Source organism: Mesoplodon densirostris, chromosome X, assembly GCF_025265405.1.
Source record: "Mesoplodon densirostris isolate mMesDen1 chromosome X, mMesDen1 primary haplotype, whole genome shotgun sequence".
In the NCBI taxonomy this organism is placed as follows: Eukaryota; Metazoa; Chordata; class Mammalia; order Artiodactyla; family Ziphiidae; genus Mesoplodon; species Mesoplodon densirostris.
This window is the reverse complement of record NC_082681.1, coordinates 117,400,919-117,545,097: the sequence shown is the minus strand read 5'-3', so window position 1 is coordinate 117,545,097 and position 144,179 is coordinate 117,400,919. Positions and strand designations below refer to the sequence as shown.

At 40.6% G+C, this 144,179-nt stretch overlaps 3 protein-coding genes across 4 annotated transcripts; 1 reads left to right on the top strand and 2 right to left on the bottom strand.

The window, feature by feature from the left end:
* Nucleotides 1–73,511: 73,511 nt before the first annotated feature.
* Nucleotides 73,512–106,016, bottom strand: KLHL15 (kelch like family member 15). Of its 2 annotated transcripts, XR_009530922.1 has the most exons (4): nucleotides 105,599–106,016; nucleotides 94,098–94,809; nucleotides 75,844–78,919; nucleotides 73,512–74,560 (listed from the first exon to the last, which is right to left on the bottom strand). XR_009530922.1 is itself a non-coding variant. In XM_060087779.1 (3 exons), exons 2-3 carry the CDS (start codon nucleotides 94,800–94,802, stop codon nucleotides 77,810–77,812), a joined length of 1,815 nt encoding a protein of 604 aa, XP_059943762.1. In that variant the 5' UTR covers nucleotides 94,803–94,809; nucleotides 105,599–106,016; the 3' UTR covers nucleotides 75,772–77,809. The 2 variants fall into 2 exon arrangements, 1 of the variants encoding a protein (XP_059943762.1); XM_060087779.1 differs by lacking the exon at nucleotides 73,512–74,560 and having other exon boundaries at nucleotides 75,772–78,919.
* Nucleotides 106,017–114,903: 8,887 nt separating this feature from the next.
* Nucleotides 114,904–115,360, bottom strand: LOC132481850 (guanine nucleotide-binding protein G(I)/G(S)/G(O) subunit gamma-5-like). The gene has a single exon (XM_060086705.1). The coding sequence runs from the start codon at nucleotides 115,308–115,310 to the stop codon at nucleotides 115,104–115,106; it is 207 nt and encodes a 68-aa protein (XP_059942688.1). The 5' UTR covers nucleotides 115,311–115,360; the 3' UTR covers nucleotides 114,904–115,103.
* A 4,517-nt stretch (nucleotides 115,361–119,877) lies between these two features.
* On the top strand, nucleotides 119,878–136,917 carry EIF2S3 (eukaryotic translation initiation factor 2 subunit gamma). Its single transcript, XM_060086706.1, has 12 exons — nucleotides 119,878–120,115; nucleotides 120,667–120,730; nucleotides 121,704–121,831; nucleotides 121,922–122,043; nucleotides 124,395–124,489; nucleotides 125,786–125,944; nucleotides 127,129–127,263; nucleotides 128,776–128,870; nucleotides 129,292–129,436; nucleotides 131,354–131,523; nucleotides 131,903–132,075; nucleotides 136,497–136,917. The coding sequence occupies exons 1-12, from the start codon at nucleotides 120,047–120,049 to the stop codon at nucleotides 136,558–136,560; spliced, it is 1,419 nt and encodes a 472-aa protein (XP_059942689.1). The 5' UTR covers nucleotides 119,878–120,046; the 3' UTR covers nucleotides 136,561–136,917.
* Nucleotides 136,918–144,179: the final 7,262 nt, after the last annotated feature.

Genomic DNA, 144,179 nt, shown 5'->3' with positions numbered 1-144,179 from the left:
AAGTCCCGAAAATGAGTCTTAAGTGGCTAAAATCAAGATGTCAGTAGGGCTGATTCCTTCTGGAGGCTATGAGGAGAGATCCTTTTCCTTGCCTTTTTCAGTTTCTAGTGGACACTTGTATTCTTTTTTTTTTTTTTTTTTACAAATTTAATCAGTTATACATATACATATGTTCCCATATCCCCTCCCTTTTGCGTCTCCCTCCCACCCTCCCTATCCCACCCCTCCAGGCGGTCACAAAGAACCGAGCTGATCTCCCTGTGCTATGCGGCTGCTTCCCACTAGCTATCTACCTTACGTTTGGTAGTGTATATATGTCCATGCCGCTCTTTCACTTTGTCACAGCTTACCCTTCCCCCTCCCCATATCCTCAAGTCCATGCTCTAGTAGGTCTGTGTCTTTATTCCTGTCTTACCCCTATGTTCTTGATGACATTTTTTTCTTAAATTCCATATATATGTGTCAGCATACAGTATTTGTCTTTCTCTTTCTGACTTACTTCACTCTGTATGACAGACTCTAGGTCCATCCACCTCATTACAAATAGCTCAATTTCATTTCTTTTTATGGCTGAGTAATATTCCATTGTATATATGTGCCACATCTTCTTTATCCATTCATCCGATGATGGACACTTAGGTTGTTTCCATCTCCGGGCTATTGTAAATAGGGCTGCTATGAACATTTTGGTACATGTCTCTTTTTGAATTATGGTTTTCTCAGGGTATATGCCCAGTAGTGGGATTGCTGGGTCATATGGTAGTTCTATTTGTAGTTTTTTAAGGAACCTCCATACCGTTCTCCATAGTGGCTGTACCAATTCACATTCCCACCAGCAGTGCAAGAGTGTTCCCTTTTTTCCACACCCTCTCCAGCATTTATTGTTTCTAGATTTTTTGATGATGGCCATTCTGACTGGTGTGAGATGATATCTCATTGTAGTTTTGATTTGCATTTCTCTAATGAGTAAAGATGTTGAGCATCCTTTCATGTGTTTGTTGGCTGTCTGTATATCTTCTGTGGAGAAATGTCTATTTAGGTCTTCTGCCCATTTTTGGATTGGGTTGTTTGTTTTTTTGCTATTGAGCTGCATGAGCTGCTTATAAATTTTGGAGATTAATCCTTTGTCAGTTGCTTCATTTGCAAATATTTTCTCCCATTCTGAGGGTTGTCTTTTCGTCTTGTTTATGGTTTCCTTTGCTGTGCAAAAGCTTTGAAGTTTCATTAGGTCCCATGTGTTTATTTTTGTCTTTATTTCCATTTCTCTAGGAGGTGGGTCAAAAAGGATCTTGCTGTGATTTATGTCATAGAGTGTTCTGCCTATGTTTTCCTCTAGGAGTTTGATAGTGTCTGGCCTTACATTTAGGTCTTTAATCCATTTTGAGCTAATTTTTGTATATGGTGTTAGGGAGTGATCTAATCTCATACTTTTACATGTCCCTGTCCAGTTTTCCCAGCACCACTTATTGAAGAGACTGTCCTTTCTCCACTGTACATTCCTGCCTCCTTTATCAAAGATAAGGTGACCATATGTCCGTGGGTTTATCTCTGGGCTTTCTATCCTGTTCCATTGATCTATCTTTCTGTTTTTGTGCCAGTACCATACTGTCTTGATTACTGTAGCTTTGTAGTATAGTCTGAAGTCAGGGAGCCTGATTCCTCCAGCTCCGTTTTTCGTTCTCAAGATTGCTTTGGCTATTCGGGGTCTTTTGTGTTTCCATACAAATTGTGAAATTTTTTGTTCTAGTTCTGTGAAAAATGCCATTGGTAGTTTGATAGGGATTGCATTGAATCTGTAGATTGCTTTGGGTAGGAGAGTCATTTTCACAATGTTGATTCTTCCAATCCAAGAACATGGTACATCTCTCCATCTATTTGTATCATCTTTAATTTCTTTCATCAGTGTCTTATAATTTTCTGCATACAGGTCTTTTGTCTCCTTAGGTAGGTTTATTCCTAGATATTTTATTCTTTTTGTTGCAGTGGTAAATGGGAGTGTTTCCTTGATTTCACTTTCAGATTTTTCATCATTAGTATATAGGAATGCCAGAGATTTCTGTGCATTAATTTTGTATCCTGCAACTTTACCAAATTCATTGATTAGCTCTAGTAGTTTTCTGGTAGCATCTTTAGGATTCTCTATGTATAGTATCATGTCATCTGCAAACAGTGACAGCTTTACTTCTTCTTTTCCCATTTGGATTCCTTTTATTTCCTTTTCTTCTCTGATTGCTGTGGCTAAAACTTCCAAAACTATGTTGAATAAGAGTGGTGAGAGTGGGCAACCTTGTCTTGTTCCTGATCTTAGTGGAAATGGTTTCAGTTTTTCACCATTGAGGACAATGCTGGCTGTGGGTTTGTCATATATGGCCTTTATTATGTTGAGGAAAGTTCCCTCTATGCCTACTTTCTGCAGGGTTTTTATCATAAATGGGTGTTGAATTTTGTCAAAAGCTTTCTCTGCATCTATTGAGATGATCATATGGTTTTTCTCCTTCAGTTTGTTAATATGGTGTATCACATTGATTGATTTGCGTATATTGAAGAATCCTTGCATTCCTGGAATAAACCCCACTTGATCATGGTGTATGATCCTTTTAATGTGCTGTTGGATTCTGTTTGCTAGTATTTTGTTGAGGATTTTTGCATCTATGTTCATCAGTGATATTGGCCTGTAGTTTTCTTTCTTTGTGACATCCTTGTCTGGTTTTGGTATCAAGGTGATGGTGGCCTCGTAGAATGAGTTTGGGAGTGTTCCTCCCTCTGCTATATTTTGGAAGAGTTTGAGAAGGATAGGTGTTAGCTCTTCTCTAAATGCTTGATAGAATTCGCCTGTGAAGCCATCTGGTCCTGGGCTTTTGTTTGTTGGAAGATTTTTAATCACAGTTTCAATTTCAGTGCTTGTGATTGGTCTGTTCATATTTTCTATTTCTTCCTGATTCAGTCTTGGCAGGTTGTGCATTTCTAAGAATTTGTCCATTTCTTCCAGGTTGTCCATTTTATTGGCATAGAGTTGCTTATAGTAATCTCTCATGATCTTTTGTATTTCTGCAGTGTCAGTTGTTACTTCTCCTTTTTCATTTCTAATTCTATTGATTTGAGTCTTCTCCCTTTTTTTCTTGATGAGTCTGGCTAATGGTTTATCAATTTTGTTTATCTTCTCAAAGAACCAGCTTTTAGTTTTATTGATCTTTGCTATCGTTTCCTTCATTTCTTTTTCATTTATTTCTGATCTGATTTTTATGATTTCTTTCCTTCTGCTAACTTTGGGATGTTTTTGTTCTTCTTTCTCTAATTGCTTTAGGTGCAAGGTTAGGTTGTTTATTCGAGATATTTCCTGTTTCTTAAGGTGGGATTGTATTGCCATAAACTTCCCTCTTAGAACTGCTTTTGCTGCATCCCATAGGTTTTGGGTCGTCGTGTCTCCATTGTCATTTGTTTCTAGGTATTTTTTAATTTCCTCTTTGATTTCTTCAGTGATCACTTCGTTATTAAGTAGTGTATTGTTTAGCCTCCATGTGTTTGTATGTTTTACAGCTCTTTTCCTGTAATTGATATCTAGTCTCATAGCATTGTGGTCGGAAAAGATACTTGATACAATTTCAATTTTCTTAAATTTACCAAGGCTTGATTTGTGACCCAAGATATGATCTATCCTGGAGAATGTTCCATGAGCACTTGAGAAAAATGTGTATTCTGTTGTTTTTGGATGGAATGTCCTATAAATATCAATTAAGTCCATCTTGTTTAATGTATCATTTAAAGCTTGTGTTTCCTTATTTATTTTCATTTTGGATGACCTGTCCATTGGTGAAAGTGGGGTGTTAAAGTCCCCTACTATGATTGTGTTACTGTCGATTTCTCCTTTTCTGGCTGTTAATATTTCCCTTATGTATTGAGGTGCTCCTATGTTTGGTGCATAAATATTTACAATTGTTATATCTTCTTCTTGGATTGATCCCTTGATCATTATGTAGTGTCCTTCTTTGTCTCTTCTAGTAGTCTTTATTTTAAAGTCTATTTTGTCTGATATGAGAATTGCTACTCCAGCTTTCTTTTGGTTTCCATTTGCATGGAATATCTTTTTCCATCCCCTTACTTTCAGTCTGTATGTGTCTCTAGGTCTGAAGTGGGTCTCTTGTAGACAGCATATATATGGGTCTTGTTTTTGTATCCATTCAGCCAGTCTGTGTCTTTTGGTGGGAGCATTTAGTCCATTTACATTTAAGGTAATTATTGATATGTATGTTCCTATTCCCATTTTCTTAATTGTTTTGGGTTCGTTATTGTAGTTCTTTTCCTTCTGTTGTGTTTCTTGCCTAGAGAAGTTCCTTTAGCATTTGTTGTAAAGCTGGTTTGGTGGTGCTGAACTCTCTCAGCTTTTGCTTGTCTGTAAAGGTTTTAATTTCTCCATCAAATCTGAATGAGATCCTTGCTGGGTAGAGTAATCTTGGTTGCAGGTTTTTCTCCTTCATCACTTTAAGTATGTCCTGCCACTCCCTTCTGGCTTGTAGAGTTTCTGCTGAGAGATCAGCTGTTATCCTGATGGGGATTCCCTTGTGTGTTATTTGTTGTTTTTGCCTTGCTGCTTTTAATATGATTTCTTTGTGTTTAATTTTTGACAGTTTGATTAATATGTGTCTTGGTGTATTTCTCCTTGGATTTATTCTGTATGGGACTCTCTGTGCCTCCTGGACTTGATTAACTATTTCCTTTCCCATATTAGGGAAGTTTTCAACTATAATCTCTTCAAATATTTTCTCAGTCCCTTTCTTTTTCTCTTCTTCTTCTGGAACCCCTATAATTCGAATGTTGGTGCGTTTAATGTTGTCCCAGAGGTCTCTGAGACTGTCCTCTGTTCTTTTCATTCTTTTTTCTTTATTTTGCTGTGCAGCAGTTATTTCCACTATTTTATCTTCCACCTCACTTATCTGTTCTTCTGCCTCAGTTATTCTGCTATTGATCCCATCTAGAGTATTTTTTATTTCATTTATTGTGTTTTTAATCGATGCTTGATTCGTCTTTAGTTCTTCTAGGTCCTTGTTAACTGTTTCTTGCATTTTGTCTATTCTATTTCCAAGATTTTGGATCATCTTTACCATCATTATTCTGAATTCTTTTTCAGATAGACTGCCTATTACCTCTTCATTTGTTAGGTCTGGTGGGTTTTTATCTTGCTCCTTCTCCTGCTGTGTGTTTTTCTGTCTTCTCATTTTGCTTATGTTACTGTGTTTGGGGTCTCCTTTTTGCAGGCTGCAGGTTCGTAGTTCCCGTTGTTTTTGGTGTGTGTCCCCAGTGGCTAAGGTTGGTTTAGTGGGTTGTGTAGGCTTCTTGGTGGAGGGGACTACTGCCTGTGTTCTGGTGGATGAGGCTGGATCTTGTCTTTCTGGTGGGCAGGTCCACGTCTGGTGGTGTGTTTTGGGGTGTTTGCGGACTTTTTATGAATTGAGGCAGCCTCTCTGCTAATGGGTGGCGTTGTGTTCCTGTCTTGCTAGTTGTTTGGCATAGGGTGTCCAGCACTGTAGCTTGCCGGTCGTTGAGTGAAGCTGGGTGCTGGTGTTGAGATGGAGATCTCTGGAAGATTTTCGCCGTTTGATATTATGTGGAGCTGGGAGGTCTCTTGTGGACCAGTGTCCTGAAGTTCGCTCTCCCACCTCAGAGGCACAGCACTGACTCCTGGCTACTCAATTTGGGATGATTTGTTGTCTCTTCATGTATTCCACAGATGCAGGGTACAGGGAGTTGATTGTGGAGCTTTAATCCGCTGCTTCTGAGGCTGCTGGGAGAGGTTTCCCTTTCTCTTCTTTGTTCTCACAGCTCCTGGGTCTCAGCTTTGGATTTGGCCCCGCCCCTGCGTGTAGGTCGCCGGAGGGCGTCTGTTCTTCGCTCAGACAGGACAGGGTTAAAGGAGCAGCCTCTTCGGGGACTCTGGCTCACTCAGGCCGGGCGGGAGGGAGGGGCACGGAGTGCGGGGCGAGCCTGCAGCGGCAGAGGTCAGCGTGACGTTGCACCAGCCCGAGGCGCGCCGTGCGTTCTCCCAGGGAAGCCGCCCCTGGATCCCGGGACCCCGGCAGTGGCAGGCTGCACAGGCTCCCGGAAGGGCGGTGTGGACAGTGACCTGCGCTCGCACACAGGCTTCTTGGCGGCGGCAGCAGCAGCCCCAGCGTCTCACGCCCGTCTCTGGGCTCCGCGCTTTCAGCCGCGACTCGCGCCCGTCTCTGGAGCTCCTTTACGCGGCGCTCTTAATCCCCTCTCCTCGCGCACCAGGAAACCAAGAGGGAAGAAAAAGTCTCCTGCCTCTTCGGCAGCTCCAGAGTTTTCCCGGACTCCCTCCCGGCTAGCTGTGGCACATTAGCCCCCTTCAGGCTGAGTTCTCGCCGCCAGCCCCAGTCCTCTCCCTGCGCTCTGACCGAAGCCCGAGCCTCAGCTCCAGCGCCGCCCGCCCCGGGGGGGAGCAGACAAGCCTCTCGGGCTGGTGAGTGCCGCTCGGCACCGCTCCTCTGTGCGGGAATCTCTCTGCTTTGCCCTACCCAGGTATGTGGGGAGTTTCTTGCCTTTTGGGAGGTCTGGGGTCTTCTGCCTGCGTTCAGTAGGTGTTCTGTAGGAGTTGTTCCACGTGTAGCTGTATTTCTGGTGTATCTGTCGCGGCATGCAGGATCTTTACTTGCGGCATGTGGGATCTAGTTCCCTGACCAGGGATTGAACCCCGGGCCCCCTGCATTGGGAGCGTGGAGTTTTAGCCACTGGACCACCAGGGAAGTCCCGAAAATGAGTCTTAAGTGGCTAAAATCAAGATGTCAGTAGGGCTGATTCCTTCTGGAGGCTATGAGGAGAGATCCTTTTCCTTGCCTTTTTCAGTTTCTAGTGGACACTTGTATTCTTTTTTTTTTTTTTTTTTTTTACAAATTTAATCAGTTATACATATACATATGTTCCCATATCCCCTCCCTTTTGCGTCTCCCTCCCACCCTCCCTATCCCACCCCTCCAGGCGGTCACAAAGAACCGAGCTGATCTCCCTGTGCTATGCGGCTGCTTCCCACTAGCTATCTACCTTACGTTTGGTAGTGTATATATGTCCATGCCGCTCTTTCACTTTGTCACAGCTTACCCTTCCCCCTCCCCATATCCTCAAGTCCATGCTCTAGTAGGTCTGTGTCTTTATTCCTGTCTTACCCCTATGTTCTTGATGACATTTTTTTCTTAAATTCCATATATATGTGTCAGCATACAGTATTTGTCTTTCTCTTTCTGACTTACTTCACTCTGTATGACAGACTCTAGGTCCATCCACCTCATTACAAATAGCTCAATTTCATTTCTTTTTATGGCTGAGTAATATTCCATTGTATATATGTGCCACATCTTCTTTATCCATTCATCCGATGATGGACACTTAGGTTGTTTCCATCTCCGGGCTATTGTAAATAGGGCTGCTATGAACATTTTGGTACATGTCTCTTTTTGAATTATGGTTTTCTCAGGGTATATGCCCAGTAGTGGGATTGCTGGGTCATATGGTAGTTCTATTTGTAGTTTTTTAAGGAACCTCCATACCGTTCTCCATAGTGGCTGTACCAATTCACATTCCCACCAGCAGTGCAAGAGTGTTCCCTTTTTTCCACACCCTCTCCAGCATTTATTGTTTCTAGATTTTTTGATGATGGCCATTCTGACTGGTGTGAGATGATATCTCATTGTAGTTTTGATTTGCATTTCTCTAATGAGTAAAGATGTTGAGCATCCTTTCATGTGTTTGTTGGCTGTCTGTATATCTTCTGTGGAGAAATGTCTATTTAGGTCTTCTGCCCATTTTTGGATTGGGTTGTTTGTTTTTTTGCTATTGAGCTGCATGAGCTGCTTATAAATTTTGGAGATTAATCCTTTGTCAGTTGCTTCATTTGCAAATATTTTCTCCCATTCTGAGGGTTGTCTTTTCGTCTTGTTTATGGTTTCCTTTGCTGTGCAAAAGCTTTGAAGTTTCATTAGGTCCCATGTGTTTATTTTTGTCTTTATTTCCATTTCTCTAGGAGGTGGGTCAAAAAGGATCTTGCTGTGATTTATGTCATAGAGTGTTCTGCCTATGTTTTCCTCTAGGAGTTTGATAGTGTCTGGCCTTACATTTAGGTCTTTAATCCATTTTGAGCTAATTTTTGTATATGGTGTTAGGGAGTGATCTAATCTCATACTTTTACATGTCCCTGTCCAGTTTTCCCAGCACCACTTATTGAAGAGACTGTCCTTTCTCCACTGTACATTCCTGCCTCCTTTATCAAAGATAAGGTGACCATATGTCCGTGGGTTTATCTCTGGGCTTTCTATCCTGTTCCATTGATCTATCTTTCTGTTTTTGTGCCAGTACCATACTGTCTTGATTACTGTAGCTTTGTAGTATAGTCTGAAGTCAGGGAGCCTGATTCCTCCAGCTCCGTTTTTCGTTCTCAAGATTGCTTTGGCTATTCGGGGTCTTTTGTGTTTCCATACAAATTGTGAAATTTTTTGTTCTAGTTCTGTGAAAAATGCCATTGGTAGTTTGATAGGGATTGCATTGAATCTGTAGATTGCTTTGGGTAGGAGAGTCATTTTCACAATGTTGATTCTTCCAATCCAAGAACATGGTACATCTCTCCATCTATTTGTATCATCTTTAATTTCTTTCATCAGTGTCTTATAATTTTCTGCATACAGGTCTTTTGTCTCCTTAGGTAGGTTTATTCCTAGATATTTTATTCTTTTTGTTGCAGTGGTAAATGGGAGTGTTTCCTTGATTTCACTTTCAGATTTTTCATCATTAGTATATAGGAATGCCAGAGATTTCTGTGCATTAATTTTGTATCCTGCAACTTTACCAAATTCATTGATTAGCTCTAGTAGTTTTCTGGTAGCATCTTTAGGATTCTCTATGTATAGTATCATGTCATCTGCAAACAGTGACAGCTTTACTTCTTCTTTTCCCATTTGGATTCCTTTTATTTCCTTTTCTTCTCTGATTGCTGTGGCTAAAACTTCCAAAACTATGTTGAATAAGAGTGGTGAGAGTGGGCAACCTTGTCTTGTTCCTGATCTTAGTGGAAATGGTTTCAGTTTTTCACCATTGAGGACAATGCTGGCTGTGGGTTTGTCATATATGGCCTTTATTATGTTGAGGAAAGTTCCCTCTATGCCTACTTTCTGCAGGGTTTTTATCATAAATGGGTGTTGAATTTTGTCAAAAGCTTTCTCTGCATCTATTGAGATGATCATATGGTTTTTCTCCTTCAGTTTGTTAATATGGTGTATCACATTGATTGATTTGCGTATATTGAAGAATCCTTGCATTCCTGGAATAAACCCCACTTGATCATGGTGTATGATCCTTTTAATGTGCTGTTGGATTCTGTTTGCTAGTATTTTGTTGAGGATTTTTGCATCTATGTTCATCAGTGATATTGGCCTGTAGTTTTCTTTCTTTGTGACATCCTTGTCTGGTTTTGGTATCAAGGTGATGGTGGCCTCGTAGAATGAGTTTGGGAGTGTTCCTCCCTCTGCTATATTTTGGAAGAGTTTGAGAAGGATAGGTGTTAGCTCTTCTCTAAATGCTTGATAGAATTCGCCTGTGAAGCCATCTGGTCCTGGGCTTTTGTTTGTTGGAAGATTTTTAATCACAGTTTCAATTTCAGTGCTTGTGATTGGTCTGTTCATATTTTCTATTTCTTCCTGATTCAGTCTTGGCAGGTTGTGCATTTCTAAGAATTTGTCCATTTCTTCCAGGTTGTCCATTTTATTGGCATAGAGTTGCTTATAGTAATCTCTCATGATCTTTTGTATTTCTGCAGTGTCAGTTGTTACTTCTCCTTTTTCATTTCTAATTCTATTGATTTGAGTCTTCTCCCTTTTTTTCTTGATGAGTCTGGCTAATGGTTTATCAATTTTGTTTATCTTCTCAAAGAACCAGCTTTTAGTTTTATTGATCTTTGCTATCGTTTCCTTCATTTCTTTTTCATTTATTTCTGATCTGATTTTTATGATTTCTTTCCTTCTGCTAACTTTGGGATGTTTTTGTTCTTCTTTCTCTAATTGCTTTAGGTGCAAGGTTAGGTTGTTTATTCGAGATATTTCCTGTTTCTTAAGGTGGGATTGTATTGCCATAAACTTCCCTCTTAGAACTGCTTTTGCTGCATCCCATAGGTTTTGGGTCGTCGTGTCTCCATTGTCATTTGTTTCTAGGTATTTTTTAATTTCCTCTTTGATTTCTTCAGTGATCACTTCGTTATTAAGTAGTGTATTGTTTAGCCTCCATGTGTTTGTATGTTTTACAGCTCTTTTCCTGTAATTGATATCTAGTCTCATAGCATTGTGGTCGGAAAAGATACTTGATACAATTTCAATTTTCTTAAATTTACCAAGGCTTGATTTGTGACCCAAGATATGATCTATCCTGGAGAATGTTCCATGAGCACTTGAGAAAAATGTGTATTCTGTTGTTTTTGGATGGAATGTCCTATAAATATCAATTAAGTCCATCTTGTTTAATGTATCATTTAAAGCTTGTGTTTCCTTATTTATTTTCATTTTGGATGACCTGTCCATTGGTGAAAGTGGGGTGTTAAAGTCCCCTACTATGATTGTGTTACTGTCGATTTCTCCTTTTCTGGCTGTTAATATTTCCCTTATGTATTGAGGTGCTCCTATGTTTGGTGCATAAATATTTACAATTGTTATATCTTCTTCTTGGATTGATCCCTTGATCATTATGTAGTGTCCTTCTTTGTCTCTTCTAGTAGTCTTTATTTTAAAGTCTATTTTGTCTGATATGAGAATTGCTACTCCAGCTTTCTTTTGGTTTCCATTTGCATGGAATATCTTTTTCCATCCCCTTACTTTCAGTCTGTATGTGTCTCTAGGTCTGAAGTGGGTCTCTTGTAGACAGCATATATATGGGTCTTGTTTTTGTATCCATTCAGCCAGTCTGTGTCTTTTGGTGGGAGCATTTAGTCCATTTACATTTAAGGTAATTATTGATATGTATGTTCCTATTCCCATTTTCTTAATTGTTTTGGGTTCGTTATTGTAGTTCTTTTCCTTCTGTTGTGTTTCTTGCCTAGAGAAGTTCCTTTAGCATTTGTTGTAAAGCTGGTTTGGTGGTGCTGAACTCTCTCAGCTTTTGCTTGTCTGTAAAGGTTTTAATTTCTCCATCAAATCTGAATGAGATCCTTGCTGGGTAGAGTAATCTTGGTTGCAGGTTTTTCTCCTTCATCACTTTAAGTATGTCCTGCCACTCCCTTCTGGCTTGTAGAGTTTCTGCTGAGAGATCAGCTGTTATCCTGATGGGGATTCCCTTGTGTGTTATTTGTTGTTTTTGCCTTGCTGCTTTTAATATGATTTCTTTGTGTTTAATTTTTGACAGTTTGATTAATATGTGTCTTGGTGTATTTCTCCTTGGATTTATTCTGTATGGGACTCTCTGTGCCTCCTGGACTTGATTAACTATTTCCTTTCCCATATTAGGGAAGTTTTCAACTATAATCTCTTCAAATATTTTCTCAGTCCCTTTCTTTTTCTCTTCTTCTTCTGGAACCCCTATAATTCGAATGTTGGTGCGTTTAATGTTGTCCCAGAGGTCTCTGAGACTGTCCTCTGTTCTTTTCATTCTTTTTTCTTTATTTTGCTGTGCAGCAGTTATTTCCACTATTTTATCTTCCACCTCACTTATCTGTTCTTCTGCCTCAGTTATTCTGCTATTGATCCCATCTAGAGTATTTTTTATTTCATTTATTGTGTTTTTAATCGATGCTTGATTCGTCTTTAGTTCTTCTAGGTCCTTGTTAACTGTTTCTTGCATTTTGTCTATTCTATTTCCAAGATTTTGGATCATCTTTACCATCATTATTCTGAATTCTTTTTCAGATAGACTGCCTATTACCTCTTCATTTGTTAGGTCTGGTGGGTTTTTATCTTGCTCCTTCTCCTGCTGTGTGTTTTTCTGTCTTCTCATTTTGCTTATGTTACTGTGTTTGGGGTCTCCTTTTTGCAGGCTGCAGGTTCGTAGTTCCCGTTGTTTTTGGTGTGTGTCCCCAGTGGCTAAGGTTGGTTTAGTGGGTTGTGTAGGCTTCTTGGTGGAGGGGACTACTGCCTGTGTTCTGGTGGATGAGGCTGGATCTTGTCTTTCTGGTGGGCAGGTCCACGTCTGGTGGTGTGTTTTGGGGTGTTTGCGGACTTTTTATGAATTGAGGCAGCCTCTCTGCTAATGGGTGGCGTTGTGTTCCTGTCTTGCTAGTTGTTTGGCATAGGGTGTCCAGCACTGTAGCTTGCCGGTCGTTGAGTGAAGCTGGGTGCTGGTGTTGAGATGGAGATCTCTGGAAGATTTTCGCCGTTTGATATTATGTGGAGCTGGGAGGTCTCTTGTGGACCAGTGTCCTGAAGTTCGCTCTCCCACCTCAGAGGCACAGCACTGACTCCTGGCTACTCAATTTGGGATGATTTGTTGTCTCTTCATGTATTCCACAGATGCAGGGTACAGGGAGTTGATTGTGGAGCTTTAATCCGCTGCTTCTGAGGCTGCTGGGAGAGGTTTCCCTTTCTCTTCTTTGTTCTCACAGCTCCTGGGTCTCAGCTTTGGATTTGGCCCCGCCCCTGCGTGTAGGTCGCCGGAGGGCGTCTGTTCTTCGCTCAGACAGGACAGGGTTAAAGGAGCAGCCTCTTCGGGGACTCTGGCTCACTCAGGCCGGGCGGGAGGGAGGGGCACGGAGTGCGGGGCGAGCCTGCAGCGGCAGAGGTCAGCGTGACGTTGCACCAGCCCGAGGCGCGCCGTGCGTTCTCCCAGGGAAGCCGCCCCTGGATCCCGGGACCCCGGCAGTGGCAGGCTGCACAGGCTCCCGGAAGGGCGGTGTGGACAGTGACCTGCGCTCGCACACAGGCTTCTTGGCGGCGGCAGCAGCAGCCCCAGCGTCTCACGCCCGTCTCTGGGCTCCGCGCTTTCAGCCGCGACTCGCGCCCGTCTCTGGAGCTCCTTTACGCGGCGCTCTTAATCCCCTCTCCTCGCGCACCAGGAAACCAAGAGGGAAGAAAAAGTCTCCTGCCTCTTCGGCAGCTCCAGAGTTTTCCCGGACTCCCTCCCGGCTAGCTGTGGCACATTAGCCCCCTTCAGGCTGAGTTCTCGCCGCCAGCCCCAGTGCTCTCCCTGCGCTCTGACCGAAGCCCGAGCCTCAGCTCCAGCGCCGCCCGCCCCGGGGGAGCAGACAAGCCTCTCGGGCTGGTGAGTGCCGCTCGGCACCGCTCCTCTGTGCGGGAATCTCTCTGCTTTGCCCTACCCAGGTATGTGGGGAGTTTCTTGCCTTTTGGGAGGTCTGGGGTCTTCTGCCTGCGTTCAGTAGGTGTTCTGTAGGAGTTGTTCCACGTGTAGCTGTATTTCTGGTGTATCTGTCGCGGCATGCAGGATCTTTACTTGCGGCATGTGGGATCTAGTTCCCTGACCAGGGATTGAACCCCGGGCCCCCTGCATTGGGAGCGTGGAGTTTTAGCCACTGGACCACCAGGGAAGTCCCGAAAATGAGTCTTAAGTGGCTAAAATCAAGATGTCAGTAGGGCTGATTCCTTCTGGAGGCTATGAGGAGAGATCCTTTTCCTTGCCTTTTTCAGTTTCTAGTGGACACTTGTATTCTTTTTTTTTTTTTTTTTTTTTACAAATTTAATCAGTTATACATATACATATGTTCCCATATCCCCTCCCTTTTGCGTCTCCCTCCCACCCTCCCTATCCCACCCCTCCAGGCGGTCACAAAGAACCGAGCTGATCTCCCTGTGCTATGCGGCTGCTTCCCACTAGCTATCTACCTTACGTTTGGTAGTGTATATATGTCCATGCCGCTCTTTCACTTTGTCACAGCTTACCCTTCCCCCTCCCCATATCCTCAAGTCCATGCTCTAGTAGGTCTGTGTCTTTATTCCTGTCTTACCCCTATGTTCTTGATGACATTTTTTTCTTAAATTCCATATATATGTGTCAGCATACAGTATTTGTCTTTCTCTTTCTGACTTACTTCACTCTGTATGACAGACTCTAGGTCCATCCACCTCATTACAAATAGCTCAATTTCATTTCTTTTTATGGCTGAGTAATATTCCATTGTATATATGTGCCACATCTTCTTTATCCATTCATCCGATGATGGACACTTAGGTTGTTTCCATCTCCGGGCTATTGTAAATAGGGCTGCTATGAACATTTTGGTACATGTCTCTTTTTGAATTATGGTTTTCTCAGGGTATATGCCCAGTAGTGGGATTGCTGGGTCATATGGTAGTTCTATTTGTAGTTTTTTAAGGAACCTCCATACCGTTCTCCATAGTGGCTGTACCAATTCACATTCCCACCAGCAGTGCAAGAGTGTTCCCTTTTTTCCACACCCTCTCCAGCATTTATTGTTTCTAGATTTTTTGATGATGGCCATTCTGACTGGTGTGAGATGATATCTCATTGTAGTTTTGATTTGCATTTCTCTAATGAGTAAAGATGTTGAGCATCCTTTCATGTGTTTGTTGGCTGTCTGTATATCTTCTGTGGAGAAATGTCTATTTAGGTCTTCTGCCCATTTTTGGATTGGGTTGTTTGTTTTTTTGCTATTGAGCTGCATGAGCTGCTTATAAATTTTGGAGATTAATCCTTTGTCAGTTGCTTCATTTGCAAATATTTTCTCCCATTCTGAGGGTTGTCTTTTCGTCTTGTTTATGGTTTCCTTTGCTGTGCAAAAGCTTTGAAGTTTCATTAGGTCCCATGTGTTTATTTTTGTCTTTATTTCCATTTCTCTAGGAGGTGGGTCAAAAAGGATCTTGCTGTGATTTATGTCATAGAGTGTTCTGCCTATGTTTTCCTCTAGGAGTTTGATAGTGTCTGGCCTTACATTTAGGTCTTTAATCCATTTTGAGCTAATTTTTGTATATGGTGTTAGGGAGTGATCTAATCTCATACTTTTACATGTCCCTGTCCAGTTTTCCCAGCACCACTTATTGAAGAGACTGTCCTTTCTCCACTGTACATTCCTGCCTCCTTTATCAAAGATAAGGTGACCATATGTCCGTGGGTTTATCTCTGGGCTTTCTATCCTGTTCCATTGATCTATCTTTCTGTTTTTGTGCCAGTACCATACTGTCTTGATTACTGTAGCTTTGTAGTATAGTCTGAAGTCAGGGAGCCTGATTCCTCCAGCTCCGTTTTTCGTTCTCAAGATTGCTTTGGCTATTCGGGGTCTTTTGTGTTTCCATACAAATTGTGAAATTTTTTGTTCTAGTTCTGTGAAAAATGCCATTGGTAGTTTGATAGGGATTGCATTGAATCTGTAGATTGCTTTGGGTAGGAGAGTCATTTTCACAATGTTGATTCTTCCAATCCAAGAACATGGTACATCTCTCCATCTATTTGTATCATCTTTAATTTCTTTCATCAGTGTCTTATAATTTTCTGCATACAGGTCTTTTGTCTCCTTAGGTAGGTTTATTCCTAGATATTTTATTCTTTTTGTTGCAATGGTAAATGGGAGTGTTTCCTTGATTTCACTTTCAGATTTTTCATCATTAGTATATAGGAATGCCAGAGATTTCTGTGCATTAGTTTTGTATCCTGCAACTTTACCAAATTCATTGATTAGCTCTAGTAGTTTTCTGGTAGCATCTTTAGGATTCTCTATGTATAGTATCATGTCATCTGCAAACAGTGACAGCTTTACTTCTTCTTTTCCCATTTGGATTCCTTTTATTTCCTTTTCTTCTCTGATTGCTGTGGCTAAAACTTCCAAAACTATGTTGAATAAGAGTGGTGAGAGTGGGCAACCTTGTCTTGTTCCTGATCTTAGTGGAAATGGTTTCAGTTTTTCACCATTGAGGACAATGCTGGCTGTGGGTTTGTCATATATGGCCTTTATTATGTTGAGGAAAGTTCCCTCTATGCCTACTTTCTGCAGGGTTTTTATCATAAATGGGTGTTGAATTTTGTCAAAAGCTTTCTCTGCATCTATTGAGATGATCATATGGTTTTTCTCCTTCAGTTTGTTAATATGGTGTATCACATTGATTGATTTGCGTATATTGAAGAATCCTTGCATTCCTGGAATAAACCCCACTTGATCATGGTGTATGATCCTTTTAATGTGCTGTTGGATTCTGTTTGCTAGTATTTTGTTGAGGATTTTTGCATCTATGTTCATCAGTGATATTGGCCTGTAGTTTTCTTTCTTTGTGACATCCTTGTCTGGTTTTGGTATCAAGGTGATGGTGGCCTCGTAGAATGAGTTTGGGAGTGTTCCTCCCTCTGCTATATTTTGGAAGAGTTTGAGAAGGATAGGTGTTAGCTCTTCTCTAAATGCTTGATAGAATTCGCCTGTGAAGCCATCTGGTCCTGGGCTTTTGTTTGTTGGAAGATTTTTAATCACAGTTTCAATTTCAGTGCTTGTGATTGGTCTGTTCATATTTTCTATTTCTTCCTGATTCAGTCTTGGCAGGTTGTGCATTTCTAAGAATTTGTCCATTTCTTCCAGGTTGTCCATTTTATTGGCATAGAGTTGCTTATAGTAATCTCTCATGATCTTTTGTATTTCTGCAGTGTCAGTTGTTACTTCTCCTTTTTCATTTCTAATTCTATTGATTTGAGTCTTCTCCCTTTTTTTCTTGATGAGTCTGGCTAATGGTTTATCAATTTTGTTTATCTTCTCAAAGAACCAGCTTTTAGTTTTATTGATCTTTGCTATCGTTTCCTTCATTTCTTTTTCATTTATTTCTGATCTGATTTTTATGATTTCTTTCCTTCTGCTAACTTTGGGATGTTTTTGTTCTTCTTTCTCTAATTGCTTTAGGTGCAAGGTTAGGTTGTTTATTCGAGATATTTCCTGTTTCTTAAGGTGGGATTGTATTGCCATAAACTTCCCTCTTAGAACTGCTTTTGCTGCATCCCATAGGTTTTGGGTCGTCGTGTCTCCATTGTCATTTGTTTCTAGGTATTTTTTAATTTCCTCTTTGATTTCTTCAGTGATCACTTCGTTATTAAGTAGTGTATTGTTTAGCCTCCATGTGTTTGTATGTTTTACAGCTCTTTTCCTGTAATTGATATCTAGTCTCATAGCATTGTGGTCGGAAAAGATACTTGATACAATTTCAATTTTCTTAAATTTACCAAGGCTTGATTTGTGACCCAAGATATGATCTATCCTGGAGAATGTTCCATGAGCACTTGAGAAAAATGTGTATTCTGTTGTTTTTGGATGGAATGTCCTATAAATATCAATTAAGTCCATCTTGTTTAATGTATCATTTAAAGCTTGTGTTTCCTTATTTATTTTCATTTTGGATGACCTGTCCATTGGTGAAAGTGGGGTGTTAAAGTCCCCTACTATGATTGTGTTACTGTCGATTTCTCCTTTTCTGGCTGTTAATATTTCCCTTATGTATTGAGGTGCTCCTATGTTTGGTGCATAAATATTTACAATTGTTATATCTTCTTCTTGGATTGATCCCTTGATCATTATGTAGTGTCCTTCTTTGTCTCTTCTAGTAGTCTTTATTTTAAAGTCTATTTTGTCTGATATGAGAATTGCTACTCCAGCTTTCTTTTGGTTTCCATTTGCATGGAATATCTTTTTCCATCCCCTTACTTTCAGTCTGTATGTGTCTCTAGGTCTGAAGTGGGTCTCTTGTAGACAGCATATATATGGGTCTTGTTTTTGTATCCATTCAGCCAGTCTGTGTCTTTTGGTGGGAGCATTTAGTCCATTTACATTTAAGGTAATTATTGATATGTATGTTCCTATTCCCATTTTCTTAATTGTTTTGGGTTCGTTATTGTAGTTCTTTTCCTTCTGTTGTGTTTCTTGCCTAGAGAAGTTCCTTTAGCATTTGTTGTAAAGCTGGTTTGGTGGTGCTGAACTCTCTCAGCTTTTGCTTGTCTGTAAAGGTTTTAATTTCTCCATCAAATCTGAATGAGATCCTTGCTGGGTAGAGTAATCTTGGTTGCAGGTTTTTCTCCTTCATCACTTTAAGTATGTCCTGCCACTCCCTTCTGGCTTGTAGAGTTTCTGCTGAGAGATCAGCTGTTATCCTGATGGGGATTCCCTTGTGTGTTATTTGTTGTTTTTGCCTTGCTGCTTTTAATATGATTTCTTTGTGTTTAATTTTTGACAGTTTGATTAATATGTGTCTTGGTGTATTTCTCCTTGGATTTATTCTGTATGGGACTCTCTGTGCCTCCTGGACTTGATTAACTATTTCCTTTCCCATATTAGGGAAGTTTTCAACTATAATCTCTTCAAATATTTTCTCAGTCCCTTTCTTTTTCTCTTCTTCTTCTGGAACCCCTATAATTCGAATGTTGGTGCGTTTAATGTTGTCCCAGAGGTCTCTGAGACTGTCCTCTGTTCTTTTCATTCTTTTTTCTTTATTTTGCTGTGCAGCAGTTATTTCCACTATTTTATCTTCCACCTCACTTATCCGTTCTTCTGCCTCAGTTATTCTGCTATTGATCCCATCTAGAGTATTTTTTATTTCATTTATTGTGTTTTTAATCGATGCTTGATTCGTCTTTAGTTCTTCTAGGTCCTTGTTAACTGTTTCTTGCATTTTGTCTATTCTATTTCCAAGATTTTGGATCATCTTTACCATCATTATTCTGAATTCTTTTTCAGATAGACTGCCTATTACCTCTTCATTTGTTAGGTCTGGTGGGTTTTTATCTTGCTCCTTCTCCTGCTGTGTGTTTTTCTGTCTTCTCATTTTGCTTATGTTACTGTGTTTGGGGTCTCCTTTTTGCAGGCTGCAGGTTCGTAGTTTCCGTTGTTTTTGGTGTCTGTCCCCAGTGGCTAAGGTTGGTTTAGTGGGTTGTGTAGGCTTCTTGGTGGAGGGGACTACTGCCTGTGTTCTGGTGGATGAGGCTGGATCTTGTCTTTCTGGTGGGCAGGTCCACGTCTGGTGGTGTGTTTTGGGGTGTTTGCGGACTTTTTATGATTTGAGGCAGCCTCTCTGCTAATGGGTGGCGTTGTGTTCCTGTCTTGCTAGTTGTTTGGCATAGGGTGTCCAGCACTGTAGCTTGCCGGTCGTTGAGTGAAGCTGGGTGCTGGTGTTGAGATGGAGATCTCTGGAAGATTTTCGCCGTTTGATATTATGTGGAGCTGGGAGGTCTCTTGTGGACCAGTGTCCTGAAGTTCGCACTCCCACCTCAGAGGCACAGCACTGACTCCTGGCTCCTCAATTTGGGATGATTTGTTGTCTATTCATGTATTCCACAGATGCAGGGTACATGAAGTTGATTGTGGAGCTTTAATCCGCTGCTTCTGAGGCTGCTGGGAGAGGTTTCCCTTTCTCTTCTTTGTTCTCACAGCTCCTGGGTCTCAGCTTTGGATTTGGCCCCGCCCCTGCGTGTAGGTCGCCGGAGGGCGTCTGTTCTTCGCTCAGACAGGACAGGGTTAAAGGAGCAGCCTCTTCGGGGACTCTGGCTCACTCAGGCCGGGCGGGAGGGAGGGGCACGGAGTGCGGGGCGAGCCTGCAGCGGCAGAGGTCAGCGTGACGTTGCACCAGCCCGAGGCGCGCCGTGCGTTCTCCCAGGGAAGCCGCCCCTGGATCCCGGGACCCCGGCAGTGGCAGGCTGCACAGGCTCCCGGAAGGGCGGTGTGGACAGTGACCTGCGCTCGCACACAGGCTTCTTGGCGGCGGCAGCAGCAGCCCCAGCGTCTCACGCCCGTCTCTGGGCTCCGCGCTTTCAGCCGCGACTCGCGCCCGTCTCTGGAGCTCCTTTACGCGGCGCTCTTAATCCCCTCTCCTCGCGCACCAGGAAACCAAGAGGGAAGAAAAAGTCTCCTGCCTCTTCGGCAGCTCCAGAGTTTTCCCGGACTCCCTCCCGGCTAGCTGTGGCACATTAGCCCCCTTCAGGCTGAGTTCTCGCCGCCAGCCCCAGTGCTCTCCCTGCGCTCTGACCGAAGCCCGAGCCTCAGCTCCAGCGCCGCCCGCCCCGGGGGAGCAGACAAGCCTCTCGGGCTGGTGAGTGCCGCTCGGCACCGCTCCTCTGTGCGGGAATCTCTCTGCTTTGCCCTACCCAGGTATGTGGGGAGTTTCTTGCCTTTTGGGAGGTCTGGGGTCTTCTGCCTGCGTTCAGTAGGTGTTCTGTAGGAGTTGTTCCACGTGTAGCTGTATTTCTGGTGTATCTGTCGCGGCATGCAGGATCTTTACTTGCGGCATGTGGGATCTAGTTCCCTGACCAGGGATTGAACCCCGGGCCCCCTGCATTGGGAGCGTGGAGTTTTAGCCACTGGACCACCAGGGAAGTCCCGAAAATGAGTCTTAAGTGGCTAAAATCAAGATGTCAGTAGGGCTGATTCCTTCTGGAGGCTATGAGGAGAGATCCTTTTCCTTGCCTTTTTCAGTTTCTAGTGGACACTTGTATTCTTTTTTTTTTTTTTTTTTTACAAATTTAATCAGTTATACATATACATATGTTCCCATATCCCCTCCCTTTTGCGTCTCCCTCCCACCCTCCCTATCCCACCCCTCCAGGCGGTCACAAAGAACCGAGCTGATCTCCCTGTGCTATGCGGCTGCTTCCCACTAGCTATCTACCTTACGTTTGGTAGTGTATATATGTCCATGCCGCTCTTTCACTTTGTCACAGCTTACCCTTCCCCCTCCCCATATCCTCAAGTCCATGCTCTAGTAGGTCTGTGTCTTTATTCCTGTCTTACCCCTATGTTCTTGATGACATTTTTTTCTTAAATTCCATATATATGTGTCAGCATACAGTATTTGTCTTTCTCTTTCTGACTTACTTCACTCTGTATGACAGACTCTAGGTCCATCCACCTCATTACAAATAGCTCAATTTCATTTCTTTTTATGGCTGAGTAATATTCCATTGTATATATGTGCCACATCTTCTTTATCCATTCATCCGATGATGGACACTTAGGTTGTTTCCATCTCCGGGCTATTGTAAATAGGGCTGCTATGAACATTTTGGTACATGTCTCTTTTTGAATTATGGTTTTCTCAGGGTATATGCCCAGTAGTGGGATTGCTGGGTCATATGGTAGTTCTATTTGTAGTTTTTTAAGGAACCTCCATACCGTTCTCCATAGTGGCTGTACCAATTCACATTCCCACCAGCAGTGCAAGAGTGTTCCCTTTTTTCCACACCCTCTCCAGCATTTATTGTTTCTAGATTTTTTGATGATGGCCATTCTGACTGGTGTGAGATGATATCTCATTGTAGTTTTGATTTGCATTTCTCTAATGAGTAAAGATGTTGAGCATCCTTTCATGTGTTTGTTGGCTGTCTGTATATCTTCTGTGGAGAAATGTCTATTTAGGTCTTCTGCCCATTTTTGGATTGGGTTGTTTGTTTTTTTGCTATTGAGCTGCATGAGCTGCTTATAAATTTTGGAGATTAATCCTTTGTCAGTTGCTTCATTTGCAAATATTTTCTCCCATTCTGAGGGTTGTCTTTTCGTCTTGTTTATGGTTTCCTTTGCTGTGCAAAAGCTTTGAAGTTTCATTAGGTCCCATGTGTTTATTTTTGTCTTTATTTCCATTTCTCTAGGAGGTGGGTCAAAAAGGATCTTGCTGTGATTTATGTCATAGAGTGTTCTGCCTATGTTTTCCTCTAGGAGTTTGATAGTGTCTGGCCTTACATTTAGGTCTTTAATCCATTTTGAGCTAATTTTTGTATATGGTGTTAGGGAGTGATCTAATCTCATACTTTTACATGTCCCTGTCCAGTTTTCCCAGCACCACTTATTGAAGAGACTGTCCTTTCTCCACTGTACATTCCTGCCTCCTTTATCAAAGATAAGGTGACCATATGTCCGTGGGTTTATCTCTGGGCTTTCTATCCTGTTCCATTGATCTATCTTTCTGTTTTTGTGCCAGTACCATACTGTCTTGATTACTGTAGCTTTGTAGTATAGTCTGAAGTCAGGGAGCCTGATTCCTCCAGCTCCGTTTTTCGTTCTCAAGATTGCTTTGGCTATTCGGGGTCTTTTGTGTTTCCATACAAATTGTGAAATTTTTTGTTCTAGTTCTGTGAAAAATGCCATTGGTAGTTTGATAGGGATTGCATTGAATCTGTAGATTGCTTTGGGTAGGAGAGTCATTTTCACAATGTTGATTCTTCCAATCCAAGAACATGGTACATCTCTCCATCTATTTGTATCATCTTTAATTTCTTTCATCAGTGTCTTATAATTTTCTGCATACAGGTCTTTTGTCTCCTTAGGTAGGTTTATTCCTAGATATTTTATTCTTTTTGTTGCAATGGTAAATGGGAGTGTTTCCTTGATTTCACTTTCAGATTTTTCATCATTAGTATATAGGAATGCCAGAGATTTCTGTGCATTAGTTTTGTATCCTGCAACTTTACCAAATTCATTGATTAGCTCTAGTAGTTTTCTGGTAGCATCTTTAGGATTCTCTATGTATAGTATCATGTCATCTGCAAACAGTGACAGCTTTACTTCTTCTTTTCCCATTTGGATTCCTTTTATTTCCTTTTCTTCTCTGATTGCTGTGGCTAAAACTTCCAAAACTATGTTGAATAAGAGTGGTGAGAGTGGGCAACCTTGTCTTGTTCCTGATCTTAGTGGAAATGGTTTCAGTTTTTCACCATTGAGGACAATGCTGGCTGTGGGTTTGTCATATGGCCTTTATTATGTTGAGGAAAGTTCCCTCTATGCCTACTTTCTGCAGGGTTTTTATCATAAATGGGTGTTGAATTTTGTCAAAAGCTTTCTCTGCATCTATTGAGATGATCATATGGTTTTTCTCCTTCAGTTTGTTAATATGGTGTATCACATTGATTGATTTGCGTATATTGAAGAATCCTTGCATTCCTGGAATAAACCCCACTTGATCATGGTGTATGATCCTTTTAATGTGCTGTTGGATTCTGTTTGCTAGTATTTTGTTGAGGATTTTTGCATCTATGTTCATCAGTGATATTGGCCTGTAGTTTTCTTTCTTTGTGACATCCTTGTCTGGTTTTGGTATCAAGGTGATGGTGGCCTCGTAGAATGAGTTTGGGAGTGTTCCTCCCTCTGCTATATTTTGGAAGAGTTTGAGAAGGATAGGTGTTAGCTCTTCTCTAAATGCTTGATAGAATTCGCCTGTGAAGCCATCTGGTCCTGGGCTTTTGTTTGTTGGAAGATTTTTAATCACAGTTTCAATTTCAGTGCTTGTGATTGGTCTGTTCATATTTTCTATTTCTTCCTGATTCAGTCTTGGCAGGTTGTGCATTTCTAAGAATTTGTCCATTTCTTCCAGGTTGTCCATTTTATTGGCATAGAGTTGCTTATAGTAATCTCTCATGATCTTTTGTATTTCTGCAGTGTCAGTTGTTACTTCTCCTTTTTCATTTCTAATTCTATTGATTTGAGTCTTCTCCCTTTTTTTCTTGATGAGTCTGGCTAATGGTTTATCAATTTTGTTTATCTTCTCAAAGAACCAGCTTTTAGTTTTATTGATCTTTGCTATCGTTTCCTTCATTTCTTTTTCATTTATTTCTGATCTGATTTTTATGATTTCTTTCCTTCTGCTAACTTTGGGATGTTTTTGTTCTTCTTTCTCTAATTGCTTTAGGTGCAAGGTTAGGTTGTTTATTCGAGATATTTCCTGTTTCTTAAGGTGGGATTGTATTGCCATAAACTTCCCTCTTAGAACTGCTTTTGCTGCATCCCATAGGTTTTGGGTCGTCGTGTCTCCATTGTCTTTTGTTTCTAGGTATTTTTTAATTTCCTCTTTGATTTCTTCAGTGATCACTTCGTTATTAAGTAGTGTATTGTTTAGCCTCCATGTGTTTGTATGTTTTACAGCTCTTTTCCTGTAATTGATATCTAGTCTCATAGCATTGTGGTCGGAAAAGATACTTGATACAATTTCAATTTTCTTAAATTTACCAAGGCTTGATTTGTGACCCAAGATATGATCTATCCTGGAGAATGTTCCATGAGCACTTGAGAAAAATGTGTATTCTGTTGTTTTTGGATGGAATGTCCTATAAATATCAATTAAGTCCATCTTGTTTAATGTATCATTTAAAGCTTGTGTTTCCTTATTTATTTTCATTTTGGATGACCTGTCCATTGGTGAAAGTGGGGTGTTAAAGTCCCCTACTATGATTGTGTTACTGTCGATTTCTCCTTTTCTGGCTGTTAATATTTCCCTTATGTATTGAGGTGCTCCTATGTTTGGTGCATAAATATTTACAATTGTTATATCTTCTTCTTGGATTGATCCCTTGATCATTATGTAGTGTCCTTCTTTGTCTCTTCTAGTAGTCTTTATTTTAAAGTCTATTTTGTCTGATATGAGAATTGCTACTCCAGCTTTCTTTTGGTTTCCATTTGCATGGAATATCTTTTTCCATCCCCTTACTTTCAGTCTGTATGTGTCTCTAGGTCTGAAGTGGGTCTCTTGTAGACAGCATATATATGGGTCTTGTTTTTGTATCCATTCAGCCAGTCTGTGTCTTTTGGTGGGAGCATTTAGTCCATTTACATTTAAGGTAATTATTGATATGTATGTTCCTATTCCCATTTTCTTAATTGTTTTGGGTTCGTTATTGTAGTTCTTTTCCTTCTGTTGTGTTTCTTGCCTAGAGAAGTTCCTTTAGCATTTGTTGTAAAGCTGGTTTGGTGGTGCTGAACTCTCTCAGCTTTTGCTTGTCTGTAAAGGTTTTAATTTCTCCATCAAATCTGAATGAGATCCTTGCTGGGTAGAGTAATCTTGGTTGCAGGTTTTTCTCCTTCATCACTTTAAGTATGTCCTGCCACTCCCTTCTGGCTTGTAGAGTTTCTGCTGAGAGATCAGCTGTTATCCTGATGGGGATTCCCTTGTGTGTTATTTGTTGTTTTTGCCTTGCTGCTTTTAATATGATTTCTTTGTGTTTAATTTTTGACAGTTTGATTAATATGTGTCTTGGTGTATTTCTCCTTGGATTTATTCTGTATGGGACTCTCTGTGCCTCCTGGACTTGATTAACTATTTCCTTTCCCATATTAGGGAAGTTTTCAACTATAATCTCTTCAAATATTTTCTCAGTCCCTTTCTTTTTCTCTTCTTCTTCTGGAACCCCTATAATTCGAATGTTGGTGCATTTAATGTTGTCCCAGAGGTCTCTGAGACTGTCCTCTGTTCTTTTCATTCTTTTTTCTTTATTTTGCTGTGCAGCAGTTATTTCCACTATTTTATCTTCCACCTCACTTATCTGTTCTTCTGCCTCAGTTATTCTGCTATTGATCCCATCTAGAGTATTTTTTATTTCATTTATTGTGTTTTTAATCGATGCTTGATTCGTCTTTAGTTCTTCTAGGTCCTTGTTAACTGTTTCTTGCATTTTGTCTATTCTATTTCCAAGATTTTGGATCATCTTTACCATCATTATTCTGAATTCTTTTTCAGATAGACTGCCTATTACCTCTTCATTTGTTAGGTCTGGTGGGTTTTTATCTTGCTCCTTCTCCTGCTGTGTGTTTTTCTGTCTTCTCATTTTGCTTATGTTACTGTGTTTGGGGTCTCCTTTTTGCAGGCTGCAGGTTCGTAGTTTCCGTTGTTTTTGGTGTCTGTCCCCAGTGGCTAAGGTTGGTTTAGTGGGTTGTGTAGGCTTCTTGGTGGAGGGGACTACTGCCTGTGTTCTGGTGGATGAGGCTGGATCTTGTCTTTCTGGTGGGCAGGTCCACGTCTGGTGGTGTGTTTTGGGGTGTTTGCGGACTTTTTATGATTTGAGGCAGCCTCTCTGCTAATGGGTGGCGTTGTGTTCCTGTCTTGCTAGTTGTTTGGCATAGGGTGTCCAGCACTGTAGCTTGCCGGTCGTTGAGTGAAGCTGGGTGCTGGTGTTGAGATGGAGATCTCTGGAAGATTTTCGCCGTTTGATATTATGTGGAGCTGGGAGGTCTCTTGTGGACCAGTGTCCTGAAGTTCGCACTCCCACCTCAGAGGCACAGCACTGACTCCTGGCTCCTCAATTTGGGATGATTTGTTGTCTATTCATGTATTCCACAGATGCAGGGTACATGAAGTTGATTGTGGAGCTTTAATCCGCTGCTTCTGAGGCTGCTGGGAGAGGTTTCCCTTTCTCTTCTTTGTTCTCACAGCTCCTGGGTCTCAGCTTTGGATTTGGCCCCGCCTCTGCGTGTAGGTCGCCGGAGGGCGTCTGTTCTTCGCTCAGACAGGACAGGGTTAAAGGAGCAGCCTCTTCGGGGACTCTGGCTCACTCAGGCCGGGCGGGAGGGAGGGGCACGGAGTGCGGGGCGAGCCTGCAGCGGCAGAGGTCGGCGTGACGTTGCACCAGCCCGAGGCGCGCCGTGCGTTCTCCCAGGGAAGCCGCCCCTGGATCCCGGGGCCCCGGCAGTGGCAGGCTGCACAGGCTCCCGGAAGGGCGGTGTGGACAGTGACCTGCGCTCGCACACAGGCTTCTTGGCGGCGGCAGCAGCAGCCCCAGCGTCCCACGCCCGTCTCTGGGCTCCGCGCTTTCAGCCGCGACTCGCGCCCGTCTCTGGAGCTCCTTTACGCGGCGCTCTTAATCCCCTCTCCTCGCGCACCAGGAAACCAAGAGGGAAGAAAAAGTCTCCTGCCTCTTCGGCAGCTCCAGAGTTTTCCCGGACTCCCTCCCGGCTAGCTGTGGCACATTAGCCCCCTTCAGGCTGAGTTCTCGCCGCCAGCCCCAGTGCTCTCCCTGCGCTCTGACCGAAGCCCGAGCCTCAGCTCCAGCGCCGCCCGCCCCGGGGGAGCAGACAAGCCTCTCGGGCTGGTGAGTGCCGCTCGGCACCGCTCCTCTGTGCGGGAATCTCTCTGCTTTGCCCTACCCAGGTATGTGGGGAGTTTCTTGCCTTTTGGGAGGTCTGGGGTCTTCTGCCTGCGTTCAGTAGGTGTTCTGTAGGAGTTGTTCCACGTGTAGCTGTATTTCTGGTGTATCTGTCGCGGCATGCAGGATCTTTACTTGCGGCATGTGGGATCTAGTTCCCTGACCAGGGATTGAACCCCGGGCCCCCTGCATTGGGAGCGTGGAGTTTTAGCCACTGGACCACCAGGGAAGTCCCGAAAATGAGTCTTAAGTGGCTAAAATCAAGATGTCAGTAGGGCTGATTCCTTCTGGAGGCTATGAGGAGAGATCCTTTTCCTTGCCTTTTTCAGTTTCTAGTGGACACTTGTATTCTTTTTTTTTTTTTTTTTTTTTACAAATTTAATCAGTTATACATATACATATGTTCCCATATCCCCTCCCTTTTGCGTCTCCCTCCCACCCTCCCTATCCCACCCCTCCAGGCGGTCACAAAGAACCGAGCTGATCTCCCTGTGCTATGCGGCTGCTTCCCACTAGCTATCTACCTTACGTTTGGTAGTGTATATATGTCCATGCCGCTCTTTCACTTTGTCACAGCTTACCCTTCCCCCTCCCCATATCCTCAAGTCCATGCTCTAGTAGGTCTGTGTCTTTATTCCTGTCTTACCCCTATGTTCTTGATGACATTTTTTTCTTAAATTCCATATATATGTGTCAGCATACAGTATTTGTCTTTCTCTTTCTGACTTACTTCACTCTGTATGACAGACTCTAGGTCCATCCACCTCATTACAAATAGCTCAATTTCATTTCTTTTTATGGCTGAGTAATATTCCATTGTATATATGTGCCACATCTTCTTTATCCATTCATCCGATGATGGACACTTAGGTTGTTTCCATCTCCGGGCTATTGTAAATAGGGCTGCTATGAACATTTTGGTACATGTCTCTTTTTGAATTATGGTTTTCTCAGGGTATATGCCCAGTAGTGGGATTGCTGGGTCATATGGTAGTTCTATTTGTAGTTTTTTAAGGAACCTCCATACCGTTCTCCATAGTGGCTGTACCAATTCACATTCCCACCAGCAGTGCAAGAGTGTTCCCTTTTTTCCACACCCTCTCCAGCATTTATTGTTTCTAGATTTTTTGATGATGGCCATTCTGACTGGTGTGAGATGATATCTCATTGTAGTTTTGATTTGCATTTCTCTAATGAGTAAAGATGTTGAGCATCCTTTCATGTGTTTGTTGGCTGTCTGTATATCTTCTGTGGAGAAATGTCTATTTAGGTCTTCTGCCCATTTTTGGATTGGGTTGTTTGTTTTTTTGCTATTGAGCTGCATGAGCTGCTTATAAATTTTGGAGATTAATCCTTTGTCAGTTGCTTCATTTGCAAATATTTTCTCCCATTCTGAGGGTTGTCTTTTCGTCTTGTTTATGGTTTCCTTTGCTGTGCAAAAGCTTTGAAGTTTCATTAGGTCCCATGTGTTTATTTTTGTCTTTATTTCCATTTCTCTAGGAGGTGGGTCAAAAAGGATCTTGCTGTGATTTATGTCATAGAGTGTTCTGCCTATGTTTTCCTCTAGGAGTTTGATAGTGTCTGGCCTTACATTTAGGTCTTTAATCCATTTTGAGCTAATTTTTGTATATGGTGTTAGGGAGTGATCTAATCTCATACTTTTACATGTCCCTGTCCAGTTTTCCCAGCACCACTTATTGAAGAGACTGTCCTTTCTCCACTGTACATTCCTGCCTCCTTTATCAAAGATAAGGTGACCATATGTCCGTGGGTTTATCTCTGGGCTTTCTATCCTGTTCCATTGATCTATCTTTCTGTTTTTGTGCCAGTACCATACTGTCTTGATTACTGTAGCTTTGTAGTATAGTCTGAAGTCAGGGAGCCTGATTCCTCCAGCTCCGTTTTTCGTTCTCAAGATTGCTTTGGCTATTCGGGGTCTTTTGTGTTTCCATACAAATTGTGAAATTTTTTGTTCTAGTTCTGTGAAAAATGCCATTGGTAGTTTGATAGGGATTGCATTGAATCTGTAGATTGCTTTGGGTAGGAGAGTCATTTTCACAATGTTGATTCTTCCAATCCAAGAACATGGTACATCTCTCCATCTATTTGTATCATCTTTAATTTCTTTCATCAGTGTCTTATAATTTTCTGCATACAGGTCTTTTGTCTCCTTAGGTAGGTTTATTCCTAGATATTTTATTCTTTTTGTTGCAGTGGTAAATGGGAGTGTTTCCTTGATTTCACTTTCAGATTTTTCATCATTAGTATATAGGAATGCCAGAGATTTCTGTGCATTAATTTTGTATCCTGCAACTTTACCAAATTCATTGATTAGCTCTAGTAGTTTTCTGGTAGCATCTTTAGGATTCTCTATGTATAGTATCATGTCATCTGCAAACAGTGACAGCTTTACTTCTTCTTTTCCCATTTGGATTCCTTTTATTTCCTTTTCTTCTCTGATTGCTGTGGCTAAAACTTCCAAAACTATGTTGAATAAGAGTGGTGAGAGTGGGCAACCTTGTCTTGTTCCTGATCTTAGTGGAAATGGTTTCAGTTTTTCACCATTGAGGACAATGCTGGCTGTGGGTTTGTCATATATGGCCTTTATTATGTTGAGGAAAGTTCCCTCTATGCCTACTTTCTGCAGGGTTTTTATCATAAATGGGTGTTGAATTTTGTCAAAAGCTTTCTCTGCATCTATTGAGATGATCATATGGTTTTTCTCCTTCAGTTTGTTAATATGGTGTATCACATTGATTGATTTGCGTATATTGAAGAATCCTTGCATTCCTGGAATAAACCCCACTTGATCATGGTGTATGATCCTTTTAATGTGCTGTTGGATTCTGTTTGCTAGTATTTTGTTGAGGATTTTTGCATCTATGTTCATCAGTGATATTGGCCTGTAGTTTTCTTTCTTTGTGACATCCTTGTCTGGTTTTGGTATCAAGGTGATGGTGGCCTCGTAGAATGAGTTTGGGAGTGTTCCTCCCTCTGCTATATTTTGGAAGAGTTTGAGAAGGATAGGTGTTAGCTCTTCTCTAAATGCTTGATAGAATTCGCCTGTGAAGCCATCTGGTCCTGGGCTTTTGTTTGTTGGAAGATTTTTAATCACAGTTTCAATTTCAGTGCTTGTGATTGGTCTGTTCATATTTTCTATTTCTTCCTGATTCAGTCTTGGCAGGTTGTGCATTTCTAAGAATTTGTCCATTTCTTCCAGGTTGTCCATTTTATTGGCATAGAGTTGCTTATAGTAATCTCTCATGATCTTTTGTATTTCTGCAGTGTCAGTTGTTACTTCTCCTTTTTCATTTCTAATTCTATTGATTTGAGTCTTCTCCCTTTTTTTCTTGATGAGTCTGGCTAATGGTTTATCAATTTTGTTTATCTTCTCAAAGAACCAGCTTTTAGTTTTATTGATCTTTGCTATCGTTTCCTTCATTTCTTTTTCATTTATTTCTGATCTGATTTTTATGATTTCTTTCCTTCTGCTAACTTTGGGATGTTTTTGTTCTTCTTTCTCTAATTGCTTTAGGTGCAAGGTTAGGTTGTTTATTCGAGATATTTCCTGTTTCTTAAGGTGGGATTGTATTGCCATAAACTTCCCTCTTAGAACTGCTTTTGCTGCATCCCATAGGTTTTGGGTCGTCGTGTCTCCATTGTCATTTGTTTCTAGGTATTTTTTAATTTCCTCTTTGATTTCTTCAGTGATCACTTCGTTATTAAGTAGTGTATTGTTTAGCCTCCATGTGTTTGTATGTTTTACAGCTCTTTTCCTGTAATTGATATCTAGTCTCATAGCATTGTGGTCGGAAAAGATACTTGATACAATTTCAATTTTCTTAAATTTACCAAGGCTTGATTTGTGACCCAAGATATGATCTATCCTGGAGAATGTTCCATGAGCACTTGAGAAAAATGTGTATTCTGTTGTTTTTGGATGGAATGTCCTATAAATATCAATTAAGTCCATCTTGTTTAATGTATCATTTAAAGCTTGTGTTTCCTTATTTATTTTCATTTTGGATGACCTGTCCATTGGTGAAAGTGGGGTGTTAAAGTCCCCTACTATGATTGTGTTACTGTCGATTTCTCCTTTTCTGGCTGTTAATATTTCCCTTATGTATTGAGGTGCTCCTATGTTTGGTGCATAAATATTTACAATTGTTATATCTTCTTCTTGGATTGATCCCTTGATCATTATGTAGTGTCCTTCTTTGTCTCTTCTAGTAGTCTTTATTTTAAAGTCTATTTTGTCTGATATGAGAATTGCTACTCCAGCTTTCTTTTGGTTTCCATTTGCATGGAATATCTTTTTCCATCCCCTTACTTTCAGTCTGTATGTGTCTCTAGGTCTGAAGTGGGTCTCTTGTAGACAGCATATATATGGGTCTTGTTTTTGTATCCATTCAGCCAGTCTGTGTCTTTTGGTGGGAGCATTTAGTCCATTTACATTTAAGGTAATTATTGATATGTATGTTCCTATTCCCATTTTCTTAATTGTTTTGGGTTCGTTATTGTAGTTCTTTTCCTTCTGTTGTGTTTCTTGCCTAGAGAAGTTCCTTTAGCATTTGTTGTAAAGCTGGTTTGGTGGTGCTGAACTCTCTCAGCTTTTGCTTGTCTGTAAAGGTTTTAATTTCTCCATCAAATCTGAATGAGATCCTTGCTGGGTAGAGTAATCTTGGTTGCAGGTTTTTCTCCTTCATCACTTTAAGTATGTCCTGCCACTCCCTTCTGGCTTGTAGAGTTTCTGCTGAGAGATCAGCTGTTATCCTGATGGGGATTCCCTTGTGTGTTATTTGTTGTTTTTGCCTTGCTGCTTTTAATATGATTTCTTTGTGTTTAATTTTTGACAGTTTGATTAATATGTGTCTTGGTGTATTTCTCCTTGGATTTATTCTGTATGGGACTCTCTGTGCCTCCTGGACTTGATTAACTATTTCCTTTCCCATATTAGGGAAGTTTTCAACTATAATCTCTTCAAATATTTTCTCAGTCCCTTTCTTTTTCTCTTCTTCTTCTGGAACCCCTATAATTCGAATGTTGGTGCGTTTAATGTTGTCCCAGAGGTCTCTGAGACTGTCCTCTGTTCTTTTCATTCTTTTTTCTTTATTTTGCTGTGCAGCAGTTATTTCCACTATTTTATCTTCCACCTCACTTATCTGTTCTTCTGCCTCAGTTATTCTGCTATTGATCCCATCTAGAGTATTTTTTATTTCATTTATTGTGTTTTTAATCGATGCTTGATTCGTCTTTAGTTCTTCTAGGTCCTTGTTAACTGTTTCTTGCATTTTGTCTATTCTATTTCCAAGATTTTGGATCATCTTTACCATCATTATTCTGAATTCTTTTTCAGATAGACTGCCTATTACCTCTTCATTTGTTAGGTCTGGTGGGTTTTTATCTTGCTCCTTCTCCTGCTGTGTGTTTTTCTGTCTTCTCATTTTGCTTATGTTACTGTGTTTGGGGTCTCCTTTTTGCAGGCTGCAGGTTCGTAGTTCCCGTTGTTTTTGGTGTGTGTCCCCAGTGGCTAAGGTTGGTTTAGTGGGTTGTGTAGGCTTCTTGGTGGAGGGGACTACTGCCTGTGTTCTGGTGGATGAGGCTGGATCTTGTCTTTCTGGTGGGCAGGTCCACGTCTGGTGGTGTGTTTTGGGGTGTTTGCGGACTTTTTATGAATTGAGGCAGCCTCTCTGCTAATGGGTGGCGTTGTGTTCCTGTCTTGCTAGTTGTTTGGCATAGGGTGTCCAGCACTGTAGCTTGCCGGTCGTTGAGTGAAGCTGGGTGCTGGTGTTGAGATGGAGATCTCTGGAAGATTTTCGCCGTTTGATATTATGTGGAGCTGGGAGGTCTCTTGTGGACCAGTGTCCTGAAGTTCGCTCTCCCACCTCAGAGGCACAGCACTGACTCCTGGCTACTCAATTTGGGATGATTTGTTGTCTCTTCATGTATTCCACAGATGCAGGGTACAGGGAGTTGATTGTGGAGCTTTAATCCGCTGCTTCTGAGGCTGCTGGGAGAGGTTTCCCTTTCTCTTCTTTGTTCTCACAGCTCCTGGGTCTCAGCTTTGGATTTGGCCCCGCCCCTGCGTGTAGGTCGCCGGAGGGCGTCTGTTCTTCGCTCAGACAGGACAGGGTTAAAGGAGCAGCCTCTTCGGGGACTCTGGCTCACTCAGGCCGGGCGGGAGGGAGGGGCACGGAGTGCGGGGCGAGCCTGCAGCGGCAGAGGTCAGCGTGACGTTGCACCAGCCCGAGGCGCGCCGTGCGTTCTCCCAGGGAAGCCGCCCCTGGATCCCGGGACCCCGGCAGTGGCAGGCTGCACAGGCTCCCGGAAGGGCGGTGTGGACAGTGACCTGCGCTCGCACACAGGCTTCTTGGCGGCGGCAGCAGCAGCCCCAGCGTCTCACGCCCGTCTCTGGGCTCCGCGCTTTCAGCCGCGACTCGCGCCCGTCTCTGGAGCTCCTTTACGCGGCGCTCTTAATCCCCTCTCCTCGCGCACCAGGAAACCAAGAGGGAAGAAAAAGTCTCCTGCCTCTTCGGCAGCTCCAGAGTTTTCCCGGACTCCCTCCCGGCTAGCTGTGGCACATTAGCCCCCTTCAGGCTGAGTTCTCGCCGCCAGCCCCAGTGCTCTCCCTGCGCTCTGACCGAAGCCCGAGCCTCAGCTCCAGCGCTGCCCGCCCCGGGGGAGCAGACAAGCCTCTCGGGCTGGTGAGTGCCGCTCGGCACCGCTCCTCTGTGCGGGAATCTCTCTGCTTTGCCCTACCCAGGTATGTGGGGAGTTTCTTGCCTTTTGGGAGGTCTGGGGTCTTCTGCCTGCGTTCAGTAGGTGTTCTGTAGGAGTTGTTCCACGTGTAGCTGTATTTCTGGTGTATCTGTCGCGGCATGCAGGATCTTTACTTGCGGCATGTGGGATCTAGTTCCCTGACCAGGGATTGAACCCCGGGCCCCCTGCATTGGGAGCGTGGAGTTTTAGCCACTGGACCACCAGGGAAGTCCCGAAAATGAGTCTTAAGTGGCTAAAATCAAGATGTCAGTAGGGCTGATTCCTTCTGGAGGCTATGAGGAGAGATCCTTTTCCTTGCCTTTTTCAGTTTCTAGTGGACACTTGTATTCTTTTTTTTTTTTTTTTTACAAATTTAATCAGTTATACATATACATATGTTCCCATATCCCCTCCCTTTTGCGTCTCCCTCCCACCCTCCCTATCCCACCCCTCCAGGCGGTCACAAAGAACCGAGCTGATCTCCCTGTGCTATGCGGCTGCTTCCCACTAGCTATCTACCTTACGTTTGGTAGTGTATATATGTCCATGCCGCTCTTTCACTTTGTCACAGCTTACCCTTCCCCCTCCCCATATCCTCAAGTCCATGCTCTAGTAGGTCTGTGTCTTTATTCCTGTCTTACCCCTATGTTCTTGATGACATTTTTTTCTTAAATTCCATATATATGTGTCAGCATACAGTATTTGTCTTTCTCTTTCTGACTTACTTCACTCTGTATGACAGACTCTAGGTCCATCCACCTCATTACAAATAGCTCAATTTCATTTCTTTTTATGGCTGAGTAATATTCCATTGTATATATGTGCCACATCTTCTTTATCCATTCATCCGATGATGGACACTTAGGTTGTTTCCATCTCCGGGCTATTGTAAATAGGGCTGCTATGAACATTTTGGTACATGTCTCTTTTTGAATTATGGTTTTCTCAGGGTATATGCCCAGTAGTGGGATTGCTGGGTCATATGGTAGTTCTATTTGTAGTTTTTTAAGGAACCTCCATACCGTTCTCCATAGTGGCTGTACCAATTCACATTCCCACCAGCAGTGCAAGAGTGTTCCCTTTTTTCCACACCCTCTCCAGCATTTATTGTTTCTAGATTTTTTGATGATGGCCATTCTGACTGGTGTGAGATGATATCTCATTGTAGTTTTGATTTGCATTTCTCTAATGAGTAAAGATGTTGAGCATCCTTTCATGTGTTTGTTGGCTGTCTGTATATCTTCTGTGGAGAAATGTCTATTTAGGTCTTCTGCCCATTTTTGGATTGGGTTGTTTGTTTTTTTGCTATTGAGCTGCATGAGCTGCTTATAAATTTTGGAGATTAATCCTTTGTCAGTTGCTTCATTTGCAAATATTTTCTCCCATTCTGAGGGTTGTCTTTTCGTCTTGTTTATGGTTTCCTTTGCTGTGCAAAAGCTTTGAAGTTTCATTAGGTCCCATGTGTTTATTTTTGTCTTTATTTCCATTTCTCTAGGAGGTGGGTCAAAAAGGATCTTGCTGTGATTTATGTCATAGAGTGTTCTGCCTATGTTTTCCTCTAGGAGTTTGATAGTGTCTGGCCTTACATTTAGGTCTTTAATCCATTTTGAGCTAATTTTTGTATATGGTGTTAGGGAGTGATCTAATCTCATACTTTTACATGTCCCTGTCCAGTTTTCCCAGCACCACTTATTGAAGAGACTGTCCTTTCTCCACTGTACATTCCTGCCTCCTTTATCAAAGATAAGGTGACCATATGTCCGTGGGTTTATCTCTGGGCTTTCTATCCTGTTCCATTGATCTATCTTTCTGTTTTTGTGCCAGTACCATACTGTCTTGATTACTGTAGCTTTGTAGTATAGTCTGAAGTCAGGGAGCCTGATTCCTCCAGCTCCGTTTTTCGTTCTCAAGATTGCTTTGGCTATTCGGGGTCTTTTGTGTTTCCATACAAATTGTGAAATTTTTTGTTCTAGTTCTGTGAAAAATGCCATTGGTAGTTTGATAGGGATTGCATTGAATCTGTAGATTGCTTTGGGTAGGAGAGTCATTTTCACAATGTTGATTCTTCCAATCCAAGAACATGGTACATCTCTCCATCTATTTGTATCATCTTTAATTTCTTTCATCAGTGTCTTATAATTTTCTGCATACAGGTCTTTTGTCTCCTTAGGTAGGTTTATTCCTAGATATTTTATTCTTTTTGTTGCAATGGTAAATGGGAGTGTTTCCTTGATTTCACTTTCAGATTTTTCATCATTAGTATATAGGAATGCCAGAGATTTCTGTGCATTAGTTTTGTATCCTGCAACTTTACCAAATTCATTGATTAGCTCTAGTAGTTTTCTGGTAGCATCTTTAGGATTCTCTATGTATAGTATCATGTCATCTGCAAACAGTGACAGCTTTACTTCTTCTTTTCCCATTTGGATTCCTTTTATTTCCTTTTCTTCTCTGATTGCTGTGGCTAAAACTTCCAAAATTATGTTGAATAAGAGTGGTGAGAGTGGGCAACCTTGTCTTGTTCCTGATCTTAGTGGAAATGGTTTCAGTTTTTCACCATTGAGGACAATGCTGGCTGTGGGTTTGTCATATATGGCCTTTATTATGTTGAGGAAAGTTCCCTCTATGCCTACTTTCTGCAGGGTTTTTATCATAAATGGGTGTTGAATTTTGTCAAAAGCTTTCTCTGCATCTATTGAGATGATCATATGGTTTTTCTCCTTCAGTTTGTTAATATGGTGTATCACATTGATTGATTTGCGTATATTGAAGAATCCTTGCATTCCTGGAATAAACCCCACTTGATCATGGTGTATGATCCTTTTAATGTGCTGTTGGATTCTGTTTGCTAGTATTTTGTTGAGGATTTTTGCATCTATGTTCATCAGTGATATTGGCCTGTAGTTTTCTTTCTTTGTGACATCCTTGTCTGGTTTTGGTATCAAGGTGATGGTGGCCTCGTAGAATGAGTTTGGGAGTGTTCCTCCCTCTGCTATATTTTGGAAGAGTTTGAGAAGGATAGGTGTTAGCTCTTCTCTAAATGCTTGATAGAATTCGCCTGTGAAGCCATCTGGTCCTGGGCTTTTGTTTGTTGGAAGATTTTTAATCACAGTTTCAATTTCAGTGCTTGTGATTGGTCTGTTCATATTTTCTATTTCTTCCTGATTCAGTCTTGGCAGGTTGTGCATTTCTAAGAATTTGTCCATTTCTTCCAGGTTGTCCATTTTATTGGCATAGAGTTGCTTATAGTAATCTCTCATGATCTTTTGTATTTCTGCAGTGTCAGTTGTTACTTCTCCTTTTTCATTTCTAATTCTATTGATTTGAGTCTTCTCCCTTTTTTTCTTGATGAGTCTGGCTAATGGTTTATCAATTTTGTTTATCTTCTCAAAGAACCAGCTTTTAGTTTTATTGATCTTTGCTATCGTTTCCTTCATTTCTTTTTCATTTATTTCTGATCTGATTTTTATGATTTCTTTCCTTCTGCTAACTTTGGGATGTTTTTGTTCTTCTTTCTCTAATTGCTTTAGGTGCAAGGTTAGGTTGTTTATTCGAGATATTTCCTGTTTCTTAAGGTGGGATTGTATTGCCATAAACTTCCCTCTTAGAACTGCTTTTGCTGCATCCCATAGGTTTTGGGTCGTCGTGTCTCCATTGTCATTTGTTTCTAGGTATTTTTTAATTTCCTCTTTGATTTCTTCAGTGATCACTTCGTTATTAAGTAGTGTATTGTTTAGCCTCCATGTGTTTGTATGTTTTACAGCTCTTTTCCTGTAATTGATATCTAGTCTCATAGCATTGTGGTCGGAAAAGATACTTGATACAATTTCAATTTTCTTAAATTTACCAAGGCTTGATTTGTGACCCAAGATATGATCTATCCTGGAGAATGTTCCATGAGCACTTGAGAAAAATGTGTATTCTGTTGTTTTTGGATGGAATGTCCTATAAATATCAATTAAGTCCATCTTGTTTAATGTATCATTTAAAGCTTGTGTTTCCTTATTTATTTTCATTTTGGATGACCTGTCCATTGGTGAAAGTGGGGTGTTAAAGTCCCCTACTATGATTGTGTTACTGTCGATTTCTCCTTTTCTGGCTGTTAATATTTCCCTTATGTATTGAGGTGCTCCTATGTTTGGTGCATAAATATTTACAATTGTTATATCTTCTTCTTGGATTGATCCCTTGATCATTATGTAGTGTCCTTCTTTGTCTCTTCTAGTAGTCTTTATTTTAAAGTCTATTTTGTCTGATATGAGAATTGCTACTCCAGCTTTCTTTTGGTTTCCATTTGCATGGAATATCTTTTTCCATCCCCTTACTTTCAGTCTGTATGTGTCTCTAGGTCTGAAGTGGGTCTCTTGTAGACAGCATATATATGGGTCTTGTTTTTGTATCCATTCAGCCAGTCTGTGTCTTTTGGTGGGAGCATTTAGTCCATTTACATTTAAGGTAATTATTGATATGTATGTTCCTATTCCCATTTTCTTAATTGTTTTGGGTTCGTTATTGTAGTTCTTTTCCTTCTGTTGTGTTTCTTGCCTAGAGAAGTTCCTTTAGCATTTGTTGTAAAGCTGGTTTGGTGGTGCTGAACTCTCTCAGCTTTTGCTTGTCTGTAAAGGTTTTAATTTCTCCATCAAATCTGAATGAGATCCTTGCTGGGTAGAGTAATCTTGGTTGCAGGTTTTTCTCCTTCATCACTTTAAGTATGTCCTGCCACTCCCTTCTGGCTTGTAGAGTTTCTGCTGAGAGATCAGCTGTTATCCTGATGGGGATTCCCTTGTGTGTTATTTGTTGTTTTTGCCTTGCTGCTTTTAATATGATTTCTTTGTGTTTAATTTTTGACAGTTTGATTAATATGTGTCTTGGTGTATTTCTCCTTGGATTTATTCTGTATGGGACTCTCTGTGCCTCCTGGACTTGATTAACTATTTCCTTTCCCATATTAGGGAAGTTTTCAACTATAATCTCTTCAAATATTTTCTCAGTCCCTTTCTTTTTCTCTTCTTCTTCTGGAACCCCTATAATTCGAATGTTGGTGCGTTTAATGTTGTCCCAGAGGTCTCTGAGACTGTCCTCTGTTCTTTTCATTCTTTTTTCTTTATTTTGCTGTGCAGCAGTTATTTCCACTATTTTATCTTCCACCTCACTTATCCGTTCTTCTGCCTCAGTTATTCTGCTATTGATCCCATCTAGAGTATTTTTTATTTCATTTATTGTGTTTTTAATCGATGCTTGATTCGTCTTTAGTTCTTCTAGGTCCTTGTTAACTGTTTCTTGCATTTTGTCTATTCTATTTCCAAGATTTTGGATCATCTTTACCATCATTATTCTGAATTCTTTTTCAGATAGACTGCCTATTACCTCTTCATTTGTTAGGTCTGGTGGGTTTTTATCTTGCTCCTTCTCCTGCTGTGTGTTTTTCTGTCTTCTCATTTTGCTTATGTTACTGTGTTTGGGGTCTCCTTTTTGCAGGCTGCAGGTTCGTAGTTTCCGTTGTTTTTGGTGTCTGTCCCCAGTGGCTAAGGTTGGTTTAGTGGGTTGTGTAGGCTTCTTGGTGGAGGGGACTACTGCCTGTGTTCTGGTGGATGAGGCTGGATCTTGTCTTTCTGGTGGGCAGGTCCACGTCTGGTGGTGTGTTTTGGGGTGTTTGCGGACTTTTTATGATTTGAGGCAGCCTCTCTGCTAATGGGTGGCGTTGTGTTCCTGTCTTGCTAGTTGTTTGGCATAGGGTGTCCAGCACTGTAGCTTGCCGGTCGTTGAGTGAAGCTGGGTGCTGGTGTTGAGATGGAGATCTCTGGAAGATTTTCGCCGTTTGATATTATGTGGAGCTGGGAGGTCTCTTGTGGACCAGTGTCCTGAAGTTCGCACTCCCACCTCAGAGGCACAGCACTGACTCCTGGCTCCTCAATTTGGGATGATTTGTTGTCTATTCATGTATTCCACAGATGCAGGGTACATGAAGTTGATTGTGGAGCTTTAATCCGCTGCTTCTGAGGCTGCTGGGAGAGGTTTCCCTTTCTCTTCTTTGTTCTCACAGCTCCTGGGTCTCAGCTTTGGATTTGGCCCCGCCCCTGCGTGTAGGTCGCCGGAGGGCGTCTGTTCTTCGCTCAGACAGGACAGGGTTAAAGGAGCAGCCTCTTCGGGGACTCTGGCTCACTCAGGCCGGGCGGGAGGGAGGGGCACGGAGTGCGGGGCGAGCCTGCAGCGGCAGAGGTCAGCGTGACGTTGCACCAGCCCGAGGCGCGCCGTGCGTTCTCCCAGGGAAGCCGCCCCTGGATCCCGGGACCCCGGCAGTGGCAGGCTGCACAGGCTCCCGGAAGGGCGGTGTGGACAGTGACCTGCGCTCGCACACAGGCTTCTTGGCGGCGGCAGCAGCAGCCCCAGCGTCTCACGCCCGTCTCTGGGCTCCGCGCTTTCAGCCGCGACTCGCGCCCGTCTCTGGAGCTCCTTTACGCGGCGCTCTTAATCCCCTCTCCTCGCGCACCAGGAAACCAAGAGGGAAGAAAAAGTCTCCTGCCTCTTCGGCAGCTCCAGAGTTTTCCCGGACTCCCTCCCGGCTAGCTGTGGCACATTAGCCCCCTTCAGGCTGAGTTCTCGCCGCCAGCCCCAGTCCTCTCCCTGCGCTCTGACCGAAGCCCGAGCCTCAGCTCCAGCGCCGCCCGCCCCGGGGGGGAGCAGACAAGCCTCTCGGGCTGGTGAGTGCCGCTCGGCACCGCTCCTCTGTGCGGGAATCTCTCTGCTTTGCCCTACCCAGGTATGTGGGGAGTTTCTTGCCTTTTGGGAGGTCTGGGGTCTTCTGCCTGCGTTCAGTAGGTGTTCTGTAGGAGTTGTTCCACGTGTAGCTGTATTTCTGGTGTATCTGTCGCGGCATGCAGGATCTTTACTTGCGGCATGTGGGATCTAGTTCCCTGACCAGGGATTGAACCCCGGGCCCCCTGCATTGGGAGCGTGGAGTTTTAGCCACTGGACCACCAGGGAAGTCCCGAAAATGAGTCTTAAGTGGCTAAAATCAAGATGTCAGTAGGGCTGATTCCTTCTGGAGGCTATGAGGAGAGATCCTTTTCCTTGCCTTTTTCAGTTTCTAGTGGACACTTGTATTCTTTTTTTTTTTTTTTTTTTACAAATTTAATCAGTTATACATATACATATGTTCCCATATCCCCTCCCTTTTGCGTCTCCCTCCCACCCTCCCTATCCCACCCCTCCAGGCGGTCACAAAGAACCGAGCTGATCTCCCTGTGCTATGCGGCTGCTTCCCACTAGCTATCTACCTTACGTTTGGTAGTGTATATATGTCCATGCCGCTCTTTCACTTTGTCACAGCTTACCCTTCCCCCTCCCCATATCCTCAAGTCCATGCTCTAGTAGGTCTGTGTCTTTATTCCTGTCTTACCCCTATGTTCTTGATGACATTTTTTTCTTAAATTCCATATATATGTGTCAGCATACAGTATTTGTCTTTCTCTTTCTGACTTACTTCACTCTGTATGACAGACTCTAGGTCCATCCACCTCATTACAAATAGCTCAATTTCATTTCTTTTTATGGCTGAGTAATATTCCATTGTATATATGTGCCACATCTTCTTTATCCATTCATCCGATGATGGACACTTAGGTTGTTTCCATCTCCGGGCTATTGTAAATAGGGCTGCTATGAACATTTTGGTACATGTCTCTTTTTGAATTATGGTTTTCTCAGGGTATATGCCCAGTAGTGGGATTGCTGGGTCATATGGTAGTTCTATTTGTAGTTTTTTAAGGAACCTCCATACCGTTCTCCATAGTGGCTGTACCAATTCACATTCCCACCAGCAGTGCAAGAGTGTTCCCTTTTTTCCACACCCTCTCCAGCATTTATTGTTTCTAGATTTTTTGATGATGGCCATTCTGACTGGTGTGAGATGATATCTCATTGTAGTTTTGATTTGCATTTCTCTAATGAGTAAAGATGTTGAGCATCCTTTCATGTGTTTGTTGGCTGTCTGTATATCTTCTGTGGAGAAATGTCTATTTAGGTCTTCTGCCCATTTTTGGATTGGGTTGTTTGTTTTTTTGCTATTGAGCTGCATGAGCTGCTTATAAATTTTGGAGATTAATCCTTTGTCAGTTGCTTCATTTGCAAATATTTTCTCCCATTCTGAGGGTTGTCTTTTCGTCTTGTTTATGGTTTCCTTTGCTGTGCAAAAGCTTTGAAGTTTCATTAGGTCCCATGTGTTTATTTTTGTCTTTATTTCCATTTCTCTAGGAGGTGGGTCAAAAAGGATCTTGCTGTGATTTATGTCATAGAGTGTTCTGCCTATGTTTTCCTCTAGGAGTTTGATAGTGTCTGGCCTTACATTTAGGTCTTTAATCCATTTTGAGCTAATTTTTGTATATGGTGTTAGGGAGTGATCTAATCTCATACTTTTACATGTCCCTGTCCAGTTTTCCCAGCACCACTTATTGAAGAGACTGTCCTTTCTCCACTGTACATTCCTGCCTCCTTTATCAAAGATAAGGTGACCATATGTCCGTGGGTTTATCTCTGGGCTTTCTATCCTGTTCCATTGATCTATCTTTCTGTTTTTGTGCCAGTACCATACTGTCTTGATTACTGTAGCTTTGTAGTATAGTCTGAAGTCAGGGAGCCTGATTCCTCCAGCTCCGTTTTTCGTTCTCAAGATTGCTTTGGCTATTCGGGGTCTTTTGTGTTTCCATACAAATTGTGAAATTTTTTGTTCTAGTTCTGTGAAAAATGCCATTGGTAGTTTGATAGGGATTGCATTGAATCTGTAGATTGCTTTGGGTAGGAGAGTCATTTTCACAATGTTGATTCTTCCAATCCAAGAACATGGTACATCTCTCCATCTATTTGTATCATCTTTAATTTCTTTCATCAGTGTCTTATAATTTTCTGCATACAGGTCTTTTGTCTCCTTAGGTAGGTTTATTCCTAGATATTTTATTCTTTTTGTTGCAATGGTAAATGGGAGTGTTTCCTTGATTTCACTTTCAGATTTTTCATCATTAGTATATAGGAATGCCAGAGATTTCTGTGCATTAGTTTTGTATCCTGCAACTTTACCAAATTCATTGATTAGCTCTAGTAGTTTTCTGGTAGCATCTTTAGGATTCTCTATGTATAGTATCATGTCATCTGCAAACAGTGACAGCTTTACTTCTTCTTTTCCCATTTGGATTCCTTTTATTTCCTTTTCTTCTCTGATTGCTGTGGCTAAAACTTCCAAAACTATGTTGAATAAGAGTGGTGAGAGTGGGCAACCTTGTCTTGTTCCTGATCTTAGTGGAAATGGTTTCAGTTTTTCACCATTGAGGACAATGCTGGCTGTGGGTTTGTCATATATGGCCTTTATTATGTTGAGGAAAGTTCCCTCTATGCCTACTTTCTGCAGGGTTTTTATCATAAATGGGTGTTGAATTTTGTCAAAAGCTTTCTCTGCATCTATTGAGATGATCATATGGTTTTTCTCCTTCAGTTTGTTAATATGGTGTATCACATTGATTGATTTGCGTATATTGAAGAATCCTTGCATTCCTGGAATAAACCCCACTTGATCATGGTGTATGATCCTTTTAATGTGCTGTTGGATTCTGTTTGCTAGTATTTTGTTGAGGATTTTTGCATCTATGTTCATCAGTGATATTGGCCTGTAGTTTTCTTTCTTTGTGACATCCTTGTCTGGTTTTGGTATCAAGGTGATGGTGGCCTCGTAGAATGAGTTTGGGAGTGTTCCTCCCTCTGCTATATTTTGGAAGAGTTTGAGAAGGATAGGTGTTAGCTCTTCTCTAAATGCTTGATAGAATTCGCCTGTGAAGCCATCTGGTCCTGGGCTTTTGTTTGTTGGAAGATTTTTAATCACAGTTTCAATTTCAGTGCTTGTGATTGGTCTGTTCATATTTTCTATTTCTTCCTGATTCAGTCTTGGCAGGTTGTGCATTTCTAAGAATTTGTCCATTTCTTCCAGGTTGTCCATTTTATTGGCATAGAGTTGCTTATAGTAATCTCTCATGATCTTTTGTATTTCTGCAGTGTCAGTTGTTACTTCTCCTTTTTCATTTCTAATTCTATTGATTTGAGTCTTCTCCCTTTTTTTCTTGATGAGTCTGGCTAATGGTTTATCAATTTTGTTTATCTTCTCAAAGAACCAGCTTTTAGTTTTATTGATCTTTGCTATCGTTTCCTTCATTTCTTTTTCATTTATTTCTGATCTGATTTTTATGATTTCTTTCCTTCTGCTAACTTTGGGATGTTTTTGTTCTTCTTTCTCTAATTGCTTTAGGTGCAAGGTTAGGTTGTTTATTCGAGATATTTCCTGTTTCTTAAGGTGGGATTGTATTGCCATAAACTTCCCTCTTAGAACTGCTTTTGCTGCATCCCATAGGTTTTGGGTCGTCGTGTCTCCATTGTCATTTGTTTCTAGGTATTTTTTAATTTCCTCTTTGATTTCTTCAGTGATCACTTCGTTATTAAGTAGTGTATTGTTTAGCCTCCATGTGTTTGTATGTTTTACAGCTCTTTTCCTGTAATTGATATCTAGTCTCATAGCATTGTGGTCGGAAAAGATACTTGATACAATTTCAATTTTCTTAAATTTACCAAGGCTTGATTTGTGACCCAAGATATGATCTATCCTGGAGAATGTTCCATGAGCACTTGAGAAAAATGTGTATTCTGTTGTTTTTGGATGGAATGTCCTATAAATATCAATTAAGTCCATCTTGTTTAATGTATCATTTAAAGCTTGTGTTTCCTTATTTATTTTCATTTTGGATGACCTGTCCATTGGTGAAAGTGGGGTGTTAAAGTCCCCTACTATGATTGTGTTACTGTCGATTTCTCCTTTTCTGGCTGTTAATATTTCCCTTATGTATTGAGGTGCTCCTATGTTTGGTGCATAAATATTTACAATTGTTATATCTTCTTCTTGGATTGATCCCTTGATCATTATGTAGTGTCCTTCTTTGTCTCTTCTAGTAGTCTTTATTTTAAAGTCTATTTTGTCTGATATGAGAATTGCTACTCCAGCTTTCTTTTGGTTTCCATTTGCATGGAATATCTTTTTCCATCCCCTTACTTTCAGTCTGTATGTGTCTCTAGGTCTGAAGTGGGTCTCTTGTAGACAGCATATATATGGGTCTTGTTTTTGTATCCATTCAGCCAGTCTGTGTCTTTTGGTGGGAGCATTTAGTCCATTTACATTTAAGGTAATTATTGATATGTATGTTCCTATTCCCATTTTCTTAATTGTTTTGGGTTCGTTATTGTAGTTCTTTTCCTTCTGTTGTGTTTCTTGCCTAGAGAAGTTCCTTTAGCATTTGTTGTAAAGCTGGTTTGGTGGTGCTGAACTCTCTCAGCTTTTGCTTGTCTGTAAAGGTTTTAATTTCTCCATCAAATCTGAATGAGATCCTTGCTGGGTAGAGTAATCTTGGTTGCAGGTTTTTCTCCTTCATCACTTTAAGTATGTCCTGCCACTCCCTTCTGGCTTGTAGAGTTTCTGCTGAGAGATCAGCTGTTATCCTGATGGGGATTCCCTTGTGTGTTATTTGTTGTTTTTGCCTTGCTGCTTTTAATATGATTTCTTTGTGTTTAATTTTTGACAGTTTGATTAATATGTGTCTTGGTGTATTTCTCCTTGGATTTATTCTGTATGGGACTCTCTGTGCCTCCTGGACTTGATTAACTATTTCCTTTCCCATATTAGGGAAGTTTTCAACTATAATCTCTTCAAATATTTTCTCAGTCCCTTTCTTTTTCTCTTCTTCTTCTGGAACCCCTATAATTCGAATGTTGGTGCGTTTAATGTTGTCCCAGAGGTCTCTGAGACTGTCCTCTGTTCTTTTCATTCTTTTTTCTTTATTTTGCTGTGCAGCAGTTATTTCCACTATTTTATCTTCCACCTCACTTATCCGTTCTTCTGCCTCAGTTATTCTGCTATTGATCCCATCTAGAGTATTTTTTATTTCATTTATTGTGTTTTTAATCGATGCTTGATTCGTCTTTAGTTCTTCTAGGTCCTTGTTAACTGTTTCTTGCATTTTGTCTATTCTATTTCCAAGATTTTGGATCATCTTTACCATCATTATTCTGAATTCTTTTTCAGATAGACTGCCTATTACCTCTTCATTTGTTAGGTCTGGTGGGTTTTTATCTTGCTCCTTCTCCTGCTGTGTGTTTTTCTGTCTTCTCATTTTGCTTATGTTACTGTGTTTGGGGTCTCCTTTTTGCAGGCTGCAGGTTCGTAGTTTCCGTTGTTTTTGGTGTCTGTCCCCAGTGGCTAAGGTTGGTTTAGTGGGTTGTGTAGGCTTCTTGGTGGAGGGGACTACTGCCTGTGTTCTGGTGGATGAGGCTGGATCTTGTCTTTCTGGTGGGCAGGTCCACGTCTGGTGGTGTGTTTTGGGGTGTTTGCGGACTTTTTATGATTTGAGGCAGCCTCTCTGCTAATGGGTGGCGTTGTGTTCCTGTCTTGCTAGTTGTTTGGCATAGGGTGTCCAGCACTGTAGCTTGCCGGTCGTTGAGTGAAGCTGGGTGCTGGTGTTGAGATGGAGATCTCTGGAAGATTTTCGCCGTTTGATATTATGTGGAGCTGGGAGGTCTCTTGTGGACCAGTGTCCTGAAGTTCGCACTCCCACCTCAGAGGCACAGCACTGACTCCTGGCTCCTCAATTTGGGATGATTTGTTGTCTATTCATGTATTCCACAGATGCAGGGTACATGAAGTTGATTGTGGAGCTTTAATCCGCTGCTTCTGAGGCTGCTGGGAGAGGTTTCCCTTTCTCTTCTTTGTTCTCACAGCTCCTGGGTCTCAGCTTTGGATTTGGCCCCGCCCCTGCGTGTAGGTCGCCGGAGGGCGTCTGTTCTTCGCTCAGACAGGACAGGGTTAAAGGAGCAGCCTCTTCGGGGACTCTGGCTCACTCAGGCCGGGCGGGAGGGAGGGGCACGGAGTGCGGGGCGAGCCTGCAGCGGCAGAGGTCAGCGTGACGTTGCACCAGCCCGAGGCGCGCCGTGCGTTCTCCCAGGGAAGCCGCCCCTGGATCCCGGGACCCCGGCAGTGGCAGGCTGCACAGGCTCCCGGAAGGGCGGTGTGGACAGTGACCTGCGCTCGCACACAGGCTTCTTGGCGGCGGCAGCAGCAGCCCCAGCGTCCCACGCCCGTCTCTGGGCTCCGCGCTTTCAGCCGCGACTCGCGCCCGTCTCTGGAGCTCCTTTACGCGGCGCTCTTAATCCCCTCTCCTCGCGCACCAGGAAACCAAGAGGGAAGAAAAAGTCTCCTGCCTCTTCGGCAGCTCCAGAGTTTTCCCGGACTCCCTCCCGGCTAGCTGTGGCACATTAGCCCCCTTCAGGCTGAGTTCTCGCCGCCAGCCCCAGTGCTCTCCCTGCGCTCTGACCGAAGCCCGAGCCTCAGCTCCAGCGCCGCCCGCCCCGGGGGGGAGCAGACAAGCCTCTCGGGCTGGTGAGTGCCGCTCGGCACCGCTCCTCTGTGCGGGAATCTCTCTGCTTTGCCCTACCCAGGTATGTGGGGAGTTTCTTGCCTTTTGGGAGGTCTGGGGTCTTCTGCCTGCGTTCAGTAGGTGTTCTGTAGGAGTTGTTCCACGTGTAGCTGTATTTCTGGTGTATCTGTCGCGGCATGCAGGATCTTTACTTGCGGCATGTGGGATCTAGTTCCCTGACCAGGGATTGAACCCCGGGCCCCCTGCATTGGGAGCGTGGAGTTTTAGCCACTGGACCACCAGGGAAGTCCCGAAAATGAGTCTTAAGTGGCTAAAATCAAGATGTCAGTAGGGCTGATTCCTTCTGGAGGCTATGAGGAGAGATCCTTTTCCTTGCCTTTTTCAGTTTCTAGTGGACACTTGTATTCTTTTTTTTTTTTTTTTTTACAAATTTAATCAGTTATACATATACATATGTTCCCATATCCCCTCCCTTTTGCGTCTCCCTCCCACCCTCCCTATCCCACCCCTCCAGGCGGTCACAAAGAACCGAGCTGATCTCCCTGTGCTATGCGGCTGCTTCCCACTAGCTATCTACCTTACGTTTGGTAGTGTATATATGTCCATGCCGCTCTTTCACTTTGTCACAGCTTACCCTTCCCCCTCCCCATATCCTCAAGTCCATGCTCTAGTAGGTCTGTGTCTTTATTCCTGTCTTACCCCTATGTTCTTGATGACATTTTTTTCTTAAATTCCATATATATGTGTCAGCATACAGTATTTGTCTTTCTCTTTCTGACTTACTTCACTCTGTATGACAGACTCTAGGTCCATCCACCTCATTACAAATAGCTCAATTTCATTTCTTTTTATGGCTGAGTAATATTCCATTGTATATATGTGCCACATCTTCTTTATCCATTCATCCGATGATGGACACTTAGGTTGTTTCCATCTCCGGGCTATTGTAAATAGGGCTGCTATGAACATTTTGGTACATGTCTCTTTTTGAATTATGGTTTTCTCAGGGTATATGCCCAGTAGTGGGATTGCTGGGTCATATGGTAGTTCTATTTGTAGTTTTTTAAGGAACCTCCATACCGTTCTCCATAGTGGCTGTACCAATTCACATTCCCACCAGCAGTGCAAGAGTGTTCCCTTTTTTCCACACCCTCTCCAGCATTTATTGTTTCTAGATTTTTTGATGATGGCCATTCTGACTGGTGTGAGATGATATCTCATTGTAGTTTTGATTTGCATTTCTCTAATGAGTAAAGATGTTGAGCATCCTTTCATGTGTTTGTTGGCTGTCTGTATATCTTCTGTGGAGAAATGTCTATTTAGGTCTTCTGCCCATTTTTGGATTGGGTTGTTTGTTTTTTTGCTATTGAGCTGCATGAGCTGCTTATAAATTTTGGAGATTAATCCTTTGTCAGTTGCTTCATTTGCAAATATTTTCTCCCATTCTGAGGGTTGTCTTTTCGTCTTGTTTATGGTTTCCTTTGCTGTGCAAAAGCTTTGAAGTTTCATTAGGTCCCATGTGTTTATTTTTGTCTTTATTTCCATTTCTCTAGGAGGTGGGTCAAAAAGGATCTTGCTGTGATTTATGTCATAGAGTGTTCTGCCTATGTTTTCCTCTAGGAGTTTGATAGTGTCTGGCCTTACATTTAGGTCTTTAATCCATTTTGAGCTAATTTTTGTATATGGTGTTAGGGAGTGATCTAATCTCATACTTTTACATGTCCCTGTCCAGTTTTCCCAGCACCACTTATTGAAGAGACTGTCCTTTCTCCACTGTACATTCCTGCCTCCTTTATCAAAGATAAGGTGACCATATGTCCGTGGGTTTATCTCTGGGCTTTCTATCCTGTTCCATTGATCTATCTTTCTGTTTTTGTGCCAGTACCATACTGTCTTGATTACTGTAGCTTTGTAGTATAGTCTGAAGTCAGGGAGCCTGATTCCTCCAGCTCCGTTTTTCGTTCTCAAGATTGCTTTGGCTATTCGGGGTCTTTTGTGTTTCCATACAAATTGTGAAATTTTTTGTTCTAGTTCTGTGAAAAATGCCATTGGTAGTTTGATAGGGATTGCATTGAATCTGTAGATTGCTTTGGGTAGGAGAGTCATTTTCACAATGTTGATTCTTCCAATCCAAGAACATGGTACATCTCTCCATCTATTTGTATCATCTTTAATTTCTTTCATCAGTGTCTTATAATTTTCTGCATACAGGTCTTTTGTCTCCTTAGGTAGGTTTATTCCTAGATATTTTATTCTTTTTGTTGCAATGGTAAATGGGAGTGTTTCCTTGATTTCACTTTCAGATTTTTCATCATTAGTATATAGGAATGCCAGAGATTTCTGTGCATTAGTTTTGTATCCTGCAACTTTACCAAATTCATTGATTAGCTCTAGTAGTTTTCTGGTAGCATCTTTAGGATTCTCTATGTATAGTATCATGTCATCTGCAAACAGTGACAGCTTTACTTCTTCTTTTCCCATTTGGATTCCTTTTATTTCCTTTTCTTCTCTGATTGCTGTGGCTAAAACTTCCAAAACTATGTTGAATAAGAGTGGTGAGAGTGGGCAACCTTGTCTTGTTCCTGATCTTAGTGGAAATGGTTTCAGTTTTTCACCATTGAGGACAATGCTGGCTGTGGGTTTGTCATATGGCCTTTATTATGTTGAGGAAAGTTCCCTCTATGCCTACTTTCTGCAGGGTTTTTATCATAAATGGGTGTTGAATTTTGTCAAAAGCTTTCTCTGCATCTATTGAGATGATCATATGGTTTTTCTCCTTCAGTTTGTTAATATGGTGTATCACATTGATTGATTTGCGTATATTGAAGAATCCTTGCATTCCTGGAATAAACCCCACTTGATCATGGTGTATGATCCTTTTAATGTGCTGTTGGATTCTGTTTGCTAGTATTTTGTTGAGGATTTTTGCATCTATGTTCATCAGTGATATTGGCCTGTAGTTTTCTTTCTTTGTGACATCCTTGTCTGGTTTTGGTATCAAGGTGATGGTGGCCTCGTAGAATGAGTTTGGGAGTGTTCCTCCCTCTGCTATATTTTGGAAGAGTTTGAGAAGGATAGGTGTTAGCTCTTCTCTAAATGCTTGATAGAATTCGCCTGTGAAGCCATCTGGTCCTGGGCTTTTGTTTGTTGGAAGATTTTTAATCACAGTTTCAATTTCAGTGCTTGTGATTGGTCTGTTCATATTTTCTATTTCTTCCTGATTCAGTCTTGGCAGGTTGTGCATTTCTAAGAATTTGTCCATTTCTTCCAGGTTGTCCATTTTATTGGCATAGAGTTGCTTATAGTAATCTCTCATGATCTTTTGTATTTCTGCAGTGTCAGTTGTTACTTCTCCTTTTTCATTTCTAATTCTATTGATTTGAGTCTTCTCCCTTTTTTTCTTGATGAGTCTGGCTAATGGTTTATCAATTTTGTTTATCTTCTCAAAGAACCAGCTTTTAGTTTTATTGATCTTTGCTATCGTTTCCTTCATTTCTTTTTCATTTATTTCTGATCTGATTTTTATGATTTCTTTCCTTCTGCTAACTTTGGGATGTTTTTGTTCTTCTTTCTCTAATTGCTTTAGGTGCAAGGTTAGGTTGTTTATTCGAGATATTTCCTGTTTCTTAAGGTGGGATTGTATTGCCATAAACTTCCCTCTTAGAACTGCTTTTGCTGCATCCCATAGGTTTTGGGTCGTCGTGTCTCCATTGTCATTTGTTTCTAGGTATTTTTTAATTTCCTCTTTGATTTCTTCAGTGATCACTTCGTTATTAAGTAGTGTATTGTTTAGCCTCCATGTGTTTGTATGTTTTACAGCTCTTTTCCTGTAATTGATATCTAGTCTCATAGCATTGTGGTCGGAAAAGATACTTGATACAATTTCAATTTTCTTAAATTTACCAAGGCTTGATTTGTGACCCAAGATATGATCTATCCTGGAGAATGTTCCATGAGCACTTGAGAAAAATGTGTATTCTGTTGTTTTTGGATGGAATGTCCTATAAATATCAATTAAGTCCATCTTGTTTAATGTATCATTTAAAGCTTGTGTTTCCTTATTTATTTTCATTTTGGATGACCTGTCCATTGGTGAAAGTGGGGTGTTAAAGTCCCCTACTATGATTGTGTTACTGTCGATTTCTCCTTTTCTGGCTGTTAATATTTCCCTTATGTATTGAGGTGCTCCTATGTTTGGTGCATAAATATTTACAATTGTTATATCTTCTTCTTGGATTGATCCCTTGATCATTATGTAGTGTCCTTCTTTGTCTCTTCTAGTAGTCTTTATTTTAAAGTCTATTTTGTCTGATATGAGAATTGCTACTCCAGCTTTCTTTTGGTTTCCATTTGCATGGAATATCTTTTTCCATCCCCTTACTTTCAGTCTGTATGTGTCTCTAGGTCTGAAGTGGGTCTCTTGTAGACAGCATATATATGGGTCTTGTTTTTGTATCCATTCAGCCAGTCTGTGTCTTTTGGTGGGAGCATTTAGTCCATTTACATTTAAGGTAATTATTGATATGTATGTTCCTATTCCCATTTTCTTAATTGTTTTGGGTTCGTTATTGTAGTTCTTTTCCTTCTGTTGTGTTTCTTGCCTAGAGAAGTTCCTTTAGCATTTGTTGTAAAGCTGGTTTGGTGGTGCTGAACTCTCTCAGCTTTTGCTTGTCTGTAAAGGTTTTAATTTCTCCATCAAATCTGAATGAGATCCTTGCTGGGTAGAGTAATCTTGGTTGCAGGTTTTTCTCCTTCATCACTTTAAGTATGTCCTGCCACTCCCTTCTGGCTTGTAGAGTTTCTGCTGAGAGATCAGCTGTTATCCTGATGGGGATTCCCTTGTGTGTTATTTGTTGTTTTTGCCTTGCTGCTTTTAATATGATTTCTTTGTGTTTAATTTTTGACAGTTTGATTAATATGTGTCTTGGTGTATTTCTCCTTGGATTTATTCTGTATGGGACTCTCTGTGCCTCCTGGACTTGATTAACTATTTCCTTTCCCATATTAGGGAAGTTTTCAACTATAATCTCTTCAAATATTTTCTCAGTCCCTTTCTTTTTCTCTTCTTCTTCTGGAACCCCTATAATTCGAATGTTGGTGCATTTAATGTTGTCCCAGAGGTCTCTGAGACTGTCCTCTGTTCTTTTCATTCTTTTTTCTTTATTTTGCTGTGCAGCAGTTATTTCCACTATTTTATCTTCCACCTCACTTATCTGTTCTTCTGCCTCAGTTATTCTGCTATTGATCCCATCTAGAGTATTTTTTATTTCATTTATTGTGTTTTTAATCGATGCTTGATTCGTCTTTAGTTCTTCTAGGTCCTTGTTAACTGTTTCTTGCATTTTGTCTATTCTATTTCCAAGATTTTGGATCATCTTTACCATCATTATTCTGAATTCTTTTTCAGATAGACTGCCTATTACCTCTTCATTTGTTAGGTCTGGTGGGTTTTTATCTTGCTCCTTCTCCTGCTGTGTGTTTTTCTGTCTTCTCATTTTGCTTATGTTACTGTGTTTGGGGTCTCCTTTTTGCAGGCTGCAGGTTCGTAGTTCCCGTTGTTTTTGGTGTGTGTCCCCAGTGGCTAAGGTTGGTTTAGTGGGTTGTGTAGGCTTCTTGGTGGAGGGGACTACTGCCTGTGTTCTGGTGGATGAGGCTGGATCTTGTCTTTCTGGTGGGCAGGTCCACGTCTGGTGGTGTGTTTTGGGGTGTTTGCGGACTTTTTATGAATTGAGGCAGCCTCTCTGCTAATGGGTGGCGTTGTGTTCCTGTCTTGCTAGTTGTTTGGCATAGGGTGTCCAGCACTGTAGCTTGCCGGTCGTTGAGTGAAGCTGGGTGCTGGTGTTGAGATGGAGATCTCTGGAAGATTTTCGCCGTTTGATATTATGTGGAGCTGGGAGGTCTCTTGTGGACCAGTGTCCTGAAGTTCGCTCTCCCACCTCAGAGGCACAGCACTGACTCCTGGCTACTCAATTTGGGATGATTTGTTGTCTCTTCATGTATTCCACAGATGCAGGGTACAGGGAGTTGATTGTGGAGCTTTAATCCGCTGCTTCTGAGGCTGCTGGGAGAGGTTTCCCTTTCTCTTCTTTGTTCTCACAGCTCCTGGGTCTCAGCTTTGGATTTGGCCCCGCCTCTGCGTGTAGGTCGCCGGAGGGCGTCTGTTCTTCGCTCAGACAGGACAGGGTTAAAGGAGCAGCCTCTTCGGGGACTCTGGCTCACTCAGGCCGGGCGGGAGGGAGGGGCACGGAGTGCGGGGCGAGCCTGCAGCGGCAGAGGTCGGCGTGACGTTGCACCAGCCCGAGGCGCGCCGTGCGTTCTCCCAGGGAAGCCGCCCCTGGATCCCGGGACCCCGGCAGTGGCAGGCTGCACAGGCTCCCGGAAGGGCGGTGTGGACAGTGACCTGCGCTCGCACACAGGCTTCTTGGCGGCGGCAGCAGCAGCCCCAGCGTCCCACGCCCGTCTCTGGGCTCCGCGCTTTCAGCCGCGACTCGCGCCCGTCTCTGGAGCTCCTTTACGCGGCGCTCTTAATCCCCTCTCCTCGCGCACCAGGAAACCAAGAGGGAAGAAAAAGTCTCCTGCCTCTTCGGCAGCTCCAGAGTTTTCCCGGACTCCCTCCCGGCTAGCTGTGGCACATTAGCCCCCTTCAGGCTGAGTTCTCGCCGCCAGCCCCAGTGCTCTCCCTGCGCTCTGACCGAAGCCCGAGCCTCAGCTCCAGCGCCGCCCGCCCCGGGGGAGCAGACAAGCCTCTCGGGCTGGTGAGTGCCGCTCGGCACCGCTCCTCTGTGCGGGAATCTCTCTGCTTTGCCCTACCCAGGTATGTGGGGAGTTTCTTGCCTTTTGGGAGGTCTGGGGTCTTCTGCCAGCGTTCAGTAGGTGTTCTGTAGGACTGTATTCTTTCTTCAGGTGGAATACAGAAGGATGGATGAAGGTCTCTTCTTCCATCTTCAAAGCTCATCACTCCAATTCTCTGCTTCCATCATCACATTACCTTCTCCTCTTACTGGCTTCTCTTGCATCCCTCTTATAAGTACCACTGTGATTACGTGAGCCTCACCCAGATAATCCAGGATTATTCCCTCATCCCAATAGCCTTAACTTAATCACATCTGCTTGTTCCTTTTACCATGTAAAGTAACTTTCACAAATTCCAGCGATTAGGATGTGGACGCATTTGGAAGGTCATTATTCAGCCTATGTGTGTTTAACTTTGTAAGTGTATGTTTAACTTTATAAGAAACTGCCAATCTCTTTTCCAAAGAGGCCATAACATTTTGCATTCTCACCAGCAATGTATAAGAGTTCTAATGGCGCCACAGCCTTACTTTGCGCTTGATATTATTAGTTGTCTTAATCTTAGCCATTCTAGAGGGAGTGGAGTGGTATTTCATTATGGTTTAAATTTGCGTTTCCCTAATAACTAATGATGTCAAGCAGCTTTTCGTCATCCATATATCTTCTTTAGTGAAGTATCTGTTTAAATATTTTGACCATTTTTTAGTTAGGTTGTTTGTGTTCTTAGTGAGTTTTCAGAGTTCATTACATATTCTGCCTACAATTCCTTTATCAGATATGTATTTTGCAAATATTTTTCTCAGCCTGTGGTTTGTCTGTTTCCTTTTCTTAAAAATGTTTTTCAAAGAGCAGAATTTTAGTGAAGTCCAGCATCAATTTTTTATAGATTGTCCTTTTAGTGTCAGAGATAAGGATTCCTTGTCTAACAAAAGTCACAAGAGGGCCTCCCTGGTGGCGCAAGTGGTTGAGAGTCCGCCTGCCGATGCAGGGGATACGGGTTCGTGCCCCGGTCTGGGAGGATCCCATATGCCGCGGAGCGGCTGGGCCCGTGAGCCATGGCCGCTGAGCCTGCGCGTCCGGAGCCTGCGCGTCCGGAGCCTGTGCTCCGCAACGGGGGAGGCCACAACAGTGAGAGGCCCGCATACCGCAAAAAAAAAAAAAAAAAAGTCACAAGAATTTCATTCTAAAAGTTTTCTGCTTTAGATTTTACATCTAGTTCTGTGATCTATGCTTAATTCATTTGTGTATATGACGTGAGGTATACAATGAAGTTCTCTTGTTTGTTTTCCCTGTGACTGTTCAGTGGTTCCAGCAACATTTGTTGAAGAAATTATCTATTTAAAAATTGCCTTTGTGCCTATGTTAAAAATCAATTCACCATATATGTGTGGGTTTATTTCTGGATTCTCTGTTCTATTTCATGGGTCTATGGATCTTTTTTGTTTTGTTTTGTTTTGTTTTTGTTTTTGTTTTTTGTTTTTTGTTTTTTGTTTTGGTCTATGGGTCTTTTTGCCAATACCACACTTAATTACTCTAGCTTTATATCACATCTTGAAATCAGACACTTTGAGCCCTCCAGCTCTGCTCTTCTTTTTCAAAATTATTTTGACTATTCTAGTTCCTTTGCTTTACTATATCAATTTTAGAGGCAGATTGACAATTTCTACAAAAAATCTTTCTGAGATTTTTGGTTGGGATTGCATGGAATCTATCCACCAATTTGGGGAAAATTGACATAGTATTATCTATTACTACATAACAGACTAGCCTAAAATTAACCAGTCTACACCATCAAATATTTATTACCTCACAGATTCTGTGGATCAGGTGTCTCAGCTTAGCAGGGTGCCTCTGCCTCATGTCTTTTCACCAGCTTGCAATAAGTTGTCAGCCGGGGCTTGGTTGAAGGCTCAACTTGTGGAGGTTCTCCTTCCAAACTCACTCATGTGGTTGTTGGCAAGATTCAGTTCCTTTTGGGGTGTTGGCTGGAAGCCTCCCTCAGTTCCTTTACCCATGGGCCTTTCTGAAGAGCAGCTCACAACATGGTAGCTTGTTTTCCTCTGAGCAACAGGGTGAGAGAGTGCTCAAGACAAAACCACAGAATCTTTGCAACCTAATCTAGGAAGCCACATCATTTTTGCCCTATTCTGTTCATTAGATGTGCATGACCCTATGTAGCCCACCTTCAAGGGGAGGAGTTAGTGCAAGGGCATGAGTACCAGAAGGCAGGGATCATTAAGGGCCATTTTTTTTTATTTCAACATCTTTATTGGAGTATAATTGCTTTATAACAGTGTGTTAGTTTCTGCTTTATAACAAAGTGAATCAGCTATACATATACATATATCCCCATATCTCCTCCCTCTTGCATCTCCCTCCCACTGTCCCTATCCCACCCCTCTAGGTGGTCACAAAGCACCGAACTGATCTCCCTGTGCTATGCAGCTGCTTCTTAAGGGCCATCTTAAAGGCTGCCTACCACAGACATCTTAACAATGAGTCTTCCAGTTTATGAAGATAATATATCATTATGTATTGACGTCTTCTTTGATTTCTTTCACTGATATTTTGTAATTTTCAGCATACTGATCTTGCACATATTTTATAAGAATCATACCTAAGGTTTTCGTGTTTCTGGTGCTCTTGTAAATAGGACTATTTTCAATTCTCAATTTCCAATTGTTTATTACTAATATACAGAAATATAGTTGATTTTCACATATTGACCTCCGGTCCTATGACCTTGATAAACTCACTTATTGTTTCTAGTAGTTTTTTCGTAGACTCTTTGGGTTTTTATACATGGAAGGGTTGTTTGTCAATATAAATGATTTTATTTCTTTTCTGATATGTATGCTGTTTATTTCTTTTTCTTGCCTTTTTTCACTGGCAATGTCCCAGATGTTCCTCTTAGAATCATTTTTATCCTTCTGGGATATATTCTTTAAAAGTTCTTTTAATGATGTCTGTTTATGTCTGAAAATATCTCTATTTCACCATAATTCATAAAAGTTTATTTGCTGGTGGAACTTCCCTGGTGGCACAGTGGTTAAGAATCTGCCTGCCAACGCAGGGGACATGGTTTCCATCCCTGGTCAGGGCAGATCCCACATGCCGCGGAGCAACTAAGCCCGTGTGTCACAACTACTGAAGCTCGCACGCACCTGGAACCTGTGCTACGCAACAGGAGAAGCCCGCGCACCTCAATGAGAAGTGGCCCCCCACTCGCCGTAACTAGAGAAAGCCCGTGCACAGCAACAAAGACCCAACGCAGCCAAAAATAAATTAATTAATTTTTAAAAAAGTTTATTTGCTGGTATAAAATTCTAGGTTCACAGTTATTTCTCTTGCCGCTTCAAATATACTATTTTATTGTCTTCTGGCTACCATTACTGGAAAGTCTTCTGCTTGTCTTTGCTATACTGAAGTTTTATTACTACGTGTTTAAGTGTGAATTTATTTTAATTATCCTGCTTAGAATTCTTAGGTTTCTGCATCTGAAGATTGGTGTCCTTCATAATAACTGAAAACTTATCTCTTTATATATTGCGTTTTCCTCTATTATCATTCTTCTCTCCTTCTGGAATTCCACTTGGAACATATATTGGACCTTTTCCACGCTCTATTTCTCTTAACCTCTAATTAGTATTTTCTATCATTGTCTTTTTTCCTATATTGGTAATTTATTTAGATCTCTCTTCTAATTCTCTGATTTTATCTTTAGTTCTAGCTGCTGTTTATAACATCCTTTGAGTTTCTAATTTAAATTATTACTTTTTTATTGTATAAACTCCTATTTGATTTTCTTTCAAACTTACCCTAGTCAGTTTTGATAGTCTCTTTGCCCTTAATTGTCAAGCCTATTTTACATTTTTTTAAATGTATTTATTTATTTATTTTTGGCTGTGTTGGGTCTTCGTTGCTGCGTGCAGGCTTTCTCTAGCTGCGGTGAGCGGGGGCTGCTCTTCGTAGTGGTACGCGGCCTTCTCATTGTGGTGGCTTCTCTTGTTGCGGAGCACGGGCTCTAGGTGCTTGGGGTTCAGTAGTTGTGGCTCGCGGGCTCTAGAGTGCAGGTTCAGTAGTTTTGGTGCACAGGGTTAGTTGCTCCATGGCATGTGGCATCTTCCTGGACCAGGGCTCAAACCCGTGTCCCCTGCATTGGCAGGCGGATTCTTAACCACTGTGCCACCAGGCAAGTCCCTAATTCTTTATATACAACAAACATTGCTGTTTTATAATTGGTACATGAATATCCCATATCTATTGTTTTGTGTGTGTATGTAGCTAGCTGAGTCTGAATTTTGATGTTCATATTGACTCTCATGGATTTAGTGATTTAGTTATTATTCTGAATTAGTAACTTTATGGTAATTCTTTAAAGCTGGTAAACGTGTTCCTTCAAAGAAAAATTTTTGTTTTCTTCTGGCAGTTCTCTGAGGGCACTACCAAGGACCACTTTGAACTCTATTTTGGACATGGTGTTTATTTTGGCCACAGCGATTCAGGTTTAGATCTGGCCCATACACATGTGAGTTCGCTTGTGCGTGGCTGTTCCCATGAAGTTTACTTCCCCCAGTTCCATCTGCAGGGTGGGCTTTTTCTAGCTGAACTTCTTGAGGCTGTTGCTCTTTGGCTCTCCGGCCTTTATGCAAACGTCTCCATCCTGACCTCTCACACTGCTTGGCTCTAGGATTTGTCTCCTGTCCCCCACAGCAATGGCTCATTAAAAGCTGGCTCTAGACCATCAGGAATCAGCAGATACCTCCAGAGTAATATGATCTCTAACTCTTGTGGATTTGTGCTTTCTTATCATTCCTGCCCCCACCCCAGGAATTCCCGTACTTTCCCACCACTACCCTATGTATTAAAATATTAAAGCTAGGGGACTTCCCTGGCGGTCCAGTGGTTAAGACTCCACGCTTCCAATGCAGCGGGTGCGGGTTCGATCCCTGGTCAGGGAACTAAGATCCCACATGCTACACGGCCAAAAAATAAAATGTTAAAACTTCTTTTTTTGGCATTTAATGTCTTCTGAACTAGGAGTTTCTCTAAATACCTAGTTCAGCATATTGCTGGAAAACACAAGTTCTGCTGTGAAATTATTAGTGTTTTCCTTACGGAAATTTTTTCCATGCAGATATGTCATCAGTATAATAAGAAAACACCATGCATACTGCTTTATAACTTGTTGTTGTGTCATTTAGCAATATATTTTGAACATCTTTTTCACGTGAATAAATGTGTCAGCAGTGCTGTGGGTGGGGTTCCCCAGGAAACGGACTCTGAAGAGATTTGAGCGCAGGAAGTTTATCTGGGACAACTCTTAAGATCAACACCATAGGGAAAGGGAATAAAGTAGGACTAGGCAGAAGGGGAAGTTAGGCAATGGTGCAGTAGTCGCAAGGGCTCCAGCTCTGGAGCTGGGAGGGCCCTGCAAATCGAAGAAAGAAGGCTGGGTCTTTACACTTCTGTGGACAGGTGGATGTGGGCTGCCTCCTGGGAGGGGGAATGTGACATTGAGCAAGGCAGCCAACTTCAGCTGAGTGCAATTCCTGGAGATAGCTGGCAGGTGAAGACTGGCAGCCTGGAGCACTCCTAGTATCTGGGAGCCCTGAAGGGAGATCTGAGGAAGCACATCACAACATCCATCAAGTTAGAGACACTTTGGGCTCCAAAAAACAGAAAACCCAAGCAACTCTTGCTTAACAAATAGTTAAAAATTTCTCCCTTAATATAAGGTCTGCAGTAGATGATTATTGGCATCAACAGAATCTTTCCCTTTGATTAGGAAAGCAACAAACTTCCTCAAAGCCCCCAGTAGACTTCTCCTTAGATTTCATTGACCAGAACCGGATCACATGTCCACTCCTAGGTGCAAGGGAAGCTGGGAAAGTGGGAACAGGATTGTCATGATTTTCTGCCTTCGAAGTGAGCATTGCTGCCCTGAAAAATATCTGGGTTCTGTCACTATAGAGGAAGAGGGGAAAGGATTTTAGACATGCAATTAACAAAGCCTGCCACAATAGACCTCAACAAAATTATTTTGAATAATTAGACATGTATATAACTTAGTGAAGCAGTCCCCAGATTGCTGGACATTTTGATTATTTCCAATATTTTGCTATTATACACTGCACTGCAGTAAACATCCTTGCCTGCCCACATCCTCAGTTATTTACTCGAAATGCCAAATATGTAACTTCTGGGCCAAGAGAATCCTTTTTAAGGATTTTGATATAGATACCAAGATGTACTTGAGAAAGGGTCTACAGATTTATGTTTCCAGGAGCAGTAAATGTAGAAGCCTAGTTCCCCTGGATCCTTACTAACACTAGATGTTAACATTCTTGTGACTTTTCATCAGACTTACATTCTCAAAAATGTACCTTATTATAATTTGCATTTTGATCACTTTGTACTCATCGTATTTATTCATTTTTTGAATTATGGTCCAAAAATAGGGTTTGTATGGTTTCAGTATTTTGGAAATTATTGAGTTATACTTTGTGTTTTGCTATTGCACTATAAAGGTTAATCACAGCAGATCTGCAATTAACCTGAGCTGTTTGGTAAAATTAAACCTCCTGATTGACACTGACTCCTGGTCACGGCAGGAAACACTGATGTGTAGTGTCTCTATGTAACCATGAATCCAAAGAGTTTCAGGGTAGTTTGGCCCAGCTTGTCTGCCTTGTTTATTAACAGTGAGATTGAAGAGTTGCACCTGGTTTGGTGTGATACTCCCCAGCCCCCGCCCCAGGGTTCTGCTGGTTCTGCAGCAGGGCTATGCCTAGGTGGTGAGCAAAATGTAAACAACCTCAGCAAAGACTTCATTTTAGTCTCCCTGGTTCTGAAGTGTTCTGTGCATACATCAGTGGTTCCCGATCCACAAGACATCTGGCCTGGCCTTTCCAGCAAGGGGACAATAGGAGCCTGCACCTGGCCTCTCCAGACCCCTGCTGTGAGTCATATGCTCCGATGTATGTTCTGACTTTCACGCTCTTGCTATACTGTGTCCTTTCCCTGTAATAAACTGTACATTTGTAATCTTTGCCATTTTGGGTCCTGTGAGTCTTCTTCAGCAATTGAACCCTGTTTAAGTGTCACTGTTAGTGCAGCATATATTCAATTTTTGTAAGTGTTCCATGGGCACTAGGAAAAAAGATGTATTGTTTGGTATACATGTTTCTTTCCAGGAAGCTATTAAATAAGACTTACTGTTATTATTGAGGCTTTATCCTTCATATTTTAGTTTTATACATTTCCAAGCCATTTCATTCAGTTTTTGGTCTCAAATTCTACTAATTCAAGTATCTTGATCTTGGTTTCCCTTCATTTGTATCTGTTTTGCATGTTTCTCCAATTCTCTTTTTGTGCCATTGTGTGATTCTTTTAAATAACATAGAAATGATTTTTTAAAATCCAGTCTGGGAAATTTTATTTTTAAATATGGGAGCAGATTCCATTTATATTTATCATTATCGCTAATACATTTAGTTTAGTATGTTTCATCTTTTTCTAAGCTATTTTTAGTGGGCTTTTTTGCCATTTCCTTTGGTTTATGATTTTTCTTTTATGAGTATTTCCTTTGCTTTAACTTCTTCATGCTTTGGAAGGCATATATACTCCTTTTAGGACTAGTAAGTATGCCCTTTAAGCATTCTGTGGGTCTGGAGAAGGACACATACAAGGTGTTTTGATAGCAATAAAACTATCAGAGACTACTAGATCATGTCAAAAGGATTCAGGAGCCAATTTCAAGTTCCCCCTAGCTAAAGTGGGGATAATTTTAGCATCAATAAAGATAATTGCACTGGTGTGAAACACATCAAATATGTTTGAATCCATGACTTCATATTACCAAAAAACCTTTACTGTTTATCTTTTTTAAAAAACTTACTGTTTTTTTTTTAAGAGCTGTTTCTGGCCCCAGCTGTATTTGGAAAACTGCTAGATAAAATATGCAAGCAGAACAACAATTTTTAAAAAAAGCATTCTGTGGCCTGTATTTCTTAAATTATCAGAATTTTTTAAATGAAATAGTAATCTTTTAGTTTCTCCTGATTCAGCCAAGTTGAGCTCACTTTTACTTTCCTCCCTCTTCTCTTTGTTAATAAAATCTTACATTTAGATGCAGATTAATCATTTAGACTTTTAAAAATTTTGTCGTTTTTACACAATTTTGTAATTTTTTTGAACTCTGTTTCTTTACTCTCGTTATTGTGGCATATATTTTTATTAAATTTTTTTTCAAGAAGTATGTGTTGGGACTTCCCTGGTGGTCCAGTGGTTAAGATTCCACACTTCCAATGCAGAGGGCGTAGGTTCAATCCCTGGTTGGGGAACTAAGATCCCACATGCCACACAGCATGGCCAAAACAAATATAATAAAATAAAAGGTGTGTGTTGATGATATGCTTTTGAACCCTGACAGTGTGGAAGAGCGGTTCCCAACATGGGCTTAGAAGATCAGATTGCCTAGGCACCATCCTGGCTCTTAGATAAGGTACTCAATCTCTCTGGGCTTCAGTTTCCTCATCTGTAAAATGAGGATAATAAGAATTTCTGTCTTACAGGGTTGTCCATAGAGTGGATGAGTCAATATATATAAACCACTTAGAACAGTGCCTGTCACACAGGGTGTGGTTTTCTTTTTGGGGGGGGGCTGCCTCGCGTGGCATGCGGACCAGGGATCAAACCTGTGCCCCCTGCAGTGGAAACATGGACTCTTAACCACTGGACCACTGGGGAAGTCCACACAGGGTGTGTTTAATATCTGTTCCGTATTATTGTGAAAGACAATTTGGCAGGGCACGCAAATCTTTGGTTACAATCTTTTTCTCCACCAAGTCTAGCTGTTGCTCCATTTTCTTCTGAAAGCTGATGTTGCAGAGAAGCCTGAAACCAAACTGGTGTTGTTGCCTTATAGCACAGTGGTTAACAGCCCTGGTCAGACTGCCTCGGTTTGTGTCCTGGCTCTTCACCTTACCCTGGATGTGCGACCTTGGGCAAGTTACTCGACCTCTCTAATCCTTACTGTCGTCATCTGTAAAGTGGGGCAGCTCCTAGACCTCCCTGTCGTGGACCCTTTGGATTTGTTAGCCAAACCATCCTTCCTCTCTTTTATTTGTCTATTTTTTCTCACTCTAACCTGTTAATTCTGGGACGTCTAATCATAGTGCCCTCAGCCCCTGGCCAAGGATCTTCCTCCCTCCTCTTGGCCACCGTGGTGGATCCAAGGGCAAGCACAGAACATAAAGACAACCGGTGTCCTTCTGTGGTGAAACCAGAAGAGGGACCCTGCCTTTCTTCTGGGGCAACTGAGCTGGGACAACGTGAGCCCGGAGCTGCGTGTGCCGCTCTGGGGGAAGCCTGCCTGCTCCCACGCGGAATGAGAGAGCTGAGGCAGCTGGAGAGCACAGGGATCCTGACAAGATCGTCCGAGTTTCTGAATCCAGTCCACTGAAAGGCCCGCACCGCCACTTTACTGGAATGCCATGAGGGTTAAATGAGAGCGTCCACGGAAAGCACCGAGTGGCGTGTGGAACTCCAGGTGAGCCCTCGGTTAATGATGACTTGTTTTCTCCTGCCGTAATGATCACAGGGTTTTTCCCCCTTGTTAAAAGTTGTTGCCAACTGTGTCTGCGTGTAGGTAGTTCATTTTCCCTGAAGTGTGGCAAGTTCTTGCAGTCTGCAGGTACAGATCTTCCTCAAGCTTAGGAAGACCATTTTCTCAGAGACCTTTCATTGCACGTCTTGGCTGGGAACAGCGAGTACCTGGGTGCTGGTGCTCCCTCTCTGTTCTCCGTATCGATCGATCGTCTCTCTCGTTGTTCTCTCCTCCACCTCTGCCTGATGAGCTCCTGGGGGCGTGCACGTGGGGGACAGTGTTAATCCCGAGAGCGCTTGACTCCTTCCTTGGTCTACCCCCAACCCTCCTGGGCCACAGAAGGCCTGGGAGGACGAAGCCCCTGGCTGCCTTGAGGCAGCCCCTTTATCCGGAGGGGTCCCCGGGACGATGGGCTTCGGCCATTTCCCGGGCCAGGGCCTCTGTCCTTCTAGCAGCAGTGCTGGCAGGTACCTGCCATACGCGACTTCTGAGTGCAGACTTCAGGCAGAGTCGGGGGAGGAGCGGCGGCTCTGCAGGATCCCACAGACCCCTGCTGCACAGGCCTAGCCTGGGCGCTCAGAGGAAATGCAGAATCTCAGGCACCATTCAGGACCCACTGCATCCCAAGGAGCGTTTCTCACAACATCCCCAGGCGATTTGTGTGCCCATTAACCTCTGAGAAGCTTTGCTCCAGAGCACAGGCCACTTTAACCCTTTTGTTCATGATCCTTTTTTTTTTTTTTTTTTTTTTTTTGGTCTACTCACAAAGTCGTTCTTTACAGCAAAAACCTTCCCAGACTTTATCACCAGACCAGATCACGTCATGTTCTCTTTATTACTTACTTCATCTTCATGTGAATTTTCCCTTAATGTAATGTTATTATCATAGAGTGGGGGCTCCATTGCCAGGGACTAGGAGTCTTATATGCACAGTCCACACTTCACTGAAACTTTAACTTTACTAGGTCAGATTCCTGCTGTGTCCTTGGCTCGCCTCACCTTGCCATATTGTGTCAGCAGCTTCTGTTTTGTTCTTCTCTCCATAAGAGCTCAATGATTTGAATACTTTCTCCTGGAGTTTAGAAAGGTAACTAATTTGTTTCTACTCACTAACCGTGATACATTTTCTTTCTCCAGCACTGGATCAATATTGCCCACCCAACAGTAACAAAATATTAATGGCTAACATTGGTTACCACACACCATTGACATGGTTAATCTCATTGCAACTCCATCAGGTAGGTTCAAATATTCCCATTTTTTGGATGAGTTGGAATTGGGATCTTTCTCTCTCTCTTTAAGATACTTCCATTCTCATGACAAAATATTATGTATACTATAATGGGTATATAGAAATTCAATATACAATTTTGTCTACTTCTGTGTACCTCTGCATATTTCCATCAGGAAAAGGTATGTAAAAGCAAAATAAATAAGTACTGTCTGTAACAGTGGATGACTGTCCAATGTATCTCTCCAGCTCTGACCTCTCTTCTAAGCTTCATCTAGATTTATATCTAGGGACTTTTTTGACCTTTACACTTGTGAACACCTCACAAGCACTTGAGACCTGATGGGACTGAACCTGCACTCCCGCTACTTCCTCCCCAAATCGCTCTTCTACCCATCCTTCCCACTGTAATTTATGGCATCATCATATGTCCTGTACTCAAGATGGTCCCCTCTCCAGCACCTCTTGTACCCAACCCATCACCAAGTTCTGTCAGTTGTAACCTCCAGAGGATGTCCTAACCATTCGCTTCTCTGTCTGCAGTGTCAGCCACCACTGTTTTCCAAGTCATCATCACCCTTCACACTTCCCTGACCCACTCAGTGAGAGTCCCAGCTCCATCCTTATTGCCATCTGGGGACCAGACGAACCTTTAAAATATAAATCACATCGGCCACTTATTTAGAACCCTTCAATGACTTCCCATTTCCCTTAGAATAAAATACAAACTCCTCACCCAGCCTTAGGTGGCCTTGTGTGATCTGGCCCTAGTACCTCTCCCATCACATCTTGCACCACATTTCCCACCTTCCTCTCCTCAGTCCTCTTTTAGTCTCTCTGCTGCCCCACATGCTTTTTTGCTGCAGAGCTACACACCCCTGCCCACTCTCTATTTTTCGATCTTCTCTTACTCATCCTTTATATCTCCAGCTATATAGTCCTTCTTTAGAGAGACCTTTCCTAACCACCCAGTCAGAACTGGCTTCTCCTGAGTAATCTTTATAGTGCCAATTGTGGCAACCATCACAATTTGCAATTACATGTTAACTTGTGTTTAAGGGTTTAATGGCTGCCTCTCGTACTCTGAAGATAGAGAATATGAAAGCCTTTAGATCCTAGCACCTAGCACAGTGACTGGCACATAATAGGTGTTCATGAAGCATGTGGTGAAGAACTGAATCTCCTTGTCATTTTCTTCTGCACTCTGGGAAAGCATCTCAAAGATGTCTTTCACGTGAGCAGGTGAATTTTCTACCACTTCCTTTCTATTCTTTACTGACTTCATATGGATTTTAGTTCTCTTGTTGCCTTTGGAATTTTCTTAGTCTTTGAGTCAACTACCTTTTCGTCTTTTGCTCTTCATCTTCCTGTGACCTTTTGCTCCTCACGCACAGAGGTTATGATTACTTGCAATCTTTTGAAGATGCCAAGTAGTGTGACTTCCTTCTTCTGGACCTGAAAGCAAATAATTTCCCACAAATATTTCCTTTCTCTGAGTCTTCCAACTACTTCTCTTATCCCATAGTCTTTGTTTGTAAACCCCAACTTGTTTTTTCACCCAACTTCTTTTTTCACTTAAGTCATAAACAAATAAGGGAAGACCCTTCCAGACTCAGTGGGTCAACAGAATGCATGGGTTGCCTTTAGTCTCAACTTCTATCTGTTTGGGTAGCGGTTCCATCCCTTTGATACATCTGTAGTTGGAAAGTGGGTGAGTTGATGAGCACAGCTTCCAGTCCACATTTCAGCTTCTAATAGGCTCTCATTGCACCTGTTGAATTCTGGTGATTATTGCCCTCCTCTCATTGTCTCCTTCTCTGGTACTGGAAGCCAGTGGCAGTAAGTGAAACTGTTCTTCCTATGTCTGTGGTCGCCTACACTGAGTGAGTAATGGGGGAGGATATGCTTTATACCACGGCCACTTGGTCCTTACTTCCTGCCTAGTTGATTGCTGGGCTTGTTCTGTCTCAATGTGAAAATGTAAAGACAGTTGGGTAGACTGAGCGGTGGGGATGGGGGCCGGAGGGGTCAGAGGGCGCTGGTGGGGGTGAGGGGTTTCAAGGCAAGGGGCAAAACTCAGGAACAAAACTGCCTCACTTACAGTGTAGCTCCTTGGAATCAAGAGAATTGAATGCCCAGTTCTCTGGCTAGTAAAAGTCCGAATCTCTGAGTCAGGACACAGTTGGTGGAGCAATAACAATATACCTTAAAAAATATGTATTTCTCCACTTGCTCTCTTTCATGAAGGGAAGCCTGAGTATTCCATAATGTGAAGTATGGATCTATTTTTCTCAGTCTAACTCCATCTGCCTTAAAATTATTTTCAGGGCTGCTCACAATTTTATATTATGTTGCCTGTCAATCTTTCATTATTTTAATGGGTTTTTATTCTTTTCTGTAAGGTCATGGGATATTAGTGAAAAGCTGTGAGGAGTTTCACTGGAGGACTGTAATATCCAATTTTTCTCTTATCCGCTTTCAACAAAGAACTCTGTAGATCCACAGAATATTCATGAATATGATTTTTTTTCTTAACATCTGCTCCCATAGCTCTGTCAGTGAGGAATTCATCATTCCCAAAGCATTCCATATGCTTTTCCACTCTGCATTTACCCATGCAATTTCCCCTGGCACAAATCCTCTTCATTTTTTGGCCTCTAGCAATTCAAGAACAGGATGTTTCGATCCTCCTCTTCTTTTGAGCCGAGGACACTGTGACTCCATGTTTGTGAGTACAAACATTCTAATCAGAATCATGCCAACATTGATGAAATTTAATGAAGAACATATTTTCCTGAGCAAACAAATCAATTTAATTCCTTGATATCATTTTTCTGTATAATGCAGGTAAAATGTTTCTAGTATATATTTAAATTTACTTGCTTTTATTTTACTAATTATTTTCATCTGGAAAATTCTTGTTTATAAAAATGTCACCATGGAGACCTCTTTTAAAATTTGTCCCAATAGGGCTTCCCTGGTGGTGCAGTGGTTGAGAGTCCACCTGCCGATGCAGGGGACACGGGTTCGTGGCCCGGTCTGGGAAGATCCCACGTGCCACGGAGCGGCTGCGCCCGTGAGCCATGGCCACTGAGCCTGCACGTCCAGAGCCTGTGCTCCGCAACGGAGAGGCCACAACAGTGAGAGGCCCGTGTACCGCAAAAAAAAAAAAAAATTGTCCCAATAAAAAAATTTAACCTCTTACAAGTGAGTTTACTTTTATGGCAATTTTGTCTACCAATTTCCTGAGATGCAAATTTTGTGGCCCTGAATTTTGCCAAGACGTGATTCTTCTGATAGTTTTGAGCCAATAACAAATGTAGAAGAGAGTAGTGGTGACCCTCCCCATACTCCCTTGGCACTCACCCTTCAGTATACCTGCAACTCCCCACCTGAGGACTTTCTCTCAGCCAGACACCCCAGGCCAGAAGTGCTGGGGGGTTAATGTGCCTGGGAGTAACCCTGAGCCAATGACGGACAGCAGTTGGAGGATAAATATCCTAGCTTCCTTGTCCTCTGGTGAGATGACTCAGGTGAGTTCTACAGTTTTTCCCAGTACGCCGGGGAAAGGGGTGGGATTGACCCCCAGTGAAAAACTGCTTGCTGATATACTCTTTACTGGCTCATCCCCAGCCCTGTCTTATTTCCCACCTCCCTACTGATGCTTTCTGGAGTGACCTCTTAGATCATTCTAATACTCTCATTCTAGTCTCAGATGGAGTCAGCTTCCAGGGAGCCCAACCTAAGATTACAAATATAATTGTATAAAGTTTTTGCCATTGTCAGTTATATTGTGTTGATTATTTTTATGGAGTCTAAATTTTCCATGGTTGGTGTTTTTTTTTTAATTCCCAGAGATAAAAAAAAAATTTTTTAATGAGTTAAAATAAATGAGCCCCTAAATAAAAATGAGCCATTTTTTCATCTTAACAAATTTTACTAGGTGCTATTCTATGTTGATTATTTCTACCAGAACTAGAATCTACTTGAATAGAAAACTGATAGATTGGATCTGGGTGCATGCCTGGGTCAGAACCTCCTGCCTCATGTGACATCTTGTGCTTTTTTGCACATCCTTTCTTAAAAAGCCTTTTTCATATTCTCCACCTAGAGAAATCCAACTTAATCTCCATGACCAAGTAGAAATGCCAATTCCTCCATGAACCTTTTACTGATTCTCATCAATAGTAACTATAACTCTGAGCTCCCACAGCATTCCTGTTTTTCCTTCTACTTGGCACCTTGTCTTAAGTGATTTTTAGGTGTTTCTGTTTCCTCATTAGATTGAGAGCAAAGTAGATCTTTTCTTTCACTCCCACTAGCACCCACATAGCAGGTATTTAATAAAAGTTTGAACGTATGTTTTCATTACAGAAGATGGAACCCTACAAAGAAAATTCTCATAATCCAGATCTAAGGAGAATGCTATTTAGGGTTTCTTTTGAATCTGTAATGTATAACACGCTTTTCTCAATATTTTGTCTCTCAAATATATTTGATTCTTAATCATTTTGTTACATTAGTATATTTTCCATCCCTTTTTCTCTAACTTGTTTTATTTGCTTTCCGTATTTAATGAAATGTGATGATATGATTTTTAATAATTGCCAATAATTAAAGATACCTAGTCATCATTTGAAATACTATACTGAAGAGTGACAAAGCATAGTTGAAGAATCCTTCAAAATCCATAATAAAACACCAAAATATCACTGAAAAATGCATAAATGACATGAACAGGAATTCATAGAACATATATGACAAATAGACGTGAAAATTACTCAACACTCACTATAATCAAAGAAATAGTAATTAAAATACAATTTTCATCTATTAAATTGCTAATTTATTTATTTCTAAGTACAGGGTATGGTAATAGAGAAACTCAAATTCACTGCTGATGTGAGTTTAATATTGTACAACTTTCCTGGAACTTAACCTAGCAATATTTGTCAGGGACTTCAGTTCATTTTTTAATTCCATCTTACAAAACTACATTTAGGAAACAACTGTAAGTCTGGAACATATCAAATGAAAGAAATTTTTTAAATGTAGTATAGGAACAAGAGGGGCATGGTTAGATAAATTACGGTACAGCCATATTATGGAACACTAGGCAATCACTACAAATATTTTCAAAGAAATTTTAATGACTTGTGAAATTGTTTCTAATAAAATTTTATGTGGAATACAGGGTACAAATACAGGATACAAAACTAATCTCACTCATCTCCATAACACTCTGATCCCCAAGACAGCTTTCTATTGACTCCTAGGTATGAGTCACTTTCCTGTTTCTTAGCATGTCTCACAATTTTTCATTAGAAACATTTTAGATAATATATTGTAGCAACTCTGGATCCTGTGGGGTTGTTTTGCTGTTTTTTTGGTTTGTTGTGTTTGTTTAGTGACTTGCCTGGAGGAATTGTGGTGGCTATTCCCCGCCCCCCTCCCCCACCCAGGTACAACCACTGATGTCTCAGCTCACTTTTTTTTTTTTTTAACTCTTGTTTTTATTTTTAAACTGGGATGCCCAGGGATCACCGGAGTCATCACAGCTTTGTGGTCAGCCAGTGACTGGTCAGAAGTTACACTTAAACACCTTGAGCCAGTAAAGCTTCTGCCCTTTGCTGAGCAATCTGTGTGTGGCCTGGGGAATGCATTCAAAGTCTGTGCAGTTTCCAAGTCTATTACAGCTTTTATTTTCTGTGTTTGCAAGGCCTCGCATCCAGCCAGGGACAAGTAGCTTGCTAGGGCCCTCTTAGGTCTCCCCTTAGTTACACACAGCCTTGTCCATGAGCACAGCTTCCTAGACCACCAGGGTTAAAGTAAATATCTCATTCACAAGATCTCCTGGTCTGTCCACTAGTCTATTGCTAAACCCAATCACTATTGAGACCTCAGGCTAGCTGCAGTGTCGGCCACACTGACACATGGGATTCTCCACACTCCATTCCAAAGAAAGGCAGACCCCTCCAATGGCCCTGGTAGAATTTCCATGCCACAGAGCTGGGGGACAAGGAGTTAGGATGAGAACAGCCCCAGGCTAAAACATCAGACTCCCACTGTTCTTACTGAGGTTCAGTACATTTTCTTGAATAAGTGCTTCTCAAGTTGTTGGATGCCTTTGGTCAATTTCCAGAGTCTTTACATTTTTTTTGGCAAGATTGTTCACTTTTATCATTGTTTTTTAGGGAGAGGATTTGCTGAGCTCCTTAGTTGGCCATTCTGGAAGTCCTGCTCCTTAAATCATACAAGTTGTACAAATTAATTACACAAACTTATCTTACTCCTGGGGGGAGAAGGTGGGACCTTCCTTGGGATGTGAAATCCCCAGGGTAATGTTGCCTTGGCAAGATTTTCACTTCAAGCCTGGAAGCTAACTGGAGCTGCAGGAGTTAAGTCCTACTTTGTAAACCAGAGTGCCTGAATCAGTGGTCCTCTGTGCTTGTTTTCTTTCAGTTACTCCTTAGCCAGGCTTTCTCAAGAGCATTCATGGATCATATACATTCCATGAAAAAAAGAGCTCCGTGGTCAAATGTTTGATTTATACCTAGCTAAACGAAATCAAATGAATTTACATAAGGACTTCTCACAGCCTTTTAACATGCTGTTTGAGATTCTCTGAGAAACGATATGTAGGGTTTCCTCAAATTATTGTGACCACTGAACACTATCCCCCCATCAGAGCATTTCAGGGGATTAATGACCTGCAAAACACCCTTTGGTCTTGTTTCATTTGACATTTTCAGCCTGGGTCAGAAATACTGGATATTAAGGGAAGAGCTATCTGTTGACAACTGTGATAGCTGTATGCATCAACCTTTTAGACATAGGAGCGATGGTGGTGGAAACTGAATGGAGGGAAATTCCTCTGGGAGGTCAATTTTGGCAGACAATCTAGCTCTCTAATACAGCTGCCCCTCCTCACCAGGAGTATTTCATTGGTGATCTTCCAAGTTTCTGGGTTCTATTTTTATTAAGGCAGACTTATCACGTGCCAGACATTAAGTCAGACTCTTGGAAAATAAAAAGACAGCATCTGTCCTCAATGAGTACAGTTAAAGGTAAGGTAAAGAAGACATTTATAATCAAGTTTTAGAGGAGGTGGGGTCTAGGTATCCACAAGGTGCTATGGTAAGACCAAGGGGACATTTAAAAAAGATGACAAAGGCCATGATGCCCAGGCTGGTTCTTGAAGGCCAAGAAAGGGTTAGCCAGGAAAAGAGGGACAGATCATGTGTGAAGGCAGAGAGGCTGGAGAGAACATGGCATGTTCAGGGAACTCCCAGCAGCTTGCATAGCTAGAGAATAGGGCACAGGAGAGACTGAACAGGTATGAAGGGCATGCTAGGTTTGAATCTTATTCTCATGGTGAAGGGGGATTATTAAATGCTGTTGAATCTCAGGATCAGATTTACCTTTTGAAAGGTCACTCTGCAAGCAGTGTAGAAAATGGATTGTGGAGGTAGAAGATCAGAGAGAAAGCTCCACGAGGCCAGTATGGATGGCAAGGTGAGGGCAGTTGAGAGCTTAAAGTGATAGGAGTGGGTGAAGTAAGACGTTGGGGTGAAGCAGGAGAGAGGCAATGGTAGCGCCACATAATAATACATGGAATACAGGACAAGGGGCAGGTTTGGGGGGGAGAAGATAATGTACTGAGGTTTGCACTTGTTCAGTTTGAGATTCCGATAAAACATGTGAGAGGTGTTCAGAAGATGGTTGGAACTCTGGGTTGAGAAATAGAGATTTAACAGGTATCAGAATAAAAGTGGTAGGTGAAGCCATAGATGTGGGTGAAACTGGACAGGGAATGTATAGACTGAGAAAAAAGCAGAGACAAAAACCCTGAGGAACTATATTATCTCCCTCTTCCAAATGCCTACAGAATCTTTTTGTAACTCATATAGCAATAAACATTTAGCTCAGTGCCTATTATGTACAAAAAGTATCATGCTAGATATGAGGGTACAAAGAGGAATAAAAGAAGGTCCCTTCATCCAAGGAGACTATGTTCTAATTGTGGAAGGAATTACACCCAACTAGTATGCAAAATGAAATGAAATAAGAGCTATAAATGTGTTGAGCATAGAAGAGGCAATTAATTCAATGGAAGAGATAAAACATGTTTCAGAAGAGGAGGAGAGCATTTGAGTTGGGCTTTGCAAAATAAGTGGACTTTGCAAGCAGGGAAGGGGAAACAAGGCAAGCGATTTGAAGCTGGAAATTAGCAAAGATCACAACAGAATAGAGTGCTGGAAGTGATAGAAAGAGGTGGGAAAGGTGGCTTGAGGCCAGGATCCAGGGAATCCTGTCCAGGTTTCTCAGGAGCCCATTTTAAAGAAGGCACACATGTGCCTAAATATATCCAAGTGCTTGCGTTGCAACAGATTCATTTCTACTGGATTCCCTAATTTCAGAAATGCCTTTAAGAACAATGAATCAAAAATGCTAAAGGAAATCTAAAAATCACCAAACTAAGGCTTGAGGGCTTATAAATGCTTTTTCTCAGTTCTCTATTTCCATTCTGCAAAACTCTGTTAGTGGAACTTTAATTACTTGGCTTCACTATAAAATTTCCATTGCATGTAAGTGTAAATAATTTCACTCAAATGCTCTCATTTCAATCTGTGGCTGAAAGCATTGGTAGAAATTACATTTTTGTGGCACTTCCTTGGCACGTTGAAGGAAAACAAAATGTATACTGTTAATCAAGTCATGAGTGACTTTGAAAGTGATAGATTATATCAAGATAGTAAATAATAAGAGATGAAGTATATTTTAAAGATTAAAAATATTTTATTTAAACTTTTCTTCATAAACACTTTTAACATTTTTTTCAATTCAAAAACAGAATGGATAGCATAAACATGTTTTGAATAGATTATATTCACGGCTTGGGAAAAATTACCTGACAAAAATGTAAAGGCTTCCAAAACAGGTATAAAAGGCAAACCTTAAATTATTCTAAGATTTTTAAATCGGCCCTAGGATTATTTGACTACTGGCCCAAAATGTACCTAAAGGTCAAAATATTTTTTCTATAGACAAAATATGCCCAAGGGGTATAGGGCATATACAAGTTAGATAGAAAATAACCTCTCTGATCACCTCACTGGAACATTCCTTCAGAAAGCAAACACCTAATCCTTACTGATATACTGATTAATAAGGTTTTTAATGTAGTTGTTCCCAAAGATGTAAAAAGAAAATCTAAGAACATTAAGGAGGAACAAACAAAGCTGATGGCATTCTCTCAATGTTACTCGTGTAATATTGAAGTTATACTGGTATACTGAAAGGAAACGACTTCCATGAGTTTACCTATTCCAGTCTATGTCTATTGAATATTTGACTTTATAAACTCTTGATAAACTAATTTTTCAGAACTTTCATTTTTAAGATAAATCTCTTTTTAGAAGATATTTATCCCCAAACCAACTCTAATCTGATAGAATGCATGATCCCTAAAAATGTTCAGAGTACAAAAAAAAAATGTATAATAGGCAAACAGGAAAAATGGCACTAGCAGTTTTACTGCCATATAGCCCTCATTTATATCTAATTTACACTATTATCTATGTTGTGTTTTACTTCAGTCTAAAATTTTAAATTACGTATTCTCAAAAGAGCTAGTCTTTTCTGAGAGATAGCTTATAAACTGAAATAACAAATTATATTATAAACTGAAATGTTATGACCTACAACCACATATACATATATAAAAATAGTCCCACTGAACGTCTGACATGTTTAGATAATGCAGCTCAAATAATTTGTTATAAAATATTTTAAAGCTTAGTTTCATGTAATTAAGACAAAACCATTTTTACCACTTCTGCCCACACAAATGTGTGTGTCCTTTCCTATGACTCGAGCAGGCTTCCCAGAATGAGGTGTCCAAAGGTGCTGCTTTAGAAAAGATAAGTGAAGGGCTCAGTCAATATTTCACAAGTTATAGTAACACTCACACAGAGTAATGAGGACACAGAGAAAGCTGTCTCAAGAAAAGCTAATAATTCTATTAATTAAGCTTTACTTTTTAAAAACCAGTAGTATTTCTTCCAATACAAAACCTTCAACGTGAGAATCTTGAATTTTATGAAAAGGTTGTAGTGCAAGGATTTTCTTTAAGCAGATTAAAATAAAAACTTAGGTCAAAGACATGGAAGAGAACAAACTTTCTAATTAAGATGCAATTAACAAAAATCAGCTATTTTTGTAAAGTCTGGCATTTAAAATGTAAAGTGAAAATTAACACACAAAGATCACAGCAATTACACTGTATAGTTTTAAATCTTACTGAATTTTTAAAAAGCTATTTTGAGCACATATAATGTATATAAACAAAAATGGTTCCAAATGAAGCACACAAAAAATAAACTTGAAAAAAATTCTATGAAAAATTTTTCCATAGTTTAGTATAACAAAAATAAATCTCTTTCAGCAATTAAACCATAATTTTAAAAGGGAATGTACGTTAATCATGGATTTAAAATAACCTAAATTAGCACTACATATAAACAGAAGAGTTTTCTCATACATTCAGAACCCAAGCAATAACAACTATTCTTAAAGCTCAAAACTGATTACAGCTAACATCAGGTCAGACATGACTTACGTGTGAAGCTAAACCCAGAGTTAGTTCAAGTTAAAAGATTTCACAAATTTTCCAAAACATGAACTTTGATCTTGGCCTTGTGTTTTTACAATGAAGACCAAGAATATTCAATTGTTTGCCCAGATCTTACTTTAACTAGGACTACGAAGTCATATCTAAGCAATTAAAGAGAACCACCACTGGAGTGTAAAAGCCTGATAGGGTACCCTGTCTCGGTCTTTTCCAGCAAAAGACAACAATGAGGAAAATAATGAAGACGTTACTGTTATTTTCTTTAAAGCAAGATGGCACACATATAAAACACTAAGCCAACTAATATATTAGAAAAAGAATTAAATGGCTAATCTAACTCCTAGTTTTCAAAAATAAAATGACTAAAAATGATTTTTAAGATGTAGAAAAAGACTTTTACCCATATTACCATGGGAAACATGATACTGAATTTCATTTTTAGAAACTGAAAGTAAATGATAGGACAACTTAATAAAAATTTAAGTCTCATATACAAAAGAATATTAACTTGATTTCTAAAGCCAATCCCAATGTTTCGCTTTTTTAAAAATTACTTATGTACCTGACTGTTTCTAGCCTCCAGTTGTAGAGTTTTAAAATCAGGGTTTTTTCATAATTGTCTATTTTAATTGCAAAACTGAAACAAGTCTTCACATTTCCATGACTTCACTCTTCCATTTCATATTCAGTGGTGGCAGCAGCAAAAAAAAAAAAAAAAAGTGAAACTAGAAAATTTATACAACAGCCATATAGAAGGCATTGCAATATTGCACCAATATCCTAAGGTCTGGCAAGTTTTGCCAGTGTAGATCTAGACTGTATCATATATAGAGTCTACTCAGAAGAAAATGGCATCAATTTGAATGATCCACTCCCTGGTTATTCTTGCTTAATTTTGACAACTATATGTTTTTTCTTCGAGTTTAAAGAGTTGAAAGGTGCGGCTAATCCTAAAACACTTATTATAAATGCTTTAAAACAGTTATTCTTGATCCATTCTGAACTTTGAGGTTACTATCCTTCATGCTAGTAGCTTTCAGTAAATAAAACAAAAGCTGAGGGCTTACATCCCCAGTGCCACTAAATATTTTGTACTAAATAAACAAGTAGATATGACCAGTTAAGATTATAATTCTACTCCTTACCTCTAAGTCAAAACTGAGCTCAAATTTTCCACAAGTTGCTACTTTCCATTCAATAACAGATGCAGCAGCCTTATTGAATGTAAAGAACGGGAGTTGCACTTACTTTTAAGGGGCCTTTATTTAGGACTCTGGTATTACCTAAATTCTCTTTAAAAGTGCTTGCACGCTGCAGGGCCAGGGCTTGTCATATACCACTCCAATTCTCACTAAAAACAGGGTAACATTAAACAGACTGCAAAGAAAAACATTTTCAAAAAGAAGACATACATCGATGAGCAACATTAACGTTTACTTTTGAAAATAAAACATAAAATGTTAGTTTTCAGGGCTTCCCTGGTGGCTCAGTGGTTGAGAGTCCGCCTGCCGATGCAGGGGACACGGGTTCGTGCCCCGGTCCGGGAAGATCCCACATGCCGCGGAGCGGCTGGGCCCGTGAGCCATGGCCGCTGAGCCTGCGCGTCCGGAGCCTGTGCTCCGCAACGGGAGAGGCCACAATGGTGAGAGGCCCGCGTACCGCAAAAAAAAAAAAAAAAGTTAGTTTTCATAAAACCATACATGTTTCAGGAATATAAGCAGTTTGAATATTACTGAATCAGTATGGACTGAAGATAGGCTACTCTGATACCAAACAAGGACTCCAGTTATTTTAACTTTCCAAAAATGTTAATACATGAAAAGACATTACATCTAGAATACAACAAGTATGGCAAACCGTGTGTGCAAGTGCACTAGCTTAAAAATATAGAATCCTAACCACGCATAAAAGGGGATGTGCCTTATATATTCATAAGATGTAAGCAAGTATGGATATGCATTCACTAACACAATGCAGATAAGAGAAGGCAGCTTAGAAATAGTGTTCTGAATATAAAAAAGTTAAATTTATAGAAAATTTATATTTTTGCATTTTCAGCAAAAAGCCATGCAAAAAGGTCAAGAGTGTTAAACTTAAAAAATAAAATCAAAAAGTCTAACAGACTGCAATACACTGAAATAAATGTTCAAAAAGATTTCAGATAGAGATAGGAACTGAAATTACATCCAGTGACACTTTTCAGGTCTTCTCTTAGAAGATGCATGACTCCTACACTGACATTTGAAAGAAATGTTTAAAGCATAACATCAACTTCCCAGATAAGTGAATCATTCTATTAAACTGCTTCTGGAAGTAGTTTCAAGAGCTAGTGCTTAGAATTGACTTATTGCATGAGTTTGAGGCCACTAAAAAGAAAAAAAAGGATGTGAGAACAGAATGAAATTATTTTTATATATTAGACCAATGGCTTTGATAGCAAAACTAGTGAGGTTTTTCTTATGTTTCTTAATTAACTACTTTGTCTCAAACATTTTTTGTTTGGCTTTTTTGAAGGGAGAAAGATGCCATTAATTGCAACGTCTGACCTCGTCCAGTATATATTCTGGAAAATGCAGGTTGCATACTTGTAAACCATCCAGCTTGCAGGGCATCCGCGGGTACTCATCTTCCTTCCATTTGTTTTCATCCGGGTCAAAAGTGAGAATAGAATCGCTGTAATGACCATTGTAGCAAAGACCTCCAAGAACCATTATCTGTTTGTCCAGCACAGTCACACCATGGCCACTTCTACCAATTGGCATGGACGCCAAGATGGTCCACTGATCAGTCTCTGGGTTGTACACTTCTGTGGAAGGGCATCCCTGAGACTCAAAAGAGGCCCTCAAGATCACACAGACACCACCGAAGACATAAAGCTTGCCGTTGTAAGAAATCATCTTGTGAAAGCATCTAGCGTAATTCATTTTGCTCTTATTCTCCCAACAGTTGGTAACTACTTGAGTTCTCCTGGTCCGCTGTTCTATGGTCCCTTCTTTACTGGGGTCAAACACGCACACTTGTTTGGAGGTGGAAGATGAGGTGATTCCACCAGTGATAAACAACTTGTTATTGAGCACTGTCCCCTCATGTCCATATTTGTTAACTGGATAAGGATCCACAAATTCCCACTTATCATTCGTGATATCATATCTCTCTGTTGAATAGAAAGTCTCATCTCTGGTTCTGCCTGCTACAGCGTAAATAAACTTTCCAATAACACCAACTGCAAATTCTGAACGTGGTACAGACATGTCTGCCATCCGGAGCCAAGAGTTTTGTCTCGGGTCATACCTGAACACTTTGGAAGAAGCATGGAATTCGCCATCTGGGCCCAGTTCTTCCCCACCCAACAAGAACACGAAGTTATTCACGATAGCAAGGCAGTCCGGACGCAGAGGTACTTGTGGGCCCTCCAGTTCCCACCAGACTCTTGGTTTCTTTAAGAGAAGTATTTTACTGTTAACCATGCTATGTCCAATCATGCCTCGGAATACTGTAGTTTGGGGTTTGGCAGAGCGGATGCGGCTTGATTTCATGTCCAACAGAGGCTGCTGGTGAACGTTCTGAAAGTAATTCAAGGCTTGATCAACTTCATAGCGCAGCTGTCGGGAGTATCTATAAAATTCTGATGTCTTAACCTAAGAATACAAGTAAAATAATTTAACAACAAAAACAAAAAACAAAAACAAAACATCAATGGCAAACAAAATATCAAAGCCCACTAAGATGATTAGCTTATGATTTTAAGCTACTTTACTAAAACTGATTTCCTGTTAAGATCACATACTTTCTTTTTATTATTTTTTTTACACAGCTTTTATCATATTTGTTTTTGAAATTTGTATTTGTACTAATTTATGCACATTCCCAATCTTTTTAAAAGTAAACAAGTTATTTTCCAGGCACAAGCTAAATTCCTCTAACAAAAAAATGTATTAATCATCTAATATATGTCGGGACCTGGGCTACAAATGATGGCTATACAAGGACAAGTAGCGGTTTCAGAGTAGAGGAAACGTTGGCCTTGCTTTTCTTAACCACAAGGAACACTGTAAGAACACCCATGGCTGAATAATTGGGGGAATTAAGTTAGTGAGTTAGTAAAAATTTAAATACACACAAAATTCTCAGTTGGTTTTTGACATAAAAACTTGGTCTGCGGGGCTTCCCTGGTGGCACAGTGGTTGAGAATCTGCCTGCCGATGCAGGGGACACAGGTTCGTGCCCCAGTCCGGGAAGATCCCACATGCCGCGGAGTGGCTGGGCCCGTGAGCCATGGCCGCTGAGCCTGCGTGTCCGGAGCCTGTGCTCCGCAACGGGAGAGGCCCGCGTACCACAAAAAAAAAACAAAAAAACCTTGGTCTGATATCATTAACTCCTATAGTAATAATTCAGTTGACAAGAAAAGGTCAAACTTTTTCCTTTTTTTGCGGGGGGTTGGAACTACCGAATTATAATGACTGCTAACATCTTATGAAGCACTTTTAAGTATCATGCTAACTTCTGTGGGGAGATTAAAAAAAAAAGAGTATAAGATGTGGTCCATTTCCTCAAAGAACTTAAAAGAGTATATTTCAGGAAATGAAAACAAATACACATCTACCAGTTTTAAGTAAATGAGGCAACTGACAGTTAGGTATGAAGCTGTATAGCACATCTGTGAGTGCTACGAACTTTAGATACAGAACATATCAAACTGGTCCAAAACATTCAAGGGATGTTTTGTGAAAGAGGTAGGAAGTTGGAAACCAAGCAGAAACAGCCTGTATCATAATGACAAGGGTGAGATAAGAGGGCTAGGACTTGGATGGTTACCATTTGGATACTGTAGAGATAAAATCGACAGATTTTATACTTTTTCTCTTTATTGAAATTGTTCACTATTATTATTTGCTGTGGTTTCTTTCACAGTTATTTTGCTAGGAAGAATTAGATTGTATGTCCAATCATTGTGATCATATGATTAATTCTTTGTATTAAGAACAATTATACTATCTTTTCTCTTAGAGGGGTCATTAGGCTAACAAATTAAATATTTAAGTGCCTACTGTGCACAGCCAGTAGTCTGACTGCTACACAGGTTTTGAAGTAACAGAATCAGCATAGTAATTAAGCACCACATCAAGCAGCCCAGTATGGTGATTAAGAATTCGATTTAGGAAATATCTGACTTTGCCACTCACAAGCTGTGTGATTTTGGGCAAGTGACTCAGTATCTTTAAGCCAGTTTCCTCATCTGTATTACTGGGACAATAGCACCTACACCTCATAACCCTAAGGTAGGAGACAGCCAAGATAATCCTACGCGGAAAGGACTTAGTATGGTGCCTGTCATGTGGCAGTGCAGAAAAAATTACAGCTGTTATTAGCTATTATTACTGACCAGGGGACATCTGTGGAAGTGTCACTCAATTTACATTAATGCATCTGATGATGTGCGTTTGTTTGTGTATATATTAAGTCTTCCAGAAAGTAGAGGAGAAATGGGAAAAACTGTTACTTTGTATCTAATCCTCACCAGAAAAGCATGACTGATGACATGCAAGTAGGAGGAAGCTTTAGAGGAAGCAGCCATGTTGTTTGGAGATCAAGAAAGAAAGGAAGGGGAATGCTGCCCATAATGGATAGGCAGATTTCAAGATTTTCAAAGGAAAAATAGGATCAATTCCAAGATCAGAAGCTGTGTAAAGAAGCTCGAGAAGGCTTGGAGGCTCTCAAAAGCATAATGCTGACTGCATAATTGCAAAACATACTGATGAGGGGAAGAAAGGGGGAAAGTATCTAAAAAATCTGATGTGCTGCAGAGAGCTTTCTGGAATTCGGATGTTAAAAAACCACTTACGACAGATGGTAAAAAACAGGCACATAAAACAAGTATTATAAAGAGTGAAATGGAGCTGTAAGAATATTGTGAACAAAGCTAAAGCCTAAGGGGGAACTGTGACTTTACAAAGTGCCAGATAGTGAATAAATGGCATTTTAGAGGTTAAAGTAAAAAAAAAAGTAGAGGAAAAAGTGAATTCCCCCCTGGATGAGGTGGTTAATGTAATATTAATAAAGATAAAGAAACAGCCTCCTATCTTATTTCCATTCTTGGCTAAGAATATTATATTCTTTCCAATCTGAAGATCAAACACAATAACTAAGAAAAAACTTAAATCCAAGATGGCTGAGAAAAAAGAAAAACCAGCTAGATATTCACACCGAGTTCAAGTCATCTGATCTCACAAATCACGTCCTGGGATCCTAGGAGCCTTCACAGATAAGGCTGCTTAACTGCTTTCTGTAACCTGTGTGCAATCATGAAGGATGGCAGAGGACTAGAAACCAGACAGACTTCCGAACTAAGACTGCTTAGCTTGAGCCTGATCCTGCATTGTTCAAAACTAGTTAGCACTTGCATATAAGAAAGCACTACAAACTAGGAGGCAACACAGACTCACCAAGTAATGCCAAGACTGACCATTTCTGGTTTAATTTTTGATGATGTAACAACACTGCTAGAGAATGAGAGAACCTATGACTTCAGCAAAGTAATCAACAAAGCTTAGTCATAAAGAAAACAGAAACACTAGGGACCTATGAACCACCTGAAATTGCAACAGTAATTATGTTAATGCATTTGGGGGGTGGGGAAGTCCAAAGCTTTTATCAGATGTTCCAGGGATCCACAAACTCCAAATGTAAAGCTTTAACTGACTCTATCCTCACTACGAACCAACAATGTGATATGACAGTCTTAGGAACTAATAAAATCATGGACTGAATTAGACAGTCCCACCCTCTCTGTTCAGGTGAAACCACAACTAAGACAGTGTTCAATTCCACCAGTGCACTTTAGACAACAAAGTGGATCATGTCGAGAAGACAGCAAAGAGATCCAAATCACAGGAAGAGTGGTCAAACAGATGAAGAATGTTTCAATCCAAGAGAAGACTCAGGAGAGAAAGATGGCAACTGTTTTCAGGACCAATAAGTAGAAGGTAAGAGAAAGACTTTAGGCCAATATAAGGAAAAGCTTTGCAATTAGGACTGACAACATAATGGATGTTCACTGCATTATTATTTGTAAGAGCACAAAAACTGGGCACAACTCACATATCTATTAATATGAAATTGGTTGACCAAACTCTGGTATATAACATGCAATCATTAAAAGGAATGATATTAATCCACATGCAGTAACAGACATTCAAAATGTCAAAATGACAAAACCTGCAGTACTATATATATAATACTCAAAAAATAAAAATGGACTGTTTTGCACAGTCAGCAGTATATGCAGGGGAAAAATGTATATAATACGTGTACAACATATAGTTACCAGTGAGCTCTTGAGGGGCTTGCCCTTTTTAGATTCGAAATAGGTCTGTACTGGGCTTTTCTACAGGGACTACAGTAAAAAGGGTATGGGTACATGTTCCCAAAGTGAAGAACTGTCTACTTCTGGAGTCTAGCATCCTGCCACTGAAGGTAGTCCAGGTGTGGCCACCTATCAGGATGGCTGGAGAGGAATTCCAGCATCACACGAGGACTAGGCAGAATGGCCTATAATGGCTTTCCACCTTCCAACCCCAGGTTCTTGCAGATCACGTCAAACTGGGCCAGCTTAATGGCTTCCTAGAGTCACTTCCTAGTCTTTCCTTTTTTTTGTATACCCAATCTTTGGTCCCTTTGTCCTCTCCCTATTCATTCTATTGTGCTCCTTTGATATTTGGGTTCCAATGAGTTTACAAGAATCACTTCAGCACTATGTTGAAGTCCCAGTCAAAGCTGCATCTTTACCTGATCTGTTCTACCTCTAAGCCCACAATAATGGAAGTTGTGCCTTTTGAGATAGCTATTATACCCTAAGAGATATTCTAACCAAAGATATTTAGCTCCTGCTTCTCTCTGCCAAGGCTAGAAGTTCTAGACCTACCTTGCCTTTTTCCAGGGCTACTTATTGCTGCAATTTTCCTCTAAAACCACACAATATCAATAAGCATAACTAGCTTCTCCTTTCATGATAGGAACAGAAAATTAATGAATCTGTGATAATCCTGGACAAAGTAATTACAGATACACTCTGCTTTAAAACAAAAAGTGTAGGGCCAAAAGCTTCTTTGTGAATGGAATCACTTAAAATGCATTAATGAAGGGAGCTATCCAAAAAGAAACGTGTGGCTCATTTTTTCACAGAGAAAGCATTTCTCTCATCATTTGCTCCTCATATAACAGTTTAACTATCTGTGTATCAGGCTCTTTCAAAAGAAAGATACGGAAAGAATGACATTTCTTTCATGTTCTGAATTACTTTCCTTATCCTTTCTAGGATTTAAAAAGCTGTCTTACGTTAAAACTTGGAAAGATTATCACTTTTCTTGCTTTGATACTTAAAAAAATTGTATTATGGGGCTTCCCTGGTGGCGCAGTGGTTGAGAGTCCGCCTGCCGATGCAGGGGATGTGGGTTCGTGCCCTGGTCCGGGAAGATCTCACGTGCCACGGAGCGGCTGGGCCCGTGAGCCATGGCCGCTGAGCCTGCGCGTCCGGAGCCTGTGCTCCGCAACGGGAGAGGCCACAACAGTGAGAGGCCCGCGTACCGCAAAAAAAAAAAGAAAAAAAAAATTGTATTATGAAAAGCATTTTGAAGTGAAAGTATTTACTACCTCTTAAAAACAGTGATCTGAAAATTTTAAATTGGCCATTTCCTCCTCTAATCTTTTGGTTTAATGAAATTGTGTGCATGCACATATGCATGTAGAGAAAATGTGAGAATTAATAATTTTGAATGTGATTCCTCTAAATATGTTTATTAAGTCAAAGAAATAATAGCTAGCCATTAGCACTGGGTAAAAATTCCATGATTCTCTTCTCAGTGTCAAAATGTTATATAATCCACTTACTAAATTTTTAACTTTTTTTTTTTTTTTTTTTTGCGGTATGCGGGCCTCTCACCGTTGTGGCCTCCCCCGTTGCGGAGCACAGGCTCCGGACGCGCAGGCTCCGGACGCGCAGGCTCCGGACGCGCAGGCTCCGGACGCGCAGGCTCAGCGGCCATGGCTCACGGGCCCAGCCGCTCCGCGGCATATGGGATCCTCCCAGACCAGGGCACGAACCCGTATCCCCTGCATCGGCGGGCGGACTCTCAACCGCTTGCGCCACCAGGGAGGCCCTAAATTTTTAACTTTTAAAGGTAATTTGTGGGCCTCCCTGGTGGCGCAAGTGGTTGAGAGTCCGCCCGCCGATGCAGGGGATACGGGTTCGTGCCCCGGTCTGGGAGGATCCCATATGCCGCGGAGCGGCTGGGCCCGTGAGCCATGGCCGCTGAGCCTGCGCGTCCGGAGCCTGCGCGTCCGGAGCCTGTGCTCCGCAACGGGGGAGGCCACAACGGTGAGAGGCCCGCATACCGCAAAAAAAAAAAAAATAAATAAATAAAGGTAATTTGTTTATACAGCTCTTAATTTCGAAAGAATTAAAATGAAGCAGGCAATATAATTAAAACAGGCATTTCCATAGAGCTTACTACCTTTATTTAAAAATCTACAATTTAAAAGTATCTACTAAAACAGGCTATAGTTTAAAAAATTATTTTAGGCTTTCAGCCAGCCAATTTAAGGTACTATCAGCTGTTTCACCTTTCAAAAGGATTTTTTAAATGCCCAATATAGTAAACCAAAGAAACAAAAGGCCTTATATTAGTTTATCCAGTTGTAGGGAGGTGAGAGGGGTGAGAACTGAGGGTCAGAGTAATCTCTGAACTCAAGATCCCAGGTCTTAGACTTGGCACTGTCCCCAAGTCACTGTGTGACCATGGAGCCTCCAGTTTAGGTATTTTCCCTTTATAAAAGGAGTAAGTTGCATGAACAGACATCTCTCTGGCCCTCCTACATCCAAAACTGCTAACCTAATTTTTGCAATGGTGAGTATAAGGTGTCATGTGGAAGGAAGACTGAGTCCTGGCTGTCAGTTTTATCATCCTTCCTCCATGATTCAGTATTCTCAAAAGAAATACCCAGAAATAAAGCAGTTACTGTCATGGAGCTTTAGTGCGAAAACAAATTATGTCTTTGGGAACCACAGCTACACTTGATATTAATTTTGATATTCAGTAAAATGTGGAAGTCTTTATATGTTTTACTGCAAAAGCAATCTACCCTGATATCAGAGGCTTACTTATAAAATCATGCTCAGAACTGAAGCTTGTATTGATTTATGTGACACAAAAAAGCTAGTTACAAAGTGCCTTTAATTAATCCCTTTGTCCTGAAAAACCGAATAATGATCAGGGATAAGGCTATTTAAAAAAATTAGTTCCTGTTAAGCAGAAATCCTCTCAATAACACTATAATTGCAGTCAAATACCAAACAGTTAAAACAAATTTGAAAAAGGATTTACACATCCTGTCTTCTCCAAGTAGGCAAGAGTCTGAAGTACTGACAGCTTCAGAAGGCAAGTGACCAGGGCAAATGGGGGAAAGGGAAAGGACTCCCTCAGGACAATCTTCTTATATGAGTTTCAGCACAATTTGGTGAGTCCTCTATTCCTTCAACTTTTCTATAGATAGTGAAAAACATTTAACTCAAAAATAAGTGTGCTTCATATGTAGGAAATAAACTTACGGTTACCAAGGGGGGCGGGTGGGAGGGATAAACTGGGAGATTGGGACTGACATATACACACACTACTATATATAAAATAGATAACGAGTAAGAACCTACTGTATAGTACAGGGAACTCTACTCAATACTCTGTAATGACCTATATGGGAACAGAATCTAAAAAAGAGTGGATATATGTGTATGTGTAACTGATTCACTTTGCTGTACAGCAGAAACTAACACAACATTGTAAATCAACTATACTCCAATAAAAAATAATTATAAATAAATAAATAAATGTGCTTAGGGAATTCCCTGGGGGTCCAGTGGTGAGGACTTGGCGCTTTCACTGCCAAGGGCCCAAGTTCGACCCCTGGTCGGGGAACTAAGACCCCACAAGCTGCGCTGCAAGGCCAAAAATAAATAAATAGATAGATAAATAAATGGGCTTAGAAAGTCTAATTTCCTTCCAATTTTGGTACAACAGTAATAGAGCACCACTAGAAATTAAATGAGTGCACAAGCCTAAAAGGTAGAAAATAATGTAAAAGACTTAAGAATATCTTATCACCTGATTACACTAATATTTAAATAGTACAACTAAGTTCTAGAATTCACAACTTTTTTTACACAATTTTTTCCGTACTTATGGAAATACTCTCAACTATGTCAATATTTTATTTATAAATACGGAAGAGCAGAAGGAAAGTCAAATAAAAGGTTTAATCCTAGAACTAACTTCTGAATGAGCAAGGCTTACCTATGACACATGTAACATTTTCTGGGTAAATATTAAATTTGAGAATTAAAACTTTAAAGCCTAAAATCTTAATATACCCCCCCTGGTTCCTTTCCTGCTCCTAACCTTTTCTCGAGTCATTTTCTGAATTCTCTGATCCTTTTTGATTTCTGCTTATCATTTGGTTTCTCTCCCTCTCTTTATTTCCCAATTCATTAAAAAGATTTTCTCCTTTTACAAGTAAATATGGCTGTCCCCATTCCATGTCTTCCTCTCCTGTTACTCCAGTTTCCAATTCTATGCTTTTGTTTTTATCTCCCTTTTATTTAAAAGGAAAATCAGCAAGTAAGGTTGAATTTTTTAACTCCCATTTTCAATAGGTTCCTACCAGCTTAATACAACATTCTAATAGTCTCTTTCCCAGGGGATTTCACAGCAGTCAACACCTAGTCAACTCTAGGAACCTGGAATGAATGCAAGTCAAAGGTGGAAAATAAGAGCACTCCAAATCTATACACAAAGGGCAGAAGACTGGAGAGGAGAAAAACACCTTGGGTGATTTTTAAAGAAGCGCACATGTATTAATTACAATCATCCAAGTCCATGGGGCTGGGAGGGAGGGGTCGATAAAAAAGAGACTGATGCAGAAAAAGACATTGACTGAGAAAGTACGCTTAACCCACTGACCTAGTTTCAAACAAAAACCTGCTAATCTCTGTGCTTTCACTCCAAGGGGCAAGTGAGCTGATTGTTAAGTAATTTCATGTTTATAGCTGTATAAGTACTATTTAATATATGAAGGGGATTTTAAACTTTTTCAAAAACAACTCAAGCTTATTAGAAATTCTAATCAAATTTCACATTGGAAATCCAGGTTACTGTCTTCTAAAAAATATTTTTATTGTCAAATACAGCACTGCTTGTTTCTTCTAAAACTGTGAGGGTTAGAGGGAAATTTGGGTTTTTTTCCTCTAGATTTGTTTGGCTGTAGTATAAGTCATTAGAAATAATTACTTTTTTTGAGTTTTTGGGCTAAACTGTGGTAACACTGAAGTTAATGGTTTGGTTTCTGGACAGAAATTTTGGATTGGTCAAGTGCTAGATTAGTCAAAACATGTTGCAGTGCCTAAGTGAAGGAATTCTGAGGGGTACACAGCACCTACATTTTTACATAGATGTGTCCTTGCCCAGGCAATTTCATTACCAAGTGGGTTGTGCCTCAACCAAAATATCGCACACCCAAGCACGACACATGAAGAATAAATTTCCTTATGTGTCATAGTCCACTGTTAATGCTATATAAACCAACTATGCTGATAGGGAAATATTTGGAAGATTATCAGTGCTTTGTGAAGACCAGTTCTGAGAGCTACCACGTTCTTCAGAAAGTACTAAGGGTCTTAGTAAGGTATACTTGGATACTTAATTTGTAATCCTTAAATTCTATCAGTTTCAAGGTGAGTCCAGGACACCTTACCCCATTTTAAACTGTAGCTTTTAAAGCCACAAATTCTGGTCCTTAAGTAAAAGACATTAAAAAAAAAAAAGGTGTTAGCCTTTCTGAAGCATTTTCACTCTGATCCTAGGATTAATATTCACTAGTAATGAACTTATCTTTTTTCAATGGACTATCAAAATTATCTCAAGGCTGTAAATATCCTTATAACAACAAACTTTTATAAAATGCAGATATGATTTGCTAAATCCAAATATATTCTCAGTGAAGAACATCTTTTCTCATTAAAACATTAGCTTTGCTCTTCAAAAGTTGAATAAACGTAATTTGGGGGGATATGGTGAATTACATTTAACAGGTTGGGGGAAAAAAAGCACATTATGGTATCTGAATATCATGAGCTAGTTTATAAAACAAAATATTTGGAATAAAGCAGAATTCATCTATATAATCTGATTCCTTAAAAAATAATTTTCTTTCCTTTTGAAAAATTGTAAGATCTTATGATTATGATTAATATAATTTCTAAGGGGATCATTGGTATGCTAAATCTTACCTTACACATATTTATGATACTGAAGATGCCCTGCGTTCAAAAATATTAAAATGTCACTTTACTAAAAAATCAACATATGGGTATTTTAATGAATAATTTAACAATTTTGCTAAAAAGATCTTTCCTGTACAAAAAAGTAAAAGAGGCATTTTGCCAAATATACATTTACTTAATAAAATGTTTTCAATAAAGCGATAATTGTTTTTTAAAAACCAAAAGACCAAAGAGAGCAAAGTTTAAACTATTTAAATCTTCACATCACTGAAATTCAGAATGACAAATGTCAGGCCTTATCTCTCTTAACAGATGCAAAGACCATTAGAGTTAGTAAAAATACATGACACAGACATTTGCATTATGTAAAAACTGAGATTGAAGTCTAGTATTAAAACTGAGAATGGACTATAGTTAAAATCAATCATACTCCTAACCAACTATGTCAAAAGGACAAGATCCTTAATTTTCAGCTTTCCTCGATTATACAGTGAAAACTCCAGAATTCTGCTTTCACACCTTACAGTGTTCCCACATCTTATACTTTTTTCAGTGCCATTAAAATTCTTAGGCTATGTTTTGTTCATGCAAACATATTAGAATTTTCACAGCTCTGTAACAACTTCTAAACCACCCAAGCAGGCCCACAGGGTTAACTACATGCTTCCTGCACATGAGGGTCCTCTCCCTACTCTAGTAGCTTGGACTGAGAAGCAACCAGACCCGGGTTCCAGTCTAGACAGTGCCACTTACTCTGGGATAAGACTCCTAACTCTTCTGAGCCTGTTTTCTTACCTACAAAACAGAGATAACCTGCAGACTCTACCTATGTGTACAGCACTCAGTGCAAGGCCTGGCATTTAAGTGTAAGGTGTTCTGATAAGTAGAATCACTGCCTCTAAGGAACTTGGTGCGGAAATCTGCAAAGTCTTGGTCTCTTGGTTGATGATCCTGTCCCACAGAGTCAGTACAAAAGTTAAGACAGTCTGTTTTCAGCTGGGGAGAAAATCCAGTAGACGACTAGGGGAAAAGATACCGTAGAAGAAAAACCCAAAGATTTCCGCACAGCTAGAGGGCATGATTCAGGTCCCTGGAATCAGTGGGGGCTATTCCTTAGGGAGAGGCGGAATGGCCCTACAAAGCCATTGCTCAGATCTGATCGTTACTACCAAAGGAAGAATTAAAATCTCTAAAGGTTTCTTCACGAAGCTTTGTTCAATCACTTTTTATTTTCCTGAGGCCAGGGAAAGGATTCTGACAAAGAGATGCTATACTTAAGTTATCTTCATCAGCCATTCCACAGAATAGTTAAGTAGGAAGGTTCACTTAACACTAAACTGTACAGAACATTTCTAAAGGCTAAGGCTCCAGGAAAGGGTTAAATAAGTTAGAAAGGCTGTTTAATGTATGCATATTTAGAGTTTCTAGAGCACAACTTACTCCCTGAACTTGTAGAGCAGCGCTGTGCAACGGAAATATAATCTGAGCCACAAATGTGAGCCAACGATGTAATTTTTACACTTTTTAGTGGCCATAGTTTAAAAAGCAAAAAGGTGAAATTGACTTTAATAATGTATTTTAGCCCAATATATCCAAAATACCATTTCAACATATAATCAATATAAAAGTTAGTAATGAGGTAATTTATATCCTTTGTGTCATCTTAACCTTTGAAATCTCAAATCAGACTTGTCACATTTCAAGTATTCAAAAGCCACAAGCAGTGATTGTATTGAACAGCATGGTTCTAGAGATACGCTACTTTTTTAATAAGAAAGAATAATCTTTTAATTTTGACATTTTAGCTAGTTTTAATTCCAATAAATTGAATGGAAAGGCTCCAAATTTTTTTTTAAAGGGAGGGAAATTTTATGAATCTAAAAGGAACCTAATGCAGAGTAGTGTGAATAAAGTCCTTGATGATTTTAGTCATAGGATTGGGCTACTTAGCCTCTTAATACAGAAAAGAATGGCAAATTCTAAGTTTGATCAGAGTTGCTAAGTGGTTTTCCAAGACTTTCTCTGGCATTACAACAATATTTCCCTGTAATTGTTCCTGAAAATACACGATGCTAAAAAGTAGGTGTGTTAACAGGAAATATAAGGAAGAGAAGAACTAAGTTAACATCAACACAAGGAAATAATCTGATAAATCCAGAATGTGGGGACACACTAGGACAATTGGTAATCTGATCTTTCTAAAAAAAAAAAGTGGGGGACTGTTTTAGATTCTTTAAGAAAGATTAGGGCCTCCCTGGTGGCGCAGTGGTTGAGAGTCCGCCTGCCGATGCAGGGGATACGGGTTCGTGCCCCGGTCTGGGAGGATCCCATATGCCGCAGAGCGGCTGGGCCCGTGAGCCATGGCCGCTGGGCCTGCGCGTCCGGAGCCTGTGCTCTGCAACGGGAGAGGCCACAACAGTGAGAGGCCCGCATACCGCAAAAAAAAAAAAAAAAAAAAAAAAAAAAAAAAGAAAGATTAAACAGACGTGATAACCAAAAGCAATGTGTAAACCATGACTGGATTCTAGGGCATTTGGGGGACAACTCTGAATATGAACTAGCTGTTAGATGATGTCAGGGTCTTACTGTTAATTTTCCTGGGTGGAATGGTATTGAACCTGGGTAGGAAAAAGTCCTTATTCTTAGGAGAGGCATGCTAATAAGTATTAAGGGATGAGATGTCATGATGTTTTCAACTTATTTTCAAACGTTCAGCAAAGGAAAAAAATCTACATAAAGAAAATATGGTAAAATGTTAACAGTTCTTGAATCTAGGTGATAGCTATATAGGTATTCATTTTAATTTCAATAACGGTATTATGGTTATGTAGAATTTCCTCACTCTTGGGAGATAAGATGCTTGCTGAAGTAGTTAAGGAGGAAACGTCACATCTACAACTTTCTTTGAAATGGTTTAGCAAAAAACAAAAATTTTACATAAAGGCACACACTCTCCTCTCTATCTAAAAACAGGGTGGCAAAATGACAACAACTACTAACCTACAAGATATGTTTCTGGGTGATCATTCTACTGTTCCTTCAGCTTTTTTGTATGTTTACAAAGTCTAATAGACAGTTTTTAAAAATTGAAAGCTAAAAAGTGCATATTAACATTTCATTTTTCTAAATTTCAGCAAATAGGATAAAACCACAAATCAAAACTGCCTACACTTTTCCCCATGTAGATCCTCATACTAAAAAAGGACCAGCACAGATGTACTATGTCTTTATTTCTGTGCCCTTTCTGGTTCCATGCATATATAATGGTTTTAAAACGGCCTTGTTTGAGACCTGCAGAGTGCTGAGTACAGGAAAAATAGATGGGCCCTATTTTCAAGGAGCTCGTAACAGTATGGTGTAAAATAGTCCAAATTCTTATTTCCCAACCAAATTTTCCATTTTAGTTTCTGAAGTTTAATTTCTAGAGATAAGGTCTCAAATCTGCTTAGTGTTTTACAACACATTCCTTTGATAAACATTATTTCTCACACACTGCTAAGACAAGAATCACCAACTACCTTCCCTTCCATTGACCTTACCAGTATCACAAATAAAACTGGAAGATTTATATAAAAAACAGAAAGATTTCTCTGTAGCCAGGGCCTTATTAAGTTTTCGTAAGAAATTAATTCAAGAAGGAAGCCTTAACAACATTTTTATTCTGATGAGATTCCCAATACCTGGCCAATAAGTAATAACCACATCCTACGCTATATATGCAAACAGAACCATCAGAAGGTACAAGTGTTGTTTTATATGATTTACAAAACTGGGAGTTCCCTGGCGGTCCAGTGGTTAGGACTCCATGCTTCGATCCCTGGTCGGGGAATTAAGATCCCACAAGCCGCGCAGTGCGGCCAAAAAAAAAAAAGAAAGAAAGAAAGAAGATGATGGAAAAAAAAAAACTACAAAATTACCTGATGATATTAACTTCCATCCACTGTCACTATTGACCACACTGAACTGATAGTTGGAATATAAAAAGGCTCTGCAGCTCAGCACTTAATCATTTACTGCTATCAATTATCCATCATAATGTCCTACAAGAGGGAAAATTTTATTCTCTATTTCATGAGCACTTCCATCTAGACTGAAGTTGAGGGGTGTTTATTTGCTTTAATAGTGGGAAAGCATTTCCATCTAACATGTAAAGACAAAACAGGATTCCCCAGGAAAAGAGAGCAATAAAAACAATAGTAAGGAAAAAAATCAAAACATCAGAGAAAAATGATTTACATTGTTGATGTGGGGCTGATTATCACTGAACAAAAAATAATTAAGAAATGTATTCTTTAGTTTCAATTATTTCTGTCATATCAGTACATTCTGAGAATAAAGATAAAATCCCACAAAACTGAGTTATCTAGTAAAAGTTTAAGTTAATGATATTTCACAGCATTTCAGAGGGGAAAAAAAAAGACATGCCAGGCTGCTGAGTGTTATTCGAAGGTGCAAATTTGTTTATTTTTCAAATGGTGTAAACAACCCTCCTTTGCAAATATTATATTTTTATCACCAGGTCTGGTAACTAAAGCTAAGGAACCACCTAACATGAAAGGTGTCGACCAAAGCTTTCAGTGTGCTTTCTAGAAAGAAGAAAAGATGCAAGAGGTAAACAGAGCGCCAGAGGTAACCATGTGATTAGAAACCAATTAAGTTAAGTAATTACTGAAACTGCTTTCTCTCCTTTGGGCAAGAGAGCATTACAACCGAGACTCTGATATAAAAATGAAAAATGCTTACATGCAAAAAGGCCAAGGCTGTTTTGGAGAAAGACAATTTTAAGACAGCAGAACTATTATATGGTAAAATGTGCACAGGGATGTTTGATCAATGTAGGTAGAGGATCTATAGTCTATTTGTTTAGGAATGCCAAAACAACGGTTTTAGACAAACATGTGTTCAAGATTAAATTTAGTTAGTATTCACAGAGAGGGGGGTGGGGGAGATGGACGGGGAGGCGCAGAACTAGGCAAGAGTAGGGAAGAAAATCAGCGCCAGGGCCTACTGGTTTTCAAGAGCTATTTTATGTTTCCTCACTACATTTTAGAGGAATACGAAATTGTGTTAATACTTATCATTCAGAACTACAAAACTCCTCTCAACTCTAATTTCATCATGTATCACTTAAATTCATTTTTAAAAAGAGAGCTAGACGGACCCAGTTCAATTTTAATTACTCTGTGAAAAGAAAGAGAAGCTAAAGCAAACTTATAATATTTGGGGTTAAATAATTATGCTTCAACTTTAAAAGTACTTTCAAAATGAAACTATTCTACCACCTACCTGGTTCATCTTTCACCCACAAAATGTGTTTTAAAAAACCTAAATACACAAGCTACAACAAATTAGACTTCTTACACATAACTATTCTTAAAAACTATTCATTCTTTCTGGCTCCTGACCAAGCCTGAGAATCTTATCTATAAAGACATACTGCCTTATTAGCTAAATGATGAGTCCTGTCTATTGCTTTCAAATGTACCAACCTTCTCAAAAACACTGGATGGGGTCATCAAACAAAACCTGATGTTCTGAATGATGGTATCGGTATGTCTCCAGCGTCTTCTATCATGCCGCAGCCAAGACTGCACAGCCTCGTACAGCTCTATCTCTGGGAACCTGCTCAGATGATCATTATCCAAGTAAGACATGAGCTTCTCAAAGCTCAGATAAGACAGGAAGTCAGGCCTGGACATGAGTGGTACGAAGTTGTCTAGCAGAAAGGCGTCCAACTTCTCCCTGACTCCCTCGATGTTTACACCGAAATCATCTAAGAGTCTCATAATTTCTGCACAGTTTTCTAAGCAGATTTTTGCTAATAGAAAAGAGCAGCAGAACTTCACCACTTCTATAAGTTGAACATACATGGCAGCCTGAAGAATCTCATGAACAGTACTCATACTCAGTTCTATAGTTCCATAGTACATAAACTGAAGGACGTGGCTGAAACCGGTAGCAGTTAGACCTTTTAAATGAATTTTGTCCTGATCTCGCTCCCTCATGTCTGCGGTAAACATAATTCTGAAGTAATCACTCTGGGTGGCCAAGAGTGCTTTATGGGCCTGGAACTGATGATCTTCAATAACCAGAGTGACATCAAGAAGCAATCCCTCCTCATACAGTGCTCTGAACCCAGCAGAGACACTGGTGTCATGGATGGAGGAACAGAATCCTTCCACGTCCCCTGCCATGAATCACCTGGAAAAAAAGTAATCAAAGAAAACTGTTAATCATTTCCATGCATTCTGAAGACATTATTAACTTAGAGCTTAAAAAGTTTTTATAATTATCTCAATTCCACTGCCTAAGTCCTACATGTACAAACCCTTTGGGAGAAAACAACTTAAAGGTTTGTGGGCTAATATTTTTGGCTTCCCTACCTGGGGGAAAAAATCTATTAAATATCTATTCAACAATGGTAAATTGTTAACTTACAAATATATGCCTATCCCAGTGATTTTACACTGTTTACCAAATATATTTAAACATGTCCCCAAATTATCAACCAAAAAGGATTTCTCAGCCAAATACTAAATCATGAGAAAAAGAGGTAAGAAATTAAACCAAAAAGTACACTGTTGACCTTGAAACCTCCTAGAAACTTACCCAAAGGAAATAATCAGATACATATGCCAACTTGCACACACAAGGTTTTTCTTTCTAACCTTATTTATAATAAAGAACTGGAAAGTATTCAAAAGCCCAACAATAGAAATAAATACAGTACAGTCCTACAATGGATTACTATAACAACTAAAAATGATGGCAGCAATCTACCTATTCTGAGAAATAATATTTACTAGGTATTATTATGTGGGAAAAAAAGCAGGCAATTGCAGTATACTCAGTATATTTTCAAAAATTATACATATATATATATATATATATATATATATATATATGTTTAGATGAGAAAAAGTCTGGAGGAATATATACCAAAATGATGTCCCTGGGGTAGTGGGACTTCAGGAAATTTTGAGGTTTATCTTTTCCTTCTTACTTACCTCATTAACCTTATTTTTAAAAACAATGACCATGTATTGTGTATATATTTAAAACATAAATACATAATTTTTAAAGGAAATTAAACCGCATTTTTGCATATCAGAGAAATGAAGCCAAATAGTGGGATTATAATTAGATCTCTTAAGCAGAATAAACTAATTCAGTCTACTAGACTGTTTATGAAGCAAAGTAATTTTCTTTCCACACAACCCCCCCAGGCCAACTATCTATCCTCTCCTCAACTCTCATCCTCACACAGCTCCAAGCTTCCTCCACGATGACACATCATCCCATCCACGAATTCCCTCCCAACCCTTTCCACTGTGCCCTGTGGAACCTTGCTTCAGTGTAAACAAACTCCCCTACAGGCTCATGCCGGTCACAGAAAGTTTTCTCTGCTTTCTGATTTAAAAACAAAAAACAGAACAACCCTCTTCTACGTTCTTCTTAGAACAAAATGCTCTTCTATAGCTTACGACCTACCTTCTAATAAGCCTTCTTTTAGCTTTCTACTGTCCTTTTTCTAAGATATGGCAGAGGGGATTCCTGAGAGGCATATACCACTATATCTAACGTAACGCCTGGCACACAGAGGTGCTCTTCTTTTGGTTAACAAAGGGGAAGGCACTGGTAATAGAGTGGTGAGGCTGCCAGGATGGCCTCCCTGAAGGAGGTAGAGCAGGTGCCAGCAGTGACCGCGGTGCCAGCTGCTTCGCTGTAGGGCTCGTGGTCCACCCAAACACTCAACCAGGGAAAGGAAAGAAGGTCTAAGCTGGAGAAGGACAGAGGTAAAGTTTGGAGATGACAGACCAAATGAAAAGAGAGGAGATTAAGCCAGAGACTGGGAAGCCGACAGTTAAAGGTTTCAGGTGTGGGTCAGTTCCTGATTGTGGCAAGGCCCAGCAGGTTTGAGAATAAGGTTTTAAAATGGAGCAAGGGGGGGAGGTTATAAGAGTTTAGGTGGTCAGGGAACTTTGCCTCTCAGTTTTTGGATGAGTGGTCTTATGTGAACATTGAAGAGGTGGAGAAAATGAGTCTTAGCCAGGTACCACAGTCATCAGTGAATATGGAGGGGAGAGAGAGAGATCAGGATATGTGTATATGGTAAGTAACAAGGAGCAACAGAAGGTGGATTTTTATCTAAGAGAGCTATCTCTTAAACACTGGTGTTCCCTAGGATTCTATTGTTGCACCTTTCCTCCTCTCATCTAAACACTGTATTTCCCTCAACGATCTCATCTAAACCCATGGTTTCTACTAATACCTACCTTTATCAGTGCCTTCACCATCACTGTCCCAATCTCTATCCTTACACTAGTACTGTACATAGCAAATCTCCTGTTAGATACCTCTGGGTGCCCCACAGGGATTTCAAAATTGTGTCTAAACAGAATCATAACTCTACTCTCTCCCCAATCAGTTCTTTCTTTTGTATTCCCCGTCTTATCAAGAGGCATTCTAGGTGCCTCTTTCTTCCCCTTTGTCCTTAACTTACCTGTAAGTCTTACTGATTACCCAACATAATATGTTCACTTACCTAACACAGCAAAGTATGCACAAGATGAAATTAATATCAAAATTTTTATCAGCACTCCATTAATCCAAAAGCTATATACTTTCACTTTGCAAAGACAGAACACAAGAGGGCTGTCTATAATTTGGAAAATAGATATATTTTAGACACTGTAATCAATGCTTGGCAGAACTACTTTACTAACACATTCAAGACTAAAGTAAGCTATCAGATTTTATTTCCTGAATTATTTTTAAAGGTAAAATGAATGGACTTAGAATTTTCCAAGTGATATAAGGCACATGTACAAAAACGCATACTGAGAACAAAAGGAACATATCGGAATAATCAAATATTCTGGTTAGTAGAAGGCTATCAACATCACACTAATTCTCAATTTTCAAAATAATTAGAATAAAAAACAAATTAAACTGGATGAAATTTTGATATTTCATTATCTTTCTCAGGATCATTAAGGACACCAACTATCACTCTGACTCATCAAGATTTATTGGTCACAGTTAATGTAGATTTAATAGTAGAAGGTTGGACATGAGCATTTATATACTTGAGAGGAAACTGCTTTGTTTCATTAATCTGTTATTTTGACGGTGCCTAAAATACCATACATTTCACTTCTTGTCAAAGTAACCCTTCTCTATTTAACAGTTATCACTATGTGATATGGTCTCAAACAGCTAATATTCACCTTTTGGACAAAGATTCCATCTAAAGGAAAGATTTTAAAGGAGGTACCATGCTTTCTCAAAAAAAGTAACCTAGGTTCCAGATACTTAATATGGTGGTAACATCATAGGGCAAAGAAGCTGGGGTGGGGGGGCGGGAATGAGAAGGACTGATAAGCTGTGAGGCAAAAGACCCTAAAGATGTAAGGAGAGCACCCACTCTCCTCTGGGCACCCAGCCCACCAAGTGGGATTCCTAGCAGACAGGCATCCACCCTGTGATCTTGTCCTGTTACATATGGTCAGATTGGGGTGGGAAATATGAATCAAGATGAACGCTCTTGTGTCAAGAATTTAGAAAGAAGAGGAGAGAAAAACAAAAAGAGACGTGCACTGACTATGTATGACTAGAACTGGAACATGTCAAAGAGCAGCTGTGGGCACCAACTTCTGCCTGCCATGTGGGCTGAGTATCAGAGAAAGCCAGTCAACTGAGAAAGAAGAGGAGAGCCAAGACGAGAGGACAGGGAGTTCTCCCTAACTCCTTCATTTTTCCACTTCGTAGGCCCAGCTCTATTCCTACCCATGGGTGCTGAGAGAAATCCTTACATGCTCAGAATAGATCTTCCCCCTTACTACCTCAGGTGGGCTTTTCCTACATATAACCAAGGTCCCTAACTAATACGGTTTTAGAGCAGAAATAGCTATACTTTGAGTAAGTTACTCAAACTTCCTTGGCCTTATCTCTGCACCTATAAAATAAAAGCATTCAACACGATGATCTCTAAAAATTTTTAGTCATAAAACTCTTATTTATTCTACTTTTTATATGATTTTACAGATGTGTAAAGCACGTATAAAGACATGCAAAGTAAATAAACTATAGCTATTTTTTAAGTCTTAGCAATGCATTTCTGAAGTTTATCTGATCTAAAGTTCTTCTAAAACTAATTTGTAATAGCTGGGAAATTTGCAGTAATTTTTTTCTACATGAAAAAGCTTGGTGCATCTATCAATAAGACAGCTTTAGAGAAGCAGCAGTATCTTACACTTTTATAGGAAGCATGTATGTAAGTAGAAAATGATACTCAGTGATTAACTGACCAACATGATATAGTCTGTAAATGGTAGTGAGTTACGAGTACAGGACTCCAGACCTGGAGTCTCTTAATTCTGGAGAAACCCTTCTCCTCAGCAACAGCACTTCAAACCCCAGCTCATTTTCTGAGTAAGGTCTCTTAGGACGCAGGCCAACTCTAACTTGAGAGATGAAGATACTAATGTCCACAGGTGAAATTTTTCTTCAAAGTCATACAACTAGTTAGAAATAGAGTTAAGACTAGATTTGCAAGAAGTACAAAATAGTATGGTTAGGAAGAGCAAAATCTTTGAAATCAGAGCGCTTTTAGTACTTACCATCGGTGTGACCTGGAGAAATTTAACTTCCTGACCTCAGTTTCCATCCATATATTAGGAATAATCATCATCTATTATTACTGAGTTGGGGTGATGATCAAATAAACTGACGTAAGTTAAATGTCTAGCCCAGAGGGAGGCACCCCACCAGAGGTCAATCAATGCTGCCTTCCCTGTCCAGCTCTTACCTAATGCTCCTTATCACCCACAGAACCACGGGAACTTAACACCCTTCAAACTTCCCTCTACAGACGCCATACCTCCCTAAGGTTTATCACAATGCAAGTTTATAAGAGATCAGGAGATGTACTGGTAGTCAAAACACTGGACCTCATTTGCAATGGCATTGTTTTCCATTTTTTTCTCTTCACACAAGTATAATTTTCTAGCTTTTCTGGGCTCCTTAGGCTTTTCTGCCCTAACAAGAGTAACTACTCTTTGTATCTGTGCTGTTCAATATGAAAGCCACTACCCATAGGGCTTTTGAACACTTGAAATATGGTAAGACCAAACTGAGATGATGTGCTTTAAGTGTAAAATGAACACCAGCTTTTGAAGACTTAGAAAAAAAAAAGTAAAATATCTCATTATACAAATTTTTAATACTGATTACATGTTGAAGTAATATTCTGGATATACTGAGTTAAATAAAACATTAAAATTAATCTCACCTTTTTTTACTTTTTAAAGCTGCTGCTATGAGAAAAATTTAAATTACATATTGTGGCTTGCATTATATTCTGTCGGACAGCACAGATCTATAACATAAATGTTTAAGGTGTCAAACAACCAAACTTACAAATGAACATGTGAAACAAAACCAACTTGTCCACAATCCATACCCTGGAAGCTATAAAGAAAAGAAAAAAAAAGTGAGGCTTAGATTAAAATAAAACAAAAATAACACAAAAACACACATGTAAGCAAATAAAATAAATAACAAGAAAAAGGTAAGTGTAAGAAGAATACAAAAAGAAAAATATACAAAATCTTAAGTGTAAGATAATTATAGGAATTTAAGGAATAAATTAATAATTATAAGAACTAATCACTGTAAAAGTAAACAAAAATAACTATAAATCAATGAGGGCTAGAGAAAAATAATCTGCTAAGGGGCTTTGAGAAAAGATATTTACTGACATACAAAATGCTCAATGTCAAAAATTATGTATCCTAACTTTTCAAAACACATCATCAAGTTAAGAGAAATCATGGTTTATAAACCTGTATACCCTTGGCTTTCTACACTTCTGTATTCTACACCTGGCCTTCAGAATTTCAAACGGTAGGGTTTTTCAAAAGAGGAACCAACTTAAACTAAATGATAAGGCATACTGATACTACGAGGAAAGAAAATACTGGAGTTTGTCCTGTTCCATAAACTTGGCACTGACTGAAGAAAAAAGAAAGCCTCACATTTTCTATGCATGAGAATGACTGGTATAGCATTTCTCAAAGTGTGGTCCAGGTATAACTGGGACCTTAGTCCCCTAAGAGAACTTAGTGAGATCAAAACAATTTTCGTAATAATTATTTTATTTTATTTTATTTTTTTTTTTTTTTTTTTGCGGTACGCGGGCCTCTCACTGTTGTGGCCTCTCCCGTTGCGGAGCACAGGCTCCGGACACACAGGCTCAGCGGCCATGGCTCACGGGCCCAGCCGCTCCGCGGCATGTGGGATCTTCCCGGACCAGGGCACGAACCCGTGTCCCCTGCATCGGCAGGCAGACTCTCAACCACTGCGCCACCAGGGAAGCCCATAATAATGATTTTAAAAGCGATTTTTCTTTTTTACTTTCATTCTCTGTGTTTTCCAGATACTACATGTGATATGAATGCAGAAGCCAATAAGAAGCCTATTGTCTTTTATTAAGCCAGACCTTAAAGAGATTTGCAAAAATGTAAAACGATGCCGTTCTTCTCACCAAGTTTTTCGTTGTTTTGGAAAATATTTATTTTCCATTAAAAAATGTTATTTAGATTAACAGGTAATGGGTTTTTTTGAGAATGAATAACAAGTAAGTATTTTTTTTAAACTTCCCAATTTTAATTATTAACATGTAATGGGTTTTTAGAATGAATTACAAGTATTTTTTTAAACTTCCCAATTTTAATTTCTAATATGGTCAATATAAATAGACACAACCCACATAAACAAAAGCTCTTTGAGATCCCCGTAATTTTTAAGAGTATAATGATGTTCTGAGACCAAAAAGTTTAAGTACCACTGACTGTACAAGAGATAAATAACAACACACACACACACACAAAGCAACCTCTTCCTACCTCTGCCCTGGAAGACCATTACTGCTATTTGTATCACAGAAATTTCCAACAGTTCAAACTCTCTAGTGACCAGTAAAGAAAGAAGTCTGGTGGGAGTAAAATTGGACAGGAAATTAAAGGCAAAGAAATTAAATGCTTCCTTTTCAGTTAGAAGGCTGTCATTCTGATTGGAAGGCAAAATTCTGGGCAATTAAGTAGAAGATATTTCAAAATTAACTAACCTCCATGTTTATGCCATAAGCAATAATTTAATGCTTTCACATTCCTCCTACAGCTGCTTGAAAATTCATACTAAACCCTAATTTATTCAGTACAAAGCTAGATTCTCAGAGGTTGATACACGTATCCCCAATGAAAACTTTGAAATATTTCAGACTACCTTCATCCTCAAACTGTTAGCCTACCAATGTTGATGCCTATGCAGAAAATGCCATACTTGCATACTAAAAAGAAAATGCAAAGCTTACTACGGATAAAAATAGAATTAATGCCTGAATAGTAAAATTTCTCACAATTTCTGTAACCTGTAAAATTTTTATTCAACAATCTCAAAGCAACCAACTTCTCAATCTAAAAGGAAAGAAATTCCAAAAACAGACTAACTTTATTAGCTGTATTAGCAGTCATTTTACCCTGAGATATGCTACTCAAATTGAGAAACAACTAAGGCTAATACTAGAGGAAAGGCTGCATAAGTTAACTAATTTGTTTAGTACTGGAAATTCTTTCTTGTCCATCAAAATGTTTTTATAACTCAGTACCAAACTGCAAATGACCATTAACTAAGCTTTTAGAAAGGCTCTGGGTCCTCCAGCCTCCTGGTTGGCACCTAATATCTAAATTACTTCACTTTTCAGGTATGTTTAGTATTTAGTCATCCTATAATAAAAGAAACCTTATAAGAAAAAGCCACTCCTGTTTCAATGCTACTTTTTCATCAGAAGATTTTAATGCCCCTCTGCTTATTCCTCACTACAAGTAAAAGTAGTCCAAGAGTGATGTCATGGAAAACAGCTTCCCTAGCCTTTAGAGATTGGATCCAGTGAGAATTCTAGGAAAAGCCTCTATTGGGGAATAAAACCCCAAATCTTCTAAGTTACTTCCTAACATGAAATCATCAATACTATAATGTTAACACCTTAGTTTTACATAAGAAATAAACAACTAAACTGAACCTTTCGGAAGGTCCTGATGTTATGATACAGATTTCCTGCAAATCTTAAAATGATGCAGAATCATTAACTAAATTCAATGATCTTATCAGAGACAAAGAATACATCTTCTGTTTTTATCTGCTTCAATGATTCAGCCAAATGAGTTTTAAAGGTCTATTAAAAACAAAAAGTCTGAGGAAATATCTTGCCACTTGCCTCCTTGCTGTTTCTTGAAAAACAGCCATACACCCGCCTTAAGACCTCTGAACTTGCCATTCCCTCTGCCTGGATCACTAATCCCAATATACATGGCTCCCTTCAGGTCTTTACTCCCGTGTCTTATCTCAGTGAGGCCTTCCCCAAACCCCCTCTTTAAAATCGAAAACCACCCACCCGCCCCACCCAACAGAAAGTCCTCCTGTTCTTCTCCTGCTTTATTTTTCTCCATAGTATATTAAATGGAGATACAGGCTATTTTCCTTATTTAGTTTACTTTTCTGTTTTCTTTTTTTTTGTTTTGTTTTGTTTCATTGACTGTTGTATCCCCAAAACCTTTCTAGGAACGGTGCTTGGCACATAATAAGTGCTTAATAAATATTTGTGGGATGAATAAACAAATTTAACCCTCGCAACCCTCCATGTTCTGTTACCATCCCTGATTTAGAGATGAAAAAAAATCAAAGCTCACAGACGTTAAGTAACTTGCCCAGGGCTATGATTCTTCATAAGCTGGGGTCAGTCTGACTTCAGAGCCTTCGAGTTTAACCACTATCCTGCAATGCTTCACCAATAACTGCCTTTCATTTCTCTTTAATAAAAAAGCCCACAACAGCTACAGCATTCCAATTCAGAGGAAATATATGCTAATAAATTAATCCGACCCTTCATAAGCTATAGATTCATTCTCTTCACAGTTAATTTTATTCACTCTGAAAACGTCTAAAATAGGAAAGGGCAAGTTTCAGAACAGGCCAGCTACATCATTTTTGGGGCACAGGGCAAAATGAAAATGTGGGGCCCCTCGCTCAAAAGCAGGAAAAAAGTGTTGTTAAAGGTAGTGAAGTACAAAGCTTTCTCCTTTCTTCTGAGGTCTCTCTCGACATGTCATGGTGTTTTTTTATTTGCTGTTTAATGCATTCTAAGTAAAGAAAAATAAAAATTTACATTATTACCACGAATTTCACCATTCACCTTTATATTGTACAATGCCAGTTTTACGCGCAGATTATTAAACCAAGTTTGGGGTCCTTCTGGACACCCATGAAGCCACGCCAGCCCTGGTTCCAAGGTTTTAGCCCCAGGTAACCCAAATCAAGGCAGAGAGAAGGCCAAACCTTGAAATTCCCAATGAAGCACCAATTTGCCAAAATTTTATCTTCAGGACAAGCGATAAGTCCAATGTATAAAAGCTAGCACATTAAAATAGGCTCTTCCTTTTGCTAATTTAATCCTGCCCGCCTTATATTATTCTGCTTTTAAAAAAAAAGCATATTCGGAAAGACAACTGGTATTGGATTATAAATTTAATAAAACATTTCAGAAAAAAACTCAGAAAACCATTTGTTAGCTAAAAATAACAATATACTATAAAAAAAAAAGCTTCTCTTTCACTTTTTGTGGACCATTTTAAGAAGCCATACATTTTTGATGTGCCAAATAAAAATGATTTCATACTGATCTGTTACACATATGTATCATAAATTCTGACAAATAAGTCCGATTTTCAAACCACAAATATTTATGGCTTATATATCCTAGTATCCCCCCCAAGTTAATCGGCAATAAAAAGTGCAGATTAACATCCTTTACCACTGAAAAACTGGTTCTAAGCACCTACTAAGTGCTGTGATGATTAAAAAAGAGAATTAAATTACATAAATATGAAATTAAGTGTCCCAAAATTGAAATTTTCTATACATTTCTAGATCTATTAAGTACAGAAATCTGAATGCATTTACAAGCTCTCCAAAAACAATTTTCAAATTACTAGAGATATTCAGGCATCTTGTTTCCTAGATATGAAAATCAGGCATTAAAATTAGGGTATATATCTTAAAAGCATTTTCTAAATTACAATTTAATCAGATTACCAGAAGAAAATGTAAATTCAAAATATAGAAAAGACTAAACAAATGCAAGGTGCTTAATATTCCGAGGAAGAAAAAGGGCATAAGCGGCCTAGAAAAATGAAAAGCAAAGCACTACAGTAACGTTAAATTTGAATTAAAGAATACCGTTATTTAAATAAGCAGTTAGCATTTCGTAGGAAGAAGGCCAAGCAACGTGACTATTATATATCTAGTCGATTTCATAGCACTGCTTCGCTATCCCGCACTTATTCCTTATACTTATAATATAGAAATAAAGAGGCAGCAACAGTTAGCCACTACAACATTCACCACTCTGGCAAAGGTTACTTTAAAAATTGCCTTGCATTTTTACAACACTTTACAGCTACAGATTATTTTCACATATATGGCCTCATACAGTCCTCACTACCCTGTGATGTGGCTATAACTGACTAGATTTCATAGATAAGAAACCGAGGTTCGGTAAGCGATTTTCTCGGAGTCACCCAGTCGAACCCAGACCTTCTGATTCCGCGTTTTATGCCTCGCATTTCGCACAGTTCTATTTCAGGCACACACAGAATTTTTAAAGGGAAGAAACGGGTTAGGGAGAAGATAATCATGGTACCTGCAGCTGTGTGCTGCAAAAAATGGCTGAATTATGCTTCTTTTTTTTTTCTCCTTGAAAAAAATTAAATTTCTAACAATTTAAGTAAACTCAAAGACAAATTAGATCCCGGCGTCAACCAAATGTGTGACTCCGGTCGGTACGGAAAGGGCTACCGAATCCGTGCCTAGCGCGGGGCCGCGGACGAAGCCCGGGCTCCCGCAGGCCGGAGGGCCAGGGGCGGCTACGCACCTCGGGGGTCCGTCCAGCCTCTAGTGGACGGCAGTCTGCATCAGGAAGAAGCGGGCCAGCGGGCCGGACGGTGGGCGGTCGGGCGCCGGGACGGCACTCAGCAGGCTCCTCGAACGTCTACAAGGGGCCGCTCCGGCGCCGGGCCGGGGCGCTCCGGCGGGGGGCGAGGCTGCGCGCTTGCGGCCCCTACGAAACCAGTCCTGGGAAAGAAGACAGCGCTGAGACGCGATTCGAGACAGTCGGGATCTGCGCGAGGCGGAGCGGCGTCGGGGCCGGGCCCGGCCTTGCCAACGCCAGGGGCCTCGCAGCGCCCGGCGGGGATCGGCGGTAGGGCCGACTCGGTGCCTCGGGCGGAGAGAGGGGCTGGGGGGGTCGCGGGCAGCAGCAGAGGTGCAAGCACCGGCGACGTCGACGACGGCGTCTCTGGGCTTCTACCCCGAAGCGCGCCGAGCCTCAGGATCACCCACGCCGGGGGTGGAGGAAGGCGGGAAAGGGGCGGGCAAGGGGCGGAGCGTGCGGGGCCACGAGCCACGGGCAGCTCCGGGCCGCGCGTCCCCTGCGGGCCACGGGAGCCGCCCGGGGCCCGCCCAGGGAGGCGGGGCCCGCCGGTATGGGGCTCCGTCCGCCGTCGTCGCAAAGCGGAAGACTGCCACGCGGGTAGGGAGGTCGTGGGGTGGGAAGCCGAGAGTTGGAACGTAGGCCTGGGAGGCACCCTCGGCCCCCACCGGCGCCTCGAGGGGGCCCGCGCGCGGGGAGCGGCCCGGAGGGTGTTTACCTCCCCCCTGGTCGAGCGCCAATGCCGCCATCTTTCAGCCAGCGCGCGTCACTTCCGGCGCCGCGGGAGCGGGAGCGCGTGTGGGAGCGGGGTGGGGGCAGGGCTGTCCCACGCCCGCGGGGCCCCACGTTCTACAGGCCACGCCAGCGGGCCTCACCGAGGGAAGAAGGCGGCCCGACGCTGCCGCCGCGGGCCCGGCCCGACGCGGCTTCCCCCGCGGCTTCGCCGTCGGGGCTGGGAACTCTCGGCAGTGCTGGTCCCCTCGCCGCGGTCCCACTCGAGCGGTGGGCTCGAGCCGGTGGGGTGCGCCCACCCTCGACAAGTTGAGGGTTAGGAAACCCGGGAAATGTCTTTTTACATCTTGTACACGGTGGGGGTGGGGGAATCAGGGATGACGTGGAGGGAGCTTTGCGGTACGTACCTGTGTTGTAAACGTGACTATATCTGCGCCAAATGATATCGTTGTTTTAAAGGCAACTTGCAGGGGATTGTTGCATCATAGTTCCACTTGGCTAGTTGCACAACAGTTACACGTTTCAGAAATACATTTCCCAGAGGTGAGAAAATTCATAGAAAACGGCATGTCTGCACCGCACAGAAATGCCGGATCTAAAAACGCTGTTCTGTTTCTATTTGCGTCAAAATAAGATGGCAAGAACGAACATTCAGAGGGCAGTGATTTTGGGGGTTGTTGTTCGCTTTTGACAAATCGGTTCTAGAGTTGTAGCTAATGCTTTTCACATACCGCCTTTTCTTGATTTAAGAATTTAAAACTACATTACAGGACTGTTTTGTAAATTTATTGTTGTGAAATCTCTTTGTGGGAAAAGTGTAGATGACAGAAAAACACAGTTGGAGGCCACTGGTTCTACAACTAACCTTAAATTAAGTCATCCATTGCCCATTTCTGATCCTAAACTGAGAGATTTCTCCTACCCCCACCCCCTGCCACCATTTTCTCTCTACACCAATATCCCGAAGATATTGGGAGATGTATGGCTAAAAACGATCATTAATCTCTTTCTAGCAAACTTGAATATGTCATGTTTCCCAAGAGGCCAAAAAAGCACACTGTGTACCGTTTTGCTGAAGTAGACTACTCCGTGAAAAAATAGTGAATCACTTTAATCTTTTGAAAATAGGGAAATACGTGTCCCTTTTCTGATTTAAACCATAAAACAAGCTTTAAAAAACTGTAAGCCATAAATAACTTTTTTAAAAATAAATTTAGTTTTGGCTGCGTTGGGTCTTCATTGCTGTGCGCAGGCTTTCTCTAGTTGCGGCGAGTGGGGGCTACTCTTTGTTGCAGTGTGTGGGCTTCTCATTGCCGTGGCTTCTCTTGTTGCGGAGCACAGGCTCCAGTAGTTGTGTTTCGCGGGCTCTAGAGCGCAGGCTCAGTAGTTGTGGCGCATGGGCTTAGTTGCTCCGCGGCATGTGGGATCTTCCTGGACCAGGGCTCGAACCCGTGTCCCCTGCTTAGGCAGGCTGATTCTTAACCATTGCGCCACCAGGAAAGTCCTCTATAACGTTTTAAAGTTATTTTATGGGGCTCCCCTGGTGGCGCAGTGGTTAAGAATCCACCTGCCAATGCAGGGGACACGGGTTCGAGCCCTGGTCCAGGAAGATCCCACATGCCGCGGAGCAACTAAGCCCATGCGCCACAACTACTGAGCCTGCGCTCTAGAACCCGCTAGCCACAACTACTGAAGCCCGCGCGCCTAGAGCCCAAGCTCCTCAACAAGAGAAGCCACCACAATGAGAAGCCCGCGTGCAGCAACAAAAGACCCAACTCAGCCAAAAATAAATAAATAAATAGATAAATAAAATTTTAAAAAGTTATAGATTCAACTTTGAACTGAGTTTTCATGCGTTATTCTTTTTTTAATTAATTAATTAATTTTTTGGCTGTGTTGGGTCTTCGTTGCTGTGCGTGGGCTTTCTCTAGTTGTGGCAAGCAGGGGCTACTCTTCGTTGCGGTGTGCGGGCTTCTCATTGCGGTGGCTTCTCTTGTTGTGAAGCACGGGCTCTACTAGGCACACGGGCTTCAGTAGTTGTGGCACGTGGGCTCAGTAGTTGTGGCTCGCGGGCTCTAGAGCGCAGGCTCAGTAGTGGCGTACGGGCTTAGTTGCTCCGCGGCATGTGGGATCTTCCTGGACCAGGGCTCGAACCCGTGTCCCCTGCATTGGCAGGCGGATTCTTAACCACTGCGCCACCAGGGAAGCCCCATGCGTTATTCTTGAACATCTAAAAGCGCTGGATTTTGATTTTTGTACATTAGCTAATAGACATACTTTTTTTTTTTTTTTTTTTTGCGGTACGCGGGCCTCTCACTGTTGTGGCCTCTCCCGCTGTGGAGCACAGGCTCCGGACGTGCAGGCTCAGCGGCCATGGCTCACGGGCCCAGCCGCTCCGCGGCATGTGGGATCTTCCCAGACCGGGGCACGAATCCGCGTCCGCTGCATCGGCAGGCGGACTCTCAACCACTGCGCCACCAGGGAAGCCCTAGACATACATTTTGAACTATGTATTACATAGTGTGGCACTGTCCGGAGAGAGACTTGTTCAAGCAGAGACTGAAATGTGTCTGTGTCTGTGTTCTAAGTAGCACGTGTATATATAGTTACAGTGATGTCATGAGCTATTGTCATCACAATGCTCCTTATTATGACACGACACGGTCTGGTGACATTCCATTAAGTCCAGCTTATGTGTGTGTGTATATATATACAGTTTCTGAAACTGGGCTGTGTCTTTCCACCAATCTATATATTTACTATGTAGAGCCCCCCCCCCGAAAAAAAGTTATCTTTAATCACTGATGCCTCCTTTACTATATTTTTTTAATGAGCGTTTTAAACAAAAATTTTTATAAAAGAAACATAAAAAATAAATTTAAAAAAATGAGTGTTTTATAGAAGGGTCTAGTATAATAAGAAGCATTCTGCTTCTCCAAGACCAAGCAAAATAAAACCACATCATTTAAATAAACTAACTCCTCCAGGTAATTCCTGTCTTCAATTACTTTTCCCACCAATTACTGGAAAGTAATGGGAGTTCCTAAATGCCTTGAGGGCATCCTTTCACACTGAAAAACCCCATGGGGCAACTGGAAGCTGTCTTTTCCTAGCCATCTAGCTTAAGTATTTGAGAGTACAGTCCTCAAACCCGATATCTAGCAGTCCAGAAATGTCCGGATGCGTGCTAGAGGCTTGGGGCTGGGAGTGGTAGTGGAGTTAGAAGGAAGTTCATAGCCAGGGGTTCTGAGGATTTAGGATACTGTATACCCTCTCCCCTCCCTCTTTTTTTAAAAAAGAAGTTGAGGCTTTTCAGAAATCCAGAGTCTATGGTAATTATCTTGGTAATCACTTTTCAGGTAACTAGCCTCCACCCCAGTCTTAGGGAATCAAAGAGTTACACCCTCAGCAAACTCTAATAAAGCTGCATATGCATTTTCTTTCCTCGAAAACTTTTGCCAAGCATTCTGTAGCTCTTCAGCGTTTTTTTAAGCCCCTCAGGGTACACCGGTATCCCCCAAATCAGTACAAACTTCTGCGGGTCCACACCAAGACTTGTACACTGACACATTCCAACAGGATGGTGGCTGTTGTCCTAGGCCTTATTTCCGGGTCCCTATCCCAGGTGGAACCTTCAAAATGCAATCAGGATCCCGTTTGATCCCAAACTTTTCCAGCCTTGAAAGTTTGTTGTTTTAACAGCCAAACAGAATATTATGTTGCATGACTAATAGGAAATCGGTGTCTTCATGAATGTTGGAGGAATCCTGGTTAACGTTTACACATCTTGGGCATCGTTGCTCACCTGTCACTTGGAATGACTCTTCTTAGCTTCTCTCCTGTTATTACCTCTGGCCTTCTGGTCTTTCACCACCTCTCCATATTTCTCCAACTCTCTCTTTGCACTTTGTGACTCAAACTTAATTCTCCCTTCACTTCCCTAGCAAAGCAAAAACCTAAAGCCATCACAAGGAAACTGCAATCTCTTTAAACAGGTCATGGCTTCTAGAGATCCTTACACAGGGATGTTCTTTCTGGTCATCTCTAAGTCAGATCTGTACTATTTGGTGGGAACCCATTCTTAAAAATATCAGTTGTTTCTCCCATCTTCTCTCTTCCCCAATCTCATGAGCCCCCAGACCCATCCCCTGGGCCCAGCTAGGAGAATACGAAATTCCTAAACATCCAAAAGCGATGTGGACACAAAAGCAAACAAGCAAAGGCCCTTCACAGGGCACTCCCCCCATGAAACAGGTGTGTCTGAAATATTTTCATTTGTGTTATTTCACCAATGTGGGGTGCTACCTCAAGGAAAATGAAGTGATAACATATCTTTATGGTCAAGGGGACTCAACACTAATTCTTCCAGGAACCAAATGCTTCTTCATATTTCACTTCCATCCTTAAAGCCCTAGCAAACAATTCTCTGCCTGCAGTTGTTAGGGTAACTGCTTTGCACCTGTGGCCAGCCAACAAGGATTCAAAAACACTCAGCTTTGGTTTCAGAGTCCCTCACACATTGTGACAGATTTAGACAACATGGGGTGCTGTGTGAGCCAGCACAAACGGGGGGATGTAATCTGGGCTTCGGCGTGTCAAGCAAGGTTACTTGGAGGCAGTGATTGCTAAGTTCAGTCCAAAGGGAAGGAGGAAAGGGAAAAAGAGTAAAGGATACTCACAGGGCAGTGCCTTCCAATCCTGGAAGAGGCAGTGAGGCACCTTTATTTAGAGAACCGCTGAAAATTTAGATAGGGTTACAGTAGGACCCGAAGGGCAGAGGGAAAAGAAGCAAAAATCAGGAAGGCTGGCATGTACAGACCTTGGCAGACAGGGCTTCTCCCCTCCTGTGTTGCCTCTCACCCCATGCTCTTTCCACTGTATTATGTTATTATACAGATTAACATATTCAGTGATCTTCACACTTGCATTTTTTTTACTCCTACTTAATTCAATAAATTGTTCACTTATAATCTACTATACTAATTTATTTATTTATGCCATAAATATTTATGAGTACCTACTATGTGCCAAGTCCTGTTCTAAGCACTGCGGATCTATCAGTGACCAAAATATATAAAAATCCTTGCCTTCATATAGACTGCGTAAGTCAGGCAATAAACAAAATAAATAAGCAAATTATATGGTCTCTCTTAGAATGTGACCATATGGGAAATAATAGAGCAGGATAAAGAGATTACGAGTGTCAAGGGGGAGAGGTGTTTCAATTTTAACTGGGATGATAGGGTAGTCATTTTAGCCTTTTTTTTTTTTTTTTTTTTTTCTCGCCACACTGCGCAGCATGCAGGATCTTAGTTCCCTTACCAGGGATTGAATCCACGCCCCTGCAGTGGAAGGGCGGAGTCTTAACCACTGGACCACCAGGGAAGTCCCTTTGTTTTTTTCTTCTATTATTTTAGCCTTGACTTGAAGGAGATGAGGGACCAGACTGTGTAAAGCCTTATTGGCCATTATAAGGTCTTTGGCCTTTGAGAAATTAGGAACCTTTGGAAGGTTTTGAGGAGAGGAGTAATACGATTAACACTCAGGCTGTTGTGTAGAACAGAATTTAGGCGTAATGTAATATACAACATGATGACTATAGTTAACACTGGTGTATGGTATATTTGAAAGTTACTTAAAGAGTGGATCCTAAGAGTTCTCACCACAAGGAAAAAAGCATTTTTTCTTTTTTTTTTCCCTTTGTATCTGTATGAGATGATGGATGTTAACTAGACTTATTGTGGTGATCGTTTCACCATATATGTAAGTCAGGTCATTATGCTGTACACCTTAAACTTATACAGTGCTGTAATGTCAGTTACATCTCAATAGAACTGAAAGGGGAAAAAAACACTGGAAGATAATACACACAAAAAAATAAAATGAGCAGTTTAAAAAAAGAATTAGGCAGACAAGTGTGGAAGCAGGGAGATGGGTAAGGAGACGGACTTTTCCAACGATGTAGTGGAATGGGGGCCACAGTGGAGACGGTGAGAACTGGCCAGAGTCTGTAAATATTGTTGAAGGTAGAACCAACAGAATTTCCTGGATGTAGGGATAAAGGAAAGAAAGGTAGCAAAGAAGGATGGAATTTTCATTTCCTGAGATCTGGAAGACTTCAAGAAGGAGCAGGTTCGAAGGGAATGGGGGAAAAAGGAGAAGGTGCAAGGAGTAGAACCTGGGGCGTGCCAAGGGTAGGAAGCCATCCCAGAGAACATCAGGAACTGGTCTAGGAGACTAGAGTGTGGTACACTACAAGCTGGGGAGACACGTGCTGTAAGTTGCTGAACATCCACCGTCAATAAAAGATACAGTGAATGTCGCCATTTTTTAAAATTAATTTTTATTGGAGTGTAGTCGATTTACAGTGTTGTGTTAGGGAATGCCCTGGCGGTCTGGTGGTTAGCACTCTGTGCTTTCACTGCCAAGGGCCGGGGTTTGATCCCTGGTCGGGGAACTAAGACCCCGCAAGCCACGAGGCACGGCCTAAAAACAAACAAACAAAAAATACAATGTTGTGTTAGTTTCTGCTGTACAGCAAATTGAATCAATTATACATATATCCACTCTTTTTTAGATTCTTTTCCCATATAGGTCATTACAGAGTATTGAGTAGAATTCCCTGTGCTATACAGTAGGTTTTTGTTGGTTATCTATTTTATATATAGCAGTGTGTATGTGTCAATCCCAGTCTCCCAATTTATCCCTCCCCCCCTTTCTCCTTGGTAACCATAAGTTTGTTTTCTACATCTGTGACTCTATTTCTGTTTTGTAAATAAGTTCATTTGTACCATTTTTTTAGATTCCACAATATAAGCGATATCATGTGATATTTGTCTTTCTCTGTCTGACTTACTTCACTCCATATGACAGTCTCTCGGTCCATTTTAACTGAAAATATTTACCTCGAAATGCAGTCTAGACAATGCCCCCTTGAAAATGAAAACATTAAAAAATAAAATTTTTAAAGAAATTCACCACTTTTGTGCTCCTTACAAGCTAATGAAAAATAACACTGTGTTTCAGAAGCCTCAACATGCAAGCCACATATTCATGAGGTGTTTGGGAGATTACCAAGGGGCTGAGGGTAAGTAGAGCAAGGGCTGGGCTCTGGGGCACTCCAACGTTAGGGAGTCATCTGGGAGAAGATAGAGAGCTGTCAAGGAGACAGAGAAGGAGTAGCCAGTGACATAAGAGTAAAACAGAGTGTGGTATGCTAAGCTGGCTAGAAAAGTACTGTAAGTTGTTAAACACCCACTATCAATCAAAGATGAAATTAATGCCATCATTTTAATGAAGTGTATTTACTTTGAAACACAATGTAGACAATACCCCCTTGTAAATGAAAATGTTAAGAAGAACAAATCCTCCCCTAAAGTTAATCATTTTTATGTTCTTTAGGAACCAATGAAAAGCAATACTATACTTTAGAAGACACAAGCAGCATATTCATCAATACTGCACTTCAGTAGATCTGCATGCAAACACACACACATCCTAAGTGTGAACGCCAGAGTTGAGGTGAGTGGGAGCAATGAAGAGCTGCTATATGGTGTTTGCTTGATGAAAGAAGTGAAGAAAAGCCTCCAGTAACTACTGTTGCCAGAGCACAGCTTTAGGGTTTGGGGACTGTGGTTAAGGATAGAGACGGGATTGAATCTAGGCTCTGAGGTTATTTATTGGTTCTGAAAGTAAGTTCTTCAAAAAAACAGCTATGCATAGCTGTCTTGGGACAAAATGTCTTTGTCAGTACAGGGCACGGAGGGACTTCAGGTAAGTCAGTTCTGGCCTCTTCAGCTTGGGGCGGGGGTAGCTGAAGTGAAAGCAGGGGAGGTACATGTGAACAACCGGGCCCAGGCCTGGCTGAAAGGACGGCTGAACTTTCCGCTGTCCTGGGAGCATGACTTGGGAGGGACACTGGAATGCTAAACATAAGTGGGGCAGGATGGCCCTCTGGGAATGGAAGTCTCAAGGTTGTGAAGATGGTGATTTTCCTCAAATTTATCTACAGCTTTAAAACAATCCCTATCAGAAGTGTTCTCCTTATACAAGCAAACACCATGTGCCTGTAGCACTTTGGTCAGCTTCACCAGAGAGCAGTGCAGGAGACTGTGCAACACAGTGCTTCAACATGTGGGTTATGGGTCTGACTGCGTGGGTTCAAATCCTAGATCCTCCATTTTTTTGCTTTATGCCTTCGGGCAATTTATTTAAAAATTTTTTTTATTTTATATTGGAGTATGGTTAATAAACAATGTTGTGTTAGTTTCAGGTGTACAGTAAAGTGATTCAGTTATACATAGACGTGTATCTATTTCAAATTCTTTCCCCATTTAAGTTATTACAGAATATTGAGCAGAGTTCCCTGTGCTATATAGTAGGTCTTGTTGGTTATCTATTTTAAATATAGCAGTGTGTACATGTCAATTAATTTCACCTTTCCAAGGATATGGACAATCTCCAAGGGTAATTGTTTTTCTTTTTTTTATATACTAAGTATTTTATTGTATGCTGCCACCAGTGTATATAAAATAATTACCCTTGTGAAACAGAAATTCATGAATAGTCAGAGAGGTAGACTGACAGAAGTAGAAGTTTGTATAGTATGGCACGTGTTATAGAGACAGGCTTTTGTACAGCCTTCAAATTTAGCTTTCCTTTGAATATTCATCGGTTTGTGAAAAGTGGTTTAAAAACCTTGCAAAGATTCATTTTACTACAAAAAGGAACAGACTTTCTGAGGTCTGAAGGGATTTGTACTTGAAGATACTCTAGTCAGCAGGGGGTCATGTTGAGCATTCTGCAGACAGAATTGTTTCAAATCTGCAGCTGCCTGGGAACCCTTCACGCAGTTGAGCCTGGCCTCCAGCCGGAGCTGTTGAACCACTTTCTTCATAGCGGCGACGCTGGAGGAACCAGACATGGCGCACGTGAGAGCTGGGCAGATCGGCAATCCGTCGGTGGATCGGTGGTGGGTCCTCCAAGGGTAATTGTAAGGAACAAATGCAATAAGGACTGTAAACCACTCAGCACCATGCCTGGTAAACAGTAAATATTTATTTATATTGTTATTCCTAAGAAATATATGCTAAGAATTTGGGGGTATTTAGGAAGAGGAGAGCATCCAAAGGAATAAAAAGATATCCCCCCCAAAATAAAATCCCTATCAAAAACCCAGCAGGCTTAATTGCAGAAATTGACAAGCTGATCCTGAAATTTATATGGAAATACAAAGGCTCTAGAAGAGCCAAACCAGTTTTGAAAAGGAACATAGTTAAAGGACTTACACATTCCAAATTCAAAATGTACTATAAAACTATAGAAATCAAGACATTGTGGTACTGGCATAAGGATAGACATGTAGATCAATGGAACAGAATAGAGAGTCCAGAAATAAACATTTATATGGTCAATTTCTTTTCAAAAATATTTATTTGGCTGTGCTGGGTCTTAGTTGCGGCATGCAGGATCTTCGTTATGGCATGCGGGATCTTTTTTTTTTTTTTTTTTTTTTTTTTTAGTTGCGGTGTGCGAATTCTTAGTTGCGGCATGTGGGATCTAGTTCCCCAACCAGGGATCGAACCCGGGCCCCCTGCATTGGGAGCACAGAGGCTTAGCCACTGGACCACCTGGGAAGTCCTTGGTCAATTTATTTTTGACAAAGGTGCCAAGGCAATTCCATAGGAAAAGGATTGTCTTTTCAATATATAGTGCTGGTACAATTGGATAACTACATGCAAAAATATGGAGTTAAACCCTTAGCTCACACTATACACAAAATAGATCACAGACCCAAAAGGTAAGAGCTGAAACCATAAACCTTTAAGAAGAAAACATAGGAGTAGGTGACTTCCCTGGTGGCACAATGGTTAAGGATCCACCTGCCAATGCAGGGGACACAGGTTCGAGCCCTGGTCCAGGAAGATCACATATGCTGTGGAGCAACTAAGACTGTGTGTGCCACAACTACTGAGCCTGCTTTCTAGAGCCCATGAGCCACAACTACTGAAGCCCGCGCGCCTAGAGCACGTGCTCTGCAACAAGACAAGCCACCGCAGTGAGAAGCCACACACCGCACAGAAGAGTAGCCCCTGCTCGCCACAGCTAGAGAAAGCGCGCGCACAGCAACGAAGACCCAATGCAGCCACAAATAAAAATAAATAAATTAATTAATTAAAACAAAAGAAAACATAAGAGTAAATCTTTGTGTCCTTGGGTTAGGCAAAGTGTTCTTAAATTTGACACCGAAAGCAAGATTCATAAAAGAAGAAATAAATTGGACTTCATCAAAGGTAGAAACTTTTGTTCTTCACAGATACCATTAAGAAAATGAAAAGACAAGCTACAGACTGGGAGAAAACATTTGCAAATCATGCATCTGATGAAGACTTGTATCCAGAATATATAAAGAACTCTTGCAACTCAATAATAAGATAAACAACCTAATTTTAAAATGGGTTTAAATAGATATTTTACCAAAGAAGAGATATGAGTGGCTATTAAGTACATGAAAAGATGTTCAACATAGTCATCAGAGAAATGCAAATTAAAACCACATCTACTAGAATGTCTACAATAAAAAGAAGAGACAATATTAAGCATTGGTAAGGGTGTGGAGAAACTGGAGCTCTCATATGTTGCTGCTGGGAATGTAAAATGGTGCAGCCACTTTGGAAAAATTTGGCTGTTCCTCAAGATGTTAAACATAGATTTACCATAGGACTCAGCAAATGCACAAGTAGATATTTACCAACATAAAGGAAAATATGTTCTCATAAAAACTTGTACACAAATGTTCATAGCAATATTATTCACAACACCCAAAAAGTGGAAACAATCCCAATATCCATCAACTGGTGAATGGATCAACAAAAGTGGTATGTCCATAAAATGGAATTATATTCAGCAATAGAAAGGCATGAACTACTACTGATAGATGCTACAACATGGATGAACCTCAAAATCATTATGCTAAGTGAGAGAAGCCAGAAGCAAAAGACTACATATTGTATAATTCCATTTATATAAAATGTCCAGAAAAGGCAAATCTATATATATATAAAGACCACTAGTGGTTGCCTGGGGCCAGAGATGGATACAGGGATTGACTGCAAATGGGATTGACATGAGGGATCTCTTTGGGGTGATGGAAATGTTCAAAATCTGGATTGTGGTGATGGTTGCACAACTCTGTAAATTTACTTAAAAGCATTGAATTGTATACTTTTTTTTTTTTCTTCTCGTGCCTTGCAGCTTGTGGGATCTTAGTTCCCCGACCAGGGATTGAACCCAGGCCCCGGCCGTGAAAGCACCGAATCCTAACCACTGGACCGCCAGGGAATTCCCCAAGTTGGAGCCAATGTTAATACTATTATTAATAGCATTATTTTCAGTGACATTTCTACTTCCAATAAAAGTTTCTGACAGTGAAGCATATTATATACTATTACCAACAAATTTTATGTTTTTTATTGAGATATAATTCACATACCATAAGATTCACCCTTTTAAACAGTACAATTCACTGTTTTTTAGTATATTTGCAGTTGTTTAACCATCACCACTAATTCCACATCTTTATTACCTCAATGGGTTTTCTGAATTGGCTGGTACAGTATAACTATTTAGAATGTAAGATAAATTTGAAATTTAGGAACTTATAAATTTAGAAGTTAGATTTGTTCAAGTTTAGGAATTAAATGCCTCCACCCAAATACAATATATTGTACAGTTTTTACCATCACTTAACCAATGAATGCATTTATTGAAATGTAACTTCCTATTTTAGGTTAACTGTTGTACCCAAAACTTGTGTGATAGAAAACATATATATGTTTTATATATGTAAACATATATATATGTTTACAAAATGTTTATTTTATTGAAGTATAGTTGATTTACAATGTGTTAATTTCTGCTGTACAGCAAAGTGATTCAGTTATACATATATATACATTCTTTTTCATATTCCTTTCCATTATGGTTTACCACAGGATGTTGAATATAGTTCCCTGTGCTATACAGTAGGACCTTGTTGTTTATCCATCCTATATGTAATTGTTTGCATCTGCTAATCCCAAACTCCCAATCCATCCCTCCCTGAATCCCCCTTCCCCTTGGCAACCAGAAGTCTGTTCTGTCTGTGATTCTGTTTCGTAGATAAGTTCATTTGTCATATTTTAGATTCCGCATATGTGGTATCATATGGTATTTTTCTCAGATAGAAAACATATATTAATTTTAATCTTGCTTAAGTATTCAATGACCACAGGTAACTGAAATACTCATTTCTCCTTACATTTTTTCTGGCTAGAAATGAAGACCTGTACATGATAGAAAATTTGTAAAGTGTAGAAATGCATGCAGAGAAATGAAACTTACTGTAATGCTTTTTAACACGACGAAAAATGGGTTAATAAAGTCTCAAAAATCTTTAAATTTTAAAATACCGATTTATTGGTAATCGTTCCAGTGAAGAAGTGGGTTTTCTCGGATTTGTTTTTTTCATACAGAATATACAGTTTGTTGTTATTATATGCACATTTTACTGAAAATCAGGAAGTCAAACAGGAAAGCAATAGCTCTTACCAGAAACAAAATTCCAAGTATATTAAAATAAGTCAGAGATTATAAATATCTTTAGTATATCCACTACTCTTTGCTTTTTTCACTGTTTTAAAAAACAAATCCCCAAAGAATAATTTTACATTTGATTTTAGAGCAGGTGATTTTTAACTATATTTTCTTACATTTAAGATTTACAAAAAATATGTATGTACAGATTGTTTTATGTTCTTGGGATAAAAAAACATATTTGATGATTCCCAATTTCCACTGAATACTATCTGTACTCTCAAACATGACATTTGAAGACCTTCACTTTTCATCAGCTGCAGAAAAAGCACATTGAATATTTAGAAACAAGAAAGAGTAAAGAAAATAGAGATGGAAATTCGGATCGGCTTAAAAAATATATTGGGTCGCTCTCACGACACCTAACTTCTATCCAGTGCTAGCTCCATTAGGGCCACCATGGACCACCTCCCTGGCTCTAGAAACCTCCCTCCGAGAACAAGTTAAGAGACTTTGCTTTTGCCCTCCCTGGGCCGGGGAACCTCCGCGTGAGGGCGCCCTCCCCACCGCCAGCTCGGTGCGCGGCCACTTTCCGGCCAAGGGCCCCGGCCGGACCCGGAGCTGATCTCGCCTTACTAAATTATAGAAATCGGTAAAGAAGGACATTCCCAGTGTCTATCCTCACACCCCAGATAAGAATCCCAGGTTTCGGGAAATTCTTTCGGCCCTCCCCACGGGAAACGGAAATGGCTCCACCCTCCCCAGCGCGCGCGTCGGTTGCATCGCCTGCCTAGCAAGGGGCCTTTTTTAGGGCTGCCCTCACCGTTGCCTGCACAAAAATGCCACTGGTCTGCTGCGAATAGATCCTGAAACTGGCCTTGTGTTTTTTAGTCAGCCTGCCGGCAGGCACTGTACAAACCCATGGGGAGAAAAGTCCAAGCAGTGAGGCCTTCGCTGCACCGGCCATCCTCCTCTCCCAGGCCTGAGCTCTAGTCGGCCCTCCCGCCTCCGCTGCCCCGCCCTGCACAAGGGGGCTTGCGAACGGTCAGGCAGCCACCCGGACGACTTCCTTCCTCTCCGGGCAAGATGGCGGGGGGTGAGGCTGGTGTGACTTTAGGGCAGCCGCACCTTTCTCGGCAAGATCTCAACACTTTGGTAAGTCATCGCTCTGGCAGGATGCTGAAGGAGCTCAGGAGTGGGGATGACCGGGCCTTCCGGGAGGTTTTGAGACGAGGCAGTGCCGGGCTGTCGGGAGCATGGGTTAGGAGGTAGAGCCGGGGCCCGGCGCCTTAAGTCGTGCTCGGGCCGCCCTATGCGCCTCTGCTAGTATGCGAGCTGGGAATGAGGCTATGCGGTCGTGGGACCCCGAGCCTCCCAAATGATTCGGCTGGAAAGTCACAGTGTTAAGTGTCATTAAGGCTTTTCAGTTCGGAAGGTCTGGGAAGGGAGTATCTACACTGTCCTCGTGCTAATGCTCTCAAGGTTGGGGGACCTCAAGCTTCCACATCTCCCATAGGCAGTGTGTAACGATGAAGGACTTTTAGGGCTTCCCAGTCATCAGAGTCCAAGGTTGCTTATACAGAAAAAGCGCTTTAGAAGTAGAAGAGGGTTATTCAAATGGTAGAGAGCTGTAGGTAGCAAATGTAAAGTCAGAGTTGTGATTTGTCTTACGTACAGCGGTTTAAAATAAAAATGTTCGATTGCAGGATGTTACCAAGTTGACGCCACTTTCACATGAAGTTATCAGCAGACAGGCCACAATTAATATAGGTAAGATAAGAATAACTTGGAGACGTGACTTAATTGATCTCCGGCCACTAATTTTAACCTCTCTCTTTGTGTGATTACCTGAATTACATGAAGATGCAGATAATTCAATAAATAGATGTTCAGCTCTTGCGAGCCAAGCACCTGCTAGATATTTTTGGGAAGCCCACGTTGCCCGTGCCTAGCTTACAGACTAGGTGAGAAGAAGCGATAAATACATAAGAAAAGTTTAATAGCATAAGGTGATTGTAGTCATGTAGCATTTTAAAGAAGAGGGGGAAATGCGACTGTACTTGCCACACAGGGTTATTGCAAGGGCAGAGTTTGCGGAAGTTTTGTTTGATATATAAGCTATTATTAACTAGATAATTTTTTTTCTTAATTGGCACGTATAACTTTAGAGAAGAAGTTATGTTGACTGATTGTAAATTTGGGGTATTTGAGAGTCTGCACAAACAACACAGTAAAGCCTAGTTAAAAGTAAGGCTCTACCATGAGGCTGTTAAAAACTTATAAGATATGTGCTACCCTTGACAGCATTACCGTAATGATACCTGAGTTGTTTTCTTGTTTTCATGGATTCCTTTTTGTTGTGTGACGGCTCCTCATACCTATTTACTTCACTCTGAAAATGCTGGAAAGTTTCTTGATATACAAGATTTCATGTACTTTTTACCAAGTGTTTATTTTAAATGAAGGCATTCTTTTCTGTGAGTAAAAACATAAGATGGATAGCTTTTATTATGCTGAGTATGGTTTAAAACAAGGTTGTCGGTTACATGGAAAGTTCTCCTCAGTCCTGTATCAGAGTAAGTTTTTTGTAATCAAGGATGTGTAGGAGGAGAAATTGAAGTCACTGTTAGTTTTACATTGATGTTTACAGTGAGTTTTGGCTTTGGGTTTTCTACTCTAAAACTGAAAAAATATGTTGTGTAACTGAGTGCACATGAATTAATTTTTTGTACTTTGTCTATAGGTACAATTGGTCATGTAGCTCATGGGAAGTCTACGGTTGTAAAAGCTATTTCTGGAGTTCACACTGTCAGGTTCAAAAATGAACTAGAAAGAAACATTACAATCAAACTTGGCTATGCTAATGCTAAGGTGAGCTGTGTACAGTGAAATTAGAAACTAACTTTAATTGTTGAATGGGCAGATAACAAATCCAAGTCTTTTTTTCATTGGAACTTTTAGATTTATAAACTTGACGACCCAAGTTGTCCTCGGCCAGAATGTTACAGATCCTGTGGAAGTAGTACACCCGATGAGTTTCCTACAGACATTCCAGGGACCAAAGGGAACTTCAAATTAGTCAGGTGACCTCTTTTCTGCTAAAAACACTTTACAGTTCATATTTTGTTGTTGTGTGATTTGTGCTTTTTGAAATATTTAACTGGGATTTTAAACAGTGAACCTAATTGTTGAATGGCTTTATTTTTGCATTATTTTGATTTTATTGTCCATAATGACAATAATTTGAAAAGTCAAGTATTTAAACCTACATTAAGAGATGTACATGTAAGTTCTCCAAAGAAAAAGTATCACATAAGCAGAATGAAATGGAGGGAAACACAGCTCATTGGATTTAAGGGATTCTTTTTGCCAGTCCTCCTAAATTTCTCTTAAACAATGTTGTTTCTGTTTCGTAGAGGAGAACAAAGCCATTCTTAATCACGTTTTTTAAATACACGGGCTTGTTACCCATCTGTTTTCTGAATATGATTGCGTATACTTTTCTTTATTGGAGGATCCTGTCATCCACCCAGCAGTGTTTATGGGGGTTGGGGATATTCCACAAAGAAACTGTAAACTGGAGCACAGCTGGGACTAGGGAGAGGCGAGTGAAGCCCAAAGTTTAAGGGGAGGGAGAAGCTTTAAAAAGAAAAAAGAAAAGAAAAGAAAAGCAAAAGGGCCTCGGTAGTCAAGATAAATAGTATTATTTATTATTATTTTTTTTTAATTAAAAAAAATTTATTTGGCCCCACCGTGCAGCGTGTGGGATCTTAGTTCCCCGACAGCTCAAACTACTAGTGTTTTGCTTTTCATCATCACTTGGGGTTTTTGGGTTTTTTTTTTTTTTTTTTTTTTGTGGTACACGGGCCTCTCACTGTTGTGGCCTCTCCCACTGCGGAGCACAGGCTCCGGACGCGCAGGCTCAGTGGCCATAGCTCATGGGCCCAGCCGCTCCATGGCATGTGGGATCTTCCCGGACCTGGGCACACACCCGCGTCCCCTGCATCGGCAGGCGGACTCTCAACCACTGCGCCACCAGGGAAGCCCTCACTTGGGGTTTTTTGTTTGATTTGCTTTTGGCATGACATTGTTGCTGATCCTGTTTTCATTTAAATTTTTGATATGTTTTTCATCATAGATTTTTTGCATGAATTTTGATTTTTTTAAATATTAAATTTAAATATTGTTTGTCTTGATTACTGGGTTTTTTGGGGCACCCCCTTAAATTTTGCACCTAGGGCGAGTGGCTCACTTGCCTCACCCTTGTTGTGGCGCTTATCAGATAGCAGCAAACTTTTCCTGCAAAGGGCCCAATAGTAAATATTTTCAGCTTTGCAGGCCATAGCTTCTCTTTGCAACTACTCATTTCTGCTATTGTGTTGTGAAAGCAGACATGATGTGCATGAGTGGTTATGGCAGTGGGCCAGTCTGCTGCCCCTATTTTAGATAGTGAGTGTGAGCATACAATTATTAAAAATAATGATTCCGAACGAGTAGCATAATTTTCTTTAAATGGTGCTGCCATCTGCACTTCAGATGGGCAATTCCAGCTTTTCAAGATGCTAGAGAAGTTTTTGGCAAATTTTTTCAGATGGCACTGCCCATTCTGTTAACACTGGTTTAGCTTTCAAATCAATGACATTCCCAGTATATACTTTATACCATATTCACTTTGATTGGATTTGGGAGTTTTTGTATCCAGTTATTTCTACACATAGCTAATTTCATTTGCTTTGTAATGATCTGCAGTGATTTTACTCTCAGCCACTAGGTACTTTTTGTTGTTGTTCTGTTCATATTTTATTTTTTCCCTCCAGTTTTATTGAGATGTAATTGACATACAGCACTGTATAAGCTTAAGGTATACAGCATAATGATTTGACTTAAATACGTCGTGAAATGATCACAATAAGTTTAGTGAACATCCATCATCTCGTATAAACTTAAATGAGTAGAAAAATGTTTTCCTTATGATGAGAACTCTTAAGATTTATTCTGTTAACAACTTTCATGTATAACAAACAGTGGTGTTAACTATATTTATCATATTGTACGTCATATTTCTAGTACTTATCTTATAACTGAAAGTGTGTACCTTTTGACTGCTTTCATTCGATTCCCCCTCCCTCCATGCCCCACCTCTGGTAACCGCAGATCTGGTAATCACAAATCTGATCTCTTTTTCTATGAGTTTTTTTGTTTGTTTTTGAAGTATAACTGAGCCAGTAGGTAATCTTATTTCTAAGGTCTAGAAACACCAAGTCCTGTAACCACTTGACTTTACAGAAATAAGAATTATTTCCATATTCTTATTTCATACTTATATGTAATATTCATATTCTGTATTTAAAGGGATTTAATTTTAGGAAATCTGTAACTCGAATGTTGAAGTATTGATTGATCTTAGGACTGATTGCTGTTTTTTAATCGTTAGACATGTTTCCTTTGTTGACTGTCCTGGCCACGATATTTTGATGGCTACTATGCTGAACGGTGCCGCAGTGATGGATGCAGCTCTTCTGTTGATAGGTAAATACATCAGAACTGGTTTGGACAAATCATTGTGGGGCAAATCCAAGATGGACTATTTAAAGGGAAACTAAGGCCTTTAAGGGCCACATCCAGTACCTAAAGGTGACGGAAATGGGAACTAACATGTCAACCAGGATGATATCCTTGTCTACCAGCTATCACAAAATACTAAAGATAGACCTAGGGCAGATGTCTTATGAGAATTCTTTTGGTAGTATATATATATATATATATTTGAAAAAATCAATAGTGCATTTTCTCCCCTTAGATCACATGAAATGATTTATTAGTTTTATATTTACATGTAAAAGTGCATGTATTTTTTTGTGTGTGTGCATCTTTGAGTTGTCTACTGCAACACTGGTGTATAATGGTTTTATTTAGATGCAAATCTCATTCATAATAAGTGCTGAAGTCTAGATGAATTGGGGTTTTCAAGGCTGGTGTTGTGCCGCCTTCTTTATGTGAGCTGTCAAGAGATTTTGTTGCTATGGGATATAATTTTTAAAAGTATGCCGAGTGGATATAGTATAGGACACCTGAACATCATCACTTAGGATGGTCATTAAGGTGCCCAAAAAACATACCTATTTCTTTATAATACCAATGGTTGTTCTTAGTGTTCTTCCCTCGGTTTGTTAGGGAGTAGCCTCTGATAGTAGCTGAAATTCATGGACTGTGTTAAGTGTCTTCCCTTAATTACTCTCTGCCTCTCGGGAGCTTGACTGGGCCAGAACGTCTCTAAGACTAGACGGAGCCAGAGGGCTCTTCCTTATGCCTGAGCAAAAGCTAAGGGCAGACCCTGAGATGTCAAACTTGTGGAGTCCAAGCTTTTGGCTTAGGACCAGGGAAGAGAGCCAAATGATCAGGAGGCTCCAGTGAATCCAGACACAGTGGATGAAGCAGGGGCAAAGGTGGATGCTCGGCAACGATCCAGGACTTTTTCCTTGAGTAGGGCTAGGGCATTCAAGCGTTTCCTTTTTTAGATGTCAGCTAGTGTGTTTTTGGTAGTACAATACACATAACACAAAATTTAGCGTTTTAGCCATTTAAAGTGTACAATTCAATGATATTAAGTACATTCACAGTGTTCTACAAGTGTCAGCACTGTCTAGTTCTGGAACATTTCCATCACCCCAAAAGGAAACCCGGTGCCCATTAAGCAATCACTCTGATCCCCCTTTCCCTCAGTCCCTGGCAACCACTAACGTGCCTTCTGTCTCATGGATTTGCCTATTCTGACAAAGATTTCTAGCTAATTCTCATGCATCTTTTTTATTCTTTATTATTTAGCTGGTAATGAGTCTTGTCCTCAGCCCCAGACTTCTGAACACCTGGCTGCTATAGAAATCATGAAACTGAAGCATATTTTGATTCTACAAAATAAAATTGATTTGGTAAAAGAAAGCCAGGCTAAAGAACAGTATGAACAGATCCTTGCATTTGTACAAGGTAAGAAGCCATAGTATCTAATAAGAATCCTCCTCAGTGATAGTAAAATAAACAAAAGCATTTAAAAAAAAAAAAAAAAAAAAACCTTAAGTCTTCGGAATTCCCTGGCGGTCCAGTGGTTAGGATTCTGCACTTTCACTGCCGAGGGAGTGGGTTCAATCCCTGGTCGGGGAACTAAGATCCCACAAGCCACGCGGCGTGGCCAAAAAAATTAATTAATTAATTATTTTAAAAATCCATTAAAAGGGCCTCCCTGGTGGCGCAGTGGTTGGGAGTCCGCCTGCCGATGCAGGGGACACGGGTTCGTGCCCCGATCCCGGAGGATCCCACGTGCCGCGGAGCGGCTGGGCCCGCGAGCCATGGCCGCGGGGCCTCTGTGTCCGGAGCCTGTGCTCCGCAACGGGAGAGGCCACAGCAGTGAGAGGCCCGCGTACAGCAAAAAAAAAAAAAAAAAAAAAAAAAAATCCATTGAAAAAAACTTCAGTCTTAAACTGTTCTTACTGAGTAGCTACTTTTAGAATTGAAACTGACAATGATTTATTTTATCTTTTAGTGTTCCTTTCCTCTAACAGCAGTGTTTTTCATTTCAGGGAAGACATCTTCTTATTGACATTTGATCCTTTCTTAGCCTTGTTTTTCTTGTTAGAAAGGTTGATTTCCTATGCACCCAGTTCTCTCATAACAAAAAAGAATAAATCATTTTGATTAAAATCTCATTGTGTTTGGTCCGTTTCTTTCACCAGCCTGTTTGACATTTAATTAATAAGGAGCAAATACTATATATGCCATCACTCTTTGATTAGCAGAGTCTATAATTTTATCTTGACATTTATTGGGAAGTTAATTACATGTTATCAGAAATCTTTCAACTAGTAACGTGCTCTTTCCCAGGAGTGTTAGTATTTTATTCTTTTGAGCAGTTTTATCATTTTGATGTATTAAATATATCTATTAATATATTTTGACTTTTTTTCCCCTTAAATGCAATACTATTCATTTTCAGGAGCAAAAACAAACATAGAATACTGACACTTTTCTAGAAAGAATTATCATTTTCTACCTGTTGCTGGCATTTGGGGATGTTTAGGCATCTATTTTACTAATCTTAACTGTTTCCTATAATATGTAAAGAGCAAGTTCTGTAAAACTGAAGAATTTTGATCTTTCTGAATTTTGTCTTATAGGTACAGTAGCAGAAGGAGCTCCTATTATTCCAATTTCTGCTCAGCTAAAATACAATATTGAAGTTGTCTGTGAGTACATAGTAAAGAAAATTCCAGTACCTCCAAGAGACTTTACTTCAGAACCCCGACTTATTGGTAAGTGATAGGATTTTGTCTGATCTTTTCCACATTGGTGATTCCTCTTTAAGGGAATCAGCAATGATTTCTGCAGAGGTGATAATAAATTACAATCTCCATAAAATTGTTTTTGAACTCAATTAATTCTGAGATTGTATTAGCAGTAGTAGATTGCATTACTGATGAGAGAAAGTTTTGAATACAGAAGGAACTTTTAGTCTTTTTGTGCTTGGTATGTGATATGTTACGTGATTGAGATGGAGTAATGCATTATTCTGTATGGAATTATGTTTTAGTCAGGAGCAGGATATTAGAATTTCCATACAAATTATTTCATTGTACCATTAATGAAGATTTTCATCTCTTTCAACTTATTTAAGTTCATAGTACCAATATTGGTATAATTTGATCATCTAAACTCGTGATTTCTACATAGATATAGGAGCCTTTTCGAAACAGACATTTGAACCCCTCCCTTCATCCAGGCCCCCCCTCTGTGTGTTGTGGGAAGGGTTCTCTTGGGTGATTGTGATGTGTTCCCCTTGTTAATGATCACTGCTCTCAGGACCGAAGTGCAGGTCATGTAGTTCTAGGGTTGTGGGGTTTTTTGTTTTTTGTTTTTAATTAATTAATTAATTTATCTTTTGGCTATGTTGGGTCTTTGTTGCTGTGTGTGGGCTTTCTCTAGTTGCGGCGAGCCGGGGCTACTCTTCGTTGCAGTGCACAGGCTTCTCATTGCAGAGCACAGGCTCTAGGCGCGCCAGCTCAGTAGTTGTGGCTCGTGGGCTCTAGAGCGCAGGCTCCGTAGTTGTGATGCACGGGCTTAGTTGCTCTGTGGCATGTGGGATCTTCCCGGACCAGGGATCGAACCCTTGTCCTCTGCATTCGCAGGTGGATTCTTAACCACTGCGCCACCAGGGAAGTCCAATCCTAAGGTTGTTTTGAAGTTTTAAAACTACATTTTTAATGCAGAAATCATATAATACAGAGGTATATGAAGAAAAAGGTCTACAATCTCCCTGCCTCGCCCCTTAGCCCTGAAGTAACCAAAGTTAACAGTTGGTGTGTAGTATTCCCGCACCTTTCTCTTTGTTCATATCATCATGTATAAACATATACACATTTCTTGTTTTAGTTTTTGTTTGTGGAAGTGGGATCATACTATGCATAACTAGTTTTTTCTTTTTTCCTTAACAATATATGAAGGTTATCCTTCCACATCATTACATGTGCTCTAACATTCTTTTTTAATAACTTCTATTAATAACTGCTGCTATTAATAATAGCTATTAATAACTCCATACTATGGGTGTACCATAATATGCCTCCTATCAATGAACTTTTAAGTTATTTCCACTTTTTCCATTGTAATTAAGGTTGCAGTATACTTAGTTGGAATAATATTAGATTTTGTCACAGTTCCCCTTGTATAAATCTTATGTGTCTACTATTTTAGACAAGTTAACTTAATCAAATTTTTCTGAAGTTAAAGTGAATAGAATTGGCTTTAATTTGTTTTGGTTTTTTTAGTTATTAGATCCTTTGATGTCAACAAACCTGGCTGTGAAGTTGATGACCTTAAGGGGGGTGTAGCTGGTGGCAGTATTCTAAAAGGAGTATTAAAGGTAAACTAGGTTTTGGTTGTTGTGTTTTTATTTTGTTTGTTTTTCTCTTGTCTTAATTAGGAAAATAGTATGAACACTCCAAATTGAAAAATAATTTTTCTCTTCATGGTGTCTAGTACTTGATATAGACTTCTTTGTTTACTATTATATCTTTTGAGTGTGTTTGACCTCTAACTTTATAGGCTTCTATGAACATGGAGCACATTTTATATGGTGATAGGCCTGTGTGGTAGGTAGTTTGAAACATTTGGATGGTTCTGGTTTTGAAGATCTCTCCCACATCTTTTTTTTTTTTAATAGTGATCTTTGAAATAGAGAAAGGATTGCTTTTCAGTTTTGTGGTCTTCCTGTTAGGACTTTTTGTATGTAATGGAAATCGTGTTGTCCCACAAATTCTAATCACTAATGTATATTTTTACAGGTGGGCCAGGAGATAGAAGTCAGACCTGGTATTGTTTCCAAAGATAGTGAAGGAAAGCTCATGTGTAAACCCATCTTTTCCAAAATTGTATCACTTTTCGCAGAGCATAATGATCTTCAGTATGCTGCTCCAGGAGGTCTTATTGGTAAAGATTTTTCTCTCATCCCTACGTTTTTAATTTGTGGATATTCATGGTACTTTTCATGAGAAACATATTACTCATAAAGATATAGATTTTTAATTTGATGTTTAATAATTGAATGGGGTAGAGGAACATATGTGGTTAAGCTGTTGATTTTAGGTCATAAGATGGTTTCATGTGTTTGTAAAAATTATTTTTAAACATAAAGTAGGGCTTCCCTGGTGGCCCAGTGGTTGAGAGTCCGCCTGCCGATGCGAGGGACACGGGTTCATGCCCCGGTCCGGGAATATCCCACATGCCGTGGAGCGGCTGGGCCCGTGAGCCATGGCCGCTGAGCCTGCGCGTCCGGAGCCTGTGCTCCGCAACGGGAGAGGCCACAACAGTGAGAGGTCCGCGTATCGCAAAAAAAATAAAATAAAATAAACATAAAGTAGAATTTTGGTTTAGTTTTGTTTCTTTTTTTGTGCGGTACATGGGCCTCTCTCACTGTTGTGGCCTCTCCCGTTGCAGAGCACAGGCTCCGGACACGCAGGCTCAGCGGCCATGGCTCACGGGCCCAGCCGCTCAGCGGCATGTGGGATCTTCCCGGACCGGGGCATGAACCCGTGTCCCCCGCATCGGCAGACGGACTCTTAACCACTGCGCCACCAGGGAAGCCCTTGGTTTAGTTTTTAAAGTAGCTCCTTTTTAGCAGTAACAAAGTAAGTTTTATGTCCGATCATTTAAAATACCTAACTATACTTTTTTTTTTTTAGCCTACATGGTTTTGGGGGTAGAGTGGTGGTGTTTTTTTGTTTCTGTTTTTGTTTTTTTTAATGTATGTTTTGCAAATGGAGAGTTACCCACAAGTGTCAGCTGAATCATGTCAGATCATAGTTACACTGAGGTGGGAATTAAAGAAGATAACTTCCGTTATGTTGGAATTACTGAGATAATTTATGGATCTTCTCATCTCATATAATAGTGTATTACCAGATACCCAGAAAAAGGCAAGATACAGTGAGAATTAGAGGTATTATAACTTACGGATTAAAGAAGAAAACATTTGGTGAAGGAGTTTGTCTTTTTGTTCTCTGGTGTTTGGCTGTATAATTCATTTTTCTATTGTATATTGTAATTAGGAGCTTACCGTGTATAATTTTATCCTTTTTGTTTGTTTTGTAAACAAGGAAACTCTGGAGACTTCTAAAATTTAACTTATGGAACTTTTCAAACATAAAAGTAGAGAGAATAGTGTAATGTAGTGTAATGTGTGGTCACGTAGCCACCACCCAGGTTCAACAGTTAATACTTTACCACTCTTTTTTTTTCACTTTGGCCACGCTACGCAGTTTGCGGGATATTAGTTCCCTGAAACCTGGGCCCACGGCAGTGAGAGCACCAACTCCTAACCGCTGGACTGCCAGGAATTCCCAGTACTTTACTGTTCTTGCCTCATCTTTGTATCTTCTTCCCTCTTCTGCTTGAAAGACATACAGCTAAAATATTCTGAAGTGGATCCTAGGAATCATATAAAGTCTTTAAGCTATCTTTTTGATCAGCCTTCCAGGGGAGAAATGGCAGGCAAATATCCTGAAAACTACTCATTATGAATTTCGTATCTTTTCAACCTTCATTAAGGATATTCAGGCTCATTTTTGAGTTAGGCTCTTAGCTCTGTTTGTCCTTTGCTTAGAATTTAAATCAGGAGAATCTTTCTGTTCTCAAATGTTCAACTTACCCATGAGTTTACAGTTCTGTTTCTTCATATAAAACAGGTATTTTGTCACATCTATGTAGCTAATACATGAGTATGAAAATATAAGTGTGTATTAAAATGTATAGGTATATGCTGTACTTGTTTGACTAAGTCTTTTGGGTAAACAGCTTTATAGGAAATAAAATGTTGAACAATAAAATGTATATCTTATTTTGTATTAGGAGTTGGAACAAAAATTGACCCCACTTTGTGCCGGGCTGACAGAATGGTGGGGCAGGTACTTGGTGCAGTTGGAGCTTTACCTGAGATCTTCACAGAACTGGAAATTTCCTATTTCTTGCTTAGACGGCTTCTAGGTGTACGCACTGAAGGAGACAAGAAAGCAGCAAAAGTAAGTGCTTTCTGTAATTCCTGTTCCAAAAAAAAGTGACAGTGAAGTTAAGACCAGTTTTGAGGTTCATTTCTTTTCAGTTAACATGGGATTAAGAAAAAAGAAGAGGTAGATAAACTTGACTTCCTGAAAATTGAGAACTTCTGTATGGCAGTCAGTTCAAAGTAAAACAAAACAGGAAACAGTATGTCATGTATGACAGTGACATGATAATTCCTATTATCCATGTGGTTTTTTTAAAATGTCTTACTGAGATCAGGGTGGCAGAGATGGAAAATTGCTGACATCTTTTGTTGGCAAGGTTGTAGGAAAATAAGCAGTTGTTTGGAAAGCATTTTCTTGATTTTGGGGTTTATTTTTCCCCCCTTGATTTCCCTAGGTGCAAAAGCTGTCTAAGAATGAAGTGCTTATGGTGAACATAGGATCCCTGTCGACAGGAGGAAGAGTTAGTGCAGTCAAGGCTGATTTGGGCAAAATCGTTTTGACTAATCCTGTGTGCACAGAAGTAGGAGAAAAAATTGCACTTAGCCGAAGAGTTGAGAAACACTGGCGGTAAGTTTATTAGCCTTTGTCAGTGTCTAATAAAAAAGACAGAATCAGTTTTCTTAACACATGCACAAACACACTTTACCTTGAATGCAACAGTTACTGTACTGTGGTTTCAAGTCTCAACTGTTTATTCGAATGACTTAGAAATCTGTATTTCTAGGCCTGATGAGTGATAGACACAACCTATGCGAAAACCAGTGAACTTAGGTTTACTATCTCCCTTATCTTTTTCTGAACCGTTTGAGGAATAGGTTGCCCCTTGATGTCTTAATACTTTGGTGTATATTTCCTAAAAACAAGGATATTCTCTTATATAACCACTTAACAAGTTTAACATTGTTAAAATACTGAAATCTACAGTCTTTTCCAGTTTTATCACTTCTTCCAGTAATGTCCTCTGTGTCCCCCGTCTAGGATCATGCATTGCATTTAGTTTTCATGTCTCTTGATCTCTAATCTGGAACTTCCTCAGCCTTTCTTTGTCTTGTCATTGGCAATTTTGAAGAATACAAGCTAGTTCCTTTCTAGACTGCTCCTCAGTTTGGGCTTACTTGGTATTTCCTAAGATTAGGTTCAGGTTATGAATTCTTGGTTGGAATACTTTGGTGTAGGTGGTGATGTCTCTCCTTAGGGAGTCACAGCCAGAGACACATGATATCTGATTCCTTCTTGTTGAGGTTAATTTTGATCATGCAGACAAGGTGTTAGCCAGTTTCTCCACTATATGGTTACTCTTTTTTACCCTTGCAAATAAGCGTTCTGTGGGGCGACTCTATCCAAATAGCCTGCTCCTCATCAAATCCCACCCCGCTGGATTTAGCATCCACTGATGATTTTTGTCTGAACTGAGCTTGATTATAGTGTTTACAAAATGGTGATCCCCATCCCCCAGCTCCACCACTCCTCATTTATCATTTGTTATTCTTTCTGCCCCGTTATTTACTTATCTAGTTATAATACGCACTCATGGCATCCTATTTTATTCAGTAGGTTATGATTCATTACTGTTCTTATTTATTTATTTATTTTGAATTTTTGAATTTTATTTATTTTTTTATACAGCAGGTTCTTACTAGTTATTCATTTTATACATATTAGTGTATATATGTCAATCCCAATCTCCCAGTTCATCCCACCACCACCTCCCCACCCCGCCAAGTTTGTTCTCTCCATTTGTGTCTCTATTTCTGCCTTGCAAACCGGTTCATCTGTACCGTTTTTCTAGGTTCCACAAATATGCGTTAATACACGTATTTGTTTTTCTGACTTACTTCACTCTGTATGACAGTCTCTAGATCCATCCGTGTCTCTACAAATGACCCAATTTCGTTCCTTTTTATGGCTGAGTAATATTCCACTGTATATATGTACCACATCTTTATCCATTCGTCTGTCAGTGGGCACTTGGGTTGCTTCCATGTTCTGGCTATTGTAAATAGTGCTGCAGTGAACATTGTGGTACATGACTCTGAATTATGGTTTTCTCAGGTATATGCCCAGTAGTGGGATTGCTGGGTCGTATGGTAGTTCTATTTTTAGTTTTTTAAGGAACTGCCATACTGTTCTCTGTAGTGGCTGTATCAATTTACATTCCCACCAACAGTGCAAGAGGGTTCCCTTTTCTCCACACCCTCTCCAGCATTTGTTGTTTGTAGATTTTCTGATGATGCCCATTCTGACTGGTGTGAGGTGATAACCTGTTCTTATTTATTTTGATGCCCAAACTGTCGAGGATTTGTCCAGTAGAGACCCTTTAGGTGACTCCTATGTCCTTTTGACATTTCCCCTCTCTTTTTTAAAGCTATTATCTTATTAAGGAATCCATTTCTATGACTGTCATGAAACCCAGGCTAGGTTAGCAGTGATGCATTCTGGAGGTAACTACATCCCACTCTGGACTTTCTGGTAATAGCCACTGTCTTCTCTACCTCAACTGAAAACCCAGAATCAGTCCCTACCCTCCTACCTTGGGAAGATGCCAACTACATAAGAGGCTTTTTCAGAGAAGATGACTTTTTTTTTTTTTTTTTTTTGCTGTACGCGGGCCTCTCACTGCTGTGGCCTCTCCCGTTGCGGAACACAGGCTCCGGACACACAGGCTCCGCGGCCATGGCTCGCGGGCCCAGCCGCTCCGCGGCATGTGGGATCTTCCGGGATCGGGGCACGAACCCGTGTCCCCTGCATCGGCAGGCGGACTCTCAACCACTGCGCCACCAGGGAAGCCCCGAAGATGACTTTTCATAGAAGACAAACCCTCTGCTTTGTTTTACGAAGCAGATAGCAACCCTATGGACAGGTTGGGACTTGCGCAAGCCTCAGTATTTCCCCATTGGGTTTGTTTTTGGTTTTGGTTTTTTTGACAGTTCCTTACTTTGTGGCACAAGATGTTCTGGAATCATCTTGTACCTCTCCCCTGCTCCAGTTTAGAATTGGTCATTTCTCCTGAGGAGGCCCTGGTTCCTCTTAGTGGAAAATGGTATTAGAAATGCAGATATGGGGCCTCCCTGGTGGCGCAAGTGGTTGAGAGTCCGCCTGCCGATGCAGGGGATACGGGTTCGTGCCCCGGTCTGGGAGGATCCCATATGCCGCGGAGCGGCTGGGCCCGTGAGCCATGGCCGCTGAGCCTGCGCGTCCGGAGCCTGCGCGTCCGGAGCCTGTGCTCCGCAACGGGGGAGGCCACAACAGTGAGAGGCCCGCATACCGAAAAAAAAAAAAAAAAATGCAGATATGGGTGCTAGGTGTGCTTGTTGTTCCTAAGGTGCTGTTGCTTCGGGGCGCTTCGAGTGGATAGAGCTAGGAAACATGCACATATTGTTGACTCCTGTCTCTTTTCTCTTTTCCTGGTTAGTTACTGAATCTACTGTTTCCTTTCTATTCTGTGTGACCTCATTATAGCCCATACCACCATCATTTCACACATAAAAGTTATTGCAAAAGATTCCTAATTTGCCTCTTCCACTGTTACTTAAGCACTCAGTCAAAATTAATCTTCGTTAAACATTTTTTCATGCTGTACTCAGTAATTTTTAGTAGCTTCCCACTACTTTCTGATATTCAGGACCTTTCTGGAAGCCTGCTTGAAAGAATTTTAAGTTTCTCCTGCTTTGTCTCATATAAACCCTCTGAATTAGACTGTTCTGTGTCCTGATTGTCCCCATAATTACTCAAGTCACCCTTGGCTTTTTTTTCTCATTACCTACCTCCCTTATTAAGGCTTCCCTGGTACAGTGCCTCAGGATGGTCTCTCACCATTTACTGTTCAGAAGATGTGAATTATTACTCTCTAATTTAGACAGAGTTAAACTTTTTGTTCTCTTTTAAGTAAATCATTTCTGCTTTGTGGTGATTTATTCCTGCTTGATTTTACTCTCTTGTGTGATTATACTATTTGCTGTTATAGACATACTGATTTACAGTGTATTTTAAAAGAAAGGAATGACCTTTTTGTGTCTGTGTACTATTTTTTATATATATTTATTTATTTATTTGGCTGTGCCAGGTCTTAGTTGTGGCACACAGGATCTTCATTGCGGCGTGCGGGAGCTTTTGTTGTGGCACTTGAACTCTTAGTTGCAGCATGTGGGATCTAGTTCCCTGACCAGGGATCGAACCCGGTCCCCCTGCATTGGGAGCACAGAGTCTTAGCCACTGGACCACCAGTGAGGTCCCTGTCTACTAATATTGTAAGAGGATTCTACCCAAATGAAATTTTATACCTTGCTTAAAAATTAGCAAGTATGTTAAAAGAAATGAAAGCATCTGAATGATCCTTATATTCTTTAGATTTGTTGTTTTTAACCCATGCTTAGGTAAGTTCTGTTCTAGAAGCTACCGTTGAGGTAGCAGTCTGGCCTGACCAGTGACTAGAGCAGACATTGAAAGAGAAGGAGCAGAAATCCCTCTGCTCTTGAGAGTAATCTGTTTATAGATAATCTAGTCCTCTAGGACTTCTCTTAATTTCCTTTACCAGCTAAAGTCATGGTAAAGCAAGCCATGGTGATCTGTTGAAGTGCTATGAATGGTTAAAAAACAAAACAGAACAAAACAAAAACATTTTCCAAAGAGGAAAAGAGAATGAAATTAAAAAAAAAAAAATCAGACTGAGGTGGTTTGTGTATGGTTCCTTGGGCAGACTGGAAATTTCTTCATTAGTGGTTCTGAGGGGCAGGTATATTTTGATAAGAGTGAAGATGAGCATATTTATACTAGCACCTTTTTGTTTGCTTTTCTTATCATTCCTTCTGGCTAGAGCCCATCTCTCTGGGTCTAAGAAGATAATGTGAGCTTTCTTTCTGAAGGAGCAGGTTTTGGAAACATTTAGATTTAGCAGATAGGCAAGTAAAACTAGCTATGTCATGTGATTATGTGGTAATGATAATGAAATGGATATAAAATTCATTATTTCTTTTATTTTCATTTTGCAGTTTAATTGGTTGGGGTCAAATAAGAAGAGGAGTGACCATCAAGCCAACAGTAGATGATGACTGAAGAATTAAATAACAGATTTGGAGGAAGTCGGAATTTCTCTTAACAACCTAGGGGTATATTTACAAAGCAATAGTGAGGAGTTAATTTCACAGTTCATTACCTTAGGAGTAGCTGTAAGGTTATTTTCATTTTTTGGTTATGAAAATTTAACTTCTAGTACTAAAATAGGGTCTACAGTAAATGTAAAAATTGGCATAATGTTGGATTGAATCTACATTTTACCAGAAATTAATCATTCCCAAGTAATGTCTAATTTATACATCAGTGCAGGTTTGAAAGGAAACTGCTACAACCAGCCTTTGCTGTAGCACACATGCAACTGAATCTGTTTGAAATAAAAGTTTTCTTCTTATTTTTCATGATTCGTCTTTGAGTAGCTCCAGGCTTGAAGGATTATTGTTATCAGTAAAAACTTGAAGACAAATTCTTGAAGACCAACTTCCCTTTACCCCATATTTTATGGTGCTTTTATCTTTTTAACTTTGAGTGACAAATTAATAGGTTCAAATAAAATTGTCCTTTCAGGCATGAGGGCTTGTTCCCATGGGCACTCCTTTCTCTCCCCTTTTTTTCTGGACTAGAACACAGGAAGCTAGAGCCCGAAGTTCTCATCCTCTCCCTGTGATGCCCTGCGATTGTTTCTGCATTGCTTTATGCCCGAAACCCTACAGCCTTCCCCCATTGGAAAGTACTGTTAACACCAGATGATTTTAGTTAAGTAACAAAGATCTTTCCAGGCCTTATTTTATGTTTTTTCTTAACTGCCCAACCTAATTGATAAGGTTATGATGTAGATTCAAATATTAGTAATCTTTGGAACTTTCAGGAGGCAAAAAATGTTATACAGCAAAGGGTGAGCCCTTTCGCTTTTAACTTAATCTCCGTGTTCCTGCACTTTTCCTGTGTTACGCATTTCACTTTTGTTTATTTTTGTTTCATAAAATTCTGTTAAAGCAGTGGTTCTTAACTCTGGCTGACATTAGAATTGTTGGGGAAGCTTAAAAAAAGATAGATGCTCCACAGAGATTCTGATTTTAATTGGCTTTGGGTAGAGCCCAGGCATTAATTTTTAAAGCTCCCCTGTGTTGAGTAACAAATTTAGAGAGTTGAGAAGTAGGAGTATCAAATAACAGAATCTTACTAAGGTTTGGTAGTCTGATAATATTCTTGTTTGCTTTTCTTAAATTTGCATTTAATGTGCGACTTGATGCCACAGTTGTAACCTTGTGCTCTTTTGGGCATTGGACATGCTGCCTTGTAGAAGTTTAAAAGCTGTGGCTCTGGTTGTTACGTAAGTTTATAAGTTTGGGGGAAACATATTAATGTTACATACTTCCTTGACTTTGAAGGGTTGTGTTATAGCATGGAGAACACACTTAAATGAAACAAGCTTTTAATCCAGACATTAATTTTATGTCTAACATGTCCCCATGTGTTTTTGTTTTTTTTTTTTTTTTTTTTTTTTTCTTTTTGCGGTATGTGGGCCTCTCACTGTTGTGGCCTCTCCCGCTGCGGAGCACAGGCTCCGGACGCGCAGGCCCAGCGGCCATGGCTCACGGGCCCAGCCGCTCCGCGGCATGTGGGATCCTCCCAGACCGGGGCACGAACCCGTATCCCCTGCATCGGCAGGCGGACTCTCAACCACTGCGCCACCAGGGAGGCCCCCCCATGTGTTTTGTAAGCACCTTCTACCAGAAGTTCTGGAGTAACGTAAGACCCAAGTTCACTGATGTATTGTAATTGATCTCATGTCAGCACTGAAACCAGAAGTCTTTTCTATTTCAAACATCCACATGAATTTCAACAAATTTGCAAAGCACTGTGCTTAGTGTAAATGGGAATACGCAAATACGAAAACAGTGGGCCTTGTTTTCATAGAACAGTGATTCTCAGCAAAAGTTGTACCTGGTTGAGAATCTGCCTGTAATGCGAGGTTATTGATGAAAGTACACTGTATATGTAAATCCTGTTGGCTCTCCTGTTAAGGTATTTTCAGAATCTGACCAGTTCTCACCATCTGCACTGCTACTGTCCTAGTCCAAGCCACCAGTGGCTCTCACCTTGAATAGCCCTGTAACAACTCCTCACTTCCACACTTGCCCCACTGCAGTCTGTTCTCAAAACAGCCAGAGTTAACCTTTTTGTAAGAGAGAATGCTATGCACCACTCTGATAAATTATAGAGTTCATCTCACAGGAATGGGGGGCATCAGGACAGTAGCTTTGACATCTTCCAAATGATTTCCAGGCTGACCTAGAAAGCTCACTCTACTATTTCACTCTTTGTATGTAACCTCCAAAGATGATGATGATGTGTTTTTGGTTTTTGCAGAGCAAAAAAGAATTTTTCTTTTAATAAGAGTGTGCAAATAGCTGCACTCCCATAAAACTGAAATTCTATTTCTAGAAAAATTTAATATGGTGAAAGGAAATGGATGCTTCTCTGGAAACACAAAAAAAAATTTTTAATTACCAGAGATGAAGCAAATACCCTTAAAATATTGATAATCAAGAAACTGAGGTTATTAAAAAATTAACCTCTGCAGAAGTTTCCACAAACTCACAATACAAGGAATGGGTAATTCCTGTTGTTTAATTTGTACCAGAATGTAGGACACAAAAAGGAGGCAAGAAAGGAGACATTCTAATTCATTGTTCAAAAGTATTATATCCTTGCTGCCCAAACGTGGAGAGAACACTACCAAAAACAAAGCAAAAGCAAACCACTAGAGACCATTCTCACAAAGATAAAATCCATACTAAAATATTAGTAAATTAAGTCCAGCATTCTATTGAAAGAGTAATGCATTCTTGTATGTACCTGGAGCTTTTAGAGGTGGAAAGGAAAAAGCATACCTTGAAGATGTATTTGATACAATTCAAAAATTTTTAAATGTAGGTAATGTAGAGAAGGACACTATTAACTTGATATAAGGTACTCGGAACTATCATCAGAATCATTGTTTTTATTTTATTTTTTATTATTATTATTATTATTTTTTGCGGTATGCGGGCCTCTCACTGTTGTGGCCTCTCCAGTTGCAGAGCGCAGGCTCCGGACGTGCAGGCTCAGCGGCCATGGCTCACAGGCCCAGCTGCTCTGCGGCCTGTGGGATCTTCCCGGACCGGGGCACGAACCTGTGTCCCCTGCATCAGCAGGCAGACTCTCAACCATTGCGCCACCAGGGAAGCCCAGAATCATTGTTTTTAATGATGAAACATTGGAGCACAGTAACATCCTTCCATAATGCTGTAGGTGTGATAAAATTTCAATTGGGTAAAATGTGGGGTTGTGAGGTTAATGAAATAACAAGGGTAAATTCAGAGGGTTGGGAAGTAGTCATCAATTGCATTGAACCGGAATTCATATTGTTTGGCTTCTCTATATTCTCATTAGGGTCTGGAACAAGTCAAAGAGTATCAGCTACCACTTGAATTCTACAATATTGTTCTCTGGGGCTTAGCAGATGAGACAGAAATATTAAGAATGGAAGCGACAGAACGTTACTTACAAGGTATAATAAGGTTGTCTGCCTAGAAAATACAACCCAGAAACTAAAAAACTTGAACTGCTATGAGAGTTCAGTGAGGTGACAGTTCAAAATAAACATGCAAAAGCTATTAGTTTACTAAATAACTTACTAACTACACGACACATACGTACACACAGACACACACACAAATCAGAAAATGCCATGGGTATAAACTTACCAGGTATAAATTTAACAAGATTATGTAAGATATACATGAATAAAAAACTAATTTGTTGAAGGACAAGAGAGGAGCATATGAGTAATGAGAAAATAGGCAATACTCTTAGATGAGAATACTCAGTATTGTACAGATGACTCCTTTTCTTCCCACCTATAAATTCAGTGTATTTTTTTATAGTTTATTTTTTTATTTAATTTTTATTTTTGGCTGTGTTGAGTCTTCGTTGCTGTGCATGGGCTTTCTCTAGTTGGGGCGAGCGGGGGGCTACTCTTGTGGTGCGCAGGCTTCTAATTGTGATGGCTTCTCTTGTTGTGGAGCACAGGCTCTAGGCGTGTGGGCTCAGTAGTTGTGGCATGTGGGCTCAGTAGTTGTGCCACGCAGGCTCTAGAGCACAGGCTCAGTAGTTGTGGTGCACGGGCTTAGTTGCTGCGTGGCATGTGGGATCTTCCCAGACCAGGGCTCGAACCTGTGTCCCCTGCATTGGCAGGCGGATTCTTAACCACTGCACCTCCAGGGAAGCCCAATTCAGTGCATTCTGAATAAAAATTTCAATAAGGTTTTTTAAAGAACTTGTCCAGTTGATATTAAAGATTTGGAAAAGTAAGATTCACAAGAATCGTAAATAAACCGGAATTCTCTGGCAGTCCATTAGTTAGGACTCTGCGCTCTCACTGCCGAGGCCCCAGGTACAACCCTTTGTCGGCTGGGCCCATGAGCCATGGCCGCTGAGCCTGCACGTCCGGAGCCTGTGCTCCGCAAGGGGAGAGGCCACAACAGTGAGAGGCCCGCATAACGCAAAACAAAAAACAAAGAAACAACAAAACCCATTAGTCCAGTGGTTTTTATTCTCGAAAGCACTATTCCAACAATCTTTTGTCTGCAAAGTTTCTCATCAACTACTATTATTCCTCATGGACTATTTTTTCAAAAATTGTATTGGCCTTTTCAAAGGACCAGTTTTTGGCTTTGTTGAGTCTCTTGTGCTTTTTTTTTTTTTTTTTTTTTTGCGGTACGCAGGCCTCTCACTGTTGTGGCCTCTCCCGTTGCGGAGCACAGGCTCCGGACGCGCAGGCTCAGCGTCCATGGCTCACGGGCCCAGCCGCTCCGCGGCATGTGGGATACTCCCGGACCGGGGCACGAACCCGTGTCCCCTGCATCAGCAGGCAGACTCTCAACCACTGCGCCACCAGGGAAGCCCAGGGTTATTTGATTTTTGATTTTCACATTTTGATCTTATATCCTGTGACCTTGATAAACTCGTTTATGGGTTCTAATCTTTTTTGGGGAATTCCTTGGGATTTTCTACAAATAGGATCATATGATTTGCAAATAAAGACAGTTTTACATCTTCCTTTCCAGTTTGGTTACCTTTAACTTTTTTTCTTCTTCTTTATTATACTGGATAGAATGTCCAGATCAATGTTGAATAGAAGTGGCAATAGTAGACATCTTTGTTTTGTTCCTGATCTTAAGAGAGAAAGCATTCAGTCTATCACCATTAAGTATGATGTTAGCTGTGGGTTTTTTAGGTTGAGGAAGCTCCTTTTGATTCCTTGTTTGTTGATCGTTTTTATCATGGATGGGTGATGGATTTTGTGAAATATTTTTTTCTGCATCTATTGAGATGAATATGTGTTATTTATTCTTTTTTAAACACAGTGTATTACATTAATTAAATTTTGGATGTTACATCAACCTTGTATTCCCAGGATAAATCCCATTTGGTCATAGTGTATGGTCCTTTTTATGTTGCTTAATTCAGTTGGTTTATGTTTTGTTAAGGATTCTTGCATTTATGTTGTGAGGGATATTGATTTTTTTTTTTTGGCTGCATCAAGGGGCTTGCAGGGTCTTAGTTCCCCGACCAGGGATTGAACCTGCCCCTCAGCAGTGAAAGTGTGGAGTCCTAACCACTGGACCACCAGGGAATTCCTGGGATACTGATTTTTAGTTTTCTTTTCTTGTGATGGCTTTGTTTGGTCCATACGAGACAATGATAATGTTAGGCTCATAGAATTAATTGGTCAATGTTCTAACCTCCTCTGTCTCCTGAAAGAGTTTGTGAAGGATGGGTAATATTTCTTCTTTAAATATTAGATAGATTATTGATTTGATATCTCCTTTTTTCTCATATAGGCATGTGAAACTATAAATTTCCCTGTAAGCACTGTTTTCTCTGTATACCATCCTTTTTTTAAATTATAGATTTATTTATTTTATTTTTGGCTGTGTTGGGTCTTCGTTGCTGCGTGCAGGCTTTTCTCTAGTTGCGGTGCGCAAGCTTCTCATTGTGGTGGCGGCTTCTCGTTGCAGAGCGTGGGCTCTAGGCACGTGGGCTTCAGTAGTTGTGGCACGCAGGCTCAGTAGTTATGGCTCACAGGCTCTAGAGCACAGGCTCAGTAATTGTGGCACACGGGCTTAGTTGCTCCGCGGCATGTGGGATCTTCCTGGACCAGGGCTCGAACCCGTGTCTCTTGCATTGGTAGGCGGATTCTTAACCACTGGGCCACCAGGGAAACCCCATAGCATCCTTTTTTTTTTTTTTTTTTTTTTTTGCGGTATGCGGGCCTCTCACTGTTGTGGCCTCTCCCGTTGCGGAGCACAGGCTCCGGACGCGCAGGCTCAGCGGCCATGGCTCACGGGCCCAGCTGCTCCGTGGCATGTGGGATCTTCCCGGACCGGGGCACGAACCCATGTCCCCTGCATCGGCAGGCAGACTCTCAACCACTGCACCACCAGGGAAGCCCTGCATCCTGTTTTTAAGGTTAAACTTTTTACTATGAGATAACTGTGAATTCACATGCTGTTCTAAGAAATCATACAGAGAGATAACCATGTACTCTTTATGCAATGTCCCCTGGTGGTAACATCTTACAAAACTATAATACCATTTTGCAACCAAGATATTGACATTGACATAGACAAGATACTGGGCTTTGCCATCACCAAGGGTCTCTTATGTTGCCCTCATGCAGCCATACCTGCTTTCCTCCTGCTCTCCCTCCCCCTCAGTCCTTTAGCCCTGGTGACCACTAATATGTTCTCCGTTTTCATAATTTTGTCATTTCAAGTATGTTTATATAAATAGAATCATACCTTTGGGGATGGGCTTCTTTTTTTTTTTAACTCTGCATAGTTCTCTGGAGATTCATCTAAGTTGTTATATGTATCAATAGTTCAGTAGTTCATTTCTTTTTATTACTGAATAGTATTTCGTGGTATGGATATACCATAGTTTAACCATTCTCCCATTGAAGGACATTGGTTTTTTCCAGTTATTGCCTCCAGTTAAAGCTGGTATAAACATTCATGTACAGGTCTTTGTGTGGACTTAAATTTTTAGTTCTCCAGAATAAATGCCTAGGAGTGCAATTGCTGAGTCATGTGGTAGTTGCATGTTTAGTTTTTCAAGAAACTGCCAAACTCTTTTCTGGAATGGTTGTACTATTTTACTTTCCCACCAGGAAGGTAGCCAGTCTTTCTGTATCCTCACCAGCATTTGATGTTGTCACTGTTTTTTATTTTAGCCATTCTGTTAAGTGTGTAGTGATATCTCATTGTTGTCTTAATTTGCATCTCTTATGGTAATGATATTGAACATCTTTTTATGGGCTTATCTGCCATCTGTATATCCTCTTTGGTGAAATGTCTGTTCATGTTTTTTCCTCATTTTGTAATTGGATTATTTACTTTTCTACAGTTGAGTTTGAAATACTGTCCTTTGTCAGATGTGTGCTTTGCAAATATTTTCTCCCAGTCTGTAGCTTGACTCTTCATCTTCTAGTTAAAGTTGTTCACAAAGGAAAATTTTACATTTTAATGAAATTCAGCTTATCCATTTTTCCTTGTATGGTGCTTTTGATGTTAAGTCTATGAAAACTTTGTCTCAGGTCCCGAAGATTTTCT

What these genes read in the sequence shown, in the direction of transcription:
- EIF2S3 (XM_060086706.1), top strand. Translation starts at nt 120,047, where the DNA reads ATGGCGGGGGGTGAGGCTGGTGTGACTTTAGGGCAGCCGCACCTTTCT. An exon ending in TTCAGAACCCCGACTTATTG is followed by an intron (nt 127,264 to 128,775) that starts GTAAGTGATAGG and finishes TGGTTTTTTTAG; the next exon opens with TTATTAGATCCTTTGATGTC. An exon ending in TTCTAAAAGGAGTATTAAAG is followed by an intron (nt 128,871 to 129,291) that starts GTAAACTAGGTT and finishes ATATTTTTACAG; the next exon opens with GTGGGCCAGGAGATAGAAGT.
- LOC132481850 (XM_060086705.1), bottom strand. Translation starts at nt 115,310, where the DNA reads ATGTCTGGTTCCTCCAGCGTCGCCGCTATGAAGAAAGTGGTTCAACAG.
- KLHL15 (XM_060087779.1), bottom strand. Translation starts at nt 94,802, where the DNA reads ATGGCAGGGGACGTGGAAGGATTCTGTTCCTCCATCCATGACACCAGT. An exon ending in CATCCAGTGTTTTTGAGAAG is followed by an intron (nt 78,920 to 94,097) that starts GTTGGTACATTT and finishes TTGTATTCTTAG; the next exon opens with GTTAAGACATCAGAATTTTA.